Source organism: Neophocaena asiaeorientalis, unplaced genomic scaffold, assembly GCF_003031525.2.
Source record: "Neophocaena asiaeorientalis asiaeorientalis breed wild unplaced genomic scaffold, Neophocaena_asiaeorientalis_V1.1 scaffold554, whole genome shotgun sequence".
NCBI classification, from domain to species: Eukaryota; Metazoa; Chordata; class Mammalia; order Artiodactyla; family Phocoenidae; genus Neophocaena; species Neophocaena asiaeorientalis.
The window spans coordinates 1-101012 of NW_020174789.1; the positions used below are offsets into that span (position 1 = coordinate 1).

The window sequence follows — 101012 nt, forward strand, 5'->3', positions numbered from 1 at the left end:
GGTGCAGGTTCAATCCCTGGTCAGGGAACTAAAATCCCACATGCATGCAGTGCAGCCAAAAAATAAAAACAAAAAACACAACATCAAGGTACCTGTCTTTTTTTACTCCTCAAAAGTGATTAAAATTAATGAAAATTACCCACATGGAGGATGACTGAAAATAATTTAGAAATATTTACCAAAAGCATCAAAAAATATAACCTTTGATGGATTTATTCCAGTTCTAACACTTTAAGTAAATAAATAATCAGGATTGGTTTCAAAAGCTTTTCTACAAGGATATTCATTACAGCAATCAGCATTATATATAGTTGTACAGAATTTATAACAAAAATCTAAATGTTTATCTTTAGTCTTAAAAGTGATGCCAACTTTGAATAGCATGATCATGTATAGTTTATAAAATTGATTTTCACAAAAATCCTGTAATGAACATGTCATTTTAACTTGACATGTTCTTTAATTAAAAAATTAGAATTTTTTTAAAAAATTAGAATTTAGGGCAAGAATTGAGTTTTAAATTAAGCCTAAAAAAGGTATTGTATTGGTTAAAGTTTTAGGAATCAGTTTTGCATATAGGTGAGATGAAGAAGTATTGGTGACTATTTGAAGTTTTGTTTGCAGTTTTGGTTTTTTTTTGAGAACTTTGGCTTTACACTTTTAGGTATCCTGACAACTTAGACATTAAAACATTGGTTAAGTTGGTATTAATCTTTTGTGATTCTCTAATAAGAAAGTTATTTTTTAAGCTTGAAATTTGTAAGGTTTGTAAAATAACTGGGTCATTTATTTTCAGTCATTTTAGCTTCTCTCTACTAAACAGTTATGTATTCAGGAGTGAAATGGGTACTCATTCTCTTCTTTTTCATTAGTGGTGGGAAGAAAGCTAAATTTCAGCAGAAGTAAATTTAGTTTTGATAACTTTGTTTATTTTAGGGGCTTTAATAGTTTGACTCTCTTCCTGTTGTATTTGTCTTAATCATGAAATTTATAACCATTAGAGAATAGTAACTAAGAATAGGGGTTCTAAAGTCAGTCAAATGTGGTTCAAATCTTGGTTCCACTCTGTATTAGGTTTGTGACCTTGGGCAAATTACTTAACATCTAGAGGTCTTAGTTTTCTTCATCTGTAAATGGGGATAAGATAATTAGCTATCTCAAAGGAGTGTTCTAACAGTGATTTGTGATGATGAATATCAAATTATAGTGAAAGTGAAATTTACTGAGAATGCATACAGTATCATTACTGTCAGAAAACAAGAAAATGAAACATACACTGATCTCAAAGTATTCTCTGCTCAAATCCAAGATACTTCTTTAGTCTGCTTCAAGCTCTACGTTTGTACATACAGAATAAAATGTGTGACATGCCCAGTCAAGCATGAAATTGAACTGAGATGCAGGTTATCTTATTATAGATGAGCACTGTAACTCTTCCGTGAAGAGATATCCTTTGATGTTTGGAAATGCATTGCTACATTTTTATTATTGGATCAATTTTGTGACTTCCAAAAGTGATGTATTTATTTCATGAGCCTTTTTTTCCCAAGACAGTTTTGAAGTTTGAGTAGAACAGTGAAACTGGAATTCCTAGCTTGGAATCGGTTTGAAATGAAAAAGTGCAAACCTCAGTCTAAGAACTGCAAAAAAATTATATATCTAAATTTGAAGATTATATCTACATCTTATATTAAAACATTGATGGAGATGGGCACAAATAATAGAAATTTTAAGTTTTTTGTTCTTTTTAAAGTTCTTCTTTCAAAACCATGAGTAGTAACAAGAAGTGAACAGAAGGGAGAAAGGGTCAGAATAGTAATAGTCTATTTGAAATGTAAAAGTCAGCAATTTTATAATGATCTGGTTCTTGTTAGTATATATATTGGGTTGGCCAAAAGATTCTTTTGTTTTTATCTGTAAGATGGCTCATAGCACTTAGTTGTCTTTAACTTCATTCAAAACACTTTTGTTAGATTGTATGTGACAGCTGTCATATCAGCGTGAATTTTAAAAAAGACATCAAAATTGGTGAATTTTTGTGTAGCCATTTTAATATTGAAGATGGAAGAAAAATCCCAACATTTTCGGCATATTATGCTTTATTATTTCAAGAAAGGTAAAAATGCAGCTGAAATGGCAAAAAAAAGATGTGTGCAGTGTATGGAGGAGGTGCTTTGATTGATCGAACGTGTCAAAAGTGGTTTGTGAAAAAAAAAAAAAGTGGTTTGTGAAGTTTCGTGCTGGAGATTTCTCACTGGACGATGCTCCACGGTCAGGTAGACCAGTTGAAGTTGATAACAATCAAATTGAGACGTTAATTGAGAACAATTGAATGTTATACCACGAGGAAGATAGCCAGCATACTCAAAAAATCCAAATCAAGCGTTGAAAATCATTTGCACCAGTTTGGTTATGTGAATCACTTTGATGTTTGGTTTCCACATACGTTAAGCTAAAAAAAAAAACCTTGACCATATTTCCACATGCGATTCTCTACTGAAACGTAATGAAAATGTTATGTTTTTAAAACAAATTGTGGGGCTTCCCTGGTGGCACAGTGGTTAAGAATCCACCTGCCAATGCATGGGACACAAGTTCGTGCCCTGGTCCGGGTAGATCCCACAGGCTGCAGAGCAACTAAGCCCGTACACCACAACTACTGAGCCTGCGCCCTAGAGCCTGCGAGCTACAACTACTAAAGCCCATGCTCTGCAACAAGAGAAGCCACCACAATGAGAAGCCCGTGCACCGCAATGAAGAGTAGCCCCCACTCTCCACAACTAAAGAAAGCCCCCACAGCAACGAAGACCCAGCCATACATACATACGTACATAATAAAGTTCCCTTTAAAACAAATTGTGACAGGCGATGAAAAGTGGATACCATACAATAATGTAGAACAGATCATGGGGCAAGTGAAATGAACTATCACCAACCACACCAAAGGCCAGTCTTCATCCAAAGAAGGTGATGTTGTGTATATGGTGGGATTGGAAGGGAGTCCTCCATTATGTGCTTCTTCTGGAAAATGAAATGATTAACTCCAACAAGTACTGCTCCCAATTAGACCAAGTGAAAGTGGTACTCAACAAAAAACATCCAGAATTAGTCAACAGAAAACGCATAGTCTTCCATCAGGCTAATGCAAGACCGCATGTTTCTTTGATGACCAGGCAAAAACTGTTACAGCTTGGCTGGGAAGTTCTGATTCATCGTCCATATTCACCAGACATTGTACCTTCGGATTTCCATTTAGGTCTTTACAAAATTCTCTTAATGGAAAAAATTTCAATTCCCTGGAAGACTGTTAAAGGCACCTGGAACAGTTCTTTGCTCAAAAAGATAAAAAGTTTTGGGAAGATGGAATTATGAAGTTGCCTGAAAAATGGCAAAAGGTAGTGGAACAAAAGGGTGAATACATTGTTCAATAGAGTTCTTGATGAAAATGAAAAATGTGTCTTTTATTTTTACTTAAAAACCAAAGGCACTTTTTGGCCAACCCAGTATTATGTATACTTAATATGGTACAGTCATACATTGGGATACTGTGCAGTTGTTAAAAAAAAACCCACAAACCTAAAGTAGATTTATTCTACTAATGTGGACCAACTTCCAGTGTGATAAAGCAAGATGCAAATCAATGCATGTAATATGTTGCCACTTTATTTCAAAGGAAAATATATATGTATATGCTTGTGTTTGCATATTTTTATCTTTAGAGATTTGGTAAGCAGAAAGTGCATTGGAGGGAAGGAAATTTATTTTTCACTCTATACTGTTTTGTACTGTTTGAATATTTTAGAAAATCACATTCATATATTACCTTTAAAAACAAATACATTTTTTAGTTTTATATTTTAATTTAAAAAAAATTTTTGGCCGTGCTCTGCAGCTTGTGGTATCTTAGTTCCCCAACAAGGGATCGAACCCACACCCTCAGCAGTGAAAGTGCCAAGTTCTAACCAATGGACCACCAGGGAATTCCCTAAATACATTTTTAAAAAAAGATTAATTGAAGTAAAAAATGTTCTTGGTATTTTGGGCAATATATAAACGTTGGTATTTGGGCAAGAAGTACTTTTTGCTGTTTTGTCATGGAAATTTACTATTTTTATGTATTTTTAAATATCTATAATAGAAAGTAGAAACAATTAAAATTTGAGAATTGAGAAAATTTTTCAATTTCTTTTATTCTTGAAGTTTTAATGAGATGCTGTATATGGAAGCACAGAGTGGTAGTCTCAAAAAGTGATTTGGCAATTAAAGTAAAAAGATAAGGGTTGAGATTTTTGTATGTAGGCCTTCTGGAGAAATTTGTGAAGTTTGGTAGCTTTGGATAGCTTAGGTAGCCTTAGATAGCAATATCATAATGGAGAAACCAGTTTCAAGAGAGAAGGAAAGCAAGAAGTAGCATTTGCATTTATTGAGGGTCTATAAGGTGTCAGGAGGTGTATGTAAATTATCTTATTTAAGCATCAGTAACCCCATGAGTAGGTGGTGTTTTTCTCCGGTTTACAGATGAAGAAAGCCAAGTTCCAGAGTGATCAAGTACCTTTCTTGAAGTCCTACAGGTAGTAAGTGACAGAGCTGGAATTTGAATCTAGATCTGACTGACTCCAAGAAAATCATGTCTCTGCTATTCTACAGTGATACTTCTTCAGCAGAAGCATCTCTTCCTGCCTCTTAACATTCATTCTATATTGTAGCTATTTGGATGACCACTCTGCAGTATTTTCTTTGCTATCTTTCTGGTTGAGTAATGAATAGTTTTGGTAGAATCAAGTACTTCAATTTGCCACATTTTTGATGCCGGCTACATAAGAAAAATCTGACCTTATAATAGGATTTTTTCTCTTTATTTTTAAGTAAGAGTAAAAATAGAAAATATGAGAATAAATTTCTTTCCTATTATTTATGAATTTTTGTTCTTTTTTCCCCCCAGAACTTTATGAAATCTTCCTCTCAAGAGCAAAGGAACGGTGGAAAAGCTTCAGTGAAACAAATTCAGAGAATGATGTAGAAGGTGTGATTTTTTTGTTGTGGTTAATAAAAATTTCTCAAAATCCAGTTGCTGAGATACTAGTGTGATTTTTACAGTGTATCAGGAACTAGTAATTCTTCACATACATTATCTCCTTTACTGTTATAACCCTTTAAGTAGATGGTATTATACTGAATGATATAAGAGGAAACTGAGGCTCAGAGTATTTAACTTGGGAACAGTGAAGCTGTAATGTAAACCCAGGTTGTTGAACCCCAGAGTCCAGGATTTAATCACAACAGTAAGACTAATGGGATACAGTATTTTTAGGCCAACTCTTAACTTAAAGATAGATGATCTGCACACCTCACTTGTGACCTGTTGTCTCCCCTGACTCTCACTGACTTTCATTCACTCCCTAATGTATTATTTATAATTCTTATTGTGCCTTAACCTTTGTTCATTTAATTCACGCATAGACTTCATCTTTCCCTCCACTCTCATCAGGTTTTTTTCCTAATCATTTTGGCGAAAACAGGAACACTTTTTTTTCCTGTCATCATAGTTTATTAAATTTAGGTAAATTTATTTAAATATTTCTTGTCCTTGAATAATGGGGAGCTGTTTATCTGCCAGTCACTTTTCTTTCTACTTCATAGAAGGCAAATTTTTCTCTTCCCTATAAGTAAAACTCTAAAAATGAGCATGGTTTAGGGTAGAGAAATGGTGCATATCTCATAGTCGTTTTCTATGAGTATGTAAACAACTCTGTTAAATTCCTTGAATACTCTTTTTTCTAATTTAGAAAAGTGAACAGTATGGTGGGGAAAATTGACTAAACAAGGTTAGAAAGAAGATTTGATTGGCAGAAAGGTTCATGTAAGTATCATCCCAAGACCTGTTAGCTATGTCAGCTATTTGTGGGAAACTAAAAGTTCAAGGAAGAAGATGTAAGAAGTTTTAATTGGCAGGGCCTCAGCCTGAGTTTTAAACTCACTTTTATGAAATGTTGGAAGCGTAGGAATTAAAATTATGAGCATTTACTTCAGAGACATTTTGTCATGATTAATAAATGGTAAAAGTTGTATTTTAGTAGAAATTAAATGTAAATGAAGAATTGTTTCAATCAGAAAAACTGTTCTGTTTAAATTACTGATTTCTTATTTCCTGTGTGTTTATAATTTGTAGTTTGTCATTAAACTTTTTTGGCCATTATCTTTTCAAATATTACTTCTGCCTCATCTTTCCTCTCCTTCTAGGACTTCAATTACATGTATCTTAGACCATTTAACAGTGTCCCATAAGTCTCTTATACTATTTATTAAAATTCTTTTTCTTTCTGCGCGTCAGTTTAGATGATTTTTGTAATCAAGTTCATGAATCCTCTCTTCTTTTATATCCAGTCTATTAAATATATCCTATTTATCCAATATATATCTTTAATTTCAGAAACTACACTTTATAATTCTAGAATGTCTACCTGGTTCTTTTTATAGATTCTATTTTTCTGTGGAAATTATCTTTCCATCCCACACATTTCCTCACTCATTTTCTCTATTTTCTTTAACATATTTATAGCAGTTAATATCCTTGTTTAATTCCATTCCTGGATCATCTGCAGGTCTGCTTCTATTGGCTGGTTTTTCCCTTGATTATACGTCATATTTTCCTGATTCTTTGCATATCTTAAAAGTTTAAATTGTATGTTAGTTATTATAAATAAAAAAGGTGTAAATTGAAGCTGGTGTTTCCACAGAGGAATTGTGCTCTTTTCTGTTAGGCCATTGGGTTATCGCCTCAATTCAGTCAGTAACTGAGCTAGGTTGGGCAAGATTACAGCTTTAGATAGACTTAGTTAATCTTGGGTTTCAAATTTGTTGATAGGACGAACTGTCCTATTTTGACTACAGGCTCCCCTCTTCAATGAGACATTCTCCCAAGGGCCATGTGCTTATGAGTTATTTCATTATGTCTTTCCAGCCTGGCCTTCTGCACTACACTAGCACTCAGCAAAAGTCCCACAGGGTAAAACCAGATATACATTCAGGCTCCTCCAGATCCTTCCTGTCACATCAGTCTTATGTGGCCATGAAAAGCTCTTCTGGTTTCTCTTTCCCTAAGCAGAGTACCTTTGTCTATGGAGGCTCAATCCTGAGCCCATTCTGAGACTTGGCAGATGCCCCTAGAAAGAAAAATGGCCACTGGTATCCACTCACCTAGGAAAGGGAAGGCTCTTCTTTCTGGGATTTAAATCCTTTAGACTGCTTTCCTGGCCCTCAGCAGTGAGAACATGGAGTCCTAACCACTGGACCGCCCGGGAAGTCCCTCTTATGCCTTTTTTAAAACAAGTGGTATTTGAAATTCATTCTTTTTCCTAGTTGTTATTGTGGCAGCAGTAGCCTACCCCTACCTTCTGTGAAACCCAGAAGCAGAAATCTTGCACCATAAAACTTTCTGATAAGTGTATAGATACTTTCTTCATATTAGAGGCTCTAAGTTCCAGTAAAAGCTATATGGCATTTCTTTAAATTTCTTAATTTTTCAGCTTTTAACTTTCCTTAAGTAACATATATGCTGTGTGATCATTCTGTGTTGGTAAGATTGAACTTGGTATAGTCAAGTAATCATTTCAATTTTATCTAACTGGCAAATGCAGGTGTATCTGTTGCTGATCGGGAGGCCAGTCTGGAATTAATTAAGTTGGACATATCCCGTACATTCCCATCTCTCTACATCTTTCAGAAGGTAAGGGTTTCTAACCAGCTTGTAACAACTAATTTTTTTTTAATCCAAGGGAACAAATTCTCTAAATGCATAGCTCTTATTTTTTAAAAGGCAAAACTGTAAAAATTGTAGACCTTTATATAAAAAATGTAAAACTAGTAGGAAAAGAGTAAAGGCATTTCTGTTATTTTATTCCACTGTTTGAATGCATTGCAGTTGACATAGCACATAAAGGTACTTGATGAGTTTTCACTGAAGTTAATTTCTTTGTTTCACTTTCTATTCTGTAAAATATTTAAATTTTAACATTTTTGCCTAGTATATTGTTAAGATATAAAGAAGTTTGTTCCAAAACTTTAAAATTTTTCATAATTATAATACTATTGAAATAGGAAGAAACAGTTTATTTTTTGTGCAGAGGCTGTTATGAAGTTGTTTATATTTTATGAGGAGAGAAATGATTATATTTTATATGTCTATATGACTCAAGTCTTTATTCATGGAATTCTTCTATCTTTATATTGATAAAATGAGATTAAAAATTTTACCATTAAGATTAAAATTATTAATAAACTTAATTTCTTGTAGCTTGATGGTTTTCTCTTGCTGAAACTGTATTATAGCAAATGAAAGAATCTATTTTCATTATAATTTTATTGTACCAAATTTAGACATCTTTAAAATCGCACACAAACTGCATAGCTTGTATCCATCCATCAAGTGAGTTTATGTGGCTTTTTTGGTTTTCCATAATTAAATATTTTTTATTCATACTTTAGAAAACATCTTTGCGGAGTGATAAAGTATACTGACTAAAACTAGTCATTTAGGAAATGTAAAGTTTATTAACATGTTTTTTGAGAATTAACTTAGATACAGTTATTTGTATAGCTTGACATTTCATTTTTCTCTCCTCTAAGGGTGGCCCATATCATGATGTCTTACATAGTATATTAGGGGCATATACATGTTACAGACCTGATGTTGGTTATGTAAGTATTTGTTTCAGTCTGCTTTTTGAATATAAACATTTTATCTCTCTTATCTCATATCTTATGTTGTATTAGCTCCCAAATGTCTGTATCTTTATGTTTTTTTTTCTTGGTCATATTAACTTACCCGGAGAGGAATCGTCCCATCTCCTACCAGAGGCTTATGAGACTGATAGCCAGCTTTCTCGGAGAGCAGCTGGGGATTTTACCATTCAATTTGTAAACTTTTATTTATTGTTCCTGCTGTGGTGCCTTCTCCCCTTCTCCCTAACTCTCCTTTTCCTGACTGTCCCTTCAGAGATAAACCTCCTATGTTCTGCTGGGTTGAGGGAAAGGTAGATGGATACCTGTCCATACAGGATAGAGGAGGGGATTTGCTCCTTTCACAGATTTTCAACCAATCCTAGTTTTAGCCCTACCTTTCAATTTTAGAGGAACCTGATAACTTCACTTCCTGAGCTTTCCAGATTTTGTTGGCTGAATTGGCTTGCTGCTTATTGGCTTCCTCCTCTGCACATATTTTAGTTTCAACATTCTCCATTTAGTTAAATTAAAATTTCTAAAATGCTGTTGACATCTTTTATCTACTGTTTATATTATTTTCCATTCTTTTCATCCTCCTAAGTTAATACTTATCTTTTTATTTACTGTTATTTTAGTTGGATTTGGGAGGGAACAAAGAAAACTGTATGTTCAATTTGTCATGTTTAACTAGAAATCATTAAACCTTCATCTTCTTGCCTTTGTCTTAAAATAGAAGAATTTTAGAGATCTCACAATAGGGTGGCTGTGTGGTACAATTTATCCTATTTTGTTGCATGTTCATTTGTATATTTGTTTATTGATCCACTTAACAAATATTTATTGTGTGCTTATTGCTATATGCCAGGCTTTGTTCTAGGCATTTTGTTCACCTTAGTGAACAAAAGAAAGATTCTTCCCCCCTTTTTTTTTTTTTTTTTTTTTTTTTTTTTTTTTTAAGTGTTGTGGCCTCTCCCGTTGCGGAGCACAGGCTCTGGATGTGCAGGCTCAGAGGCCATGGCTCACGGGCCCAGCCGTTCGGCGGCATGTGGAATCTTCCCGGACCAGGGCACATACCTGTGTCCCCTGCATCGGCAGGCGGACTCTCAACCACCACGCCACCAGGGAAGCCCCCTTTTTGATGCTTATAATTTAGAAGGAGGAGACAGACAATAAATAACAACAAATAAGTAAATCATATGTTATATTAAAAGGTGATAAGTGCTATGGAAAAAGTATGGCAGGGGTTGAGGGGAAGTGAAGGTTTGGGTATGGAACAGCTTGTAGTATTAAAGGATATGTCCTTATGAAGGAAGTGAAATTTGAACAAAGAATCCCTCTTGCTCATGTGTTCTGTAATAGAACTGTAAAGACATTATGTAACCCCTTCACATTTTAAAGTTGACATTCATTTAAATTTTTTCATTATAAGTTTAATTGTAAAAGATTTAATTTTTAGCACTTGTTAAATATTGATATTTTAAAATAAAACTCATAATTCTTTTAAAAAGTGTAGCCAGTAGAATTTTAACACCATAATGAGTTTATATATGTCATCATCCATTTAAAGAAAAATATATGAACGAGTTCTTCGTTAATACTCTACAGAATACACAGATTTATTGGCTCATTGGATTTATGTAAAATGACCACCTTAGAACCTAATTGGTGATGGCAAGCCTCACTGGCAAGCCAGTCAGTCAAATCAGACTTGTTTTATAATATGTGATAAGAGTAGTATAAACTATATTGGAATACATATTTCATGATGTGGTTTGATAAAATAGGTTTTTAACTGCATTAATGGATAATACATAATCTATAAATAAATCACACAGAAGTTTTATCTGTGGAATTTCTTCAGTATATATTGTAAAAATTTGGTAATGGTTCACATTCCAGTTATATTTAAAATAACCAAGGACACCAATCTGTATTGCTCTTTTATTCTCCTGGTCTCTCTGTGTAAGTCTGTTATACAAATCTCTACCAGAAGTGCTCTGTAAACTGTTTTTTTAATGAAAGAATGAATATTTTTACAACAGCAGTTCCCAATTACTTATCTGCTAAAAAATGTGCAATAGCTGCTCGTAACTCACAAGCAAACATCTGTATAGCTTAGCCTTTTACTGAAGACCTTTCATAATTTGTAAATGCATCCTACTTTTTCTAATTTTTCCCATTAATCCCATTGTAAATCGTTTGTTCCAACTGTGCTGGCCCTCTTTGTCTCTGCTGACGTGTCTTTTCCATCTTAGAATGGTTTTTCCTCATTTTTCCAGCTGCTCTTCCGGGAATCCAGCCTCACTATCCTAACCCCCACAGCCTCTTCTTTCTTGGAATTTCAGCGGCACTTCTCATAGATCTCTTTACTTCCTAGTTCTTCACTTTCTACCGCAGACAGATGTGTTATAACAATGGAGACAGTCACCTAATTTTCATTAAATTTTGTGAGTTTTATACTCTGAAATACTTCAAACTGAGAGAAAATGAAAACTAGGTAGAATACTGAGATAGACTTTTGTAGCAAGTAAAAGCTGATACTTTTTTCTTTTTTCCAAAATTTTCCCTAATACTTTTTAAACCACATGAGCAAGAAAGAAAAGTAAAATTCAGGGAGATTTCATAATTTTTAATGGTTCTCTATATTTACCTTTGTTGGAAAATAAAAAGAAATTTAAAAACTTGGTTAATTCTACTTTGTAATGTCACTTTGTAATTTTTCAGGAATACAATAAAATAAACTGTATAGAATTATTATTGTAAGCACATTTTGATTAATTTCTTTTCCCTTTGAAGGTCCAAGGGATGTCCTTCATAGCAGCAGTTCTCATTCTCAACTTGGAAGAGGCAGATGCCTTCATTGCATTTGCAAATCTCCTGAATAAGCCATGCCAGTTAGCGTTTTTTCGTGTGGATCACAGCATGGTATGGACATTTGGAATGAATTGTGTTTTTCTTTGACAGTTTCTATAGTCTGAATGCCCTTTTAGAGTGAAAAACAGTAATTAGAAGACTAAGATAATCTGATCTAAAATAAGCTTTTCATTGAATTATTATAGTTTTATGAATGCTTGATGAAAAGACTCAGAGATGTTAAGCCAGATTTTCTATTACTATTAAGGATTTACTTTCTCTATTTCTAGAGTGTACTCTTAAATAATTTTGTTGAAATTTCTGTCTTTAGATGTTGAGATATTTTGCAACGTTTGAAGTATTTTTTGAAGAAAATCTCTCCAAACTGTTTCTTCATTTCAAATCTTACAGTCTTACACCAGACATATACTTGATAGACTGGTAAGTCATAACATATGTAAAATATAACTATTAAAAGGAAACAAAGTGTAACTTTTTGCCTAGAGTAAATTTCATGCACAGTACCATACATGTAAAAAGCTCTTCGCTTACATGTAGAGAAACTCACATATTTTTGTGGAGGGGCATGTGATTAAGAGCATGGACTCTGGGTTGGAATCAGAATCCCTCAGTTTGTGTTTCAGTTTCCTAACTATAAAATGGGAATAATAATATCTATATCTTGAGTTGTAGTGAGAGTGTTTTGCATGGATTATCTCATTCAATGCCTGGTACATAGTAAGCTCTCAGAAAGGGTTACTTGCTGTTCCTTTTATATTCTTAACACCAAGGGCTTATGATAGTTATGATAGTGTTTCTTTATCGAGGGCTTTGTTTTTTTCCAAGGCCGTATCCAGCTTTCTGACCGAGTAATGATGCCTTATTTAGGTGCTAATGTCTTTTTTCAACTTTACAATTCTAGCTCTTCTGTTTTAACTTGGAAATTTTGCCTAGGACTCTGGTGAGCAGTAAAATCGATTATAGAGAGGGCGGGTGAACTTTGCCCAAGAGATGGAGCAGTTGATCGTAAGATAGACTGTTAGGAGTACATGTGAAATATTTAAACCTTAAATCCTAATCATGAAACATCAGTGGGTTTCACATAAATGATATTGTTTTAGTATGGAAAAATAAATTAATAATGGCATTGATCAAGTATCTTTCCAGTTGTTTGAGGTTTCTTTTATTTAGGCTTTAAAAAAAACCTAAGTTATTTTTCAGTGTATTCTCTTCCATTCCCATTAGGAACATTAGAATTCTGTTGAGTAGGACCCAAGATCATGGGGAGAGGGTTTTATAATATGAGACCCAAGGGACCAAGATCAAATATGTAAATCTGTAAAAGAAGGGGGGTAAAAACTCCTCAACTGTCCCTCTTAAGGACTGTGAACATGAGGCAAAGCAGAATCACAATTGATAAAGGGAGCAGGATGGAATTAATACTGATTGAGTACTGTATACTAGAAACTCCCTAGGCAGTACTGGTACCCTTTCTCATTTTGAACAGTGAATTAGTATTCTCTGTAATACCAAGAGTATGTTTTTTGTTATGCAATTAAATGTGTTTATAACTTAAGAAGTAGACACGGATTTTTGTTTCACTGCCTCTGTTGAGCTTATAACATATGAATCCCAGGATCAGTGGTGCAAGAAAAAAGAGGAATAAATGAGTGGCAGTGCTAAAAGGAATTTTTTTCATTTTTTAGTGGGAGAGCCTTTAGTTTCCTTGTTCACGCACGTTTCATCAGCAGTACCTCAGATAAACACAGTCTGTGTAAAAATGTGTACCTTCTTTGCCAAGGCAACATCAAGAGAAGTTCTCTAGCACCTACTCTCCCTACTTCCTCAACCAGAGTGCTACCCCAGAGTACCACTGGATAAAGACTTACATGATCAAACATTATCAGAAAGGATGTGAAAAACCATTTTGGTGATTCTATTGGAGGGTATACATGCTCCAAAAGAAGTAGTAAGTAAAGTTCGGTGAAGGGAAAACAAAACAGTGGATGTTTGTGGAAAGAGAAAAGAGGAAAGTCAGACTTTATGGTTTTGTATTTAGGTTACTAAAAGATGGTACTTGGTATCCTCATACAGTAGTATGAAGTAACTTGTATTGAGCATTTCTTATGTGCCTGGCACTATTCTAAATACTTTACATTTATTAACTCCTTTAATTTTCAAAACAATTCTGAAAGTTAGGTAATTTTATTTTGTTTACTAATGAGGAAACTGAGGCACAGCAAGGATGAGTATCTTACTCAAGGTAACACAACCAATAAGTTGCAAATCTAAGATTCAAACTCAGGTATTCTGATTTTAGAGCCCATAACCTTAACCATGAGGTTATTCTGCCACTCTAGTTTGTATTAGGCCATATCTCGACGTAAGGTTGTAAACTCACATACTTTTGTTATTTATTACTTCATTTCCAACTACTCACGTTCTTTGAGCGAAGGAGCCATATCTTATTTGCCTTTTTCACCCTAATTAAGCACTGTTCTTTTTATATAGAGATACTTAATGAGTGAATGAATAAATGAATGAAAAATTCCAATGACTTTTTTCCCCTAATTTTAGGATCTTCACACTATATAGCAAATCACTACCACTTGATCTGGCCTGTCGAGTCTGGGATGTATTTTGCAGAGATGGGGAGGAATTTTTATTTAGGACTGGATTAGGAATCCTCCGACTATATGAAGATATTCTCCTACAGATGGACTTTATTCATATAGCACAGTTTCTAACTAAATTGCCAGAAGATATCACATCAGAAAAGCTGTTCACCTGTATTGCAGCCATCCAGATGCAGAATAGTACCAAAAAATGGACTCAGGTAGAGTGACATTTTCCTACTTGTAATAGATGTATAAAAGCAGTTTATTTCTTGTAAAAACAAAAAGTCATGTATTTCTCAAATATTAGTGCTTAAATTTTTTAAAAACTTACAAAAATAATTTTTGATTTTGAAAAAAAAAACGAATTGCTCTGCTTTCACCTCTCCAGACTATGGCTTTATTTTTATGTAAGTCCAGTAATATTTTATGAGTTTAGTGAAGTACAGCCTACAATAGTCATGTATTTGCCAGGGCAATTGTATAATTACCTTGGTATTTCAGATAGACAACAGTTGTTTTAAACACCTGATGTGTACTAAGGGTTTGCAATAGAAAGAATGTAATGTATGATCCTGACTTTTTAGATGCTTAATCTTGTTAGGGAAGCAAATATATTGGCAGTCGAAAGTTAAATGACATAAAAAATAGTGTTAACACTTGCTCCATGAATGATAGCCAGTAGGCATTATAAGCTCTCAAGTTTTATTGCTTATGAAAATGAAAATATAAGAATATTGGTCCAGAGGATGTTTTGTTACTTAACAGTAATTTTATAATATTTGGCAAGTGATGAAAACTGGAATCTAACTATATATCATAAAATTGGGTTGAAACAAACGAGGATTTGAGAATGGCAGTCTTTCAGGGGACAGAGTTATGTATACTAAAGCTGTTTCATGTTAATAAACTATAGTTTTTAAAATCTCTTTAATCTGCGTGGTAGTTATTTTGAGGATTAATGTTTACTTTATATAATTTCCAGGTCTTTGCATCTGTGATGAAGGATATTAAAGAAGGAGACAAGAATAATAGTCCAGCTCTGAAAAGCTAATCTTCAAAATTAACAGACTAATTGCAATATTAAAAAAATGTTTTTGATAAAAGTATTTTGTTTCCTATGTAAACAGCATGGAAGAAAATGTTGAAGAAAGCTAAGAATCAAGACTTGGAAAACCGATGATTTTGAATTCCATGGCTGAAGTAAATGAGTACCTATTGACAGTATTAATAAAAATGTATTTTATAGGGAGAGCCATTTTACAAAGAAAAAAGTTTAAATGGCTAGTTCATGCTCCGTAATTTGGAGTGAACAGTTTAATGCAATAAATTTTTTTAACACCTTTGGAGACAGTTCAAATTTTTACATCTTTTCTTTTTTAACAATTAGCATAAAGGAGGAGCATAACAATTAGCACTTTGGAGGTCAGAACAGGATTGTTAAATACTACTTTAACTTCCAAAATACTATTTGAAATAAACACCTTAGTACAGATATTATCTCCAGTTCCACACATTTGAAGATATTATAGACCAAGAATAAGCAACGTTGATTGTAAATTATTTACGTCACTGAAGTTGTTTATCTTCACTCACAGGTTGGGGCAAATTGAGGTTATCTGGGAACTAGAAATATTGGTAGGAGATTGTTTAGCATTTGTGTAGGTGTTTTTCCACAGTACCATGTCTATTTGTTTTTGAAAGGAAATTGTTTCATTTCCTCAAGGAATTCCTATCACTCAGAGCATTTTCGCCTCTCTGTTTCTAGTCTAAGAAATTGTTCATCTAGTAATTTAAGAAAACTGACTGGTAGAAGAAATTTCTTTGCACTTTAATGGACTGAAGGCTTTTTGGGGGGAGTAAGTCCATAAATATAAATGAGGTTTTTCACTGGTTAAGAGTAAAAAGTCATGAATTTTGAGAGTTCTTAATTAGAATGCTACTTGGCAAGACTTTAAATTTGTTAGTTAAAATTCTTTCACTGTAGGAACAAAATCTGTTAATTCCAGTTTGAAATTGGAAATCTTAATATGTAGCCAAGTCCATGACTTGTAAAACACTGTGTATAATTTTCTAATCAAAGGAAATAACAGTAAAAGGTAAAATTAATTTTTTTCTAATGAGTAACTTTGATGATATTAGGATAAAGGAATGATTAATTATCAGTAAATTGACATTAAATTTATTATAATATGTTTAATTCTTAAACCTAAAATAAATCACTTGACTATCATGAGTGATATCTATATAAAATGGTATTTGGTTAATAATTAGATTTATAGTGTGCTTTTATGTTGCAATTTTGTTTGAAACAACACTTAAGCACACTATTTCTGTTAATGGTATATAGTCTTCAAACTAACGAGCCTGAGAACCTTGTTAGTGTAGCACCTGCCTCTTTAGGAGTATGGGACCAGACGGTACCTATGTATTTTTACCCCATGGGTCATTCTAGCCTAGGGACCACTAATGGAACCCTCAGAAGTTAACTCCTCTCCTAGGAGCTTGCTTAGTGGAAACTAGTAGTGTAGTAAAATATTGAGGGAGTACCCAGGGTCTTAATAGGTTTTAGAATGACATTTTAACTCTGGTAACTACTTCCTTGGTATTGGTGGCCCTGATAGAGGGAATGTAACCCCTGGCAGTAATCTCATTGAGGTTATACTCCCTGCCTAAACTTAATCTTACTTTTGTGTATTTGTTTCCAGAGTTGGACCTAAGTTACTGTATTTCTTTTTCTCATTTTTATTATTGTACAGTTTCTTTACCTTTCAAATATAAATGTGTATATAAAATGTAAATACAAGGAATTTATTAAAAACCACTATTAACAGTTACTGTGTAAATAAAACTCGTAAGCAGAGTAATTACTTGAAATGAGTCTTCATTATTTTGGGGATATTTAACTATATGTGGAGATAAAAAGGGGATAAACTTTTTTGCCAAATTTCTCTTCCTGGGATGCACTGGGCCTTTAGCCTCTTGAGACTGACAGTACTGGCAGCTAAAATATTTTTACTGTCTTTTCCCTTGAACCTCTTATACATGCAGTATGGAGTTACTCATTATTCACATGGTCAGTTGTATGACAGTTTTTTTGGTTAAAGTATATCTTCAATTAAAAAATAACTTTCCTAAAAGCCTCAAGATAATGTGAAATTTAATATGGTGTTGTATTTGTTTGTCTATTTAATCAGTATTTCTCACTTCATTGTCCTTTTAGCACAGGTCTACATTGTATTATTTAAATGCTACTGGAAGACTCCAGCAACTAGCATAGTTTTCTAAAGTCAGAGAACATAGTCATAGTTTTTGTTGATTTCTTTTGCAGTGATGACCTTCATATAATGTTGTTGGTTTGAGTAAATACATTTTTTTTTTTTTTTTTTTTTTTTGCGGTACGCGGGCCTCTCACTGTTGTGGCCTCTCCTGTTGCGGAGCACAGGCTCCGGACGCGCAGGCTCAGCGGCCATGGCTCACAGGCCCAGTCGCTCCGCGGCATGTGGGATCTTCCCAGACTGGGGCACGCACCCACGTCCCCTGCATTGGCAGGCAGATCTCAACCACTGTGCCACCAGGGAAGCTCCATATATTTGTTTTTAATTGAAGTATAGTTGATTTACAATGTTTATTAGTTTCTGGTGTACAGCAAGGTGATTCAATTCAGCTATACATACATATATATATATTTTTCATATTCTTTTCCATTATGGCTTGTTACAAGATACTGAATATAGTTCCCTGTGCTATACAGCAGGTCCTTGTTGTTTATCTGTTTTATATATAGTTTATATCTGCTAATCCCAAACTCCTAATTTATTCCCACCCACCACCCCCTGGCTTTTCCTCTTTGGTAACCACAAGTCTGTTCTCTATGTCTGTGAGTCTGTTTCTGTTTTGTAAATAAGTTCATTTGTGTCATATTTTAGATTCCACATATAAGTGGTATCATATAGTATTTGTCTTTCTCCTTCTGACTTACTTCGTATAATTTCTAGGTCCATCCATGTTGCTGCAAATGGCATTATTTCATTCTTTTTTATGTCTGAGTAGTATGCCACTGTGTATATATACCACATCTTTATCCACTCACATGTTGATGGACATTTAGGTTGCTTCCATGTCTTGGCTATTGTGAACAGTGCTGCTATGAACATTGAGGTGCATGTATCTTTTCAAATTAGAGTTTTCTCCAGATCTGTGTCCAGGAGTGGGATTGCTGGACCATGTGGCAACTCTTTTTAGTTTTTTAAGGAACCTCCATACTGTTCTCCATAGTGGCTGTACCAATTTACATTCCCACCAACAGTGTAGATTCCCCTGCAGTGGAAGTGCAGATTCTTAACCACGGGACTGCCAGGGAAGTCCCCTATTTGTAGACTTTTTGATGATGATGGCCATTCTGACTGGTGTGATGTGATACCTCATTGTAGTTTTGATTTGCATTTCTCTGATCATTAGTGATGTTGAGCATCTTTTCATGTGCCTTTTGGCCATCTGTATGTCTTCTTTGGAGAAATGTCTCTAGATCTTCTGCCCATTTTTTGGTTTGGTTGCTTGTTTTTTTTGTTATTGAGTTGTATGAGATGTTTGTATATTTTGGAAATTAAGCCCTTGTAGGTCGAATCATTTGCAAATATCTTCTCCCGGTCTGTAGGTTGTCTTTTTCTTTTGGTAATGGTTTCCTTTGCTGTGCTAAAGCTTATAAGTTTTGATTAGGTCCCATTTGTTTATTTTTGCTTTTATTTCTAGTGCCTTGGGAGACCTAAGAAAACATTGGTACCATTTATGTCAGAGAATGTTTTGCCTATGTTCTTTTCTAGGAGTTTTATGGTATCATGTCTTATATTTAAGTATTCAAGCTATTTTGAGTTTATTTTTGTGTATGGTGTGAGGGTGTGTTCTAACTTCATTGATTTGCATACAGCTGTCCAATTTTCCCAATGCCACTTGTTGAAGAAGAGGCTGTCTTTTCTCCATCGTATATTCTTGCTTCCTTTGTCAAAGATTAATTGACCATAGTTGTATGGGTTTATTTCTGGGCTCTCTATTCTGTTCCATTGATCCATGTGTATGTTTTTGTGCCAATACCATGCTGTTTTGATTACTGTAGCTTAGTAGTATTGTCTGAAGTCTGGGACTTTGCCTGCAGCTTTGCTCTTTTTCCTCAGGATTGCTTTGGCAATTCTGTGTCTTTTATGGTTCCATATAAATTTTAGGATTATTTGTTCTCAGTCTGTGAAAAATGTCATGGGTAATTTGATAGGGATCTCATTAAAACTGTAGATTGCTTTGGGTAGTATGGCGATTTTAACCATATGAATTCTTCCAATCCAAGAGCATGGGATATCTTTCCATTTCTTTGATCATCTTCAGTTTCCTTTATCAATGTTTTATAGTTCTCAGCATATGTCTTTTACCTCCTTGGTCAGGTTTATTCCTAAGTATTTTATTTTATTTATTTAATGAGATTTTAAAAGGGATTTTTTTGTTTACTTTTCCCTTTCTGATATTTCATTGTTATTGTAAAGAAAGGCAACAGATTTGGTTTGAGTATATATATATTTTTTGAGTATATTTTTTGACTCTACAAAAGTTAGGTAGCATTGGCAAAAGGGCATTGAGATTTTCAAAGCCTCTGACTTTAGGATAACAGCTTTCATTGTAGCTTAGGAACTAAGGCTATTTTTATCTAGAACAGTCAGCTTTTTAGAGTATACATTGTTGGAGGGTATAATACTAAAGCATATAATCATGGAATAATTTGTCTTAAAATGCCATATGGTTTACTATGATTTTTCATTTCCTATTTTTGTTTGGATAAGGTAAAATTATTTTGTATTTCATGAGCATATTCAGACAGCAGAGATTGGTATAAAAGGCAAAAATCATGTGAGGTAGCAATGGAAAATCAGATTTTAATTTGCCATGATTGTTTTATAGTTTATCTGACATATATAGTGTGAGAAAACAAGGTCTTACCTCTGGGGGGGAAAGTGATTTTTGTATTGAATTCATATTATTTTGATTTTGTCGAAGCGTGTCCAAAATATGAATTTCCAAATGTAGTGTCAGGGAGGAAGAAATTTTCCTCTACCCTTCTAAGTTTTTCTGGCAGGTTTAAGAATTAAATTGACATGAGAGAAAAAAAGAAAAATTGACGTGAGACACATTAACAGATTAACAGGAGAAGACAAGAGTTTAATAACATGTATTGTGGGAGAGAACCAGGAAAACTGAGTAACTCACCAAAATGACTGAAACCCTCACCTTAAATACTGTCTTCAGCTGAAAACAAAAGGGGATGTGGGGGGTAGTGATTTGAGACTCCAAAGGGGGAGGCAATGCATGTGGAGATGAAAAGCAAATGTTTGGTACACAGATGTTTGCTGGGCCTTGCAGTACACTGAGTGGACTCTGATCTCTAGGCCCTGCCGAGTGTTCCCCACCTCACCTAGTCCATATTCTTAGCTCTATTCCAGAACAGGCCCTCTGTCAAAATTCTTTTTGGCAGTAAAGGGGTCAGTAACAAGAAAAGCTTCCTGAGTCTTCTGTTTCTTAAAAATAATCAGGCTAAATTAATCCTCATGCCAAAGAGACACATTTTGGGGTGACAAATTTTGCTTCCCTACAGTGGTAAGACCATTAATTTGGACTTCACTGTTTTACAACATGTAAAAATGAAAAATAATTTTTTAAAAGATTTAAAAATAATTTTTTTTTTATTTCGGGGAAATTAGCCACTTCAGAGAGAGAAGATAGCCTTGCCCTTTAAAAATATTGTTTGCTAGAAATGCAAATCAAAACTACAATGAGGTGTGAATGGCCATCATCAAAAAGTCTACAAATATTAAATACTGGAGAAGGTGTGGAGAAGAGGGCACCCTCCTATACTGTTGATGGGAATGTAAATTGATATAACTGCTATGGAGAACAGTATGGAGGTTCCTTAAAAAACTAAAAATAGAATTACCATGTGATCCAGCAATCCCACTCCTGGGCATATATTCAGAAAAGATGAAAACTTCAATTTGAAAAGATACATGCACTCCAATGTTCATAGCAGCACTATTTACAATGGCCAAGACATGGAAGCAACCTAAATGTCCATCGACAGATGAATGGATAAAGAAGATGTGGAATATGTATACAATGGAATATTACTCAGCCATAAAAAAGAATGAAATAATGCCATTTGTAGCAACATGGATGGACCTAGAGATTATCATACTAAGTGAAATAAATCAGAAGGAGAAAGACAAATACATATAATATCACTTATATGTGGAATCTAAAAAAAGTGATACAAATTAACTTATTTACAAAACAGAAATAGACTCACAGACATAGAAAACAGACTTATGGTTACCAAAGGGGGAAGGGAGGAGGATAAATTAGGAGTTTGGGATTAACAGATATATACTACTATACGTAAAATGGATAAACAACAAGGACCTACTGTATAGCATGGGGAACTATAGTGAATATCTTTTAATCTATAATGGAAAAGAATCTGAAAAAGAATATATATATACATATATATATATAACTGAATCATTTTGTTGTACATCTGAAACTAACACAAGACTGTACATCAACTATGCTTCAATAAAAAACATTGCTTATTTACTAAGAGTGTAATTGCAGAAGTGAGCTACTTCGTAGCTACTTCGTACTTTGAATGAATGCAGGAACACTCGGTAAACCCTGATTATGTGCCAAGCACTGCCTCAATATTTTGATAGGCTACATAAAGTTACAAGGCTTGGGAAGTTAGCAAAACTGCATTTCTTTATAAACATTCTACCATTCATATTGATCTCTTGGTTCCAATTGAGGTTTTATTTTGTACATTTTATTATATGAGTTGGGTTTATTTTCTAAAATACTCCAAGAAGGAAATTTGACTTTACGAAAATTGCATTGCGGGCTTCCCTGGTGGCACAGTGGTTAGGAATCCGCCTGCCAATGCAGGGGACACAGGTTCGAGCCCTGGTCTGGGAAGATCCCACATGCCACGGAGCAACTAAGCCCGTGTGCCACAACTACTGAGCCTGTGCTCTAGAGCCTGCGAGCCACAACTACTGAGCCCATGTGCCACAACTACCGAAGCCCGCACGCCTAGAGCCCGTGCTCCGCAACAAGAGAAGCCACCGCAATGAGAAGCCCGCACACCACAACGAAGAGTAGCCCCCGCTTGCCGCAACTAGAGAAAGCCCACGTGCTCAACGAAGACCCAACGCAGCCAAAATTAATAAATAAATTTTTAAAGTGCTTCATTTTTTGAACGTTTAAGTAAACAGTACTTCCATTATTTTATTTAAGGTAAAAATGACATGTACTATTGCAATATATTTGAAAAAATCATTTTTGTAATAAAAGTGTAAATGATTAATATAGACGTGAAGGAGTATATAAAATTGATAACAATGGGGTATATACGTTTGTTCTCATTTTTCATCTTCATGTACAACACTATACAAAATGGTATAAAAGCAGAAAGTGAAGCCTCAAATGTTTTTGGTCTAAGCAGTATTGATAATCAATATTGTAAGTACATGATGTATTCTGATTATCAAATAAATCCCAAGGCTTTTAATTTTAGCTTCTATATTCTTAAAAAACTTTGAAAGGGAAGTATTAACTTGATTAAAACTTTTGTAGATTGTAAAATGCTTTGAATGCCTGTGTTTGGGCTTTAAAGTGTGAAAATAAATTGGAAAGTGTTTGAATGATAGGGTTTGTTTTATTCTTAATTTATACCAAGTGATTTTAAATAAATTGTGTATGCAGTAAATTTGTCATAACTTAGTGGTAATAGTTCTGATTTGATTTTTAAAGCCACTTACGTGAGCCGTTGAAAAAGTAAACAATTCTCATCACACTTTTAATTAGACTGCATGTTTTATGATCTTTTAAACATGTGAATCAAATCCTATTATTCCTTAGTCAGGACCCTCTAGTGACATTCCTCATAATAAAAATCCAAATTTTTATTACAAGTTCCTATTTATTCTAGTCTCTATCTCTACAATTTCAACTGCCACTCAACCTTATTAACTTCACTGTGGATCTAATTTCTCAATCTCCCAATTTCCTATCTACCTAAGGGCTTTTACTCTTACTTTTCCTTTGGAAATATTCTTTGCCTAAGTCTTCATATGGTTTATATTATCTTCTCATTTAGGTCTCTACTTAATGTCTGTTTACTCAGAGTCAGACTGTTCTCTACCCATCCTCTGTCAGTATCATGACCTTACCGTACTTCATATTTCTTTACAGTTATCTATTACTTACCACTAGCTAACATTATTTTATGTAGTTGTCTATTGTTTCCACTACAATGTAAACTCTGAGTTCAGAAAGATTGTCTTGTCTTTTATTACCTCCAAATTGCTAGTGCCCAAAATAGCGCTTGGCACTACACATGATAGATATGGATGAACAGATTGTTTTTATTTTGGACCATTCCTAGTGAACTTACCTTTCATTTAAAATATTTTTATTAGCTTATACAATTAGAAACTCAGATCATTTCTGGTTCACTCAGAAGTTCAACACTTAGAGATTGGCTAGAGGAGAATGAACTAGTAGACGTCAGAAATAGGAATATCAGGAGAGTGTGGGGGTCAGAAAAAACAAGGGCCAAATGTGTTTCCATAAAGAAGTGATCAATAGTGTCAGGTGTCAATGAGGTTGAGATGACTGAGAGATGTCCATTAAATTTGACCATGCATAATCATTGATTTCCTTTGTTACTTTGGTGTGTGTTCAAGTATTTAAGTACTAATGAAAAATATTCAGTAGAGGTTTAAGAAATAAAGAGTAAATGGGGTAATGTATAATCTAAGGTTCCTGAATAGGCTGCAGGGAGATGGATCCAGAGCATATCATGAGAGAAAGTGGAAAAGGTGTCAGATGCAGGTAGGTTTGTAAGTTTGGTGTTGGGAATCTGGAAGGGGAGTTCTGTCTCGTAGCCATTGTTTACTTTGTGAGGTAGGCAGGAAGTGGGGCCATATAAGCAAGAGGGAGCAGTGGTTTTGTTTTTTGACTGTTTTGTTTCACTTCTTTGATTGGGTGGATGGTGAAGCCATTAAGAAATCTAGAAGACGGCATTTTGTGGCTCATGTGGACAGTCTACCTCTGATTTTTTGTGCCACACCCTCTTGTCAACTCTGCTTCAATCATACTGGTCTTTTTCTGATACTCAAAACATACCCAAGCTTATTCCTGCCTTATTCTCTTTGCCCTAGCTGTAGCTTCTGCTTGGCCCATTCTTCCCCTGGACTAGCTGGCTGCTTGACATTTGGTTCTCAGCTTAAAAGTCTGTCACTTCCTCAGATACCTGATTACCCAGTCTAAACTAACTACCCAGTTACTCTCACACCACTCTGTTCTAATATTTTGCAGAGAATTTCTCACATATATGTAGTTGTCTCAACTCCTGGAAGGTGAGTTCCATATCAACAGGAATCCTTTTGCCTGGTTCACTGCTGTACAGCACCTAGAAAAGTTACAGGTACCCAGATGACATTTAAATGTATACCCTTAAAGTGAATGAACAAAACTTTTCATAGCCACTCTTGAGGTCTGCACAGTGGCAAACATGTCCGGAAACACCCAGTGCAACTCGTGTCAAGCGTGGGGCTAAGATATTAGATGAGATTCCTGTCCGTTGAGAATGAGATGAAATTGCCTTGAATTCCATCCCACGTGTGTTTGGATAAATCTTCCCCATTTGATCTCTGAGGAATCAGAAGGGAAGTTGTTGGCCTTGAGTTGATCATCGAAGTCTGTAGAGCAGATACTGCATGGAACAACAGAGAAAAAACAGACAGAGGAAAGACTGGGGAGGTGGGCCACAATTGAGTTCAAAAGAGGGAACAAGAAAAGATTTTCAGTACCTTAGGGGAAACCCCTGTAAAAAGCAGTATTTCAGAAGTCGGGGCAAGAAATTTCGGAGTTACTTTGGTGAAGGTCAGAAATCTTAGTAGTGTGAGACTGACTGATAGCTATTGTCTTTGATAAGAAAGAGGTATGATTTAAGAATAATTACTAAGGGAGGTTATAATTTATCTTAATACTGAACTAGTTTTCCAGAGACCTGGGTTTGGCTACTGTTGTATCACAAAGTGACTGTAGGCTTCTGGGCAAGTTAATTTATCCTCTGTGAGCATCAGTTTTCTCACCTATAATGTAGGGATAAAAACAATCTGCTCTGCTAATCTCAGTGTTATGAAGGTTGCTGAAGATGGTTATGAGGGACGTGACGTGCATTGTAAACCCTTAAATTTTGTACAATTACAAATAATTAAAGTTGTTGGAGTCAGAAACGGAGGAAACAGGTGGTTACATGGCAGGTATACCATAAATTCTGAGGTTGGGGCGAGGGGTGGCAAAATAACTTGTTTAAAGGGACTGCAGGTAAGAAAGGGAGGGACTGAAGGCTGAAGTGAAAACCAAGGGACGAGAAAAGCCCAGCTCCTCCCTTCAGGTGCTTTCTCTAATAACTGGTCTGTTGAATTCCTGAACCTTACGTCTTTTCTACTGGCCACTCCGGTAGGCTTATCACTGCATTAAGTTCTCCCTTATCCTGAAATAACTTTTCAACAAGAACGCTACCATAATCTTATTTCTCTCTCCTATCCCAGCCACAAAAAGAGCCCTCTTCTGGGTCATTTCGGGGAATTTTCACTCAAAATGTGAACTGCAGATGGTGGCAAAGTTTAGCAATATTAGTCTGACATCTTCACCTGGATACTCATTACATCTTTCTACCTAAAGGATCATCCGTTGGCAGGATTAATCACATTAGCCAGTGTGTGAAGGTACCTTGCAAACAAGAGCGCTACTGAAGTCTGCACAGTGCGGCACCATCATCAATTAGGTGAGGAAACCGGGCCCTCCACGGTAGGCAGACTCGCCTAGTATCACACAGCTAGTTTAAGGCTGACTTCTGCAGCAGAACTCAGCTTCCCCAAACCCGAGGTCCTCGGAAAAGCTCACAGTCTCCTAAGAGAGTTCTGACGAAAACCAAACTTCGCCAAGTCTCGCGCCACCGGGACTCGGGGGCAGGGTGGAGAGCACGAAGTATCGCGAGATGACGGCGTTTTCCCGCGAAGGAGAAGCGCGCGTTTTTCTCTGGCTGGACACCTGGCCGGGAGACTGGGACCGGCAAGCGGCTGGGAGGTTTTAGCGCGCGGCGTTGCAGGCGCTGTGAGGAGGGCGCCCGGTTCCGGAGTGTGTGTCCAGCCATGCCGGCGCAGCGCCCCGCTAGCAGCGGCGGTGAGTGAGGAGAACCTGCCTCCCGGAGCGGGCGGCGGCGTCCGGGGCGGGGGTGCGGGAGCAGTATGGAGAGACTGCCGCCGAGCTTTTGAGGGGAGAGGCGTCCCCGGGCAGAGACTGAGGAGGAAAGGAGGGTTACCTTTTCTGTGGGGAGTGAGTGGGGGACACCCGGAACTGCGCATATTTGCATGGTATAGGAAATTTGACACACGGGAGCTGCGTTTTCCCAAACATCTCCATTTGTAAACTGGGGTCCAGGCAACTTGTTGACATAGTGAAGGCTTAGGATGTCTTCTGAGAGGTGATACTGGCGTCCCCCTGGGTCTTCATGGTTTGCCGCAAATGCACCTGGGAAAGGGAGGAAGGTTGTTTACTCGGAAGTTGAGTAACTGGTCATTTTTTAAAGCTGCAATTTAAAAGCCTTGTCCCCTCCTAGGGTCCGTAGCTCCAGATATGGTTGAACAGCCGGAGACTGCCGTGATTACCCCAGCCATGGTAGAGGAGGAAGAACAGCTTGAAGCTGCTGGGCTAGAGAGAGAGAGGAAGATGCTAGAAAAGGTAAAATAGGCATCAAGTTCTTCGTCGGGGGTGTGGTTTGTGTGCTTAAGTTTACTAGTCTGGTTTTTCACCAGCTTTAAAACGGGCTTCCTTATTTATCTGTTTACCGATGCTATTTTTGAGAAACCTTTGCATGAGCTTTGAATGAGGCTTCTATCAGATATAGTCTTGGTCTATAAAGTGGCCTCATTTCTCTTAAGTGAGCATTTCAAATTGATTGTTTAGCTATTATAATTCTTCCAAAGTCGGTAGTGAATTATTTTTAGTGAATTCTTTCAGTGCTGTTTTCCACCTAAGTGATCAACTTGTTTTTTGCTTTCTTTTCCATTTCTTGGACTATTGCTGAGTAAGATCCTTTAGGTTAAAATGTGATGTACTTTTTCAACGAATAGTTAATTATCCTTGTGGTTTTCTGGTACAGAGTATTTTGTAGGTTACTAAAAGCAGTTTTTAACCTCTTGAAAGACTTCAGTTTTTAAGTATATTTTATTCCAGTACTGTCCCACCCTGTTGCTTCATTATTACATATGCAAGACTGACACCTACTACATCTTATGTGCTGCCTACTAAGTGATTTTCTTGTAATAATTTATTTAACCCTCCCAGTATTATGGTTATTTAGGTACTTTTGATATCTCCACTTACATATGATGAAACTGAGGCAATTGGGGGTCAGGTCACACACTAGTGAACTCAAGTTTGGCTGTCTCCAGAGTTCTTGTCCTTAACACTAAACCTCTCTGAGGACATTAATATTGAATTAACTCCATGTAATTACAAAACTACTCAAATTGGGGAATAATGCACTCCAAAGGCAAGTAATGAATTAGTTAGTCCCTGCTATTTTATATCAACAATAATGATGATTTTGTTAGCATTTTTGATACCTCATGATTATTTATTGTGAGTCAGTCACTGTTCTGAATGCTGTACATGTATTTTACTCATTGAATCCTCAATGGTATCAAGTAGATACCATTAAACTCATTATGATTACTATTATTAAACTTACTAGTTTAATTACTAGTATAAACTATTACTTTTATTAAAATAGTCTATAAACTAGGTTCTATTTTCATTCCACTTTACAGATGAGGAAACTGAGGCACCTAGAGGTTGCCTGGGGTCCCTCAGCTAGAGATGGTAATGTAGGCCATGTGGTTCCAGAACTCACACTTTTTAGCCACCTTGCTATACTTTCACTCCAGTATATAATAGTTCCATTATTACTGATCATCTGTAGTTGACCATAATCCGGTAAGGTAGTATGTTAACAAATTTTAATAGAATTGGGAGGTCAGCCTTGAACCACCTTTACTCATTCTATGAATTCCTACAGTACTTTGTTAGACAGTATTATTATCCTTACTTACTTGATTCTTTCTCACTTTGTTTCTTGAGGGCACATCACATTGTTTTGTTTTTGCAGGCTGTGCACCTGGCAAATAGTAGGCTATAGTAAATGTCTATAGAATTTCTAACTAAGGTAAAAGAATATTTTATAATAAATTACCTAACATATATGATTATATAAATAAAATAAATATACTTATTAGCCATTGTAGCAAGGTGAGTTGTAAAGGATGAATCCTGGGGCGTGGTCCAGAGTAGAATCAGCTCCAGAGGTTGTAAGCGGTAAACCCTTAATTTTGAGTAGCGTAGTTCAATTTTATAACCCGTGAAGATTGTTGGTTAAGGAAATGCTATTTGAAGAAAGATATGAGGTGTAATAAGAATACATTTCAAGAATGCATGAGTTCAAGTGAAGAAAGATTATTTTCACATTTAAAAAAGGTCTATCAGGGAATTCCCTGGTGGTCCAGTGGTTAGGACTCCAGGCTTTCACTGCTGTGGGCCCAGGTTCTTTCCCTGGTCGGGGAACTAAGATCCCACAAGCGGTGCGGTGCGGTGTGGCCAAAAAAAAATTTTTTAATAAATAAATTCAAAAGGTCCGTCAAAATTTATAGTACCATAAGTATTTGCTGATTAAACTAGGGGTCAAAATAACTTCTACTTTCAGTGAAATTTTTAAGCTCTTGAACATTTTGCAATCCTAAAGTTTTTTAGAATTGTTACTCTTGAGGGATAGGTATGGTACAACTAGCTTTTCTTTAGCAGTTATGCATCATAGAACTTAAAATAGCAATTTTTAATCCATTTTTCAGTACTTCCATGAATAAAGCTCTTTTCAATCCTATTAGTGCAGGGTGTAATTTGCTAAAAACCTAGTAGGATTGCGGTTCATTGTTATTATGTATCTTTTTATGTACAGGTATTGAAAGAATTTGATTACTTTTTGCCCTTGACACTTACAAATTATTCCCTCAGTGACTGTAGAGAAAATTCTAAGAATAAGTCTCTTACATGTCTTTGGAGCCAAAAAATTCAGTACACAAAAGTAATGATTCCTTTTCTTTTGGGAGAATTCAGTATTTATGGGCATATATTTTGAAGTACTTAAGAGAGGAAGAGCTAGCTTAAGTTCTTAATGAGAAGCATTTACTTTGCTTTAGGAGATTTGAAGGTTTGTGAAGATCCTGGAGAATGATTTTGACATTCATTTGCTACAGTTATTTTCTTTGACTTTTCACCTGCATTTCCTTTTGAAAGAAGTCATTGTTAGTCTAGAATACTTGAGAGTAGCTTTAAGTTCTGTGTAAGTGGGGGAAGGGGGATGGTAAGAGTTGTGAGGGTTCTTGGAAAGGTAAAAAAGGAAAACAGTTCATATTGTGTAACCTGAAATAGAACTCCCTCCGCAAAATAAAGAAATAAATAAAACTGGGGTTTGGGAGAGGTAATGGGGTAGACAGTGGAGAATTTATGCTCTTGGTGGCCACTGGCATACTCTGTCACTCTCTCATCAAGAGATGCTTCCCGCCAGGCACTCAGTATTGAATACTTTCCACAGATGAAGCTACAATTTACTTTAATATTAACAAATAACAAAATTAAGTCAAGAGAGAGTAATGATAGATGAGAAGATTTACTACAGAATTATTTTGAAATACAGAAGACTGGGTTTAAAGGTTAACCATTGGCATATTCTAATTATATTATAAATTATTGTTCCGTGATGGCACCTTAAAAGCTTTAATTACTTTAAAGATGTATGCTGATTTATTCTGAACAGGACTTAAGGCAGCAGATAAATTAAGCACTAAGTATTTTAACTAAAATAAAGTTAAATTTAAGAATTCATTTTTATAAAGTTTTAAGTAATTTCATCTCATTTATAATATCCATTTCATTCAGTGACTGACTATTGTAATCATAGTAGTACGTTGGTAATAGTAAAAGAAAGGCTGTCCTAAAAGAACTGAAAATAGAGTTTTATGAGACGTCAACAGATTATCTGCACGGGTAAGACTATGGATGATTTTTTAAAGGTTTTTTATTTTCTTGTAATGCGCATGTATTTCATTAAATTTATTCTTAGGTATCTTATTGTCACTGCTTTTGTAATAGAAAATAAATTTATTTTGAAAGAAAATTTAGATGACATAACATCTGGGAAATATAAGTTAATATATACTGGTGTCTGATTTATAAGGTCAAGCCTTAACACTAAATTAAATTTACCTCACACACACACACACACACACTCAGGAGTGGAATTGCTGGTTAGTAAGATTTGCATATATTCAACTCTCACTTGACTTCAGCCCACTTAATGCTTTTCTTTTGAGTTCAGATTACAGTATTTGGTTGGCAAATTATGAACTGGATTTGGCCTTATGTCTGTTTTAGTGGAACACAACTTTTGTTTACATGTTGTCTATAACTGCTCGAAGGCAGATTTGAGTATTTGCAATACAAACCATATCATGCTGAAATATTTAAATATTTGCCCTTTGCCCTTTTACAGAAAATGTTTGTGGACCGTTGAACTATACTGTTTATTTGTTGCTTTTGTTTTCTCTCTTGTGCCCTCTGTTACTCTGTTAAAATGTTTAACTTTTATTGTGAATTGAGAGGGTTCCTCCTCAGCCACTAGACTGTTGTGTACTCTTACAAATCAATAAATAAATGGTGTGTAAAAGTAATATGGAAAGCAGAGGTTTGTAAATGGAAGGCGTACAGAGGTGAAAGATAAAGGTAAGAGTATGAGAGTAGAAAGCTAAAAGGTAAAGGCAAAGCTTGGGCAACACAATACTGAGGAGGAAAGAGGCTTGTAAGAAATAAACAGTAGATTTAGCACGTTTAAATATTTTGACAATATAGTTTTTAAATTCTAAAACTAGATGTTCTGATTCCTAGCCAATGAGACTATCTTTTAATTCCATTGCTCCTTCAAATTAAACTGGTGTATAAAATTTTTCTTTTCTGAAATGATTTGGTTTTGTAAAAACTTAAATTCAACTTGAATTAAATATTTGCTTTCTCACTTGAATTTCAAATATTTTGAAAATGGACCTTCAATTCTGTAGATGCCAATAACCATATATTCAGTGTCTGAAATTTCAGTATTTTGGTAGCCAAGCTATACTTTGCCAGATTGCCTGTTGAACCCCAGAATCATATTTTTTTTAGCTATTCTAGGTTTTTGTTTGGAAGATAACCATTTTTAGTAAGTGAATTTAATATTATAAAAATATTTTTCATGAATTACAGGAAATATATTAAACCTAAAGAGCAGTTGTTTAGTCATCTTTGTTACACCTTATGCAAAAAAAAATCAGTGTATGTCAGGAAACCGTTAATAATTATGGAAACTTTCTGTTTGGATAGGCTCGCATGTCTTGGGATAGAGAGTCCATGGACATTCGATATCGTAGACTTCAGCATTTGCTTGAAAAAAGCAATATTTACTCCAAATTTTTATTGACTAAAATGGAACAGCAGCAGTTAGAGGTATGTATATGTGATTGATTATAGCTAATAGCTTAAATTTTTAAAATAAGCTTTATTGAGATATAAATTACATACAATAAATTGCACACATTTTAAGAGTTAGATGAGTTTTGACCTGTGTAACCACCGGCACAGTCAAGATAAAGAACATTTCCATTATCCCAAGAAGTTTTCTTCTCTCAGTGGTCTCTGCTTCTGGCCCCGGACAACCACTGGTTTCTGTTTTCTGCCACTATAAATTAGTATTGTCTTTTCTAGAATATTATATAAATAGAATCATATGATAAGCACTCTTTTGGTGTCTTGCTTCTTTAGCTCAGCATATTTTTAAGATTCACTTACATGTATTAATTTAGTAGATCATTTTTATTCCTAAGAAGCATTCCATTGTATGAATATACCAACATTTTAAAAAAAATTATGAATACTGTATTAATTAAATGAACAAGGATTAAGAACTAGGACATTCTAAATATTTTTGCACCTACATTTCTGCTTCTCTTTCCCATCTCCTTGCCTCGTTTACCATCCTAACCCAGAGGTAATTACCATCATGAATTTTGTATTTATCATTTCTCTGCTTAAAAAAATAGTTTAACATATATCACATATGTATATATCCATAAACAGTGTATATTTTTGGTCTTGCTTATTTTGAGCCTTATAAGAATGGTATCATACTATATGTAGTTCTTCTGTAGTTTGCTTTTGTCATTCAAGATGTGTTTCATTCAAGAGTAACTGCTTCTAAGCAGACTTTAGAACAAAACTCCTGTTTTTAGTTCCAACTTCATCCTCACTGTGCTGCCTGCCAATCCCTGAGCTGTTGGAGTTTCCTCAATATAAATTGCTTTACTCCAACATTTATTTTTTTATTCACCTGTTAACTGATTTTTATCCTGTCCAGTGATATTTTTTGGATTCCAGAAATTGTGAATTTTATGTTGCTCAGTCTCCTTTTCTAAAAATTGCTTTATTGAAATATAACTGATATACACAAAACTGTACATTTTAAAAATGTATACCCATGAAGCCACCACAACCAAGGTAATGAACATAACCATTAATTCCAAAAAATTCTTCCTGTCCCCCCATTTTTAATGAGATACAGTTGACATGTAACATTATATTAGTTTCAGGTGTACAGTGTAATGATTCAATATTTGTATATATTGCAAAATGATCACAGTAAGTCTAGTTAACATTGTCACTGTACACAGTTAAAAAATTTTTTCCCTTGTGATGGGAACTTTTAAGATTTATTCTCTTAACAACTTTCAAATATGCAATAAGTATTATTAACTACGGTCACCATGCTGTATAGTACATCCCCATCCATGACTTGTTTATTTTATAACAGGAAATTTATACCTTTTGACCTCCCCCCTCACCCTCCCACCCCCCAACCACCAGTCTGTTCTCTGAATCTGAAAGGTCCATCCATATTGTCGCAAATAGCAAGATCACATTCTTTTTTTTTATGGCTGAATTCTGTCCCTTTAATTTTCTCCCATCCCTCACTTCCTGTCTTCATCACCAGATAGCCACTGATCTGCTTTCTGTTATAGATTTGTTTGCATTTTCTGTCGGTGTTAGGTTCTGTTAGGTTCTTTTTAGCTTTTATATCTGAAAAAGTCTTCATCTACCTTTATTTTTGAAAGATTTTCTACTGGGTGAAGAATTTATTTTTCTTTAGTGCTTCCCCCCACCCGCTTGCAGTATTTTAATGACGTTTCACTGCTTTCTAGCTTACATTGTTTCTAACAAAGCCAAAGTCCTTATGATGGCCTACAAGACTATAAGCAGTCTGGTTGCCTCCCTCAACCCCCATACCTTTCAGACCTTGTTCTAGGTGTGTTTCCGGCCTTTAGGCCTTTGCACTGGCTGTTTTCTACTTGGAACCCTCTTCTCAATAGATATCTGCCTGGCTTACTTCATCATCATCTTCAAGCTTTGGCTTACATATTTTCTCAATGAGACCTGCCCTGACAACCTTAAATAAAGTTACCTGGCACCTCCATCCTCACACTCCTGATCCCCTTTACCTTGATCTTTTCTTCGCATTGCATTTATCATCTAAGACACTGTATAATTTATTTATAGTCCACTAGAAGTATGAAGATTTAAAAACTTGGGCAAGTGTCAGTACTACAATAAATCCTTTTGTCCCCATCATTCACATTTAACAGTTATCAATCAAGATTTTGCTACATTTGCTAAATTCTCTTTTTCCTTTGTTGAAGCCCTTTTTAACCCTTCGTTTGGTAAAATGAAACAGAAAAACAAATACCAAGCTTAATGACTCACTGTAAGGTAAATACTCTTTTAAACACCTATTGGAAATGGTTTGGATCGTTTTCTGTCCTGCTTTTAAAACTTTGCTAGGGGGCTTATGGAACAGCTTTTTTAGTCCAAGAATAACTTGGTCCCTCTTCTGAATGTTCTTGAAGCCCCATACATTAAGAGGCCCTTCAGCTTTGGCTGACGGGAATGTGAACTGTTCCTGAGCCCTTGTGAGCACAGGGATTGTTCTACCTGCTTTCTAGTTGCTCTTTTCCTGGCCTTCATTTTCTTACACTCACACACTGATCAGTACTCAGCCTGAGGATGCCACTACAGATCTTCAGAGCCTCTTTTGTATGCAACTGTCTCCTCTCTGATACTTGACCTTGGTTTGCTAGCTCCTCTGAGTTTTGCACTGTCTTTTCAACTCAGGGAGACTGTTGAGCTCTATTTGGGTTCTCCCTCCATTATTTGCACTTGGAAGTTGCCTCCAGGCAGTAAGCTGGGCAATCAGAAGATTCACGTGGTTCGTGACAGTGTTCACTGTTCTTTGCTGCGTGTTGCTGAAAACCACTGATATATTTTATCTAGATTTTAGTTGCTTAAGGCAGGAGGGTAAATCTGTTCTCTGTTACTCCATAAAGGCTTGAAGCGCAAGTTCTTGTTTTTTAATTTTTATATACAGTTTCTTCATTGCGAACTTAAGTTATTTGAGGTGTGTGTTTCATACTTGGCATTTTCCACTTTTGACACTAAGAAAAAATTATCTTACAGGAACAGAAGAAGAAAGAGAAATTGGAGAGAAAAAAGGAATCTTTAAAAGTTACTAAGGTAATAAATAGTAAGCTAGAATATTTTGTATATGTTACCTTAGATATCGAACACATTCTCTTGTATTCTTTTGACTACTGATCATCTATTTAATTTTAATCTTTATCTGCTAACCTATCTTTGTTGGTTGCATAGAAATATGTAGAATCTGTTTCTCAGTATTTTATTTATTTAGGGTTTTTTTTGTCTCAGTATTTTAGATATATGGGAGGAGAGCTAAACTATGACCTTTTTAGTTTCTTATTCTGTGGACTATATTTCATAATAGCAAAATTTCACTTTCTTATCTGGGGGGAAATCTGCAAATATTTTATACCTCAAGGCATTTTATAAGTCGCCAGCTCTTTTGGAGCATGTAATGCTTACTCTTCTTCATGCTTCTAACCTCATCATGTCAACTTGGAGCCATAAGAATAATCTAAATTTGTATCTTGTACATAGCTGTAGCAGTGGAACCAAAATTGGAACATATGACATATATGGTAATAGCATTTCAGATAGAGCATTCATTTAGGGATAGCCTGAATTTTAGATGTGATCTTTTTGGGGACTATGTTTTAACATGAGGCTGTTTAATGCCATATTGATAGGGATTGTACAAACAACACTTGTGTTAGTGAAAAGAGAAATAAAAAAGGTAACATTTATTGAGTACTTACTATGTGCTGGGTATTGTTCTAAGCTTTACATGTTTTTACTTAACTCTCAAAGCAGCTCTGTTAGGTAGAGATACTGTTATTATCTACATTTTATATATAAAGAAGCTGGTGCAAGGAGATAAAGCACAGTTCATCCTCATTATTTATAGATCCCATACTTGCCACTTAGCCTATTTGCTAAAATTTGTCGCCTGTGTTTTTGTGGTCATTCAGACGTGTATATGCAGAATGGCAAAAAATTAAGAGTCTCCCAACATGCACATTCCCAGCTGAGGTCAAACAAAGCTATCTGCCTTATTTAAGTTGTCACAGTGTAAACAAGTGTCCTTTTGTGGTCTATTTAATGCCATGATTTTTGCATTTTTGTGGTTTTGGTGGTTTTGCTGTTTAAAAGACTGTCAGCCACATTGTGCTGAAGGGCTGTCTAGTGTTTCTATTGCAAGAAGGCTGTGATGTTCCTTATGGAGAAAATATGTGTGGTAGATAAGCTTCCTTCAGATGTGAGTTACAATGCTGTTGGCTTTGAGTTCAGTGTTAATCAGCATATGTTTTAAATGAGCTGTGTTTAAACAGCAACATACATAAAATAGGGTTATGCGTTGATCAGTTGATGAAGATGTGACCAGAGGCTTGCAGGAACCTAAACTTGTATTTCTTCTAGATGCACTGATTCAGTGTTCACTAGCTCAGTATTCACAGCGACTTTATAGAACACAACTATTGTGAATGAGAATTGACTAACTTTGAAGGTCACCTATCTAATAAATAGTAATGCCAGGATTTGAACCTAGGATTAATTTCGGATTCCACACTTAATTTCTATACCAAACTGCCTTTGTTAGAAAATGTCAAAATGCCAATAGGAAAAATAGGTAGGGTATCTTTAAGTCCAGTTACTTGATTCTTAGTGTGGTTATTGGTGATGTTAAAGTACATAGCAGATAACTCTGCAACAAAAGCAATCGTGGAAAACTGATGTTTGACTCAGTTGTGAATTCCAGGAGCTTATTTTGGGTTTTTGAAGAATGTACTTATAATTTTACTGGCTTAATCATTTACTCGGTACTCTTCAAACTGCCGATTTCAATCAGCCTTCACTTTCACCAAGCTAACTTTTTATATCACATTTTGGGTTTTTTTCCCTTTATTCTAAAGGTGTCAACCATTAAATTCTGCCTATTCCATTTCACTAGTCTCTTTTGGTATTTTCTTTTTTAATCCTTTAAATTTTTAACTTCATTTTTATATTTACCTTATTTCTTTGTCATTTTTATTTTTCATACATGTTGTCTACCTATTCTTTGCCAGCTCTCATTCTGAAACTTTGTTTTTGAACACTTTTTCCTTTCCCTTATCTCCTTTCACTAGTAATTTTTCAGATGGTTTTCTCTTTCATTTCTACTGTCAGTTGTATTTAACTTATAAATTATACTGAAAATGAGTACTCCTTCCATATCATACCCAATGAGTATCTTCAGCATAAATATACAGTTAGAGAAGATGTACATGGTAATTTCAAAATAAAAATACCTTCTTTGTTTAGTTTTGAAATGTCTCTTACATGGAAGAAAACTGAGGAAGGTAGAGTCTTTGGGAAAAAGTAGAGGGATATGGTTACGAACAAGTTATAGTAGGGAAATACAGAAAAAGATTACCTTTTGGTAAGCGTAATAGTGAAGAGTTGTGGATGTGGTTCAACTGCAAGGAAAGCTAACCTAATCAGTGCCTTTTAACATGTAATACTGTAGAAGTCTTTAGGAAAATAATACTCTAAATCCTTGTTTTGTAGGGTAAAAATTCCATTGAGGCAAGTGAGGAGAATGCAGGTAAATTTCCTTGTTCCAGTTTTGAAGACTATGTGTTTATATTTTTGTTTTAATTACTATAAAAAATAAAATTTTTTTTTATAGTTATGAGAAAAAAAAGAGGAAGAGAAGATGAATCATACAGTATTTCAGAGGTCATGTCAAAAGAGGTAAAAATAAAGGGGGAGGGACACATAAGATTCGATGTTGAGTAAAAACCTATTGTGGGTTTTGAACCACCTTAAAGCTGTATTGATTACTGTTATTTACCTGGGTTTTCAGCCAGTTAAGTGTTTTAAGGAGGAAAATGGTACCATCTTCCTGTTTGTTAAAGGAGCATGAGCTTGGCCTAATCAGAAATTATTATAACTTCTTAGAACCTCAAAACTGTATCTTAAGAACTCTGTTCTTTGTTTGAAAACCATTAAGGAACTAAAATCATAAACTCATTTCTAAAGCCATTTCTTTTTTCACCTTCTCACTTATTACCTCATTAAATAGAAACTAATTAAAGAGTGTCCTCAGTTATGACAAACCCTAAATATTCCTTAAGCATAATTTAATGTATCACATTCTTAATATTAAAAACATTCTAACCTTAATTACCTACTCCATTTTTCTTTTACCTGAGATTCTAACTCTTTACATCTTCATAAGGTATAAAGTTTCACATACTTGTCTTTAGTCTAGGGATGTACTCTGATATTTTCCCCTTTTTCCCATTTAAAAATAATAGTTGAGACCCACTCAATTTATTATGGAACACACTCAGCCTGCAGTTTGAAAACACTATTAATGAGATTTATTGAAGTTTAGCTAATCACACGGCTGTTATTTTAATTCATCAAATGTTGATGGCATATCTGCTATGGACAAACTTTGTTCTAAGTGGATAAGATCAATTAGTAAAGAAAGGTAATTGTAATAGGAAAGAACCTTTTGTATTATAAGTTAGCCACTAAAGGGATGTTGCCTATAAGCTTAAATTATACATAATGGCCCATCTCTGGGAACCCTGCTTCCCAGGAATGAGCATTAAGCTAAAATACCTTTGTTTAGCTCACAGGAAACATCCTGACCAGGTCCACCTGTGAATGACTGCAGGGAGGAAGAAATTAACACATCCCCTCCAGAGGCTGATGGGAACCAGGAAATGTTTGACTTTACTCCATCACCACCACCCTCTTTTAGTATAAAAGGAGGCTGAATTCTAACTCAGGCAAGATGGTTCTTTGGGGCATGAGCCCACCATCTTCTCAGTTTGCTGGCTTTCCGAATAAAGTTGTTATTCCTTGCCCCAGCAACTCGTGTCTTTTGATTATTGGCCTGTCAAGCAGTGAGCAGTACGAGTTTAGACTCGGTAACATAATCACTGTCTTTGCCTTAGCCTATATCCAGTGAGAAAAATTTAGAAGGAAGTAGTCAAATATAATTGGATAATCGGAAAATGCTATTGAGCATATAAAGGGGCTCTTAACTCAAGCATGAGGTTCATAAAGGTTTCATCTAGGAAGTTGAGACTTGTATAAAAGTTAAATCATTTAGAGGTGGGGGTAGGTTAATAGGGAAATAGTAAGATATAGAGAAGATACTGGGGATGTGTTGTAGGAAGAGAAAATAACCTTTGACCAATGTCCAGAGGCAGGAAGTTCCTGGAAAGTTAAAAAAACTTAAAAGGAAATTATATTTGGCTCCAGTTTGTAAATAAGTGGTGAAGGATGGAGCTATAGAGGTAAGCAGTGTCAGGAGTTTAGGAGGTTTAATTTCTAAAAAGAATACTTAGTAGTTGGTATCGTTTTGAGTCATTTACAAATTGTTCTCCAAAAAGGTTCAGCTTATCTAGCCATTTTAAAAGACAGCTCTTCTATCCGTTCTCTATATAAAATCTCTTCAGCCTTAGAATATGAATATCTATACTTACATAATACTTTACATATACACATGTATGTATGTATGTGGTGTCATTCACTTACATGTTCTGTCATTTTCCTGTGTATCTCAAATTTGAGATATGCTTAAAATTTCTTGAATGTATCATACTATTTTATTCCCTTGGTCCTCTGCACATGCTATTCTTTCTGCTTGAAATACAGCCTAATTCTGTCTTTAATGATTATGCCTTGATGACAACTTTTTCAGATAATTTGATATAATACTCTCCTAAGTCACCAGGGACATTGTCTCCTTACCCTTAGCATCTAGTAGGTAATTCAAAATCAGAACACTTTTATTCTGTATTTTTAATGTATTTGTCTTTGCCTCCTGCTCAGGATTGCAAACTCAGGCCTCTAATCCAGAGAGAGGCCTAAAATGGGCTGGAGTTGGGACTGTAATACATTTGGGAGTGAATACTTGAATAATGGTAGTAACCTAGAGCAGGGTTTGGAGAACTTTTTTTGTAAAGGGCCAGATGGTAAACATTTTTGGCTTTCAGTAGTTTTATGGGTAACTAATCAACCCTGAACTTTGCCATTGTATCCAGAAAGCAGTCATAGACAGATTGTAAACCAGTGAGCCTGATTTTGTTCTAATTAAACTTTATTTAGACATTATAAAAACAGGTTGCTGGCTGGAGTTGGTCCACGGTCTGTAGTTTGCCAGCTTCTGTACTAGAGGACTTTGTGAATTTGGACTTAGTCTATTCAGATAAGCTTTAACTAAAAAAAAAAAAAAGCTGGAAGATTTAGGAGTAAATATCCCAATTTTTAAGTGTTGCTAACAAATTCAGAATTTTATAAGATGCTATCAGCTTCATTCCCTATGAATTCATGGCATGATGGTGTAAAGAAAATAAAATACCTGAACTGTAAAAAAAAAAAAAAAAAAAAGATTCTATGGGCTTAATTTTGTCTGAGGTCCACCTGTATTCTAATTACCTTCAAGGCTTATCCCCATTTCCTGGCATAAAATCAGAACAAGAATAAATGTTTGTTCAATAAATGAATGAACCACATTCATTGTTATTTTGTTTTTGTTTTCTCAATGTTTTAGGAAATTTTGTCTGTGGCTAAGAAAAGTAAAAATGAGAATGAGGTAAGAGATTTATAATAGATATTAAATTTAGGAGTCATATTTGCTTCCCTGATCTCTTAATCACCAGTGTACATTTTTTCTCACTAGTTATCCTATTTCTTAGCTTTTATTAAAAAAAATAACCATTTGGCTTTTTTTGTCCTAACATTCTTCTTATATATCAAGTTTAGGTGGTCTATTGCATGTTCCTTAGGGTGTAAATATTAATTTATGGGTCTTTGGGAGTCTAGCAATGATGCAAGTAACTGTAACCATATGGATATATACATTCCACATGTATATATTCCATAGCTTGTGGAAGCCCTGAGGGATACTTTAATTTTATTTCTGGCCTTCAAGATTTTCTTTGGTTCTGTTTGGGAAGGCTTGATTTTACTCCCACCCCTAACCCCTCATTTTATGTAGAGAGGTTCCTTGTTACCTGAGTATTACTATCCAATCCCCTATAATTACAAGATTTATTCTTTGTTCAGTGTAAGGATTTGTTTATGATGCAGTTATAACCCAACTATGTTTAATGTAAATAAGATTAGGTAAGCATATTTTTAATAAATATTTAGTTGCATTTTTAAAGATTAAGCCCAATCTAATCTTCTACCACAATTTACTATGGAATTGACATTTTATAATATACAATAAAGCAACATTGATCTTGTGTTCATTCGGAAGAATTCTGACAAATGTATACATCTGTGTAACTATTATCCAAATCAAGATTTAGAACCTTTTCATTATGGTAGAAGGATCCCTTGTATCCCTTTCCAGTCATTTCCCCCCCCCGAAACCTAAAGGCAACTGCCTCTTGACTTCTATCATAGTAGTTTTGCCCAATTTTTTAAAAAACTTCTATTACAATCTAGTTTTCATACAAACGAAATATAAATATGTATTCTTTTATTTCCTGCTACTTTTCATTCAGCGTGGATAATAATCATTGATGTTATTGAGTTTGTTACTAGTCGGTTTCTTTTTATTGCTGAGTAGTATTCCATTGAATATTATAATGTCTTAATCCATTTTCTTCATGAGCATTTGGATTGTTTCCACTTTGTGACTATTCTGAATGAGGCTGCTATGATAATTTGTGTAAAGATCTTTGTGTGGACATGTTTTGATATTTTTTCTGTATATACCTAGGAATGGAATTGCTGGGTCATATGGTAAATGTAATTCAACTTTATAAGAAAGTACAGATCTTTTTCCAAAGTGAACACACCATTTTACTCTATTGCCAGCATTTCATGTTGTTAATCTCTTTGATTTTAGCCGTTCTACTGAATGTGAAATGAATCTCATGTAGTTTTATTTTGCATTTTCTTAATTACTAATATAGTGTTTATTTTCATGTTTGTAATGGCTGTTTATGTTTTCTTTTGTAACGTTTCTGTTCATATCTTTTGCCCAGTTACTGGGTTATTTGTCGTTTTGTTGATATACGAGTTCTATAATCTCATTGTTGTCACATATATAGACTATATTTTCTTTAAGTTCGTGGCTTGCCTACTCATTTTCTTAATGATATCTTTTAATAAGCAGAAAATTTTAAATTTTGTAATAGCCCAAATCATTACCTTTTTTCTTTTGGTGGTTAGTGCTTTTTTGTCTTGTATAAGAAGTGTTTGTCTATCACAGAATTATCAAGTTATTCTGTTTTCTTATAAAAGCTTTATGGTTCTGGGTTTGATGTTTAGGTGTATCATTTCATCACTGATTTTATGTAGGGAGTGGTGAAACTCAAGTTTCCTATTTTTCCAGTTGAATATCCAGTTGTGGCATCATTTAATAAGACTTACCATTTGTAAGACTTCCCTTTGAATTGACTTAGTCCTTGTTTTCATTTTCTTAGTATGGAGTTGTGGACATAGCTAACCAATAAAAATTACCATTGGTCATAAATTGGTGCTGTGTCACAAACAGATAAATTGACATTCTTAAGTTTGATATAGTGAGTTTTTAAACTGTATTTACTTTGCCCCTTTGCCTGTAGTGAAAGTAATTACTTAGATGAAAGTAAATATTTTTATGTTCCTTGAAAATTTTTTTAACAGACATTATCTGTTATCCTTCCTATGGATGAAGGAAATTATTAAGAAAATAGTTTAATAAATTCTTGGGTAGCACATTTTAGAGGTTTGGAAGGGATGTTTAATTGTAAAGGTCATTTCAGAAGTATATGCCTGTTACATGTAAGGGTTATTTTCAGAAGTGTTTGTTGTTTTTTTTTTTCCAGTGGCTTTGAATTTGTGGGGGAATGGAATTAACTGTCTAGAGGGTTTTATTAAACATGTAGCTTTATTTTTTCATACCCAATGATTATACGACTGGGCAAATTTTGATTAGCAGTTACATTTTCTGAATGGAGGGTAGCAGCATTATTATGTATTAAACTTCTAATTAAACTTTTTTCTTTACAGGATGAAAGCTCCTCTTCTAATCTCTGTGTAGAAGATCTTCAGAAAAATAAAGATTCAAATAGTAAAATTAAAGATAGGTTATCTCAAACGGTTAGGCAAAATACTAAATTCTTTTTTGACCCAGTTCGGAAATGTAATGGACAGCCAGTACCCTTTCAGCAACCAAAACACTTCACAGGAGGAGTGATGCGATGGTACCAAGTGGAAGGCATGGAATGGCTTAGGGTAATGAATCCTCAATTTTAATACAAGATGTTGGTTCATTTCTATATGATAACCTATTAATATGATGTAACACAACTTGAGTTGTTCCTTCTGTGTTTCACTATTATATATAAAACAAAACACTTCTGTATAAATACTTATTTTCTAACTTATTTACCCAGAGTAAATTTTGAAAGTGAAAAATTATCTTATTCAACGCTACCAACATTTTTATGGCTTTGATAACTGAGTTCCCACAAGTGTTGTTATAACTTACAGTGTAAATATGTCAGTCTCATCATAATTATCATCTTTGGGTTAAAAGAAGAAATAAACTTACTGCTGATTCAATAGGTGTTTATGTCAGCATTTAAATACAGTGTATATTATTTTTGTCCAGATGCTTTGGGAAAATGGAATTAATGGCATTTTAGCAGATGAAATGGGATTGGGAAAGACAGTTCAATGCATTGCTACAATTGCATTGATGATTCAGAGAGGAGTACCTGGACCTTTTCTCGTCTGTGGCCCTTTGTCTACACTTCCTAACTGGATGGCTGAATTCCAAAGATTTACACCAGAAGTAAGACATGTTTCCTTTTGTTAAATATATTATCATTACAAATGTTTTATTTTGTTGACTGAATTAAGTTATAGATCTCTTACTAAAATTATGTTGATTTCTGTGTAGCACTATATCTTATTTGACTTATCTTTCAGTCTCAGCAATACCTTCTCTAAGTTTATATAGAATAAACTAAGTTTCCATAGTAATCTCAGACATCTTGCCTAAAACATCCCTGGGTGGTTTTTAGTGCCTTGAATAATTTGACTCACCTGAGATAGACCTGGGTAGAATTTATTTTTAATTCTGTTCATTCTTATTATGGTGTTTTCCTTCCATACTTATGCATTTTAGCCACATCATTGCCTTATGAGAAGTATATATTCCAAAAATAACTTCGCCATCTCTCTCACCTTACACTCAATTTGGTTTTATGGCTTTTTTATCCTCCCATAGTAGCCCAATAATTGATTAGAATTGATTGACTCATTTTGTTATAGAAATACAGAACTAAAGTTAAGTTAAATTATATTTTTTCTTTCAGAAATGATTAACTTTATATTTCACAAATTGTTGTTATTTACATTTTGTTCTAAAGTTTGTTATAAATCAATATAAAATCTTTTAGATTCCTACTATGTTATATCATGGGACCCAGCAAGAACGTCGAAAATTGGTAAAGCATATTCACAAACGGAAAGGGACATTGCAGATTCATCCTGTGGTGATTACTTCATTTGAGATAGCCATGAGAGACCGAAATGCATTACAGGTATGAATGGTCTTATTGGATTCTTTGTAATCCATAAATCACATTTTTCTTAACTTAAAACACTTTGTCACCATCCAGTAGCATTTGTTTATTTTTTCTGATGGAAGTAATAGATTGCATTGTGCGTATTCCTTTAGAACCTGGAGGTTTATATTAACAGAAAGATTGATGGGCTTCCCTGGTGGCGCAGTGGTTAAGAATCTGCCTATCAGTGCAGGGGACACGGGTTCGAGCTCTGGTCCGGGAAGATCCCACGTGACGTGGAGCAGCTAAGCCCGTGTGCCACAACTACTGAGCCTGCACTTTAGGGCCCGTGAGCGACAACTACTGAACCTGTACGCCACTTTAGGGCCCACGAGTCACAACTACTGAACCTGTACACCACTGAAGCCCGTGTGCCTAAAGCCGTGCTCTGCAACAAGAGAAGCCACCACAGTGAGAAGCACATGCACCACAACGAAGAGTAGCCCCTGCTTGCCACAGCTAGAGAAAGCCCACGCTCAGCAATGAAGACCCAATGCAGCCAAAATAAATAAAATAAATAAATTAAAAAAAAAAAAAGAACGATTGAGATGAAGGTTGTAGTCTCTAACAAGAAAATTAAAGTCTTTGGTACTTTAATCTATAGCCACGACACCATTTTATTTATTCATTTATTTTTTAATTTTAAAATTAAAATTTTTTTCCTTGTTTTCTTTTTTAAATTTAATTTTTTTGGCTGCACCGCACAGCATGCAGGATCTTGGTTTCCCAGCCAGGGAGCGAACCCGTGCCCCCTGCAGTGGAAGCACAGAGTCCTAACCACTGTACCACCAGGGAATTCCCTCCACAACACCATTTTAAAATCAGCCAGACATAGACCTAATCTGTGAATGTATTACAGATGTCTCTGACAAGTGCTTTAAGTATATAGAACTTATCCATTTAATTTTAATTAAATAGTGGAATATATGAAGACAAGTTGTTTTTTACTATCTTATGGACCTACTATGGCATAACATTCCCATATCTGTTTTTCTTTGTGTTGCAGCTACTTATTTATTAGTGCCCAAGTTATTGTAATGCAGTTGGAAAATGGACTTCTCATTGCCTCTCTCAGTTCAGTTTTTGGTGTTTTTTTTTTTTTCTTCGGTACGCGGGCCTCTCACTGTTGTGGCCTCCCATTGCGGAGCACAGGCTCCGGACGCACAGGCTCAGCGGCCATGGCTCACAGGCCCAGCCGCTCCGCGGCCTGTGGGATCTTCCCAGACCGGGGCACGAACCCGTGTCCCCTGCATCAGCAGGCAGACTCTCACCCACTGCGCCACCAGGGAAGCCCCATTTTTTTGGTGTTTTGAACTTCTTCCTCACTGCTCCACGTATTTCACATACAGTTCTTTACTGCTTTGTTTTACTCTGACCAGTACAGTTGACCCTTGAACAACATGGGGTTTAGGGGCGCCAACCCTATGTGCAGTAGAAAGTTTGCATATATTTTATAGTGGGCCCTCCATATCCGTGGTTCCGGATATGGATTCAACCACTCATGAATCATGTAGTACTATACGTGGTATTTATTATTGAAAAAAATCTGCATATGAGTGGACCCGTGCATTTCAAACTTGTGTTGCTCAAGATTCAGCTGTATGTAAGATTTTACTTGTGTGCTGGTAGAACTTTGGAATGTGGTTTGCAGTTATGTCTTCACAGTAAAAGTAATACATATTGCATGTAGGAAAAAGTAGTGTACAGAAAGACCTGAAAGCACTTGTAATTCTACCTGAGAATTACTACTGCTGTGTTATATAACTATTGTTAGCATATAGGTATAATTTATAAATATGGTAATACTTTATGTTGCTTATTGAAACAGCTGTTTTCTACTAAATAATATAACATGAAGATCTTCTAATTATTTTGATTACCATAGCCAGACCATATTGAAACAATAAGCTTCCTTGTCAATTCCATTTGCCAGTGGCTAGAAGTTTTGTAATTTTCCCTTTCACTGAATTTTTATTATTATATCAAGGATCCTAGCTTTAGGGGTTGATGGCATTGGGGGTACAGGACTCCTATTCCTGAGTGGCAGCAGAAGTAAATGAGTCCATTTACTAATTCATTTATCAGATTCCTCATCATTTCTGTTGCATAGGGTTTTCTTTTTTGCTTATTCATTTATGAAGGATGTTGTATATTTTGTTTCATTTTTTTAAGGTAGATATAGTGAGAGATTATTCAGGCTATCTGATTTGTTTGCCTTATTATCAGAAAACAAGTTCCAAGTTTTTTATTAAAGAAGTCATAATATTATTTTAAGCTATGAATGTATAAAGTAAAATGCAAAAGATGTCCCATTTCATACTCTTCCCCCAATTTGCCAATCCCATTATCCAAGGATACCTACAGTTGCCAGTTTGGTACTTATATTTCCCAGAAATATTGCATATTTCTGTATTTTTACACAGTAAAACAGAGGAACTTTAAGTTTGCTTAATCAAGATAAAAGAGCACAGATATTAAAGATGAGAAATTAAAACAATTTTCATGACAACTTAATGAAAGTAAATGGTTAGCTTTCTGTGAAGATATACATTACCAAAATTAGCTCCAGAAGAAAGGAAAAACCTAAACAAACCAATAACTATGTAAGAAGTTGAGAATACAATCAGATAATAAAAAGTGTCAATCTCAGATGTGGGCTTCAAGAATGAAAATTCTAACGATATTTAATGTTTCAGAGCATATAGAACTAATAAAGTTCTTCAGTTCTTTTTTTAGGACTGCAAGATAACACTAATTAAAACTCAACAAAGCATTAGAAAGGAAAAGTACAGACTGCTTGGACTAAAGAATGTGAATGGAGAAATCTTAAATATATAACAGCAGGTGGACTTTATTAGTTCAGGACCAAGTGAGGTCTGTTACAGCAACACAAGTATATATCAGTTTTAGGAAATTAATTCATTCTCTTAGTAGATCAAAGGAAAACATGATCATCTCAATAGGTATAGAAATGCCATTTGATAAAATCGAACATTCGTTCGTAATAAAGAGGTTTTATCTTTAAAATTGCTTTTAGGAAAAATTGTGAGATCATCATATAAAAAGTTTCCCCTGAATTCCTTTTCTAGAATTGCTACTGGAAATACTTAATAGTAGATGAAGGACACAGGATTAAGAACATGAAGTGCCGCCTAATCAGGGAGTTAAAACGATTCAATGCGGATAACAAGCTTCTTTTGACTGGTACTCCTTTGCAAAACAACTTATCAGAGCTTTGGTCATTGCTGAACTTTTTGTTGCCAGATGTATTTGATGACTTGAAAAGGTAGGTAAGCGGTTATTTAATTATTTCCTATGTTTTTCTAACTGTCTCAAAATCTGTGCTCATAGTTTAAATTAATTTGTATCTTCTAGGTAGCTGGATTAAAGTGATAGCTTTTGGCCAGTTCTTTGTGGTATATATGTTCTGCTCTTTTTATTTTATTTTTTCCAGTTTTATTGAGAAATAATTGACATATCACTGTATAAGTTTTAAGATGTACAGTATGACGGTTTGATTTATATGTATTGTGAAGTGATCACCACAACAGGTTTAGTTAACATCCATCATCTCAAATAGATAAAATGAAAAGAAAAAGTTTTACTCCTTGTGATGAGAACTCTTAGGATCTACTCTTAACAACTTTCCTATATATCATAGAGCTGTGTTAAGTGTAGTCACCATGTTATACATTACATACCTAGTGTTTATTTACTTTATAACCGGAAGTTTGTACATTTTAACCACCTTCCTCCAATTCCCCTTCCCCCAAAAGTATGTTCTACTTTTGACACAAATTATGAGAGGAGATAAATAAAAGATTATTTTAAAGTTTTTATTGCATTGATTAATTAGAGATGAACTGTTTTATGCTGCCTTTAAAAAAATTTTTTTTTTTTTTTGGCCACACTGCGCGGCTTGTGGGATCTTAACTCCCCAACCAGGGATCAAACCTGGGCCCACAGCAGTGAAAGCCCCAAATGTCTTAACCACTGGTCTGCCAGGGAATTCCCTGCCTTAACATATTTTTATAAAGCTCCTTATAGTCTTAACTTTGTGAAACACTTTCAGGTGGATTTTTCTCACAAACAAGAGATAGAGAGGTTGAAGGGATAGGGGTTGATACATCCCCTGTCTCACACATAAGAAAACCCAATGTCAAGTTATTAAAAATATAACTAGTTAATGCCAGAGTCAAAAATATAACCAGGGTCTTCCAGTTTCACCCTCATGCTTTTTACTCTAGAAACTGTTTGAATCTTAGCTTATATCATAAAAAGCAAAAATAAACATAGTTTTCAGAAAATCATTAGTATACTCAGAATGGAAGAGTAAATAATCTTACCAGACATTAAAAATAATTAACATAGAAGTTTCAAAATCAGGAGGGCAAAATAATTGATTTACACTTACTTTGGCATCAGTGAAGGAAGAAAGTTAATTTTATATGGGAGAATAACTTTTAATGTTTTATTTTGAGAATGTATTCCACCTCTGGTGACCAGATATTAGCCCAAGGCCAGGCTGTCTTAGGGAACATTTATTAAAAGGCAAGATTTCCAGGTCCTATGCATTTCCACTGAGTTAGAACACTGAGGGAGGAGCTGGGAATCTGAATTTATAAAATGTGCCTGAGGTGATGAAATTTTGGAAATATCTGATATAACTATTGCATTAATGTTGTTGGCATTTTTCCCAATTGTATTTACTGACAATATAGCGTTACTTAGAGTAGACATACTTATATTTAATAGCTCATGTTAATAGGGTTGTTTTTTTTTTTTCAGTATTGTGAAGAACTAAGGATATTAATAGATATCATTATCAGGGTACATATATGTTGAATTTGAAAAACACTGTAGTGGGTCACATTTTTACCTAAAGAGAGAGATCATGTGGCCTTGATATTCAGAGATAGTTTTCATTTCTTTAACTTTATTAAAATGTTTCATAAAATGTGTACCTTAGGATGTGGGGGCAGTCTGGCTGTGACATCTGTCACCCCACTGATCGCTAGGGTTGATCTGGCTGACCTGACTGGCTAGGCCAGTGTCCTCTTCCTCCCATGGGACATGTGCATTCCTCCCGAAGCTACGTGCTTCGTCGTAGAGGATAATATTCCCCAATAGAGGAGGACCCATCTCAAGGTCCATTTGTAGGAGAACATGGGATAGTCACGCTTCCAAGACTCCAGACATATCCTAATGAAGTCTGCCTTTAAAAAGAGGAAAAAGGGGGGCTTCCCTGGTGGCGCAGTGGTTGAGAGTCTGCCTGCCAATGCAGGGGACATGGGTCCGTGCCCCGGTCCGAGAAGATCCCACATGCCGCGGAGCGGCTGGGCCCGTGAGCCATGGCCGCTGAGCCTGCGCGTCCGGAGCCTGTGCTCCGCAATGGGAGGCCACAACAGTGAGAGGCCCGCGTACCGCAAAAAAAAAGGGGGGGGTACTTTAATGTTTATTTCATGTTCATACTATTGTTAAGATAATATATTTATTGGAATCTAAAAAAAGAAATGGTTCTGAAGAACCTAGGGGCAGGACAGGAATAAAGATGCAGATGTAGAGAATGGACTTGAGGGCATGGGGAGTGGGAAGGGTAAGCTGGGACGAAGTGAGAGAGTGGCATGGACATATATACACTACCAGATGTAAAATAGATAGCTAGTGGGAAGCATCCACATAGCACAGGAAGATCAGCTCAGTGCTTTGTGACCACCCAGAGGGCCGGGATAGGGAGGGTTGGAGGGAGACGCAAGAGGGGAGGGGATATGGGGATATAGGTATACATATATCTGATTCACTTTGTTATAAAGCAGAAACTAACACACCATTGTAAAGCAATTATACTCTGATAAAGATGTAAAAAAAAAAAAGATAATATATTTATAAATCAGAAAAATGTTCCCTTTAAGAAAATATCTGCTTCATACACAGATTAATACAAAGTTGAAAATGCAAAACATATATCATGTTAATATAACTGATTTATGTGTTAGGTTAACTCGTAATAATTTTTTTATTTTGCAGCTTTGAATCTTGGTTTGATATCACTAGTCTTTCTGAAACCGCTGAAGATATTATTGCTAAAGAAAGAGAACAGAATGTATTGCATATGCTGCACCAGGTTTTGACTTTTTTCTTATTCTGCTTACTAGACTCATAGAATGAAAAAGGAACCCTAGAAATTACCTGTTCAACCCATTGTGGTAGAATTTGAAAAGTGAGCCCCCCACCCCCAAATTTAACTTACTCTCCTGCCCTTTTCCCTCCCCTAGAGGTCTCATGGTGTTACAGCAGAAGTAAAGTGCTTTTTAAAATTTTGTCCTTTTCAAGTATACTCATTTTACCCCTAATGGTTACTGACATGTTTGTCAGCCAAAAATGAAAAGTTTTATGCAATGTTTGCCAATAATAGTTGCATAATTTACTTACTTGTATGATCCATTCTACTGTTTTGTACAAACTCCATTTATACTTTTTTTTTTTTTCTGTACGTGGGCCTCTCATTGTTGTGGCCTCTCCCGTTGCGGAGCACAGGCTCCGGACACGCAGGCTCAGCGGCCATGGCTCACGGGCCCAGCCGCTTCGCGGCATGTGGGATCCTCCCGGACCGGGGCACGAACCCGTGTCCCCTGCATCAGCAGGCAGACTCTCAACCACTGTACCACCAGGGAAGCTCTATCCTATCTATTTTTAAACAAACATAATCTTTCAAAGGTCTCCTAGTTTTCATATGTGGGCCTGAAAAGCTTCTCAATTGTGCTTTGACAATTTTATTCAAAATCTTTTTGAAAAAGTTTTTTTGACTTTGAAGTGAGACAGTACGTAAATCAAAGTAAAAATAATACTCCAAATCATACTTCCCCAAATCATTTGCACGTTTTTTCTGATACTTGCCTGTAGGTATATTTGTGTCTGGGCCGCTGTCTACAGATACTTTTTTCTTAAACTACTGGTAATGTTCTCTCTTTCTCTGGAAAATTAAAGTCTCTCTATGCTTGGCTCTATACCTTTGAGGTATTTAAGTACAGAGCCCTAATTTATATGTAAATTAACTACTAATTTAAAGGTAAGGCTATAAAGGATATAAAATGATTTTTTTAAGTTGATTTTCTTTTAAAAACCTAAGTAGTTTAATAATGATATAATTATCTATTGCTTCTCTGTTTTGTAAATGTGGAAATCTCTTGTCATCACAGCTGATGAAGGAGAGTGGTTTTAAGTCTGAAGTTTTAGAACTTATAGAAGGAAACTTTTCATGCCTACTTTTCTGGATCAGTTGATTTTTTGGTTTTCTACTAATTTGAAACCTCACTTTTAAAAACTGTGGGCTATAACTTTATCCCTAAGAAGTACAGATATCACCTTCTTATTTCAGCTTTTTAAAATATTCAAGTTATACTAGAATTTTTGAAAAATTAATAAGTTGTGAAATGTTACAGATAAACGCTATGAGTTTGTCATGTGGTGGTTTTTGGTCTGGAAAATTTCAAGGAAATATTTTATATCACCTTTTGAAATGTGATAGTTTTATATAGGAAGAAAAGAGGAAGAAGGGGTAAAAGGGTATTTGGGGAGAGTATTCCTTGAAAATACAAAAATGTTTAATATTTATATATGTTTATTCATGTTTAAATTTTAGATTTTAACACCTTTCTTATTGAGAAGACTAAAATCTGATGTTGCCCTTGAAGTTCCTCCTAAACGAGAAGTAGTTGTTTATGCACCACTTTCAAAGAAACAAGAGATCTTTTACACAGCCATTGTGAACCGTACAATTGCAAACATGTTTGGATCCAGCGAGGTAGAGTGTGGATTTGAAATAACCTACCTGTAAATGACAGTTGGCATAGAAAATTTCATGGTTGATTTCAGTCTTATATAAGGCCCATCACCTGTTTTCATGACTTGTTGAGGGTGAATTTCTAACTGGAGTATAAGGCATAAGGCCAGTAGCAAAAATTGTCTCCTAGTAATTCTGTGGTCCTACTAAAATTCAAGTGATGGTTCCTGCATTGATTGCTTTATAGTCATCTGAAATACTGTCTGGGGATGGATTTGGAAATACATTTGAACAAGCACACAATATACTAAGGACTTGCCAACTAGACCAGTCACCCCAAATATACAATCCCTTTACAGCAGGTTGTTGGTAGCCAAAAAATTTAATAAAATCCTCTATTTGAAAGAAATATCTTTTTTAGTTACCCCACTATATTCCAAGAAATTGAATTGGAATGTGATTATCTTATAACTAAAGATTAGAAGATCCTTAAATTTTGTTCAGATGTCCAGATTTTTGACTGTTTGCCATGGACCTGTGTATTTCTTTTCAAAGTATTTATGATTACGCATTTCTGTTTTTGTACAACCATTAGACTGTTATCCCATTTTTTTTTGTTTTGTTTTGTTTTGCGGTACGCAGTCCTCTACTGTTGTGGCCTCTCCCGTTGCGGAGCACAAGCTCCGGACACGCAGGCTCAGCGGCCATGGCTCACGGGCCCAGCCGCTCCGCGGCATGTGGGATCTTTCCCCGACCGGGGCATGAACCCGTGTCCCCTGCATCGGCAGGCGGACTCTCAACCACTGCACCACCAGGGAAGCCCCCATTTTCATTTTAATTAAAGGGAATCTCTGGCTTTTTAACTGTTAGAAAATTAAAGTAGTTGCCTATTGGAAGGAATTTCATTGCAGTATTATACCAATCCAAAGAATTAACCTCTGTAGTGCAGATATGTGGAGCTTCATTTCAGCCCAAAGCTATTAAATTCCTTTATATAAGTTCAGAAGTTTTATCCATCCTTAATTTTTTCCACTGATATGAATGCATTAACTCTGATTCCAGATATTGTCATCAGTGTTAAAACAATTAAATTTCCCAGGATAAAATTTACATTTGGCTATAGTTTATGGATCCTTGATTTTGTGCCTTTGGAAATTATTAAACTTGATGATGACAGACAAAATTATTTTTTTCTTTATATGTTAAAACATTTTGTACATAAAAATATTATATACCCTACTTTTGTGTGTGTGTGTGCATAGAATTTAAGAGTATAGCTTTTTTTTTAAGATTTTTTTTTTAACATCTTTATTGGAGTATAATTGCTTTACAATGGTGTGTTAGTTTCTGCTGTATAACAAAGTGAATCAGCTATATGTATACATATATCCCCATATCCCCCATATATCCCCATATCCCCTCCCTCTTGCGTCTCCCTCCCACCCTCCCTATCCCACCCCTTTAGGTGGTCACAGAGCACCAAGCTGATCTCCCTGTGCTATGCAGCTGCTTCCCACTAGCTATCTGTTTTACATTTGGTAGTGTATATAGGTCCATGCCACTCTCTCACTTCGTCCCAGCTTACCCTTCCCCCTCCCCATGTCCTGAAGTCCATTCTCTACGTCTGTGTCTTTATTCCTGTCCTGCCCCTAGGTTCATCAGAACCTTTTTTTTTTTAGATTCCATATATATATGTGTTAGCATATGGTATTGGTTTTTCTCTTTCTGACTTACCTTACTCTGTGTGACAAACTCTAGGTCCATCCACCTCACTACAAATAACTAAGAGTATATATATAGCTTTTTAAAAAGATATTTCTTTAATTTATTGTCTTAGAAAGAAACAGTTGAGCTGAGTCCCACTGGACGACCAAAACGGCGAACTAGAAAGTCAATAGATTACAGCAAAATAGATGATTTCCCTAATGAATTGGAAAAACTGATCAGCCAAATACAGCCAGAGGTAGACCGAGAAAGGTGTGAGTTTAAAAATAAATTTAAGTATTCTTTAAACTGCGATTTTTTCTTTTCTTTTCTTTTCTTTTTTTTTTAATGTCTCATTCATGGATTCTGTATTTTGTGCAGAGCTGTTGTGGAAACAAATATCCCTATAGAATCTGAAGTTAATCTGAAGCTGCAGAATATAATGATGCTACTTCGTAAGTGCTGTAATCATCCATATTTGATTGAGTACCCTATAGACCCGGTCACACAAGAGTTTAAGGTGAGTACTATTTAATAATATACTGTTTTGATGTCTGTAACTTTTTATGTTGGGTGAAAGTGTCATTTTTTTTATTATTACTTACAGTAAATACTGTTATATGAAGATTGTCTTCTCCCCCCAAATTCAGAGAACTTTATGAATGTTAGCATAAAGGTGGTTTTCTATGTGTAAGCTAACTAATATTTTTATTTATATATTTTATATAAACAGCTAGGAATCCTCCTAAATTTCGAGTGATATTGGAAATATAAGTTTTTAAGTAACACAGTTGATTTCCACTGTGTTTTAGTTACTGTCTATTTTGGAGATTGTTGTCACCTTTTCAGTATTCCTTTTAATTAGTATTCAGCTTGTCAAAATCAGTCGGGCTGCTCATTGTTTAAATCTCAACAGATAGCCACAGAAGAGAGCAAAAAGTTATGTTGATTTGTGGGCTTTCAGATTAAATGAATGAAAGTGCTTTCTTGGGCAGTTGATGGAAAAACAACCTAAGTAGTAAAGGAAATCAGTTCTCAGTAACCCTCAATAACCCTGTTTTGTACTAGTTTACAGCAGGGTTCCTTACCCTTGTCGATATTGACATTTTGGGCCAGATAATTCTTTGTTAAGGAAGTGCTGTCTTGTGGACTGTAGGCCATTTGTCCAGCATGTCTAGCCTGTAGCCACTAGATGCCAAAATATTTCCCTCCCCCAGTTGTGTCAACGTGTAAAGTATCTTGCAGGCACTGCCAAATATACGCTGGGGGTGGAAGGCAGAACTGCCCCTATTTGAGAACCACTGTTTTAAAGGTTTTCATTGAGTAAGGAAGAAGATAATCTCTGAAGGTAATTAATATTCACCAGAAGGTTAAAAATTTCATTTTGGATACTTAGGTTGCTTATAACCTCTTATACTTTCTTTAATTTCTACTGAGAGTTTTAGCAGTAATTTTCATACGCATTTGGTTGAAAGTGTACTCAGTTATAAAGAATAAACCTCAACTTTAAGTAAGTTTGAACTTAATGTTCTGTTATACAAAGTTTTGGGGAGAGGTGTGGGGAGGATAGATTATACACTTAAACTGAATTTTGTTTTTTGTGAAATCATTGGTTTTAAATTGTAGAGTATGTCTTTCCTTGAGTATGTCTTTCCTTTTCCTTTTTTATCTTCTGATAAAAAAGATCAAATAACAAGGTCGATTTAAACAGTTTTATAGGGACTTATTTGTCATTGAAAATTAAACTGTTAACATGTTTTTTATTTTAACAAAAACAGATTATTAGTAGTTGTTGTGACAACTTCTTTTTTCCTTTCTTTCCCCACTTTTAAGATTGATGAAGAGTTGGTAACAAATTCTGGGAAATTCTTAATTTTGGATCGAATGCTGCCAGAACTAAAAACCAGAGGTCATAAGGTATGGTACTTTTGATTGGATTTTTGGTTGTTTAATTATTCTTCATTAATCAGTATAGATACTAAGATATATTTAAATTTCAGGTGCTGCTTTTTTCACAAATGACAAGAATGTTGGACATTTTGATAGATTACTGTCACTTTAGAAATTTCAACTTTAGCAGGCTTGATGGATCCATGTCTTATTCAGAGAGAGAAAAAAATGTAAGACTGCTTATGTCATACATACTTAATTCTTTTTTGTAACTCCTGTCTTGATTTCTGAAGTAATGTTCAAAATTGACCTAGGGACTTCCCTGGCGGGGTCCAGTTGTTAAAGACTCTGCACTTCCACTGCAGGGGGCACAGGTTCAATTGGGGAACTAAGGTCCCACATCGCGCATGGCACGGCCCAAAAAATGAAAGGGACCTACATCCTAGGGCCTCTGGTTTATTGCCACAACTTGGGCAATAGGCATGATCATGATTTTTTTGTTTCATGGGAGTTGAGTCTGATAATTTTATCTCTTTCCACCAGATTGGTCATTTTCAACTTTATGTCTGCTGTGGCTTTCAGTATTTATTTATCCCACATCAAAAGTCCTGTGGATGGGGGCTTCCCTGGTGGCGCAGTGGTTGAGAGTCTGCCTGCCGATGCAGGGGACACGGGTTCGTGTCCCGGTCTGGGAAGATCCCACATGCCGCGGAGCGGCTGGGCCCGTGAGCCATGGCCGCTGAGCCTGCGCGTCTGGAGCCTGTGCTCCGCAACGGGAGAGTCCACAACAGTGAGAGGCCCGTGTACCACAAAAAAAAAAAAAAGTCCTGTGGATGCTTAAGAACTCACACCCAGCTTGAAGAATGCTGGCTTATTATATCCCTTGGGACACCACTGCCCTCCCCTTTCCTTTGCTGGTAAACAAACGGTTATAAGATAGCTGTTTAATATGCAGCTCTATATCCACATTCCAGGCAGGAACAGTTTCTTTCTTTCTTAATTCCTTATGTTTACATCCCTTTTGCTTTTAGATGCACAGCTTCAACACAGATCCAGATGTGTTTATCTTTTTAGTGAGTACACGAGCTGGTGGTCTGGGCATTAATTTGACTGCAGCAGATACTGTTATCATTTATGATAGTGATTGGGTAAGTTGGAAGTGTAGCAATATACTGATTATATTTCCATTCTGAACTTTTAATCTTTCATTGTACACTTTGTAATTTCATTTTTCTGTTTTGAAAAGGTATCCACTTTAAGATGAAAATCATTTCCTTTTCAAGTGTCCAGTGTGTAAAGACTTAAACCTACTTTATCATTGAAGTCACTCTAGCAGTCTAAATTGAGTTAAGGCACTTAAACAGTACCTTAACTCAATTTTAATCAGAATCTTTTTAAACAAAGATTCTGATTGAATCATGCTTATTGACTTTACCCACATAGTATGAGTTTAAATAATTTTAACCTTAAGCTGTTAAATGTTATTTTTCTTTTTAACTTTAAGAACCCCCAGTCTGATCTTCAGGCCCAGGATAGATGTCATAGAATTGGTCAGACAAAGCCAGTTGTTGTATATCGTCTTGTTACAGCAAATACTATTGATCAGAAAATTGTGGAAAGAGCAGCTGCTAAAAGAAAACTGGAAAAGTTGATCATCCACAAAAGTAAATAACATTTTGTAGTACTTTCTCGCTTAAGTTGTCTATTGTGTGTTGTGAATTTTTGTTATTGTTACTTTCTTTATAAAAGAAATAGGAGCTTCCCTGGTGGCGCAGTGGTTGAGAGTCCGCCTGCCGATGCAGGGGACATGGGTTCGTGCCCCAGTCTGGGAAGATCCTGCATGCCGCTGGAGCAGCTGGGCCCGTGAGCCGTGGCCGCTGAGCCTGCACATCCGGAGCCTGTGCTCCGCAACGGGAGAGGCCACAACAGTGAGAAGCCCGCGTACCGCAAAAAAAAAGAAAGAAAGAAATCAGTGCAGGATTTAAATAGGCAGTGGGGAACTTGGAGCTGTGAAGACCTAAGCTGGGTTGGTGTGACCATAGACATAATGAAAAATACTAGTGTCTAAAATGAGGAGCAATGGGGCAGTGAAGAGTATCAAGTATACTTTTAAAGTGCCATATCTTAAACTTTCATGGGGATTGATGTGATGTTACTGATTATTCTTTTTTTCATTAAAGAAAAAGAAGCTTTTTTTATTGAAGTATAGTTGATTTCTAATATTATATTAGTTTCAGGTGTACAACATAGTGATTCACAATTTTTATAGCTTATACTCCATTTAAAGTTATTAAAAAATAATGACTGTTTTTATAAAGTCATTATCTGTGCTGTACAATATCTCCTTATTGCTTATTTATTTTATACATAGCAGTTTATATCTCTTAATCCTCTACCCCTACCTTGCCCCCACTTCTCCCCACTAACCACTAGGTTTTTTCCTATATCTGAGTCTGTTTTGTTATTCATCTGTTTTATTTTTTAGATTCCACATATAAGTGATAACATACAGTATTTGTCTTTGTCTGTCTGACTTATTTCACTCAGCATAATCTCTAGGTTCATGCATGTTTCAAATGGCAGAATTTCATTCTTATTTATGACGAATAATATTCCATTTTGTATTTTTCTTTAACCATTCATCTTTACCCATTCATCTGTTGATGGACACTTAGGTTGTTTCCATATCTTGGCTATTGTAAATAATGCTGCTGTGAACATTGGGATACAAGTATCTTTTCAAATTATTATTTTTGTTTTCTTTGGATATATACCCAGGAGTGGAATTGCTGGATCATATGGTAGTTCTATTTTTAGTTCTTTTGAGGAACCTTCATACTGTTTTCCCACCATTCCCACCAACAGCATACTAGGGTTCCCGTTTCTCCACATCGTTGCCAACGTTTGTTATTTGTAGACTTTTTGATGATAGCCATTCTGACAGGTGTGAAGTGATATCTCACTGTGGTTTTGATTTGTATTTCTCTGATGGATGGCGATATTGAGCATCTTTTCATGTGCCTGTTGGCCGTGTATAGTGTTCTTTGGAAAAATGTCTATTCAGGTCTGCCAGTTTTTTAATCAGTTGTTTAGGGTTTTTGATATTGAGTTGTATGAGCTGTTTATAATATTTTGGATATTAACCCCTTATCAGACATAGAGTTTGCAAATATTTTTTCCCATTCAGTAGGTTGCCTTCTCATTTTATTGATGGTTTCCTTACTGTACAAAACATTTATGTCTGACTAGGTTACATTTGTTTATTTTTTTTGCTTTTGTTTCCCTTGCCTGAGGAGACAGATCTAAAAAATACTGCTAGGATCAATGTCAAAGAATATATTGCCTGTAGTTTCTTGTAGGAGTTTTATGGTTTCAGGTCTTAGTTTAGGTCTTTAATTCATTTTGAGTTTATTTTTGTTTATGGTGTGAGAAAATGTGCTAGTTTCATTCTTTTATATGTAGCTATCCAGTTTTTTGAAGAGACTGTCTTTTCTTCATTGTATGTTTTGCCTACTTTTCATAGATTATTTGAACATAAGTGCTGTGGGTTTATTTCTGTGCTCTCTATTCTGTTCCATTGATCTATGTGTGTGTGTTTATGCAAGTACCATGCTGTTTTGATTACTATAGCTTTGTAGCATAGTCTGAAGTCAGGGAGCATGATTCCTCCAGCTTTGGTCTTTTTTCTCAAGATTGCTTTTGTTTTGGAGGGGTCTTTTGTGGTTCCATACAAATGTTGGGATTACTTGTCCAGTTTTGTGAAAAATGCCATGGGTATTTTGGTAGAGATTGCATGAAATCTGTAGATTGCTTTGGGTAGTATAGACATTTTAACAATATTAATTCTTCCAATGCTTCTTTCACCTCCTTAGTTAAGTTTACTCTTAGATATTTCATTCTTGATGGGATTGTTTTTTTACTTCTGCTTTCTGATAGTTAATTATTAGTGTATAGAAATGCAACAGCTTTCTGTATATTAATCTTGTATCCTGCAACTTTGCTGAATTCATTTATTAGCTCTAACAGTTTTTTGTGGAGACTTCAGTTTTTTTCTTGATATGGTACTGTGTCATCTGCAAATAGTGATAGTTGTACTTCTTCCCTTCCAATTTGGATGTCTTTTATTTCTTTTTCTTGTCTGATTGCTGAGGCTGGAACTTCCGATACTGTGTCAATAGAAGTGACGAGAGTAGCCATCCTTGTCTTGCTCCTGATTTTCTAGGAAAAGCTTTCAGCTTTTCACTGTTGAGTATGATGTTATTGTTAATGTTTATCCTTTTTTTAAAAATAAATTTATTTATTTTTGGCTGCATTGTGTCTTAGTTGCTGCTTTCTCTAGTTGAGGCGAGCAAGGGCTACTCTTTGTTGAGGTGCACAGCCTTCTCAATGCGGTGGCTTCTCTTGTTGTGGAGCACAGGCTCTAGGCGCGGGCTTCAGTCGTTGTGGCTCGCGGGCTCTAGAGCACACGCTCAGTAGTTGTGGCGTATGGGCTTAGTTGCTCCACGGCATGTGGGATCTTCCCACACCAGGGCTCAAATCAGTGTCCCTTGCATTGGCAGGTGGATTCTTAGCCACTGCGCCATCAGGGAAGCCACTACTGTTTGTGTGTGTGTGTGTGTGTGTGTGTGTGTGGTACGCGGGCCTCTCACTGCTGTGGCCTCTCCCGTTGCGGAGCACAGGCTCCAGATGCACAGGCTTATAGTGGCCACGGCTCACGAGCCCAGCCGCTCCACAGCATCTTCCCGGACCAGGGCACGAACCCGTGTCCCCTGCATCGGCAGGCGGACTCTCAACCACTGCACCACCAGGGAAGCCGTACTGTTTATTCTTGATAAGAGATTTGTGTGCCAAAATGCTTTAAGAAAACTTCCAAGCCTCTTCTTGCAAGTAAAATGTATTAAATATTAGAATATTAAAGGTATATTGAAGTAGTGCTACAATAAAATCTGTTTACTTTGTTGAACCTACTATTTCAAAAATATTTGACTCCAGTATGCCCTTTTCATAGTTTCAATAATAGAATATTAAAAACACAGTATTTTTTTTTTTTAATCTAGAAAAGATTTTGAGGATAGGGAAAGTGAAGTGGGTGAGGCATTGGCATTTTATGTTCTGTTCCCTGGTATTCCTTGGAGTTCTGCTTTTATTTATTCAATATAAAATTCTGTTTGGATAAATGGCTTGATGGCTGCCTTAAGAAAAGCTGAAAATCATCTTATATAAGTTTTGAAGCCTGGAAAAATCATAATAATGTTGAAAATTGCTATCAATTTATTTTATGCTACTTTTCTACTTGCAAATACCTTCTCCAGTATATCTGATTTTGAGGGAAATTGTGGATTAGGCTTTAGACCTCTTTGATTTGATGGAGCATTCAGATTGCAGTTAGAATTTCCATTGGAGGAAAAAGGAACTTGGTCCTAATAAGATGTTGTGCAAATTAAAATTTTTTCACCTGCGCTGCTTTTAGGGACTTGAATTATGAAATAAATTCTGTTTTGTTTTGAATTTAGTTTAAATTAGGTACAGTTTATAGTCTTATTTCCCCAAGTTTTACTTTTAGTAATTTTAGAGATTAATCTCAGAGAACAATTTGAAAGGAACTTTTAAAATGCTGACAATGTTTTATTGAGGTGTTATATACATACAGTAAAATTCCCAGCTAAGTGTACATCTTGATGCCTATAACAAGTGTATATACTCAATTAATTGTTATCCAGATCGAGGTAGTGAACATTTCCAACATCCGAGAAAGTTTCCCTTTCTAGTCATTTCTGAGGCTCCCTTGCCCCTCACTAGAAGGCAATCACTATTCCAATTTTTGTCATATAGGTTAGTTTTTCCTTTAACTTCATAGCTGGATTCATTTGTATGTATTCTTTTTTTGCCTAGCTACTTAATATTCGACATAATATTTTGAGATTCATATATGTTGTGTGTGTTAGAAGTTTGCGATTTAAACAAAAATATTGCTGAATAATTCATCCATCCTTTTTTGGATTGATGTTTGAATTGTTTACAGATTTTGGTTCTTATGCATAAGCTCCTCTTATACAAATATATATGGTCATATGTATGTATTTGTTCTTGGTCTTAGAGTGGGTGTATGTTTAGCTATAGAAAACTGCCAAACTTTTCCCCAACCATCTTACACTCCCACCAGCAAAGTATGATTAATTGCAGTTGCTTTTCTTTTTTTTACCAACACTTGGTTTGTCTGTCCTTTTTAATTAAGGCATTCTGATTGGTTTGTAATGTATTGTATTTTGGTTTTAAAGGCAATTTTGAGTGTTTTGAATTTCTTGAAAATTTTTTCTAGATCATTTCAAAGGTGGTCAATCTGGATTAAATCAATCTAAGAACTTTTTAGACCCTAAGGAATTAATGGAATTATTAAAATCCAGAGATTATGAAAGGTAAGATTGTTTTAATTTTAGAAAAATATAATGCATAGTTTTGATTTATCATATAGATGTGAATATCTTGTTTCCTTATAGGGAAGTAAAAGGATCAAGAGAGAAGGTCATTAGTGATAAAGATCTGGAGTTGTTGTTAGATCGAAGTGATCTCCTTGGTAAGTATCTCTCATGGTTTTACTTATTATTTTTACAGAAACTTTGAAACATATACATAAGTAGAGAGAATAGTATAATATACCTCTGTGGATAATTCATTCTGCCATTAATAGTTTACAACATTTAGCCAATTTTATTTCATTGCCATTTTCTTTAGTCAGAATGTTAAACTCATGACATTTTACCCATCACCATTTTCTTAGGCATCTTTTACTGAGAAGAACATGTTTTTAAACATAGTCACTATGTCATTATTAAATTTAAGAGAGTTGGTCCTGAAACCTTAATATGAGCTAATACCCAGTTCATATCCAGATTTCTCCAGTTATCTCAAATCTTTTTACCGTTTGAATCAGGATCCAAGTTTCATTGTTTGCTATATCTCTTTTCTTCTATATCACCCTCCTCACTTTTGTTTTTCCATGCCATCGATTTGTTGGAAAAACTGGGTTATTTGTCCAGTAAAATGACCTGCATTCCGGAATTGGCCGACTCCTCCCCCCCTTACCCATTGTTGTTGTTTTTTTTTTTTTTAGTAAATTTTTTAATTTTAATTTTTATTTATTTTTGGCTGCATTGGGTCTTTGTTGCTGTGCACGGGCTTTCTCTAGTTGCAGCGAGTGAGCGCTACTCTTTGTTGCGGAGCACAGGCTCTAGGCTCTCGGGCTTAGTAGTTGTGGCTCGTGGGTTCTAGAGTGCAGGCTCAGTAGTTGTGGTGCACGGGCTTACTTGCTCTGCGGCATGTGGGATCTTCCCAGACCAGGGCTTGACCCCGCGTCCCCTGCGTTGGCAGGCGGATTCTTAACCCCTGCCCCCCCAAGGAAGTCCAGGAAAAGGTTTCTTTTTTTTTTTTGCGGTACGCGGGCCTCTCACTGTTGTGGCCTCTCCCGTTGCGGAGCAAAGGCTCTGGACGCACAGGCTCAGCAGCCATGGCTGACGGGCCCAGCTGTTCCGCAGCATGAGGGATCCTCCCGGACCGGGGCACGAACCTGCGTCCCCTGCATCGGCAGGCGGACTCTCAACCACTGCGCCACCAAGGAAGTCCAGGAAAAGGATTCTTTTTTTTTTTTTTGCGGTACGCGGGCCTCTCACTGTTGTGGCCTCTCCCGTTGCGGAGCAAAGGCTCTGGACGCACAGGCTCAGCAGCCATGGCTGACGGGCCCAGCTGTTCCGCAGCATGAGGGATCCTCCCGGACCGGGGCACGAACCTGCGTCCCCTGCATCGGCAGGCGGACTCTCAACCACTGCGCCACCAGGGAAGCCCCAGATTTTATTAATTTAAAGACTTCTGTAAAAATAAACAATACCGTAAACAGATAAGAGACAAATTACAAATATTTGCAGCACACGGCACACAGGAAATGTTTATTGTATATAAATAACTAAATATCAACAAGAAAACTGGACAGCTTAAGAGCAGACGATTTCCAGGAGAGAAAGAAACAGCCAGCCATCATAAAAAGACGCTTCAATCTCCCTAGGAGTCAGAGAATGCAAATTAAAACCAGTAGTGCTTTCATTCCAATAACTATCATATTGACAAAAATGCAAAAGATAGATTTCATATTAGCTATGGGAGTGTATAAAGATATATTTTCATGGTATTTTGCTTTCCTGCTTTTAAACTAACCATAATTGGGCTTTTTAAAAAATATCTCTGAGAACATAATTCAGATTGGTGTTGTTTATTGCTATGTATCTGTATATCTTAAATACAGCAGAAGTGATTTTGATTAGCAAACTGATGTTTCAGTTTGTTTGTTCCCTGGAGGCCAGTTGTAGTTTTAATAAGAGGAGTGTACTTTCTTGCTAAAGTGGCCCACATTTCTGTGGATTTTGAAATTTTGGACAGATGACTCACTTCTCATAAAAACATAGTGGACCTCTCTTAAGATTTCTTTTTAAGTTCTTATACTTAAAAAAAAAAACTTGTTTATATATTTTTCTCTTAGATCAAATGAATGCCTCAGGACCAATTAAAGAGAAGATGGGGATTTTCAAGATACTAGAAAATTCTGAAGATTCCAGTCCCGAATGTTTGTTTTAAATTGGAGTTAAAAGAATGTCTTTAAAAAGTTCTTGTTTACATCTGGTGATCTGTATTGGTGTTAAAATCCAGATTTTTCACTCTACTTCTTTGATTATATCAGTTTACATAATATAACTTGTACCATTGCATACGTTTCTGAGCCTTATTAAGAGCAAAGACATATTCATAGTAAGTTTCAGTTAATTTTTCGGACTCGATAGTACTCCTGGGTATAGGCTGTTGTGTCCTTAACCACTGCCAGATTTATACAGTCTTCCTGTGGAAGTTTAATGTCTTTCCCCCACCCTCCTTTTTAGCAGTACAGTTCATGAGTTTTTGGTACTTCAGTTATGGAGTAGGCTTTGGATGGGGGAAAGATTGGGATTATACTGTCTATTGTTTAAATAAGAAATGGTTTGATTTTTAGGGTCACTTTCTATAAAATAGTTTGCCAAATAAATGTTTGTTATAAGATGATCTCATCAGATTATTTTTTCAGATAAATAATGGCTCAGGTGAAATACTAGCAAACGTCTTGACTGGCATTGTGATTCAACATTATGGTACCTCTTGTTTCATTCATTAGTACTATACACATATGTCATATAAAGATTTCAACTGGACCTTGGATCAATGCAGAGAAGGCTCTGGAAGAAATTATAGGTTCTTGACAAAAGACCAGAAATTGGAAGTGGCAGTGTACCATGCAAAACAAGAAAAGAACAAGAGAAAAGGGATCCTGAAAATTTATAGCAGGGAGGGGTTAAAGTAAGACTTAGGAATATAAGTAACACAAGATGCATAACAGAGGAGCAAAATGGGAACCATTTAGGCCCTGTATGTATATGAAAACTGAATGCTCCCTGAACCATACATTTTTGTGGAGCTTGTTATTCTTGCTACCATGTATATTCAAATGTAGATGAGATTCTCTCTGCCTTAGGGTAATGGAACCTAGGACTCAGAAGAAAAACTATTTTAAGAGAATATTCAGCCAAAGGAAAGAAGAGACTACAGAGTGGATTCTTTTCGAAGTGGAAATGTTTACCAATCGCTGACAAATCATCATCGTAACCTTAGTTGGTTGCTTAGTAGTCATACTAAGTTTTCCTAATCCGTTCTTTTACATTGAGCCCAAATGATTATTTCATGGGTTTATTTCTGTCCTTAACATTTCTAATGCCTCCTCCCTCTGGGCTTGCTCCCTGTCCACACAGAGAAAATAAAAATGATCAGAAAAGAACTTGCCACCACTGCATCTGTAAACCTACCAGCATCTGTGCCCATGTATCGTTTACTTTTATGGATATAGTCTGTCCTAGCTAGAGCCAACAGAAAGGCCCCATTTCTTGTTTTACAGCAAATTCCTTGAAACAAGTCTATATTCACTGACTTGTTTTGCTTCCATTTTTTTCCTAAACCCATTCCAGTCAGATTTTTAAAGTCTCCAGTGACCTCTACGACCTCATTTACTTGATCTTTCAGCAGCATTTCACATAGTTGTTTCATTTCCATTAAACCATTTCTTTAGTTTACTAGGTTTTCAGCAAACACATTTGCCTGGTTCTTCCTACTTCTGGTTCTTTCTCAATCTCCTTTGCTATTTTTTTCTTACGTCTTTGACTCCTTAACATTAGAATCTCCCAAGTGGGCTCCCTTGATGGTCTTGTTGCTTTAAATGCCAACTGTGTGGTGATGACTCAGGTTTATATCTCCAGCAAGAATCTTTCTCCTGAACTCACTTCCAACTGCCTACTTGATATTTTTACTTGGTTGCCTGATAAACGATCTCAAATCTGAACTGTATGAACTTGTCCTCCAGCCTCTTAAGACTGTTACCACCCATGCGGTTATTTTTCAACTTCTGAAATCTTGTGTTGTCATCTCCTGTGTTTTCTGGGAGTTTTATGACTCTTTCATCCTTTGTTACTTCAGTTTCCAGATTTTAGTTTAAGGGGCAAGAGGAACAGATGTATTCACTCCATGATACTGAAACAAATGCTCCCTGCTTCATCTGTATAAAAAGGTATTCTCAGACCAGGATTTGTCTTCCCTCACTTTGTCAAATTGCCAAGAAAAATACTTCATTAGCTTTACTATTCGGTGAGTCATTCTTCTGTATTACAAGGCAGTTCCTGAATGTACTGAGAGGTATAGTGAAAGTGGTACTTGAACATTTCCAGGCAAATATGTTTGATGGAATCTTTCACTGATGTCTTAGCAATTGTATTTGATTTTTTTAGTCTTAGAACTTTGAAGTAATACTTTATAAAAAGCCTGAAATGCACTAACGTTTATATTCAAAACATTAAGTGTTTCTGGTTTTAAATTCTATACTCTTACTTCCTAAGATTGTTTTGGTTTTGAGTTTTTTAAGTTAATGCTACTTAAGCTTTTATGATTCCATTTGCTGTATTCAGTACATCTTCACAAATACCATACTATGTATTAATACTTTATCATTGATAATGGTTATAAAAATCAAGCCCAAGGAATCATATTTATGAGTAAAATTAAAGATATCTTTTGGTCTTTATTTCTTTGGAATCACTTATAGTTATCACTTGGTTTACAACCATTGCTACATTCAGAGAAGAGGTAACTTGTCAAAATCTAGTGAAGCTTGTCTTTCCATTATATACATTTTCCGTCTCTAACTTAGGTAATGATTTTAACTCTAAACAGGTTTGATTAAAAGTTGAAATGACTGTGTGTGTGTGTGTGTGTGTGTGTGTGTGTGTGTGCGCGTGTGCGTGCGTGTGCGCGCGCAGTACGCGGGCCTCTCACTGTTGTGGCCTCTCCCGTTGCAGAGCACAGGCTCCGGACGCACAGGCTTAGCGGCCATGGCTCACGGGCCTAGCCGCTCAGCGGCATGTGGGATCCTCCCGGACCGGGGTACGAACCTGCATCCCCTGCATCAGCAGGCGGACTCTCAACCACTGCGCCACCAGGGAAGCCCTGAAATGACTTTTAAAGTGAATTATAAAAACAAATTTTTACATTTTTATCTCTGGCTTAGAGGTGGTAAACTAAGCTTAAAATACAACATGTTGTAATGTAGTCTATGGTGCATATCTAGGACATGAGTTTGACAACAGCACCAAGCAGATGGCAGCCAGATGCAACAAAAATACTGTCTCTCTTAGGTGTTACTTGGTACCAATATAATTGGAAAGTATGAACACTCACAGGTAGCTGTACTTGATTGTATAGTAGTTGGTCATTCATGTGATCTATAGTGTACTTGTTCTACATTTTGTTTAGATCTGATTGAAATGAATACACATTTTAAAACTCAAATTCCTGAGCTACGTCCACAGGTTCCAGTGGAGAAACGCAGCTCTAAAGGATAAATTAATTTGTCCATAATTTTTCCTGATCTCCCTTTCACAAATCTATCTCCTCCAGTCAGATCACTCTACAGATCAGCCCCCAAGTCACATCTCTGGGTCTTTTTTATTTCTTCCTGAGTCTTAACTACTTTTTAGATTCCTCTATATCATTAACTGTTTGCTTAAATGTCACCACCTGAAGAGGTCTTTGATAGTGGGGGGATTGTGTGAGCCGTTCCTCTTCTCTAAAGTATTTCAGGATGTTTATAAAATAATGTGTGCCTGCTTTTTCATTTTCAGTACTCACCACCACCCCCCGCACCTATACAATTAAGGTGCTCAGATGAACATTTCATTTCTTCTTAGCTTTAAAAAGTTATTTAAAGAAATATAAAAATAGCACAGTTATTATAGAAACATGGCAAGTTTCATTTTCACTTTTTATTGAGATATAACATCTCAATAAAGAAATCTTACACTGTTTAGTGTATCCACTGTGTAACTTACCATCCAGATTAAATGGGGTGTTTCTTTAAAGAAGGCTTTCTGCCCTCCTAATTAACAACCCTACCCCAAGGTAACCAGTCTTCTAATTTTCGTCACCACAGACTAATTCTACATAGCAAAATCTATGACAGGTATGCAAATTAGTGAGGTTTGGGAACTGTTAACCAAAAGACATTTCTCAGTACCGATGAAAACCTCTGGTGAGAACAGATCAATTATATAGTTATCTTACCCCTCTTTTCTCTTGCTCTCTGTACAATTTATTACTGGATTTTTGAATAAGGATTTTAGCTGCTGTCAACACCACCAATACTAAGCATATTTTTTGAAAGAGATGAAGTAAATCTCATCTTATCGTTTCATCAAAATGAGATCTCTGACCTGACTACCTTGTGCTGGGGAACCAGGCATGGACTCATTTTGGAGCATGGGGTGCAGGAGGCTTTCCTTTACCCTATTTATCTCACCACCAAGGTTATACCTGTTGTGTTCCTACCTTTTTCTCCACCTTCCAATGAATTCTCTTTATACCAGTACTAGGGTGTATGACAAGTGATAATAGAGTATTATACTACTTGGTACAAGACAGGTTTAATCTTTTCATGAGAGAGAATGGAAGCTTAAGTTCTGCATGGACCTGAAGATAGGTACCAGCGATGCCAGAGGGAATCCTAAAAATTAATAATTGATCAACTCATTACTTACTGTTTGGACTTGTTCCATCACATTCCTCACTCAGATGTGTGAGTGGTTGGCTCCTTGGCATTCAGGTGTCAGCTTGCATTTCACTTCAGAATGAATGTCCCTGATCCTCCCCACAAAGGACCACACTTGCCAATCTGTCAGCCTCTCATCATCTCCACAAGGTTGGGTACTTTATCTGTTTTGTTGACTACATAAGAGCGTGTTGGAAACATGAAGTAGGAATAAAGTTAGAATCATCCAGTGAACGCACTGGATAAAGAAATACTGTTCCCTAGAATTAAAGAAAGATGAAAGACCTCACCTCAGATTAGATTATCAAGCACTAAACAGAAAAGATAAGGAAAACTATACTCCTGGATTCATTATAGATAAAATAACATCAAATGCAAAGAGTCTTCTAAAACCAGGTCACTCACAAAGGAACAAAGACCAGGTGGACAGCAGATGTGTTATTTTAACAGTAAAAATAAGACTTAAAAATTTCAATGTGTTGAAAAAAAATCCCAACCTAGAATCACATCTGTTTAAATGTGAGGGAACAGTGAAGATATTTCAAGGCATACAAGTTTTGCCATGCAAAAAAGTAAAGTGAAACCAGCCTAACAGAATCCACATTTCTGACATGGCTCGTTAGTACCTCACTGAGGATCACCCTAATTGAGTAAGTACTTCAAAATGTAGCCCATTTAAAAGATTTTCCTTTTTATTGAAGTATAGTTGATTTATCAAAACAACACAATCAAAAAGTGGGCAGAAGATCTAAGTAGACATTTCTCCAAAGACGACATGGCCAACAGGCACATGAGAAAGTGCTCAACATCTCTAATTAGAGAAATGCAAATCAACTACAATGAGGTATCACCTCCAGTCAGAATCATCAAAAAGTCTACAAATAATAAATGCTGGAGAGGGTGTAGAGAAAAGGGAACCCTCCTACATTGTTGGTGGGAATGTAAATTGGTACGAACAGTATGGAGGTTCCTCAAAAAACTAAAAGTAGAACTACCATATGATCCTGCAATCCCACTCCTAGACGTATATCCAGTGAAAGCTATAACTTGAAAAGATAACTGCACCCCTATGTTCATAGCAGTACTATTTATAGTAGCCAATACCTAAATGTCCATGGACAGATGAATGGATAAAGAAGATAAACACACACTGGAATACTACTCAGTCATAAAAAAAAGAACAAAATAATGCCATTTGCAGCAATGTGGGTGGACCTAGAGATTATACCAAAAGAAGTAAGCCAGAGAAAGACAAATCATATGATATCATGTATGTGGCTTCTAAAATACTGTACAAATGAACCTATCTATGAAACAGACTCACAGACATGGAGAACAGACTTGTGGTTGCCAAGGGGAAGGGGGTTGGGGAGGGATGAAGTGGGAGGTTGGGGTCAACAGATGTAAGTTAATATATACGGAATGGATACACAACAAGGTCCTGTGTAGCACAGAGAACTATATACAGTATCCTATGATAAACCATAATGGAAAATATAAAAAAACAGAATGTATATATATGTATAACAATCACTTTGCTGTACAGCAGAAATTAACACATTGTAAATCAACTATACTTCAATTTAAAAAATTAAAAAAACAAACCAACATAGCCTTCACCCCTTGTGTGGTACAGATCTTGGTTTTGATTTCTCATGGGTGACCTTTTTCTCCATACCCAAGGTCCTGCCTGGACTGACAGTGAACATCTTCAGTTTCCTACATTGGTGGATAGAATTCTTTTAATCCTTTTTTTAATAGAATGAAGCAGTCTTGTGAACATCCAGGTCTTATGTAGTTGTTTCAAAACTCAATGCCCCATTTTGAGGCAATAATTCTGTTCTGTCCTTGGGCTTATGAGTCAATTCTGTACTCCACTCTTTATCTTTTGGGTTCTGGCACCTGAATATTTGCCTTTCTTTCCTTTAAGTTTGTATAAAAGTATTTTTGTAATATTTTATGCAGCATTTATATGTGTTTATAGTTGGTGGGGAGCCATTCATGTCAGCTCTGTCTACCATGTTTCTTTGGATTTATCTTGATATTCTTATTTTATGATTGTTGAAGTTGAATAGTGAATTTATTTCTTTTCTTGCTTGTAATCCAGTGATTACATGCAAAGCTATACAATTTATATATTGATAAATACTGGGCATTTAATGAGATTTACTTGCAAATAGTTGGGATTTTACTTTTAGAATCTTTTCACACCTTAATTATTATTTAAGATGTTTTAAAATATTTTGAACAGTACTGTCACATGGTGGGTGGATTTTTTTTGGTTAGACTTTAAAAAATGAATTCTGATTTCATTGCATTGGGATCAGTGAATGTTGCTAGAATAACAGTGTTGCTTTTGGTGGTTGATTAAGATATTCTTTGTGGCCTAGTAAGTAGTTAATTTTTGAGAGAGCTTTGCTAGCAGCTTTATCCTGGAGCACATGTAAGGTCAGCTGCACCAAAAGCTTTCAAGTTTGGCTTAGCTGTTCCATTCTTTAATGAGGAGGTTGACTGTCTATGCCCTATAAATTCTGCCTAACTACCCCCATTCTACTTGCATCACATCTAATTTCCCATCAGCCAAAGAGAGTCACTGGGGTAAGCCCAGAATCATAGTTGGGGGGCACTGTAAAGTTACATGGCAAAGGTATGGGTACAGGGACAGATGAGGCATTTATGCAAACCACCACTGAGAATTATTTCTTACTCTCAAACGCAAGTAAATACAAAACCAGTTGGAGACCGCTGAAATTGTTCTTGGAAGCCTTGTGATATTTAGTTAGTTCTGCCCAGTCTTCAAAGCTTAGTTCAAATACCATTAATTTTTCTTGATTCCATTAATTTTTGATTCTCACGAGGTATTTTCATCCCTTTCAGATTTCTACAGATCCTTCTACCTTTTTTAGGACACTCATTATTCAGTACCTTATAACTCTCCGAGAATATGCATTTTATTCTTGACTAGAGAATAATATCCCGAGGACCACTTTTTTTTTTTCCTGAAAAATTTCCTTAATTCCTAATCCAGACCCTGGTGTGCAGTAACTGTCCAATAAATATTTACTGAATAAACACAAGAATGAGCAAATGGAAGAAAGATTAAGCAAACCTTCAGAGAGGGTTTTTGGACATAAGAAAATCCCTTAAATCCCATGAGAAGTCCTTGTAAGTTCTAATTATAATTCTTTTCTTCCTATAAGGAAAATGCTCAATTTCCAGTAATGTTAGTTTAAAACTGACCTTATTTGAAGTGTTTCTTTAAAGAGAAACAGACACAAATCACACCCAGACTTCCCAGTGGCAATTTATTTCTCCTAAAAAGGTAGAATTCCATACTGTATATAAATGCATATGATATTTGAATTATGAAGCTAATCTCATAGTAACTAGGTAGATTTCTGAAACCAAAGGGTTTTCTTCAATTGCCTGTAAAGATAATCCTAAAATCCTTTAAAGTCTGGTGTTTGCAAAGAGCGAATTTCATCATTCAAAAATGTCTACTTCTATGAAGTTCTAGAAGAGCTAAAACTAATGTATTGTGCTAGAAACCAGAGCAGTGGTTGCTTCTGAGGATGGGAATTGCCTGGAAAAGGGGTGAGGGAACTTTCCAGGGGAATGGAATTATTCTACATCTTGATAGTGTGTGGTTTACTCAGGTGTTGGTGTTTATCAAAACTGACTATATTGTATACTTAACTCTTATCAGAAGGCCCCAGTGTCCCCAAATGAGCAAGATGTTAAAGGCCATTTCCAAAAGGAAAGGTGTTTCAAGTACCTGAAAATAAACCTTTTCTCATGCCCATTCTGATTTAGACCGACCATGTGTTTATACTTGCCCTTTCAAGGCATAGCTGGGCTTTATGCTTTGCATTATGATTACAATATTAATCTTGATAAAGATGATTTCTGATGACAAATAATAAAATATTTAAGACAAGACTGGTAAATGTATGTGCAGAAACACTGCAGTCTTTAAAAAATCAAACCATTCTTTCCAAATAACATTTTTCCCACTTCTTTCTAAACTAATACATGTTCTATGTTGATAGTGTCAAAACGTCATACTTTTAAGAAAGAAAAGAAAGAAAAAGAAAAGAAAAATCACTTATTTCACCACCCAGCCACTACTGTTAAAAACCTGGGGGCTAATTCCTTCCCATACTTTTCTATGTGAACATATATGTGTTTACATGTTTTCTTTCAAATGGAAGTTCTCTGTATGTTCTTTTCAACATGCCTTTTTAGCTTGATACATACTGAACATTTTGCGGCCAAGACTGTTCCTGACTGAGTAGAAAAGGGGTGAAGCCAGACTGGGAAGTGGCGGGAAGGGAGTGAAGACACAAGGACTGGCCCTGAGGCGTCTCACCATCACTCTGCCCCTCCTTGTCACCGTCTGCTCTGCAGAGAGGGCTGTGCCTCCTGGGATGGGCGCCTGCAGTGCTGCTTGTCAGAGAAGAAAAAAGGCAACCTTCTTTCAGGTAATCCTGGCTGCACGACCACAGGAAGCAAAAGGGAGCATGTGCAGAGGGGGATCTGCTTGCCCACAGTGTATTTTCAGCCAGCTTGGAAATACTTAAACCCTTTGTCAGGGAGATACGAAGCAGAGTTTTGAGTTACACGCTGTTATAATCATCTAAAGGGCAATGTTTGTTTGTTTTAACCAGCAAATTGCATGTTATCCTACTTCAGAAAAATTTTGTCAGAAGCCAGCTTGTAGACAAAGAAAAAATGCTATAGTGACCGTTTAACGATAATGCCAGCGATCATGTGTGTATAGTGCTACCACGTGCCAGGCCCTGTTCCAAGACCTTTACCTACACTAAATCTTTCAATATAAATCGTTACAAGGCCATCTGTTAGGGACACCTCCCTGTCAGAGTTCAAGTGACCAATCCAGTATGCTTTTTTTTCCCTTAAAAAATTAAAGCTTATCAAATAACAGCAGAACTATTCTCTAACAGCTGCTTTTATTCTTATGTATTTTAGGGAAAGATCATATAGGTTGGTGCCATCTTTTGCCAGATTTCTACTGTTATCACTTGCTTCCTGGGTTTTTTTCTACTTTTTTTTCTCTGTGAATCTGTCCTCAGCTCTTCTTGCTTTAAAATAAATTGCCTTGGAGCTTGCATAACCTGTTAACTCTGTGTTTAGGCCTCCAGCTCAGCCACTGAATGGCTCCACTGATCAGTGTGGCTTCTGACGTGTCCCTGAGCCCTTTCATCTTTCACTTGACAATGAATGGAAAAAGTTTTCTTGGTGGCTCCAGTCTTTCTCTCCAAAGAATATAAAAATTCCGCTGCAGACTTAGAATTACAGTGTTTCAGTTGAGAAGGAACTTTATTTAGGGATTAGCTAACTCAAAGATTTCCTGTTATTGATAGTAGTGGCTTAGTAAATACAAACTTGTTTTTGATTGGTTATAACCATCTCATTCCATAAACAAACTCTTATTTGCCACAAGTAAGTGCCATGAAATTGAAAGAGGATCTCTCAACGTGCAAGCTGGCGGACAATCTCAGAATTTAGCCCTGAAATTTGTACTAAAAATGGTTATACGTGGCAATATACGAAAAGACCACAAGGTGGCATAATTTCCCCAATTAAAACTGACCTTCCCGGTTCTATTTCAGTCTTTCTATTTTACAAGGTTAAGATTTCCATTTTACTTATTTTATTTTGCCTGTTGAAAAAGGGAAAGAACAACAATTCACTAACTCCTGTATCTGTAACAGCAAGGGAGATTTCTTAGTTATTTCATTATGTTTTAAAGTAGAATCTTCTTTTTCTAATTCTAAAAGTAACAATTTCAGAAAATTTGGAAAACACAGAAATCATGTTCCTTATCTCTTTCTATGTGCACAATTAAAAGCACACACATATTTACACTCTCAGGATCACACTGTATATAAAACCTAGCAAATCGTTTTTCCTAGTAAGAATATAAGACTTACAATTTATATCTATAATTATTTTCCAAGAATATTATTGAGTACATACTAAATTATTTTACAATATACATGGATCATTATTTTTTTAAAGTAATTGTCTGTTATTGGATAAGTGTTGGATATATAGCACTGTCTCCTATATAGGTCTTTGTAAGTCTCTGATTTGCTTCTTGGGATACATTTCTATAAGTCTGAAGGTGTGAACATTTTCTAGGCTTTTGATAAATATTGTCTAGGAATTATTTGCCCATTTTAACAACATTTACCCATTTATCTAGCACTGTGTGTGTGTTAATTTGTTCAACCAATTTTGTTAAATCTGGAGTTGTAAATATATGTAAGGCTTTTAATGCATATTGTCTAGGGATGATTTGTGTATATATCTATACCTCCACAAAATTAGAACAGCACTTACCTACTTGAACCAAGTAGTATGCTTATGTATTCATTTATTCATTCATTCATTTTTTAATTTTTTCAGTTCATTTGTGTGTGGTTGTGTGTGTGCGTTTTCTTGTCATGTCAATATGTTTCTTACTGAAAGTGATAGTAAAAAAAAAAAGTGTTCAAAACCCTGATCATATGGTTAATGAGTACCAAAATTCCTACCAGAGTTCTGTTACATATTATTCCTCTGTTCAGGGACCCTAGAGAACAAGAAGTCTCCTGGCTTCATCTTACTGATAATGAAACTAAGGCTAGAGAAGAAAGCAATCTTCCCAAAGATGACAGGGCAGAAGCCAGACTCAGAACCAGGATCTCTTGGCTTCCTGTACTGAATCCTTTCCATTCTACCATCCTACATAAATGAGCCAGGCCTCTACCAAGGGGTGTCTCTGATTAGGTTAGTGATCAAGGCAGGAACTAGGAGAGTAAAGAAAATGAATGAAGACAATTGGAAATATTGGGGCCTCATATAAAGTGGTGAGGACATACCCCTCCTAAAATTATTGATGTTAAAAATCTAAAAACAAGATTTCTGTGGCTAGTAAGGCATTTATAACATTGGTCTAAGGCCTTTTTATGGAATAACCAAGCAATTCCCCACAAGGGCTGAAATTCTATGACATTTATTGAATGTCCACGTTCACTGCAGCATTATTTACAATAGCCAAGATATGGAAACAACCTAAATGTCCACTGAAGGATGAATGGATAAAGAAAATGTGGTCAATGTATGCAAGAGATTACTATTTGGCCATAAAAAAAGAATGAAATCTTGCCATTTGCAACAACATGGATGGACCCTGAGGGTATTATGCTAAGAGAAATAAGTCAGAGAAAGACAAGTGCCATATAATCTCATTTATATGTGGAATCTAAAAAAGAAAACAACAAAAGAAAACCCAAACAACTAAACTCCTGGATACAGAGAACAGTTTGGTGCTTACCAGAGGTGGGGGCTCAGGTAGGGCAAAATGTGTGAAGTGGTCAAAGGGTACAAACCTTAAGTTATAAAATAAAAAAGTCATGGGGGTGTACTGTACAGCATGGTGACTATACATGCTGCGGAGAAACTAAGCCTGTGCTCTACTGCTACTGAAGCCTGCGCGCCTAGAGCCCGTGTTCCACAAGAGAAGCCACCACACTCAGAAGCCCACGCACCGCAACGACGAGTAGCCCCCGCTCGCCGCAGCTAGAGAAAGCCCACACGCAGCAACGAAGACCCAATGCAGCCAAAAATAAATAAAAATATTTTAAAAAATAATAATAATACTGTATTGCATGTCTGAAAGCTGCTAAGAGAGTAAGTCTTTAAGTTTTCATTATGGGAAAAAAAATTCTGTAACTATGTATGGGGACGGATGTTAACTAGACTTATTGTGGTGATCATTTTGCAATATATACAAATACCAAATCATGTTGTACACCGAAAACTAATATAATGTTGTATGTCAACATACCTAAAAAATACAATATAGAAACATAATTTCTTTTTTATTGAGGTGAAATTTAGCAACAGGGAATTGTACGTATCTTAACTGTACAATTTCATGAGTTTTGATCAATGCTAACACCCATGTAACAACCGTCCGATCAAAATATAGAACATTATCATTACCCCTGTAAGTCCCTTATGTCCGATCCAGTCCATCAATGTCCATAATTGTCCTAAAACAATACTTTTCTATTTCTATAGATTAATTTTTCCCTTCCTTGGGAGTCATATACCTGTGTGTAATAACATAGTTTGCCAGTTTCATGGCAGCAAGGGGCAGTACCTGCACCCTGGAGCCTGCTGAAATTATTCAAACAGCTAATCTTAAGCTCACTAATCATACCTACCGTGTCTCGCTCATTCCTTCCCACTAAAACCAGGATAAAGGCTTTCGCCCATGCTTTCCCTTCACCCCCCTTCTGCCTCCTGACCAACCAGGGAGCGTCCACATGTGGCCCCGCCTGGTGTGCTGTGCCTCCTGTATCTAGCGAGCTGTGGGCAACAATTTCTTCCTTCATGACAGCCATTTCTGTGTCTGCGTGTCTTACCATACCTGATTAAAACAAATCCCAGGTACGCTTTTTTTTGTTTGTTTTTTTTTTAGCGGTACACGGGCCTCTCACTGCTGTGACCTCTCCCGTTGCGGAGCACAGGCTCTGGACACACAGGCTCAGCGGCCATGGCTCACGGGCCCAGCCGCTCCGCAGCACGTGGGATCTTCCCTGACCGGGGCACGAACCCGCGTCCCCTGCATCGGCAGGCGGACTCTCAATCACTGCGCCACCACGGAAGACCCCCAGGTACGTTTTATTTTTTTATTTTTATTTTAATTTTTTTAGTGAAACAAGTAAAGTGTTTATTAGGAGGGAAAAATCAGGTACACTTTAATGTAAGTTTTTACAAATAAATTCAGGTTTTCTACATATAAATTCATACCATTTGTGAAGAAGGAAAATTTTACTTCTTCTTTTTCAATGTTCTTTTCTTTTTTTTGCCATACTTCACTTACTAAATCCACTATCTAACGTTGAGTAGAGGTGATGAGTGCTTGCCTTGTTCTCCATAGTGTGGGGAAATGTTTCCATGTTTCACTGATAAAGATGGTGCTAACTCAAGACTCCTTACAGATGTACTTTATCAATGGAAGCCATACTTCACTAACGTTGAGTAGAGGTGATGAGTGCTTGCCTTGTTCTCCATAGTGTGGGGAAATGTTTCCATGTTTCACTGATAAAGATGGTGCTAACTCAAGACTCCTTACAGATGTACTTTATCAATGGAGGAACTTTCCCTCTATTCCAATTTTGCTGGGGGGTTTTTCCATAATGATGGTAATGATTTTCTTCCAAATTTCCCCAAATCTATTGAGGTGAATTTTTGTTTTATCTTTTTTACTTAGTTAACAAGAGTGGACTTAAATTTTGTGTTTTATTTTAAGGGTTATATTGCATTCCTGTTGATAAATGCCTCTTGGTCATGACATTATGCTGTCGCTGGATCAATCTATTTTGTTAAGACAATGTGAGCGTGATCACAACCATATTGGTGTGTAATTCTATTTCTCAGTGATGTCTTTCCCAGGTTTGGTGTCAGGGTAATAACTGGTTTCTACAAAACATCAGTAAGTGTTCTTCCTTCGTCTACTTTCTGAAAAGGTTGGTATAAGTTTGATGCTCGTTCTTCCTTCAATTTGATAGAATTCATGAAGAAAGCCACTTGAACTCAAAGCTGACTTTGTGGGGTTAGTTTTGATTATAAAATCAATTTCTTTGACCAACACGACTTCTTAGATTTTCTATTTGATCCTGTGTCGTTTGTGTGAATTCTGATACTTAGTGCATCTTGGGGCCTGTCCTCAGATGAAAAGCCGCACTCTTAAGAGATCTCACTCCTTGCAGTTCCTTGTTCTCAAGTAATCCCTTCTAGGATCTATTTGATCTGGGTGGCCCTCCAAACGTGTTCTGTGAACTGTTTTCTTATGAAAAACTTGCCCAGACTGAATCATTGTTATCTGTGAGAAGGTGAGATAGATTAGCTAGCCCACTTTCATGAGAAGGTGAAACTCTCCCATCATACCACTGAACAGAAATGAAAGGGCCCCTCTTGCTCAACAGCACCCCCACTGCTGCTTCAGGATGAGTAATGGGAACAGGTCTGGGCAACACGTTTATCCTGATTCAAAGAATCTACTCATATTGGAAGCTCCCGAGGATCACCGTAGGCAGTTCCTAATGTTGGACCCAGGTACAGATGGGGAACCTAAGACTTGGTCGTGGGCAGGGGGCATGCGACTTCTCCAGCCTCATGACGGCTGACACCAAGGATCTGTGTCCCCTTAAGACTATGACAGCTGCTCTGCCCTGAGTGTCTGTGGCTCTGGACCAGACTCAGGGCTGTTGATTGTAGCATGGGACTGGCCTGGGCCTGAGACTCAAGACACTTTGCCCAAATATCTGAGACTTCAGTTGTGTGCTCTGCTTCCACACCCATCCACGTGCCAGCCCTAGGGATACACCTGACTCTGTGTCAGCCCTGCTACTGGGCAGAGCTGCCTCCATACCACGTCCTCCAGTACCAAGGCCCCCACCCAAGCTCTTGGGACAAGATCCCACTGAGGACATCAGCACGTGAAGCCTAAAGACACCGTTTTGAAGAGGGAATTATACTGGGATAGGTCCATCTTTCCAGTGAAGAGTTTGAGGGTCCCCAGTGGCCACCAGGTCTCCTGGTGAGTTGGGGCAGAGGCAGGAAGTGATAGCCTGAGGCTACCTCCCTCTTCATGGAACATCTACAATTAGTGCAGTCCCTTCCAGAGCTCCCCACAACCAGAGGGCACTCGACATAGATGGGTCCAGTCCTGCTGGGCTCCCACTCCACAGACTGCCCCCTCCACTCAGTCACCACACACTAGTCATTTAAAAATTCAACCATAATTTACTGAAACCAAGAAGCAATTTTCAGCTCTTTCTTGTAACACTGGTAGGTAGAAACATTAACAGAGAAAAGTATTTTTTAATTTCAAGTGTCTTTGTGGATTAAACTGCTCACAGATATTGTATTGTTTAAACAAAAATGAACTGACTCATCAAAGAAATATCTACTGCTTGTTATTTCTAGATGTACGATATAATGGGAATGACTTAAACTGAATCGATCCTGATATATTAGTATCAGGATGAAAGAAAGTAAAACCACTTGCCAAAAGTGAGCTTTGTATTCTAAAACTAAATACACGCATAGTTCCAAAATATTTTCAGGAAAATAAGAAACTCAGTGACATAAAAGTCTACCAGTGTATTAGGATTTTTACGACTCGTGTCATGAGGGAGGCCACAGGTAACACACTTCAAATTTCAGAATGGCAGTGTCCAGGGAAAAAAGCCAGGCCATGGTGGACAAAAAGGCAGACAAAAACCCCTTGGTAGGATATGATTCAGAGGGGTGTATGTAGGCTTCCTGGGGTGGTGGTGAATATCCTCTTGCCAGGAGCTCTCCCCTTAGACTCACAGTAAACATGGGTTGGGGAACGGAGCTGCAGGGGGAGGTCAGCCTGGCGTTCAGGGGGAGGGTCTGAGGAAAGGGGAGCAGCACCCATGCACAGAGATTGGGGAGCAAATGGTCCTTGCCAGATGCTCCTTTGGGATCACCAGATGTCCAAGGAACCACTTCTAGGAGCTCAAGTTTAATCACAGGGTTTTTCTTTGTCTCAGGTTTGCAGTCTCTTCTCTGCAGGTGATGAAGTTTCATTCAGTTCCCTCCAAAACTCTCCTGAGGTTTTAGTTCCACAGACAGGCTGCCTCTGTGAAGAAGAAACGATTCTTGCCAGCTTTTTTTTTTTGAGATCTTTGAATTGTTTCCTGTAAGTCTTGAGCTCATCATTTTCATGCATCATTAGGTCATTTGCTTCAGAACTTCCCATTTCTTGCTGCCAAGTCGCGATCTGCCATGACAGGTCATTCTAAGTTGCTCTTCTTCTTGTCTCTGTTAAAGCTCAGTCATTTCATTTCCTCCCTCCTTAGGATGTTGATCTGCCCATTTGATTGAAGATTCTTCAGTCTGGACACCTTCATGAGGATCTGTCAGGTGGGCCTTTTCTTCTCTCTTTTAGCCATGTTGGTGTGGGATAGATTGTTCTTGCTATTTTCAGTGTTTGAATATGCATTTGACTTTGGAGCATCCCGCAGAGACATGACTGCACTCTACACTCAGGCTCACAGTGGAGACCTTGAGCCTTTTTTGCAGTCGCCCATAGTAGTTTTAATTGTGATTTAGCTTTTTCCACTTTTTCTGATAGAATTGGTTTCATCTCCCAGAGGCTAGATCTTTTTTTTTTTTTCCATCAGGAACAGATATCAATGGTTCTTGGTCTGAATAGTGAGGGGGTATTTTCCCCCCATGTTTTATTACAACACATATGGTGTTCCTCATCATAGGGTTGAACAAGTCCAGGTCACCAGACTTTTCTGCATTTGCATCCTCTTCCTTCACAGGATGAAACTTGTCAGGAGCCTTACATTTTGCTACAGCTTGTGCTGAACTGCTGACTGGCAGATTCCTTGTTTCCCTGTAGAGAAAGCCGTTCTTTGACAACCTGAAAAATTCTGCCTAAACTCAAGAGAGCTATGAACACCTGACCCATCCCAGCACACTCCACCGTCTCCCACTGATAGCCAGGGACAGCGAGCCTGGGTGTCTCGGTGTCAGTGCATTCTGCCAGGAAACTCTTCAGCATTTGCCACAACTGCTCCAGGTCCACATTCCTACTAGGATGTGGTTCCTCCACAGTGGCTCCTGAAGCAGAGTCCCCTATACAGCTGCTCCCATGGCCAGCTGGACCACACCACACTGTGGAGATCACCGAGCTGGGTTCTGCCCAGAATCACTCCTGTGACAGGTAACTGGGCAGACCATGCCTGCAGAAGGTTGAGTGAGCAGTACCAAAGCAATGAAAACTCACACACCCTCCACCCTGCCCTTGGCATTTTCTTTTCTCTACTTACACTTCTCCCTCTGTGGCCCCAGCAGGCCCATCCAATCCTCTAGGCATGCTGTACCCTCAGCCTGGAAAGATCTTCCTCCCATTGCCAATGTGGGGTCACACCCCTTCTTTAGCAATTGTGTTCACTTGCTCCTATGTCCTCAGTGCTCAGGGCAGGGCCTGACTGGGATTAGGGGCCCAGTACTCCATGCATTTTTGTGAGAGGAATACACGAATGAGCATTTGAATGAATGAAGGAAGGAGAAAGCCATCCTTTGCCATCACTGGAGATTCATACATCATGTTCTGCTGACCCATCAGGCAGTTAAAACTCTGGTCGATGTAGAAAGAAGGAGTGATACAATTAAAAATGTCAAACAAATGTTAATAACAGTTGACCATGTAATGTTAATGAAAATTCACCATTTTGAACTATAAAAGACTATAGTCCAAAAGGACTATAGTCCTATAAAGGACTATAAAAGATCCTCAGCTTAAAAAAAATTAAATAGTGTAATGGATTTCCTGTAATCCAATTTCAGGATAATTAAAAACAAAGTGTGAAGTAAATAAAACAACTGCTTGGAGATTTCAGAACTCTCCTAAGTAATCTTTGGATCAGGGACTTCCCTGATCCAGTGGTTAAAACTCTGCGCTTCCACTGCCGTGGACCTGGGTTCAATCCCTGGTTGGGGAACTAAGGTCCCACAAGCCACATGGCCAAAAAAACAATCTTTGGATCAAAGAAGGCACCAAAAACAATATTCCACAATACTTTTAAAATCCTAACAACAGATATACCAACAATATGTAGAATAGAGATAATATTATTCAATGAAGAAAATTCATACCATATAATACTTCTGAACACTTAGGACAAACATGTGAAAATGAATCAAACAATGAATAATGTAGCTTAAAAAGCTAGAAATTGAAAAGGAAATACAAAGAAGGCAGAGCAACAAAAATAAGAAGCTTTAGCATAAAGTATTTTAGAGCTCTGAAAATCGGAACACTTGATAGGAAAATATAAGAACTGCTTATAGGGTGGCTATTTTTCTTTTCCCTGAGGATGTCCAGTACACTCTGTGGACTCCGTAGAAGCTTCCCTCAAGTACAGCTTAAAACTCCACTGGAAAAGTACATACTCCTGTACTAGTGAATATAACAAAAGAGAAACAGATTCACAAACATAGAGAACAAACTAGTGGTTACCAGTGGAGAGGGAAGGGGGAAGGAGTAAGGTAATATAAAGGTACAGGATTCAGAGGTACAAACTATTATGTATAAAATAAGCTACAAGGATATATTGTACAACACAGGGAATACAGCCAATATTTTATAATAACTATAAATGGAGTATAACCTTTAAAAGTTGTGAATCACTGTATCTTATACTTGTACTTAACATATAATATTGTACATCAACTATACTTCAATAAAAAACTACATATGATGATATCTTTATAGAATATGTCTTTGTATAAGCATTACTATTAGTGATCTAGTAATGTATATAATTCCAGTGACATTTAGATCCTCATGACCACTAAGTGCTGTTTCCTGTTCAGGTCTGCATGTTGCATTGGTTCTGGGCCATGAGTCTGTTCAGTGAAGTCCCTGTCTTCCATCTTCCACTGAATCCACACCTTTTGTCTTGTCAAAATCTCCCTTCCTTGCTGTGCATACTTCATTCCATTATTTCTGACAATGACAGAACAAAGAAAGCGACCAAAGCAGATTTATCTGGAGGTGACTGGGAGGTGGGAGAAGTCATGGTTTCTCAAGCTCTGCCCCCTGAGATTAGCCCTTCCCTTAGTTACCTGAGCCAGTTTCACCTCTGCAGTGATGGAAGGGGAGAATCCCTATCTTTTACGTCTTGAGAACCCACGACGCTTTTATCCTTGCAGTCAAGTAACGGACATTTATTTAGTGTGAAACTTGTTATTCTGTAGACATTCACAGGGTGTATGTTCAGAGAAACTAATGTTTGGGGGGTTTGGTTTTGTTTTCCTAAAATTGTTCTTGAGGCAGCTGTGGTGTAAGCCACAGTGTACCACAATGGGCATTAGAGGATATTATTTCAAATCCCAGTTTTGTCATTTATTAGCTGTGTGACACTGGCCGGACCTCCTGTTCTCTGAATTTCCCTTTCCCCATCTGAAAAATAAAAATTAAAGTGTTTTTTCTGAGGGGAGGGGGAGAGTTTAATGGTAAAATGTGTATAAATTTACTTAGCTATTTCCTTGATACATGTTTGGACCTTCAAAATGTATGAGTTATGTTAGCTGGTTTATGTTTGGGAAGCTATAATGTTAGTATGGTACTCTTAAAATATCTCAAAAGGCTTTCATTTTCAAGGACAAAGTATATTAGTGTTTGATAAAGCATTAAAGGATATACTTTTTTTTTTTTTTTTAACATACAAGGACTGCCCTCAAAGTCATAAATTCTTAACTGGTTACTAATCTGAGAATCCAGAATGTTGAGCAACTTTTTGATCATATCATTTACTTCACTGGTTGTCAACCACCTGGAGTGTTTAAAAAAAATTACCAGTACCTGGGCTCCACCCCAGACCTCTTAAACTGGAATGCCCAGGTGGAGCATTGAAAAAAAGGGCAAGAGCAAAGAACACCATATTTTAATTATCACAAGGCTAAAGTTCCTTCAAAAGAGAAATTAAAGTAGACCTAGCTGATTGTTCAATTTATGAGTCAGAGGCACAAGCTGAATTAGCAGGGACTGTTATAAAAGCTTTAGATTTCAGGTTCACAGCTGTCTGAGTAAGAAGAGAAGGTTCCAGTGGATCCGGCTGTGGTCCTGGTGCTCTGTCTCTCTCTCCTGTCTGCTTCTCCTCACTCTGGAAACAGAGCTCTGGGAAAGGGCAGCTCCTGACTGGCCCCACTCCTCTCCCAATTCTTGGAAATATCCTACAGTTAGATGTTAAGGACATCGGCAAATCCTTAACCAATGTAAGTAGGTTTTATGTTCCTCTAGTGGCTTGCAAAGGGAAAGTAAATGAACATCTACTTTTTTTTTTTTTTGGCGAACCACTGCGCCACCAGGGAAGCCCATGAACATCTACTTTTAAATAAAATATCTTCATTAAAATATATTAAAATACATTACAATATATTAAGATAAAATTATTAAAAGATATTATTTAAGGCAAACACTCCCTTGGAGTATTACTTTTGCTCTGTCATTGTCAATAATAGTGGAATGCATTTTGTGAGTAGAGAAACATTTAGGTCTTTGTATGGTTGAATCAAAATAATAACGTGACAAAAGACTGAAGTGTTTCTTCCCTTTGTTTCACCACCATTTGCTATGATTTTTGGCTGAAGGTAAATGGTAAGGGAAATGTTTTGTGATTAGAGATTTCATTCAAGAAGTCATCTATTATATAAACTGTGTTTTGTTCAGAATAGCTATGAAAATTGAACTTCTGTGAAGAAGCAAATTATGCCTGATGTTAAGGAAATAGCTTGGGAGCAGGACAAGTATGAGTGAATGAAAGAAAAAAGTAATTAGTCAGAGCCAGCTGGGTAGTAATAAAATCCTTTTGGATTCTGCACAAAGCTGCTGTCTGTGGCCAAGAATGATGCAGGATGGAAGAAACTGTTCTTCCATGAGCTGCTGCATGTCCTGGCACTGCCTTTGTGATGCTTGCTCTCTTTCTGTTAGTAATACTAGCGGATCTTAAACTGGGCTGGGCATTTGAATCATCTAGGGTGGTTTTAAAAAATATAGATTTCTAGTATTTATCACTACTGAGTCAGAATTCCCATGGGATGAGCTTTACAGGTGATTCTGAAGCAGTCAACTGGATATTGGTTCCAAGGTAGGCATTGGGGACTGATAAGTTTCTTAGGCATCAGAGGTCAACTAAACTGTGTTGAAATTTGGGTCTTCTCCTTAATAAACATTCTCCAAAGACACACAGATGGCCAGTAGGCACATGAAAAGATGCTCAACATCACCAATTATTAGAGAAGTGCAAATAAAAACTACAATGAGATACCACCTCACATCGGTCAGAACAGCCATCATTAAAAAGTCTACAAATAACAAATGCTGGAGAGGGTGTGGAGAAGAAAGAACCCTCTTACACTGTTGGTAGGAATGTAAGTTGGTGCAGCTACTAAGGAAAACAGTATGGAGGTTCCTCAGAAAACTAAAAATAGAATTACCATATGATCCAGCAATCCCATTCCTGGGCATATACCCAGACAAAACTATAGTTCAAAAAGATACATGCACCCCTATGTTCACGGCAGCACTATTCACAATAGCCAAAACATGGAAACAACCTAAATGTCCATCAACAGATGAATGGATAAAGATGTGGTACATATATACAATGGAATACTACTCAGCCATAAAAGAGAACAAAATAATGCCATCTGCAGCAACATGGATGCAACTAGAGATGATCATACTAAGTGAAGTAAGTCAGAAAGAGAAAGACAAAACACCATATGTTATCACTTATTTGTGGAATCTAAAATATGGCACAAATGAACCTATCTAGAAAACGGAAACAGACTCACAGACACAGAGATCAGCCTTGTGGTTGCCAAGGGGGAGCTGGGGGGAGGGAGAGGGATGGACTGGGAGTTTGGGGTTGGTAGATGCAAACTATTACATTTAGAATGGATATATAAAAAGGTCCTACCATATAGCACAGGGAACTATATCCAATCTCCTGGGATAAACCATAATGGAAAAGAATATTAAAAAAAAGTATATATGTGTAAAACTGAGTCACTGTGCTGTACAGCAGAGATTGGCACACCATTATAGTTGAAGTAAATCAACTATACTTCAATAAAAAAAATTGGGGGCTTCTATTTATTAACTGTGAGACACTGGAAGTAAACAGGAAAGCCTTTGAACCTTAATCTCTTTATCTATAAAACAGGGTAAATAAATCTAGCTCAAAGTTTTGATATGATGATTAGTAATAATCTGAGTACCAAATACCCAGCCCATGGCCCGGCACCTCAGAAGTGATATAATAATCACCATCATATTTAGTCTTTTAAAACATTTTTATTGAAGTATAGTTGATCTACAATATTGTGTTGGTTTCAGGTGTACAGCATAGTGATTCAGTTTGTTTGTTTTTGCAGATTATATTCCATTACATGTTACCACAAGATACTTTTTAAATGATAATAATGTGGAGCTTTATTATTTAAAGAAAAACATCTGGACACACACACATACTCCTGAAGGCTTTCAGGGGGTTGGGAGTGAGGTTTAGAACATAAACATTTTACTAAAAGTCTCCAGGTGGTTCTTGATATGAATTACATTATAAATTTGAAGATCAATTATATATTGTAGATACTAAAATTTTTAAAGTCATGACATTTATGAAGGACTACTGGCAGGAACAATATGGATACGTCCATTACCTTTAGCTAACGGTACCCATTTACTAAGAAACAATAGGCTCAGCAACTCATCTCAAACATAAAAAACCAGTTTCGGTCTGATATGACGGTACTACTTTGAATCTGTTAGTAGTACCATCTTCATAGAATACAGGCTTCCAAGATGTTTGTTAGCACACTTTAAAATTACTCTGCCATCATTAGACATCAATTTTGAAATCATAGCAATCCGTGACTTACTTATTTCAGGTAGGTCAGATGATGACCATTCTATTCTAGCTTTTTGAATTTGTAAGGGGGAAAACACCTCATCACGCACCTTTCCCCAGCACATCAAATTTCAAATTGAAAATGTGACCTGCTACAGTAGTGCGCTTGCTAGTACTACACACCTTGTACAAAGAAAAACAGAGGCAAGATAGGTATGGAAAGAGAAAAACTTCTTTTGTTGGCCCTCAAACTGAGTGAAGTTTTGAAATGTAGCGATGATCTCTGACATTTATAATGGATACCTGTATGTTCATTCTTACTGTGTAAATAAAATTGCTGCTATGAAGTGACATTAAAGTTTGTCAATAAATGAATTCTTCCTAACTTTACTCCCAGACGAAGGTTTGGATAAACTATGGCTTTCTAACATTTAAATCTACTTTGGAACATAGCAATACAGCTTACACTGTACGAAAGTTTTATGGCTTTTTTTCCCTATTAGATTTTTCCTAATTGACTCGAGCATTATTACATCTCCATTTTTGCATATGAAGATAGTGACTTGCTCCAAGTAATCCCCAGGTAGTAAATGGCTAGAATTTGAACTCTAAAGCCATGCTTTGCTGCCTGTAAGATTTTCTAGAACAAATCTGATTGTAAACCATTTTGTGTTCGTGTTTCACTTGATCCTCAGGGGAAACAGGGGTGCTATTACCTTGATTTTTCAGATTTTAGAAACATTTCTGGAGGATCAAATTGTCTAGTGAATGTAGAGCTTAATTTAACTAAGTCTTGATTCCAAATACTTTAAATTTGACCTGGAATTTCTTTATCCATTTTATCTTTTGATATACTCATATGATTATCCTCTATTTTATCTTGTTGGTTACTTAACTTTTCAGTTCATCTCAAGTTGCAATCTGCCTGGGGGCAGAATTTGAAACTTTGAAAACTAAAAGCCTATAAATTTTTAAAACATTGATACCTTTTTTACTAAGTAAAAAAAACCAAATAAACAAGGCTGTGAGTAAAGTTAATTCTATGGAACACAGGCAAGGGACTGGAAAACTGAATTAGAAACTTCCTGAAAAGTCAAGTACTGATTTTTGTTCTTTTTTTTCCAAAGGAAACTTTCTACCGTAATTTCTAATGTCAAATATGGCTTCCTCTAACTTTTCTCCTTTTTAAAGGAGAACTGTACTAGCTTCCTTAACAACAAAAAAATCCAGTGAGATATTCACCTGATATAAAAGTACCCACAATTTCTTTTTTTTTTTTTTGGCCACGCTGCTTGGCATGTGGGATCTTAGTTCCCCAACCAGGGATGGAACCCGTGTCCCCTGCAGGGTAAGCACGGAGCCTTAACCACTGGACCGCCAGGGAAGTCCCCCCCTTACAATTTCTTATACTACCTTTTCTTCATTGTTCTTCCTTGCCTTCAAAAGAACAAGAAGGACAGGATAGGAAAGATAGCACTTAGTTTTTCATGGAGAATAATTATGAAAAATCATGCCTTTCTGTGGTAGCCCTTAATGTTTAAGGACCAGGAAATGAAATATCCCATTATTACACAAACAGAACCAACTTATATAAATAATGAAATCACTCACGCTGTGAGGGCTGGAGTATACTCCATTCTCTGTTGTTTGATTTGCATAAGCGAAGATTATACGTTCGTATGTCTTGAGAATGAATGATGGATAAATTTGAACCACCAGAAGGATTTTTCATCATAGCTGAAGCCATTTTATAATGTAGAAATTCCTTTTTCCTATTTTAAGTAACGAAAGTCCATTCTTGAGAATATGTTGTCCAACAACTAAAACACTCTCAGGATCCGTTACTTGCTTGTGATTTATACTGACTCCGCCTTCCGTTATCATCCGATACCCTCTAGGACCGTATGAAACGGCGTTTGCTTTGCAGCATGTATTATCCAGGACGCTTGTTCCAGGGTTCACCTGGTATAAAAACTCTGCCAAACTCACACCACCTGGGTCTTCAGCCAAGTGTGCACGCTGGGCCGGTTCAGCAGCGTGGCCGCGCGGAAGTGGCCGCCCGCTGCCGCTAAGAAGTCCACCAGGTGCTGCTTCTGATACCACGCCGAGCTGTCCAGCACCGCGCAGCTGTCCCGCGTCAGCCAGTTAGTGAGCAGCTGCTGGTGATCAGCAGCCTAGAGCGCCCGGCGCAGGGCGCGCACGTTGTTTTGCACGCGCTTTGAGTCCAGGGCCTTGTGCGCCCAGGTACCGCCGCTCCGGTCTCCCAGGCGCGCGGTGGCACCTCCCACCGACGCGCTCGCTTTGTGGCCTTATCAGTGGAAGTGAAACAGGCCCAACAGTGCCAGCAGATGCCCCAAAGGAAGCGAGTCATGGGGTCGAAGGTGCAGTAGATGGTCAGGGGAAAGTTGCCCGCCATACCACCGTCCAAGAGCTCTGGGAGCCCTGTCTTCGTGCCCCTCTCTGGGAAGAACTCCTTGAACAGACCCGGAGACTTCGGCACCTCCAGCAACCCCCGAGCGCCCGAGTTGGCCTCACGCAGTACCAGGGGAAGACTCTTGACCCGCCTGTGGTACCAAACCACCACCTCGGGAAGTACACCGCGATTTGGGTGCCGCCATCTTCCTTCCTGGTGACCTAGTACAAGAAAGTGAGTATAATTCCCCGTGCTATACAGTAAATCCTTGTTGCTTATCTAGTTTATGTATATTAGTTTGTATCTGTTAATCCCATACCCCTAATTTGTTCCCCCCACCTTAGTAACCATACATTTGTTTTCTATGTCTGTCTTTTCCTCTTTTGTATATAAATTCATTATTATTATTATTATTATTATTATTATTATTATTATTGGTGGTATGCGGGCCTCACACTGTTGTAAGGCGGGCGCTCAACCACTGCGCCACCAGGGAGACCCTGTATTATTTTTTAGAGTTGACATATAAGTGATATGATGTAGTATTTTTCTTTATCTGACTTATTTCACTAAGCGTATTATCCTCTAGGCCCATCCAGGTTGCTACAAATGGCAACATTTCCCTTTTTAAAAAAATATATTTACTTTTTTATTGGTCTTTTTTTTAATGGCTGAGTAATATTGCATGGTATAAATACACCACATCTTTTTAAGCCAGTTGTCTGTTGATGGGCACTTGGGTTGCTTCCATGACTTGGCTATTGTAAATAGTGCTGCTGTGAACACTGGGGTGCATTATCTTTTTGAGTTAGAGTTTTTGTTTTTTTCTGGGTAAATACCCAGGAATGGAATTGCTGGATCATATAGTAACTCTATTTTTAGTTTTCAAAGGAGTCGCTACTGTTCTCCATAGTGGCTGCACCAATTTACATTCCTGCAGCCAGTGTAGGAGGGTTCCCTTTTCTGCACGCCCTCTTCGGCATTTATTATTTGTAGACTTTTTTTGATAACCGTTTTGACTGGTGTGAAGTGGTACCTCATCGTGGTTTTGATTTGCATTTGTCTAATAGGTAGTGATGTTGAGCAGCTTTTTATATGCCTGTTGGCCATCTGTATGTTGTCTTTGGAGAAATGTCTATTTAGGTCTTCTGCTTTATTATGTTGAGATACGTTCCCTCTGCAACCACTTTGGTGAGAGTTTTTTTTTTTTAATCATGAATGGATGTTGAATTATCATCATACATATATAAGATCCAGAAATCTTTGAAGTTATGTGTGGCAGAATAAAAACATCAACAACATAACTTGGCTATTGTAAATAGTGCTGCTGTGAACACTGGGGTGCATTATCTTTTTGAGTTAGAGTTTTTGTTTTTTTCTGGGTAAATACCCAGGAATGGAATTGCTGGATCATATAGTAACTCTATTTTTAGTTTTCAAAGGAGTCGCTACTGTTCTCCATAGTGGCTGCACCAATTTACATTCCTGCAGCCAGTGTAGGAGGGTTCCCTTTTCTGCACGCCCTCTTCGGCATTTATTATTTGTAGACTTTTTTTGATAACCGTTTTGACTGGTGTGAAGTGGTACCTCATCGTGGTTTTGATTTGCATTTGTCTAATAGGTAGTGATGTTGAGCAGCTTTTTATATGCCTGTTGGCCATCTGTATGTTGTCTTTGGAGAAATGTCTATTTAGGTCTTCTGCTTTATTATGTTGAGATACGTTCCCTCTGCAACCACTTTGGTGAGAGTTTTTTTTTTTTAATCATGAATGGATGTTGAATTATCATCATACATATATAAGATCCAGAAATCTTTGAAGTTATGTGTGGCAGAATAAAAACATCAACAACATGATGTTGGTAACAATCTTAATCATGAGCAGAATAGACCAAATTGTGACTTCTTTTGCTAATATACATTTTCCAGCTCTCAAAAAAGTGTATGGCCCTGTGTTCACTAGGTAGTTTGGCTTGAAGCCCACCATAGTGTTGCATGGTTATAAAGCAGTGAAAGAAGCCCTGATTGACCTGTGAGAAGAGTTTTCTGGAAGAGGCGGTCTCCCTGTGTCTCAAAGAGTTAATAAAGGACATGGTAGGAGTGCGTGTGCTCATCTTCTTCGTTGGTAGTGAGGGTGGGGAGGATGGAAAAGAGGAATTTGAAGAGCCCCCCAGCAGAGCTGGGTCCATCTGCCAGGCTGCCAAGTGTCAGCTCACTCCTCCTTCCCTAGGGCCTCCCTCCTAGTTTCTGTTTCTCCTCCTGGTAGGAATCCTCTTTAGCAATGGAAAGAGATGGAGGGAGATCTGGCGCATCTCCCTCATGACACTGTGGAATTCGGGGTGGGGAAGAAGAGCGTTGAGGACCGAGTTCAAGAGGAAACCCACTGCCTTGTGGAGGAGTTGAGAAAAACCAGTGGTGGGTGATGCTGTGCTCTGTCACTCTCACCTTAACAGACTGCTGTCTTCTCCAGTGACATCCTAGGAAACATTTCAGGGACAGCCACATCTTTCTTATGGGTCATGGTTGTCAGCCCTCCTGTGGAGCGGGGAGAGAGAGGAGAGAGCCTAGAGGGCTTTTGTGTATCTGTGCTTGTTGTGTGTGTACACCCACTGTGGTGCATATAGTGTGGATTAAAGGTCATTTAATCCTATCCTGTCCTGAACTTTTTGTTTTCAAATCATTAGGTCATGAAGGTGGAAGGTGTTGAGTCTCGTTTTTTTCTGGCATTAGAGAATAATGTTTTTTCCCATAGTGTAAATGTGGGTTATGTATTCCAGAACATTCATCAGGTGGACATGGTGGGAATGACCTCATCACACCCTTACGGAGCGTGAAACAAATGACATGTGCTTTCACTTAATTGGCCTGTATTTGTATGGTCGCCTCACGCACAGGTCTGCGGGTTTCTTCTGAGACCCATTGCCTACTGTTCTGGCCAGTAATGATAATTGTCTATGGTTTTAATTGCTTAGGTATCCCTTAGTGCAGCCCTCATCAATTGTGATTTCCTTATAAATAACTGTTTTAAAATTAGCAGCTTCAGTTACTTAATGTTTCTCCCTATTTCCAGTGTTGTTTTATATATTTTAAGAAATAGATGCTGTGGCTTAATCCTGAACATTCCACAAATACCAGGTTATAAAATGATTTATTTAAGCAAATTTTAACTATTATTAATAACTCATTACCCTGCCTTCCCTATTAGTTTCTTCTGTTTTCAGCTTTCTTTATACTTCCCTCCCCCATTATTGATATAATAATCATGTTTTCTCTTTTCTCTACTTTATGATACTTTGACATTTTGGGGGACTTGCAGACCCAGGGAGCAACTGCCTCTCCCAAGGTTAGCTGATTCTGAGATAGAGCATCGCATCTTGTGTGTGAGCACTCCTTTGATTTTCAAACCAGCCTATCCAAAGCCGATACCCCCAGGAAACCTCCTTTATGAAACCCTCACACGCCAAGCCAATATTCTCCCTGCCCTAAATCAACCCAGGGCCAGTTACAGGACAACTAGGGACCACCCCTGGGGCCTAGAGCCTTCTGAAATTACCCAGACTATCCAGTCTTAAACTTACTGAGCATACCTCCCCAGCCTTGCTCATTTCTTCCATGAAAACCCCAGTAAAGGCTTTTTGGCCCATGCTCTCCCCTTGTTCCTTCTGCCTCCTGACTGACCTTGGTGCTTCCCCATGTGGCCTTGTGTAGGGTGCCCCCTCCTCTTGGGAAGTATGAGTAATAAACTATCTTATCATCTCCTGATCTGTTGGCCTTACCATCTGAATAAAAGTAAAACCCAAGTAGATTTTAAAACAATTGGATGGTAATTGGTAATTTTTTTACCAATTTTGGTACTTTGGTAATATTTTACCCCTTACTGTCAGCTGTACTGACCTATGAAGTGCTTGTTAAGATGGATCTTATTTTCCGTCTGAATTCCAAATTACCCTACTTTGTAAGTCTCTCTCTCAAGTGAAAGGAAAGATTAAAAATCAGATTTTAGCTGTCACACACACAGAAATCTTAAGGCCTTCTCAAATTATCCCCTACCTTCTAAAGTAAAAGTTTTTCTGCAAGCTTAGTGCCTTGGCATGCTTCGGCTGAAAAGGAGCCTGGCATACAAGCACGTAACTAAATAGGTTCCTATTACTTAATCCCCTATCATTTCATCACAACACTTTGATTCAAGTCACCCTTAATTACATGTATGATGTGATTTGGTTTTTTTGCATAAAAAGTTTATCGATCATCCGATTATAGAATTTCAGGTAAATATTGACCACTAAAAAAGAAAACTACTTTTCCTCTGCTTTAATTTATTTGTCTGTAAAATGATGGACTTCATCTAAATTCAAATTTAAAAATTTGTAACAACATATGGTATTCCGTTGATGGCTATATGTAGCAATATCCCAGAATTCCACAAGAGGGCGTGTTCTGTCCAAATAAATTAAATGTGAGGCCTGATGGGTGATGAGGGACACTATTTCTTAGAGCAGGATGTTCCTCCCCACACCTCCTCTCCATACTGCAATAAAGAAACAACAGGACTCCACTTCTCAATTTAATCTTTCTTGTTTGCCCTGTGAATTGTTTGAAATGCAGAATTCTTACCTATTTTTATTTTAGGCAGACAAATCTATCTTACAATTCATGTTCATTTGTGTTAGTTTTCTTCTCGTACAGCATGAACAGCTTTTGCTTTTTCTCTTTGTACCATCAAACACCTGACTTTTTCCATAATCTTTCTCTCTTTAATCTTTTCCTTTCCTGATTCTACAAGTTGTTCCTTCAACTATTCACTATATATAAAACGTTTCCAGGTTCCTAACTATTGCTTCCTTCCTATGTCAGTGCTTAATTGTCTATAGGTTTACCAGACAGACGTGATTTTGCACTGATAGATAACCTGAATAATTGTCTTTAAAAAACTGACCCTTAAAATTTTTTCTGTTCTTTCGCTCTTCAAAATAACCAGCACCTTGACTCAAGGCAGTGATGTAAATGGAGTATTTGGAGAACTATTATTAAACAAACTAGGATGGAATGGTCAATTCATGTTTGTTTTTTTTTAACATCTTTATTGGAGTATAATTGCTTTACAATGGTGTGTTAGTTTCTGCTTTATAACAAAGTGAATCAGTTATACATATACATGTGTCTCCATATCTCTTCCCTCTTGCATCTCCCTCCCTCTAACCCTCCCTATCCCACCCCTCTAGGTGATCACAAAGCACCCAGCTGATCTCCCTTTGCTATGCGGCTGCTTCCCACTAGCTATCTATTTTACATTTGATAGTGGATATATGTCCATGTCACTCTCTCACTTTGTCCCAGCTTACCCTTCCCCCTCCCTGTATCCTCAAGTCCATTCTCTAGTAGGTCTGCATCTTTATTCCTGTCTTGTCCCTAGGTTCTTCTGACCATTTTTTTCCTTTTTTTTTTTTAGATTCCATATATATGTGTTAGCATATGGTATTTGTTTTTCTCTTTCTGACTTACTTCACTCTGTATGACAGACTCTAGGTCCATCTACCTCACTACAAGTAACTCAATTTCGTTTCTTTTTATGGCTGAGTAATATTCCATTGTATATATGTGCCACATCTTCTTTATCCATTCATCTGTCAGTGGACACTTAGGTTGCTTCCATGTCCTGGCTATTGTAAATAGAGCTGCAATGAACATTGTGGTACATGACTTTTTTTAAATTTTATTTTATTTTTATTTTTGGCTGCGTTGGATCTTCGTTGCTGCATGTGCGCTTTCTCTAGTTGCGGCGAGCGGGGGCTACTCTTGGTTGCTGTGCGCGGGCTTCTGAGTGCGGTGGCTTCTCTTGTTGCGGAGCACGGACTCTAGGCGCACAGGTTCAGTAGTTGTGACACATGGGAGGACTCGAACCCGTGTCCGGGCTCTAGAGCGCAGGCTCAGTAGTTATAGCACGCGGGCTTAGTTGCTCCACAGCATGTGGGATCTTCCTAGACCAGGACTCGAACCCGTGTCCCCTGCATTGGCATACGGATTCTTAGCTGTTGCACCACCAGGGAAGCCCCACATGACTCTTTTTGAATGATGGTTTTCTCAGGGTATATGCCCAGTAGGGGGATTGCTGGGTCGTATGGTAGTTCTATTTTTAGTTTTTTAAGGAACCTCCATACTGTTCTCCATAGTGGCTGTATCAATTTACATTCCCACCAACAGTGCAAGAGTGTTCCCTTTTCTCCACACCCTCTCCAGCATTTATTGTTTCTAGATTTTTTGATGATGGCCATTCTGACTGGTGTGAGATGATATCTCATTGTAGTTTTGATTTGCATTTCTCTAATGATTAATGATGTTGAATATTCTTTCATGTGTTTGTTGGCAATCTATATATCTTCTTTGGAGAAATGTCTGTTTAGGTCTTCTGCCCATTTTTGGATTGGGTTGTTTGTTTTTTTGATATTGAGCTGCATGAGTTGCTTGTATGTTTTGGAGATGAATCCTTTGTCAGTTGCTTCATTTGCAAATATTTTCTCCCATTCTGAGGGTTGTCTTTTGGTCTTGTTTATGGTTTCCTTTGCTGTGCAAAAGCTTTTAAGTTTCATTAGGTCCCATTTGTTTATTTTTGGTTTTATTTCCATTTCTCTAGGAGGTGGGTCAAAAAGGATCTTGCTGTGATTTATGTCATAGAGTGTTCTGCCTGTTTTCCTCTAAGAGTTTGATAGTGTCTGGCCTTACATTTAGGTCGTTAATCCATTTTGTCAATTCATGTTTAAGGGAACAGTGATGTGTTGATTTTAAGCATGCTTAAATTTTTGCTGATAGGGAAATTTCTAGGTAGATATTGCTTCAGAGGTTCTAAAATTATCTGTTACCCACAACAGAGTTTTATATTTATATCTTAATAGTGTTTTATAAATCTTTTCAATTCTTGAGGGTCACCCTGTGACCCCACTTTCATCCTGGGCTGTGCTCCCTGCAATGTGATCTGCTCCATTATTTTCCAGAATCGTTTTGATTATACAGATCAGAATTTTCTTAACTTGCTAGGAAACTTTAATGAAAACCTCAGGATTTATGTGCTCCCCATGGATCCGGGTGAGGTCAGGATCCTCTCTTCCTGAGAAATCGTTTATGCTCTTTTCTCTCACAAGTCCAAAATTCTATATGGACCAAGCCATGAAGTGAATGTTTGAAAACTGGACATTTTGGATATTACAATGTGGTAACTCTGGGAATCAGATTCTCCCCTCTCTTTGTTTTGTTTTTTTTTTTGCTTGCTCCAGTTTTTTTTGTTTCTTAATTCCCTGACCAGGGATCAGACCCCTGCCCCCTGCAGTAGAAGCATGGAGTCTTAACCACTGGACTGCCAGGGAAGTCCCTATAGTTTTTTGTTTGTTTTTGTTTTTTTTTTTTTTGCCTTCCACAAGCTGTAGCTATTTGTTTATTTAGTGACTTTTCTAAAGTATTTTTGCAAAGTCTCTTTTTTTTTTTTTGCCTTGTGTGGTCACTGGAATCTCTGTTCCTTTAGCTTACGTTCAGCTAGTGTTTGGAGAGAGATGTCCTTTTTTTTAGGAGTGATAGATCTTTCTTTTGCTTTTCTTTTTTTTCATTCTTTTAAATTGAATGAAAGGGTCTTTAAATTCTGTATTGCTTTACAATTTTCAAAAGTTTCACACACATGATTTCGTATAATCCCGTAATAACCCTTTTTCCCTCACTACCCCTATACTGCCCCTCCCTCCTTCCCTCTCCCTTCTGATAACCACTAGTTTGTTCTCTATCTGGAGTCTACGGATATTGATATCTTTGAATGTGAGGAGGCAAAAAGAAAACAATGATGAAGAGAAAGAGATGGGGGGAGAGAGAGAAAGGAAGAGAGGAAGGGGGGAGGGAGGAAATAACTCTTCCAGATTGGCTCTGTGCATGTGTGTAGCTTTCTAAATTTTTCAGTATACAGGGGTGCTTTTGAATGTCCTAATTTCCCAAAGGCACTCCCTCCGCAGCTTTTCTTCCTGGTGTTTGATGCTCTGTTGTACGCCTTAACTGTAATATTTTGCCCCCGGTGGCTGTGGGCTGTTCATTAATCTTGCAAGATTTTTGAGACATCCCTGCTGCATTTCCACTCTAGGTTAGATGAAACAAAAACAAGTGCCTGTGTCAGTCTGTCAGGTGGCCCCAGACAGGTTAGAACACAGAAACACAGTCTCCGTGACTGAGGTCTGCTCTGGTCCCTCTGGAACCAGGAACCAGGCTCCCATACCACAAGCTGCCCTTGTTAAGACCACTGCCAAGCCAAGGATGGAAGTGGGACAAGGGCAAAAAAAAAAAAAAAGGACAAAGAAAAAACAAGCCACAGATCTTTGCTGCCATTTTTTAAGTAGATTCTGACAGTTTCTGCTTGATTTTCTGACATTTTTTGTAGAGGGATAGGCCTTTAGAACTGTCTACTGCATCAGTTTTGCTGATGTTATGCTGTAAGTGAGTGTTTGAACACAGCAGTCCTGCCTTACTGTCATAGAGTGAACATCTGGGAAAGATGGCTGAGCCGTTATTTTACGAAGAAAAGAAATGCCTGAGTATAAAGCTGGAATTCAAGCCTTGTTGGCTCCCTGGCCAGTGGTTTCTCCACTACCCCCCAAAGCCCAGTTTCCATAAACTACTTTGGTGACTGCCCAAGAGGATGGCCATAGCACTCAATGGACATCCAGGTCCTTGCTGAAAGGTTTCCATTACCCACAAGGCTTATCCTCAAATATGTAGTGATTTCTTCATCACGTTACTTAGCAGAAATATCCTAATTTAGGAAGGAAGAGAATATCTCTTTCAAGGAGGGACAATGTTTATGAACAGAGGTGCTGCCAGGGAACACTGACTAGGGCAGGGGTGCTTGTTGCTTCAGTTGGGATCCTAGCTGACAGCGTAATTGGGCTTGGGATGACCACGTGGTTGGTTCTACGGTGTATGAATCATAAACAGACACCACAGTTTTGCCCTGTGCTGAGCTGATATGTCCTGTACTCTGCCTAAATAAAATCACATGACATTAGAAAAGTCACTTACCTGCTCTGGTGCACAGCTCCTTTATCCCTAAAATGCTGAGGTGGGTTTCGTGCCATTTTTGCACCCCTCTGAGTTATAATATAGGGATTCTACTTGTGAGGCTGCTTGATAGTAGTAGAAACAGCAGGGAGTGGGTCTGTGCTCAGTCTCAGGTTACGCAAAATTCCTTCACCTCCGCCCTCATCTACAAAACGTGAATCATAGTAATTCATCTTATTCTGTGTTTCAAGGTTGTAAGGAAGAATTAATTTAAAAAATGAGAGAATTGACATAAATATGCTTTAATGTCGTAAGGCTGATGTATGAGTATAGGAAATTGCTATCAACTTTCATCATCTGGTCAGAGTTTTCTCCCTTAAATACTCTAGCAGCATGAAGAATTATTTTACATGTACACTATAAAACGCTTCTCCTGAAGAAAGAGACCATATTTTATTCACTTCAGTTTTTAGCCAGGGCTTGGCATATGATAGATATGTCTTCAATATGTGTTTTTAGTTTAATAAATATATTTTTAAAATCTTTAAGGTCTGCAATAATTTCCCTGCTCTCATGGACTATCTCCCAGGGAGTCATAACAAAGTACTTAAAATTTTTGCTTATGTAAAAAGCTATGTTTTGGAGAAAGTAAAAGAACACCAAGCATCTCTGGACACTAACAGTCCTCGGGACTTCATTGATTGTTTCCCGATCAAAATGGAACAGGTAAAATATTAATGACAGATTGGTTGTCTGTTTGCCTGACTTTTTTTGTTCATTGACTAGTTCTGTACTTATTAGGGATATTTAAATGGTTACGGACGAAATGCTTGACCAGCACTTTGGGTACTTATGTGTGCATGGATCTGGATTGAGCATCAAAGGAGATTTAAAATTGAATTGTTAAATAACAATACATGGACCCTGTTCGTTAGGTACTAATAGGCTACCTGAGGAGAAGGAGAACATATGTCTCAGGTGAAATGGAAATACAAACAAATGAGAAATACAAAATACTGAGCTATAAAAGGAAGGTGGATGTGATCATTTCACACAGCATGTGGGAGAGTGAGAAGGAAGGGCTTAGCCTGGGTGGGCTTCCTGAATGTCCTGAGGTTTGATGTAGATCTTCAAATATTTGCAATAAGTCATAGGGGAGGGAATTTCAGGTTGGTAGAATGGTGTCATGAGAGGTTCAGAGGTGTGTTGTGGTAAAGAGACTAGATGGATGGAAGAGAGAAGCCTTAAATGAGTGTAACCAAAAATAAATTTGGACAGATGTGGAGTGGGAGGTTGGTGTCTGTCAAGTAACTGTAAACGTGAATGTTGGCAGGAGAAGTTGTGATTTGATCAGGTAGATGTATGAGCCAGAACAAGAGTAGAATGCAAATAATTACTGGGGAAGATTATCCAGCTGCCAGCAGAGTTTCTGAGCACTTTTATGACCTTGAAAAGAAATCCTGTATGCTTTAGGAGTCACCCCCTTTCCTCCCCAACCTCCCCAGCTCTAAACATTTCCAATCTACTTTCCATCCCTATAGATTTGCTATTCTGGACATTTCATATTAATGGAATTATACAATATGTATGATAACATCTTTTGTGTCTAGCTTCTTTCACTTAACAATGTTTTCAAGGTTCATTGATGATGTATCATATATCAGTACTTCACTCCTTTAAATGGTTGAATGATATTTCAGTGTGGATATACCACATTTTATATATCTGTTTGTTGGTTGATGGACATTTTGGTCACGTCGCTTTTTGGTTATTATGAATAATGTTTCTGTGGACATTTGTGTACAGGTTTTTGTGTATACATATGTTTTAATTTCTCTTGGGTATATACCTAGTGGTAGAATTGTTGGGTCTATGATACATTTATATTTAACCTTTGGAGGAAGTGTGGCAGATCAAAGGCTTAATGTAAGAGCTGAAACTATAAAATTCTTAGAAGAAAACTTGTGCATAAAATTCCACCATTTTATATTCTCATCAGCAGTGTATGAAGGTTACAATTTATTCACATCCTTGACAGTACTTCTAATTATCTGTCCTTTTTTTTTTTTTTTTTTTTTTTTTTTTT

General features: G+C 36.9%; 2 protein-coding genes and 1 pseudogene across 2 annotated transcripts; all 3 read left to right on the plus strand.

The window, feature by feature from the left end:
- Positions 1–4518: 4518 nt before the first annotated feature.
- Positions 4519–17066, plus strand: LOC112409850 (TBC1 domain family member 12-like; the record flags this gene model as incomplete). The annotated part of the gene is made up of 8 exons (XM_024760178.1): positions 4519–4571; positions 4932–5023; positions 7638–7726; positions 8626–8697; positions 11518–11646; positions 11906–12015; positions 14152–14410; positions 15175–17066. Coding segments are annotated over 8 exons (873 nt in total), but the record flags the coding sequence as incomplete, so codon positions are not given.
- Positions 17067–26319: 9253 nt separating this feature from the next.
- HELLS (helicase, lymphoid specific) lies at positions 26320–64928 on the plus strand. Its single transcript, XM_024760177.1, has 22 exons — positions 26320–26474; positions 26911–27032; positions 31761–31883; positions 34941–34997; positions 37446–37482; positions 37567–37631; positions 40453–40494; positions 42909–43133; positions 43513–43695; positions 44306–44449; positions 47563–47759; positions 50501–50597; positions 52116–52277; positions 54094–54233; positions 54342–54480; positions 55794–55877; positions 55961–56080; positions 56882–56998; positions 57355–57514; positions 62170–62266; positions 62348–62424; positions 64378–64928. Exons 1-22 carry the CDS (start codon positions 26444–26446, stop codon positions 64470–64472), a joined length of 2514 nt encoding a protein of 837 aa, XP_024615945.1. The 5' UTR covers positions 26320–26443; the 3' UTR covers positions 64473–64928.
- A 14106-nt stretch (positions 64929–79034) lies between these two features.
- LOC112409847 (cytochrome P450 2C18-like) overlaps positions 79035–101012 on the plus strand; it is a 40699-nt pseudogene continuing 18721 nt past the window's right edge.

Excerpts from the sequence above, each read along its gene's own strand:
- HELLS (XM_024760177.1), top strand. The coding sequence starts at position 26,444 with ATGCCGGCGCAGCGCCCCGCTAGCAGCGGCG. Across the intron at positions 43,696-44,305 it reads TCCAAAGATTTACACCAGAA|ATTCCTACTATGTTATATCA; the intron begins GTAAGACATGTT and ends AAAATCTTTTAG. Across the intron at positions 44,450-47,562 it reads GAGACCGAAATGCATTACAG|AATTGCTACTGGAAATACTT; the intron begins GTATGAATGGTC and ends TTCCTTTTCTAG.